The following is a 140270-nucleotide window of genomic DNA, read 5'->3' on the forward strand; positions in this document are numbered from 1 at the left end:
CTAAGCTGATTGGCTCTCCTTCCTATGACCAGCCTGAAGGAAAAGGGAATCTCTGAAGGAAAAGAGCATCATCCAGGGCCTCAAGTTCACAAAAATATTGTTATAACCAATATCCAGAATTGAATAAAAGTTTACAAAGAAAACTGAAGACAAATGATCCAAAACCAAGAGAAATATGAACACTATGATGAACAAACAGATAAAGGCCAAGATATAATTAAGTTACATATTGTAATCTAATCAGCACGTACCTGTTCCCACTCACCAGACTGTCAGCCAACCAAGCAAGCGACCCTCCCAACTGGGATGCCTACCACCATGTTTTGCCCATGTTGGCTTTTTTTTTACTGGAATAACACAAACGAAGGAAGAGGACTAGAATAACAACAAACTGACCAAAGCCAGCCTGAACCAAGGCAGTGCTGAGTCTGACCTCCAGGAGACCCTGAAGCTCATTATTCAATGCCTGCTAACGGACACACCCACTGGCGCCGTGGCAGATCTGACTTGGAACATAAGAGAAGGGATGGCGCCCCAGTTCTGGGAAGGGACCCACCCGTTCCTGGAAAACTAATGCATATGCCTCCCCCTCATTATGTTACCCCTTTGATCTCCCCCAGACTTCACTGTAATGAGAAATTGATCTGTGAGTTTCACTCCCACTTCTCCACTTTCCAGCCATTGAATAAAAGCTTGTGCTACTAAAATAAAAAATAAATAAAAAATAAAACAGAAAGAAAAAACAGGAGGGAATGAAGGAAGAAGGAAGCATGGAAATACAATAAAGAGCACACATTTATGGAGAAGTCTAAATAAATACTGACTTTGTAAAAGAACAACAATATCTTCTGAATGGAATCCATCTACCCATCCATCCATCTCCCCATTCGCCCATCCCTCCTCCACCCAACCCATCCTTCCATCCAACTACTCATCCCACTACCCGCCCACCCATTCATCCAACCACTTATCCACCCATCCATCTACCCGTCTCTCCACCCACCACACATCCATTTACCCAACCATTCATTACCCACCCATCCATCCACCCATCTACTAGTCAATTTCACAAGTGCTTGCTGAGTTCATAGCAGGTGCTGGTGCTGTCCTGGGGCTCAGCCCTTTCTTGAGAGGCCCTGCTGCTCCTCCCTTCCTGTCTGCCCCCCCTGTGGACTTGAAGTCCCAGCATCAGATGGGGAGAGAGCCTTTCAGGGACTGCAAGGGACTTGCAACCCCATGATTGTGGAAGCCAATTCCCTGTAATAGACCCATAGAAGATGGATGGATGGATAGGTGCATGAATGGAAGGAGGGACGGACAGATGGATGGGAGGTAGTCGGTGGATGGATGGGTGAGTGAATGGTTGGGCAGCCAGCCTACTGGTTCTGCTTCTGTGGCTAAACCCTGCTACATTTGGTGGCCGGAACAGAATAGAAGATCTGAGTTAGGGAACAGATCATAGCAAAGGGGGGCTCTTCAGGTAGGTGGCTAAGGTAAGTTCACACACCTGAAATAGAGGGAGGAGTAGAGTCAGGAGCTGCCTGGAACCCTGGGAAGGTGCACCAAGTGAGGACCTTGGCTTGTTCCAGGCACGAAGCAGCTGGTATGCTGAAGGAGGAGAGGGAGACGCAGATGGAGCAGAGCAAGAGGCCTTCTAGGCCATTGTAGCACTTGGGCCTTTTGCTAAGTGCAGTGGGAACTGTGGCAGAGGGGGGCGTTGAGTGGGTCATATTTGCAGTTTAAAGGGGTCCCTCAGGCCAGGGAGAAGAGGCTACAGGGAGAACAGTGGGGCCAACCATGCTCCCGGGGAGGATGGACCTGGGTAGGGCCGTGCGGGACACCGCAGTGCTCTGAGACCGTAGAGCTGGGGTGACAGGGTCTGGCTTGGGCTGTTCGTGGTGAGAGTCCTGTGAGACGCTATGGGGTCAGGAAGAGGTCTGGGGAGGGGGAGAGTGGAGTCAGGGAGCAGAGGAGGGTCAGGGCAGGGCTGCCTGCAGCACCCCCCAGTCCTGGGCCTGCTGGCTCTGATCCTAGAACACACCACCGTACTTTCAAAGCAAAGCACCGAGCTCCCTGTGCCCTCTGAAACAGCCTCTCCTGATTTTGGTGTCTGGATCCCTGGGGTAGAGCGTCCCAGCCCTGTGGTAGGCTTCTCAAGGGCTGGCCCTACCTCTCCCTGCCCTTCCCGCCCCCTGTGGTCAGTGTCCACTAAGGGAGGGGCAGGCCATGGCAACATTCTTGGGAAATGGGCCTAGGTCTCCTGAGCGAGCCATCCAACTGCACGCTCCTACCATGCAGTTTCCGTTCGGAAGAACTCAGCCTGGTAAGGCTTTTGAGCAAGCTCAGGACAGGGGCGCCCCCTGCTTGGGGCTGGGTCCACCACTCAGGTCCTGGGTGTGAATCACCCAACCTCCTCCTAGGTGCCAGCTGGTGCCTCGGTGGCAAGCAGGTTAACTATTCTTTATGCCTGGTTAACTATTCTTTATACCTGGTTAACTATTCTTCATGCCTGGTTAGTTTTTTTTTTTAATGCTCACCCAAGGACACTTTGGTTTTTTTCATTGCTTTTAGAGAGAGGACGGGGGAGAGAAGAGAAACATCAATGCAAGAGAGAAGCGTTGACTGGTAGCCTCTCACAGGTACCCAGACCGGGGTCGTACACACCCAGACCGGGGGTCGCCCATGCCCCCGCCTGGACCAGGGTTCGAATCCGAAACCCAGGCATGTGCCCCGACTGGGAATCAGATCCGCCCTTGCAGTCATGGGATGAAGCCTTAACCAACTGAGCCACACTGGCCAGGGCCCTGGTTAGCTACTTTTATGGCTACTCTTTATACTAAGCTAACTATTCATTATGTCTACTCAACAATTCTTTATACTGGGTTAACTACTGTTTACATCGACCAAATTAACTCCTTCTTACGCCAAGTTAACAACTCTTCAGATTAGGTTCCAGAGAAACTGGCCTGCTGTCGCTCCTCAGCCGGGGCCCCCGGCGCCCGAGCTGACACAGGGACAGCCCCCTCCCTACTGTCGCCCTCTGAACAAGGGTCCCTGAGACTGTGTGAGTAACTGGAGGTGGCCACCCGTGACTTTGTAAAAATGCTGAATAAACAAAATGAGCAACACTGTTCATTAGGACAAAGTTGATAATCACGAGGCATGAAGAAAATGCCACACGTCACCCTCAGTCTGAGATACTCATCAACTTAACTGGGCCAAATGTGATCCCTTGTAACGTGGCCGAGAGGAACAAGCACGTAGAACACACAAAACATGAGGTTAAGTCCCAAGAGGGGCCGTGCCAGAGACGAGCATTAGTGACCACTGAGAATTAGAAGAGTGAAGAAAGGCCAGCCGGCTGGCGGGGAGCCGCGGAGGTGGACAGGACTCACCCTGCCCCAGCTGGCCAGCAGGGAGCAGAGGACAGGCGCAAGGCCCACCACCGACCCTCGTCAAAAGCTGGCTGGTGGATTTCCTCTTGGAAATCTCAGTAAAAGTGCTGCCTCTGGCCAGGCCAGCACCCCAGCCTCCCTCCGAGTCACCGCAGGAGCCCCCTGGCCACTCCCGCTGTCAAAGAAACTTCATTTTGTGGACTCAGTACCGCTACCCCTCAGCTTAGAGAAGGGGAACTTGTGGAATTACACAAGGATGTTATGTTGACTGTATTTTGCAACTTATCTGTAGATAGGCATTGTTCTTAGTGCTCAGGCTTTAGAACAATGAGATGTCTGCTCCACTACTACAGGTTACTGTTTTTTAGCTCTGGAGAGAAAGCCCATCAAACCAAGTTAAGTCCTCATTGAGCTGGCGAGGTCAGCCTCTCTGTGCAGGGAGGGGCCCACACTGGGCCTCTGTAACCGGCTTTCCCCCGGAAGTGGAGGTGCTGGTAGAATGGAATCATCCAAGGGGGACGCAGCTCCCCGACAGCCTGCACGAGCTCCCCGTGCAGCCCTAGCGAGGCAGGCAGCTGCCCGGCCAGGAGTGCACTCCGGCTGATGGAATTGCGTGGAGGTAAGTGTCACGTCCCCACTGGGGCTGCCCTGCTGTCCTCCTCACCTCGGCTGGAGGCACAGGACTTGGAGAGCCCAGAGGATATCCAGCCACAAGACCATGGGGAGGAAAGCTGCCTCCCACTGGGAAATGTCTCTGGGCTGAGTCACCAGAGAGCCACAGTCTGTCCGATTCGGCAGCCAAGGGTAACAAGTCCAGGTGGCTCATGAGCCACTTCTACCCCTCGACATGCACGGATCCTTTCATTCACAAAGGCCGTTTTGGGGGCTGCATTCCCAGAATGCAGGGACCGGGAACAACAGGTGGTGGTGTAACTGCCCGCTAACCCCCTCCCAGCTACTTACCTGGTGCCTCCTGTCCTGGCAGGCTTGGCTGGACACTTGTACCAGGGGACAGAGTACGGTCTCCATTCCCTGAAGAGGTGACTGCTGCTGGTCCCCTCAGCTCCTTAAGTGGACAAGTAGCAGAGAAAGCTTGGTGGTAGCAACACTGACCCTGAGGTACACAGGTTTACTCTAAGTATCAGGCCACAGCAAGTCTGTCGGGAGCTTTGGAGACTCACAGGCCATCTGTCGTGCCTCCTGGTAGAACACAGAGAATGGCAGCTGAACCAGCCACTGCCTGACCAGGGTACTGTCCCCAGAGCCTGGGACCTCTACAACAGCACTGCAGGGAGCAGCCAGACCAGCAGGGGCGCTGTGGAGAGGGGTCTGGAGAGGGGATGGGAAAGAGATTGGGGACCCACAGTGGCAGGTCCAGGGCTTGTCCTGCCTCCCTCCTGGTCTCATTCCTTAGAAACAGTGACAGTCACCACCTTGCCGAAGTGCCGACAAGATGGAGTTACCGAAGGTCTGGTCTCCCTGGATGGCTGCAACTGCTCTTCCCGCCTCTCACGCGTGGCCAGGCCTGCTGTTGTAGGCCCCTGTGATCCTAGTGCTCTTGACAGTGATGCCCTAGGCCAGCATGCGCCTGTACCAAACACACACGCACACGTGCAGGCCCGGGCTTCCATCTACTCAAGAGAACTGACTTCCAGGCGAGGTTCTGGTTTGGGCCACTTACCACCATCCATCTTGCAAAGTGTCACAGCCCTTCAAGTGAGGGGGCAATGCGGCACATTCTACCATTTTAAGTAAGCACCACGGACACTTAGATCCAGAATTCTACTTCTATGATCTGACCCCGCTTGGAGTTCACGCATTTCATGCCAAAGCAGCACGAATGGCCTTGGACTGGGAACTACAGCGCCCCCCCAAAGGGGACGGAACAGGAGCTGGAGCTGCGAGGCCATTCGGGAGGTGGCGGCCACGTGTGCGGATACACAACAGGACAGAGCCCTGGGACGAGGACCAGCTCTGAAAGGACTCTGAGAACCAGTTGGTGGGGACTTGGCCACTACCTCCCCACCTGACTTTTCACGTTTTTCCCCCAGCAATGATTTTTCCTGAAGAGCAGACACTGTAACGAAGCACTTCACTCACCGTCCCTACCTTTCCAAGCAGAGGTCTCATCATCCAACTTCTTCAATGAGTCCAAGGCTAATGTAAAAAGCTCCCCACGTGAACTGGACACTCTCTAAGGACTCGCCAGGCCCAAGGCCACGCTGTGACCACACCTGGGGGTGAGACACAACCTCTGGCCTCCAACATTCTAGATATAGGCCTGTAAGCTCCCGCCAATCCAGGATGAAGAAGCCGGAGTTCACTTGTCCGTGTACTTTCACCTGGAAGTCGGTGCAGTGCAGCTGGGCCCAGTGGGACTGGTTCACACTTCCCACGGGGACTGAGTATCTCCAGCCACTAACTCAGCACACAGAAGTCCCAGAGTCCCGATGATGACATAGTGGTAAAAATAGTTCAGCAGAGACTCAAGAGTGGGATGGGCTGCTCCCCACAAACCAGGCCCACAGAAGACAGGGATAGAGGGTGGGTGCCTGCTGACACAAAGCGCAAAGGCAGGACTGCTTTCTCCTGGGGTCCTTTGTATGTGCTGCAGCTCCGCGGAAGGGAGACCTGGCTGGCAGCGCTGCACTGACCGGGCTGAGGGCAAGGCACGAGGACAGCTCCCAGACACGAGATGGCCATTCCCCGGCAGCCATGAGTATTAAGGCTGAGAGTGCTGCATAGCACGTGAAGGGTCCAGAGGTCTATCTTCATCTAGAAAGTCTACCTACTCTAGGTCTCCAAGTACAGACAGCCCCCAACTTATGATGGTTCTTTGACTTGTAATTTTTCGACTTTACGATGATGCAAAAGCCATACAAATTCAGCGGAAACTATAGTTTGGATCTGGAATTCTGGTCTTTTCCTGGGCTAGTATCTATGGTGTGACCCTCTCATGGTGCTGGGCAGCAGGTGAGCCACAGCTTCCCATCAGACACGTGACCACGGGCTCAGGAACCAACACCCTACACACAGTGCCTGTCTTTGCTGTCGGACTGTTCTGCCCAACTGCGAGCTCGTGGGAGTGTGCTGAGCACGGTGACGGTGGGCTTGGCTGAGTCTAACGCTCTGCAGGACAGGCGTGTGACATGCATTTTGACTTACACTTTCAACCGAGACTGAGTTTACTGGGATGAATCCCCACTGTCAGTCGAGGGGCATCTATGACCATACCAACATCACACCACTGAGAAATGAAGCACGAGGTACACGGAGTATATTCAGCAAAAGCATGTATTCAATCATTTACCAGAAAGTGGTTACAAATTAAGGCACTCCAAACTTCATGGTTTCTTGAGGTTATAATTTCTAGCTGCTTTTAGTACTATTTCAGAGAAAAGCATGTGGGCTGGGATAGCCTTTCAGACACCCTGGTGAGGGCTCTATGTCTCGTGAAAGATTAGTCACTGTATTTAACAATCCCTACCTCTGCTTTCAGCTCAGCAACCTACACTGAGTGATTTTACGTATATACTAACTACTGTATTAAATACAAAGTTCGTTAACGTGAGTTACAAAGTTTCTTCTATGAATTTTAAGTCAAAGTTTTAAGGCTGCATTAAAATACTAAGGAATGTTTAGTAATACTTTAAATTGCTGTGAAATGCCCAAGAAGTCAGAGAAATAAAGACTAAAGACTTTGGTCACGGTTAGTGTCTCGGTTCTGTAGAAATGTTATTGCTGGCACAGCTCTCCGTGGTAAAGGCTTGGCGCGCAGCTTTGGTCGTCCTGATCCGCACATGAACTTTATCTGACGGTAAGAGAGCAGCAGGAGTGTGAATGCTGAACGCACGGCTTCTTTTATGTGCCTGCCGGCCCACTTTCCCGAAGCTAAATGTTTTTCTCTTTCAAAGCAGTCCGGCACCGGGGAGCATGTTCAGATTTAAGAAAGGCTGCTCCCACTGTCACTTCGGTGTCTGCTGCTGTCCCTGCCACGCGCTCAGTCTATTCCTGAAACCACGTCTCTTGATCTGAAAGAAATGGAACCACCGTACATGGTGCCAGAGGGCACCTGGAGGCCACCAGTGACTTTATGAGGAGCCACTTTGAGAGGAAAAGTCTCATGACACATCTGAGCCAAAGGAGTGTGGCTCAGGGCCAGGGCCATCTTATGAGCAGGACAGTCACCAGTGCCGCTGTGTAGTGTGTGGAGATTCCCTCGGCTGGCCCCGGACACCCCACTTCCCAGTGCAGAGCCCCACAGAGGGGCTGCCCAGGGCATGTGCCTCCCTCCTCCGGGCTGGCACAGTCTGACAGCAGGAAGAGCCTCGGAGACCCTGTGAGGGCGCCCCACAGGACACGTGACCGACTGCACACGGGACCTTCAATTGCTGTCCGGGGGCCGCGGAGAGTGAGCAGGGCAGCTGAGAGCATGCCGAGCTGCGTGCTGGTGCACAGCAGTGCCCGCCCACTGCCTGAGGACAGTTACTTCAAACTCCACTTACAATTCAGGCTTTCATCGGACAACAATCTTCATGTTCCAGTAAAGATACAAATTTGAAAATCATACAATAAGTGGTCTGAACATTGACAGTGAAACCTTTTAGATGGGGAAATAAAATCCAGAAAGGATTTTTAAAAAGATTTAAGTGAGTTTAGTCCTCAATGCTTTCCATCGCAACTGCAGTCAGGAAGTAGGGCCACCAACACAGCGCAGGGCCTGGTGCAGAAGGCCACCAGAACTGGCACGCGGGAGCGGGCGCACCCGCCCCTGTGGCTTTAGGGGAAAATGACGAGGGGCTGGACGATCCTCCCACGTCACAAGTAAAGACGACGTTCCCTGGGTGCTGTGTGAAGCTCGTTAGTGGGTGGGTGGGAAGAAGACCCCCTGCTGCTGAGGCAGGAGGTGGCATTAGTGTCATGGGCTGTCAGTTTGTAGTCAGCTTACAAACCAAGAAGTGAAATGTGCACAATTCCTCCTAAAATTAACAACAAAAACAAAAGCAACCTCCTTCCCTTCACAGGCTTAGTGTCTCAGGTGACTAAATACAGAAACAGAAAAGGTACAGAAGCTCACAGGACAAGAGCAGGGCCACCTTCGGGGCGGCTGCGCCATTCTCACTTTATCAAGGTCAGGAGGTGGCTTGATGTCCCCGGGAGTGGCTCTGGGAATGCGTGACAGGGCAGGAAGTGTGTTCTAGTTGTTTTCAAATCTGGCATACGGGTTTTCTTCTTTAAACAAACCTGAAGACAAAATGGACTTGGTTACACCCCGCCAACAGGAAACAAAATTCAAGAAAGCAGCACAATTATGTTTATAGAAGATTTCCTAAGGCCAATAGGAAAATGGGGAGTCTACACAAGCTCAAATTCTACACTAAACCTTTTCTAAATGTTATAGTACAGTGACTTTAAAACTGAAATAAAATGTACCCAAAACAGTAATTTTAAGGAAAACAGATCCTAAGAAAGAAATAAAGACTTATTTGCTGATTCTCTCAAAGTTAAGAAATTTAAAGCCAGTATTTCTTCCCATAGTGGTTGAACTAATCTTATACGGAAAAAAACCCCAAAAAACAAAAACCCTTAGTTTAAATGTCCTTATAAATGTTACCTTTTAGTACTAAGGCTACAAAAAAATAAGACCACCATCCATTTAGCTGTCAAGCATTATGACATAACTGTAGCAAAATGTGTATTTAACCATGAAAATAAATCTACAGTGCTGAATACCCAGACTAGGAATTTTCTCTCTGCATGTGGGGAACTCCCCCCCCCCACCCCCGCCATTAACAACCTGTATTACACACCAAAATTACCCGGAGCCACTGCCACACACTTGCTTGCTGCAGCATCTTTTAGGGTGGGGCATGGATAAGAAGGGGGGCAGAGGAAGAGGCAGGGGCTGCAACAGGGGTGCTGGTGTCAGAGGAGGGTGAGAGCCTCAGGCCCTGCGTAGGCAACGTGTAGATTCGGTCAAGAATTACCACGTGCTCAGTGCCGAGTACAAGCGGTCTAGTGGGGGATGTGTTGCAGAAAGGAAACAGCTGCAGCTGGGTTCTAGTGCAGAGGGTAAGCAGAGGACAACTGCTCTGTGACCCGGAAATCAAAGTCTTCTAAAACCAAACCAGGGCTTTGCCTGCCTTGATGCTTTGCGTGTTGACTGAACCGAGTGCACTCGCGTGCTGCCTCCCCTCACCACTGGGAACCCCTGGGCCTTATTCCAGGTAGGAGGCTTTCCAAAGTCCAGGACAATCAGAGGACTTCATACAAAGTGGCACACGCGTTACTTTCATCAGCACAATTAAAGGCCACGTTCACCACGGAAACAGTAGAAACGAAGCGATTCAGTGCACTGTTACAGGAAGTGGCACCTCCAGTGACAGCCCAGAGCTCTGGTCCCAGGCCCACCAAGCCCTGCCACACCAAGAGCAGGGGCGCCACAAAGTGCTAAGTTTCACACGCTACTGCACTTGGCCACAGAAAGTGCTTTGCTGTGTGCACATGCTCACACTCACCTTACTTTTTATTTACGTTCATTTTAATCAGGTGCCCGAAAGCTCCTTTCAAGGTCTCTCGCTTTTGTGGAAAACCAAGCTGCCCCAGCCACAGGACGGTACCACCGCTCCGTGGGCACAGGGGAGCACCCACGCAAAGGAACCCGGGGAGTGGGCAACACACTAAGGCCACGGGACAAAGGAAGTGCGCCCACACAGGAGCCCGTCACCACCTGCGCCGGGTGGGACAAGGCCCAACTCGGCGTCCACACTGTGGGCAGGGAGAGCATGGCGGCTGGGGGCTGTAGAGAGAGTGGTGGCTCTGAAGGCCTGTGGAGCAGTACCCAGGAGGCCCAGGGGTGGGAAAACACAAGAATAGGCTCTACCAGCTGTCGGACGCCTTGTCTCAACCAGAGGAGACCCGGCAGCAAGAGGAGGGGCAGCAGCCTCGTGCCCAGAACCAACACTTGGAGGCCACCAGGGTCAACCCAGCCTGACGCCAAGACAGGGCACACAGCACCCACTTGTGTCCTTCAGGAGAGGCCGCGCAGTGAGAAGAACGTCCGGCCAGTGGGCCACCTGAACCAGCGTGCACAGCCCGGAGTACCAGCAGCCCCCATCAGGGGACTGAGCCTTCAGGATTTACTACTTTGGTGAGTAGGACCCGAAAATACCACTGAAACTGTTTCCTTATACACACTGAGCACTTTAGTCAGAGAAGAGCTTTTTTTAATCACCACCCAAAGACAATTTTTCATTGCTTTTAGAGAGAGGAAGGGAGAGAGGATGGGAGAGAGAAACATCGATTAGTTGCCTCCTGTATGCGCCCAGACCAGGGATCATAAGCTCCTGGACCAGGATTGTTGAACCCATAACCTAGGTATGTGCCCTGACTGGGAATCGAACCCACAATGTTTTGGTTATGGAACGACACTTCAACCAGCTGAGTCACACTGGTCAGGGCAGGCAGTCAGAGAAGATTTGGAGTGTTCCTGATCAGATTTGGGATTTAGCACAGCTGCCTGGTCCACTTAACAGGGTCCCCAGGTCACAAGGTCAAGGGAGGTACAGTGGCTCACAGCTTGAGGCCTCACGCTATCTTCAGAGAGGGCCTTGCCTCAGGATTGGCCAAGCAAGCCCACGCCCATCACTTCCAACAAGGCTGGGCCGTCAGTGAGCAGGGGCATTAATGCTCTGTTGTCCGCGGGTGTGAACCACATAAACCCATTAAGAGCAGACCTAATGTTCTCAAACACTGAAGAGAAAAGTCCCAGACCCTTCCCCCCAAATATCTCCAAACAAAACCAAACCAGAACAACACACCCAGGAAGGAGGAAAAGGATCACATGGCCTCAGTTTTGTCTGACTCCTTAAAAGAAGGAACGCAGCTCAACCTGCGGAAGTCAGGGTGAACCCGGGGTGGGGGGAACACACAGAGGAGACGAGATTCGCCCCCTACAGATCTGCAGGCAAGCCCCGCTCGAAGGCCAACAAGATACAGAACGGGAAAGGGGCGACAGCTGACCACTGAGACGGCCCGCACAACATGAGCCAACAAGCACTCATGGGGAAGTTTGGTTGGATAAAAATATTCCAAAGCTTCATCTTTTAAGACATTGAGTGGAATTAGTTCATAATAGCACCACTTGGAATAACCTTCTCCCGGCAGAGACATCTTTTTTTTTTCATTTTTATTTCTTGCTTTGAGATAGAGGAAGAAAGAGGGAGGGAGGGAGACACCGATTAGCTGTCCCACCGATTTATGCATTCAGTGACTGATTCCTGTACGTGCCATGACCAGGGACTGAACCCGCAGCCCTGGTGTATCAGGAGGACTCTGACCAACTGAACTGGCTGGCCACGGTGAGATGTCTTTCAGTTCCCATAAAGAACCCACAGCCCCGACCCTACAGTTACACCTCATGGGACATCAACAATGACCAAGATGTCTTAGCAGCAATTTCTCACCAACTGAAATAGAGATTCACTCAATTCTTACCATATTTTTTCCTGATTTCATCATGCCTTGACTTCATCTCTGCTCTCCTAAAAAACAAACAAACAAAAAAACCTCTTGTTCAGCACTGAAATACGATGTAATTTTAAAAGAAGCACCTTTCATTTCCCTTGGCAGACAAGCTGTGGTCTGTTCTTGTTTCCCAGAATGAGCAGCGTGGGGCGAGCTTGGCCATCAGGTGACCCTCCCACTGGGACAGGCCAGGTGATGCGGAGCACAGCCTTCTGCAGCCGCTCCAGTAATGTGTTATTCAGTTCTTCCTTTCAATAAATCCTTTCAAATGTCTGATACTGGCTTTTTAAAATTATTTTCTCATGTAAAGACAATGTAGTGACTGGTTAAAACCTCATGCAAGTTTCTGAAGATGGTTCTGAACATGCCAACACTGGTTTTTATCTGGGGCACATGACTTCAAGGTGACGACCTGGAAACCTGTCCAGCCTTAAGCCACACCCGCTGCCATCCCGACAAGTCAGTGCCTCCCGAGCCACAACCGTGCCCCTCATTAGGTAGAGACAGTGACCAAGGGCCATCCTATGACAGCATCACACACCCACCAAAACGCTTCGTAACCAGGAAAGTGCTGTTTATCAGCACTGGTGGCACCAGACCCGGTTCGGCCACAGGCAGACAAGAGACCCAGCCAAACGCTTTCCTGCCTCTCTGAGCCTTGGTTTGCTCATAAATGAAGGCTGGAGAAACTACCTTCAAAGGCTCCTGCCCCTGCAACACTGAGAACCCACCGCCAAGACATAAGCAGGAAGGTTCTGCCACCCAGCTACCCTGATGTCATGGACTGGAGAAAACAGACAAGAAGTGGCAGGTCTGCGACAACAAGGGCCGTGGCCCCTGGTGAGGTCCCTGCATAACAGCCTCTTACCCTTTCTACTGCAACTTAGAAAAGCCCACAGATGCTCTCACATTCATAGTTTAAAGAATGGAGAAGACTCAGGACTTATCAATGTCTGAGTCCCCTGGGAGGGACCTTCTCCCCAGCGGGAATGAGTCTGTGGCCTCACCTTTCTTCCTGCCGTATCCTCCTCTCTTCCTGCTCCCTCATGGCCTTCTCCTCGCTTTTGTCTGGCTTCCGGCTCTTCTTCTTCCCGCAGCAGCAGTAGCAGCAGCACATGGCGACCGCCAGGAGAATGAGGCCCCCAATCACTGACATGGCGATAATCAGCGCCTCAAAGTTCACTGCAAGTACAAAGGGGCCGAGTCAGAGCTGCTTGGAGCAGGAAAGCCAGCAGGGAACGGCACGCGCTCCCGGGCAGTGGTGAGCTGCGTCGGAGTGAAGCCCGCACCTGCGGAGCAGGCCCATCTCAGCGCATGGCAGTGCCATCCAACAACCCTCCATTAACCAGTGGACCCACACTTCGGGGTAGCTTTGCTTTTCCCACCACCAGATCCTGAAAAGAGGTTTCAAGCCCAAGGAAAGTTAACAAAACCAGAAAGGGAATACTCGGCTGTGTATGTGGACTCTCCTGCAACACTGAAGTCTTAATTTCGCAGAACTCACAGAAACAAAATTTAAGCCTCATGCGTCTTGTTTGATTATTTAAGTCAAAGTCAAGAGCATTACATTTATTTCTCACAGAAACTAACCTCTGACCACAGCAAGCAGGGGGACAAGTGGTCTTCCCCAGGGGTTTGGAAGCAGCTGCCTAAACAGCGTCAAATGAGCTGGTAACTTTCTGTCCAGACCAAACTTCTGAGACAAAGACAAACTTAACGACAAGTTTTACAATCTCTTACCTTCTCTTAAGGATTTATAAGTAAAACCAGCCACTGTTTTTCTACTCCAGCTGAGCTCTGGTATCAGTACTTCTTTTGTGAATGTGTTTTTGAATCATCCGGTTAAAACGGCCACAGAAGAGGCCTGAACAGCCGCTCGGCCCGCAGCAGGCCCCGTGCGGCGCACACCGCAGAGCAGCACCCTTTCTTTCCCGAAAAGGAGGCGGAATCACCCACCGCACAGAGCTGATGATCTCTAACCTCGCTGGTTTCTTGGTTGTGGTTGGGGTCTGGCTTAGAAGGTGAGGGTCTGCCTTGGGGACAGGGAGGCAAGCGCTCTGTGCCCCTCAACCCCCTGCTGCGTGCCTGTGTGGACCTGTGACACATTCGGACTGGCTGCCAGCGCGTGGTCTACGCAACCATTTTACAATTGGGAAGAGGTGTGACATCTGACCAAATCCTTCTGAGCTCTAAGCACATGATTTCTCCTTCTTTGACCTGCTCTGGAAGCACCAGAGCCGCAAGAAGTAGCAGTAATTGGTACTATCAGAAAGGACACCTTCACTAGCGGATGATGTCATTTTAGACTCAAGAACTCTGTGACAATCAACCCTAAAAACCCACGAGATCAGTAAGATAGCTGGCTCCAAGATATATCTACCCACGAAGAGCTTTCCTGACCAGCACCCACCGAGCTGTAAAATAAAAGCAGGTATCCCGCCGTGACAGGAAGCACACTTTGAGCCCCTTCCCCCATTAGCCGAGCACAGCAAACCTACGACACCCCGCTGAAGGAGTGAGGGGCAGCCCGGAGGGGGGACCCTTGCTTCTGAACAGAGGCTCAAACGGACAAAGACCTCATTTTTCTCCAAGCAAACATATATTTTTAAGGTCGTTACGATTAAAGTCCCAAAACAATTTTGCCTCAACCAGACGAGAGGCTTCCAAACTGTGAGACTAACGAGAGCCTATGGCGTGAGGCCCCCATCAGCCCCCCGCCGCCGCCCCCCCCCACAGGTTAGGCCCTGGCCAGACAACCGTCCTCCTCGCTGTGGGAAGCAGGCGCAGCTCCACTCATACCTCAGTGACAGGTGCCATTTCCTGTCGGCCCTCTGAGTCGCCCAAGCCTCACCTCTTCGGTGGGACCGGGCACCACGCCCTCTGGCGACTGCAAAGCCTCCTCCCACCGCCTCCAGCTCATTCCCAGGTCCCCTCCCTCCCCCAGGGCAGTGACTACGGGGATGACTAAACTGCTGTGGATCTCGTCTGTCCAGTGCCAGGTGTCATGTGGGACTATCCCCACAGGCCCTAGGGAGGGGCTCCCACTTCACCAGAGAATTATCAAAGCTGCACACCACCTGCAAAGGAGCTCACCACCCTTCAGAGAAATGCGCCCTGAAACCACCGCAAGGCACCAATCGCACCCACCAGACGGACTACGAGGAAGATGGCCGAGTGCCCAAGTGCTGGCGGGGACGTGGGACAACTGGAAGTCCCACGCTGTTTAGAGGAGCATGAGCTGGTACAGCACTCTGCAAAAATGCTTGCAGACCTACTATGGCCGAGCACAGTGCATGCGGTGAGGCAGCAATTCCACGCCTATGTAAGTGCCCTGTGCAGAGCACTGGCCCCTCCAACACAAGCCCGTCCACAGCAGCACTGTGGACGTAGCCCGAACGTCCTTCACAGCAGAGTGGAGGAACACCTGGGCACGCTGCCCAGTCACAGACAAACGGGGACACTCAGCACACGAGGAAGGCCTCAGACTCACGCCCTGCTGAATGAGGGCAGAGAAGGCAGGACAGGGTTGCCTTTACGTGAAACCCTGGGACAGGCGGCACTAACCTATGCCGATGGCAAGTGCGTCCCAGAGTCACCCATGGGGTCCTGACAGCACCCTCTATGAGTGCTGGAAATGGTCCGTGTGTTCTCCTGAGCAGGGACTCACCTGTGTACTTCCGTAAAAATTCACTGAATAGATGTATGTGTGTACACATGTGTGTTTTGTTGCCAACTGTGGTCTGCAGAGGGAGACAGGGAGACTTAACACGTTTGCACCCCGTTTGAAGATATCTTCAGCTTAAACAGCTCTTGTTCAGCACGCCCAGGGTCCCCTGGTCCAGGAGCGGGCTTTGTGAAACAATGGGCAAGAACAGGGTCCACGCAGGAGACAGCCAACAATGCAGGAGCGGAGGGCAGTGAGGCCCAGTGAAGCCTTTCTGGTATGAGGACAGCAGAGAGAATGGCCGGTGGGGTGGACGTGACGGGTGTGCACATGGGCACAGGCACATACATGTGCATTCGCACACAGTAGGCACCCTGCAAACACACACACACACACACACACACACACGCTCTCCTGGATTCCCCGGGGCCTCGACACCACAACTATTTCCCAGGGAAGCCAATGGAAATAGCTGATTCTAAGACAGGAATCAGTTAGAAAACTGACAGGTAAACAAGAAATAAGCTACAGACATACAAAGTGAAGCATCGAAGTGCCCTAAGGAAACCATGGTTCCTTCCTTCAGGTTTCGAAGGCGGCCCTGTACCACCCCAGATCTGAGGCCGTAAAAGAAAGGGTTAATAAACCCAACTACACTAAAAATGAGTTCCATGTAGCAACACACACCACAAACTAACTTAAAAGGCAAACTAGAAAACAATTTCAATCTCACAAGGGCTAATTTCCGACGGAAGAGCACCTGTAGCAACCACATGCAGACAAAGGGACGCGTGAGAAAAGGCAAGCCCACGCCACGCTGAGCAGGGGCTCCTTGCTGGCAAAGTCGGAGTCCCTTCAGGAACCGCGGATGTCTAGGCGGCACACCAACACCACCTAGACACGAGCCACCCAAGACACAGCTCTCAATTCACCACCCGCCCAAGGGTGTGGAGACCCAGTGCACAGCCAAGGCTGCAGCCTGAAGGTGCATCTCCAGATCCCCAAGGACCCCATGGCTGCTTTGTGGGACACCACGCGCTCTCGCTGGCTCCCCAGTTCCCCGCTGGGAGCATCCAAGAGCCACTGCAGTTTGTTTTCTGGCAGCTTATGTTATGAGTACAACCAGAATTTTCAAACCTGAACTGATTTTGCAAGAAGCCAATGAAGTGACCACTTACCCCAGCAAACGCCCCAACGTGCAGAGCTCAGCTTACAAAGAGATGCAGGTGGCAAGATTTTTGTCACCGGGTAGTCCAGGCATGTGTTGTCAGTGTTGCACCAAAGACACTGAGAGAGAGAAACATTAGACGTTAGAAATTCCAGACCAACACCAGACTGCCCAGGACTCGATCCCCTAAACCATCAACCACCTCCATCCGCTCACCCTTGGGGGATGATAATGGCCTTGACCCCCACCCCAACACAGCAGCTCAACTTCCCACCAAGAACCACGTTACTAAACCTCTTCCATTAGGCACCCTGAAAGGCCATGCAGCCTGAGAGATGCCAGGCAGCTCTCCGCCCAGGGCCTTTGCATGGCCTGCTCCTGCCTGGAACATCCCTCCCAAGAGACATGTAGCTCCCTAATCTCCTCCTGAGGCCTACCCTGAGCAACCTACTCAAAACATCCCCTGCCTCTCCCCTTACCTCCTTCCCTGCTGTGGCATCGCCTCCTGATACATTCAGGTTGCCGATCTCTCGGCCCATCTGCAGGAGCTCATTAAGTATTTGTTAGTGATCTCCTGTGACCACGGTCACCACTGTGCTAAGACCCTACCTCCGGCCCTCTTAAGGAGGCCGCAACCGGGGCTCAAAGGCACCTGCCAGAACCTCAGAGCTGGAACCTCTCAGAAGCTCCTGAGCCCCCAACAGTGTCAGGGGAGAGGGTCTGGGGCAGGGACAGCGCCTTCACACCAGGGTGTTGGGGAGCCCATGGCCGCCTGCAACAAGGGAAGGGTGACTTGGCTTACTTTAGATCTTAAAGGTAATAGTTTTATGGAGTTTTTTTTTTTCCTTTGAGTTTTTAATAGGATAGAAAGTCATGGTACTATTTTTTGTCCTAGGTTAGGGTGAACAGCTATTAAAAAAATATTAAAACAAAGCCTGGGCTTCCCCAGGCCTCTTCACATAACACTCACTGTAGTGTGTTGTGTTTAAAACGGTTGAGCATACTTAATAAACAGCAGGAAACCCTTTTTATTTCGACTGTTTGAGGATATCTTTGCATTTTAGTGTTTTGTTCTGGCTTAACAATTTTTGGTAAATCTTCCTTTTTCAAATAGTTTAAGTTATAAATGTCTAATTTTCCATTTTTACATGATGGTTTTACTGAGAGCCGTAAGGAGTGGCAGTGGTGGTTTCCGTTAGATTAATGGAGGAGTGTGCCATGGCAAACCATTCAAGAGACCCCAACAGAGTGCCCTCAGCCCCCCTTCCAACCTGCGCAGGCTCCCGTCAGGCCTCCCAGGCACTGCACATCCTTTCTGAAACTTCTGCGCGCTCCCAGACGGACCCCTGCTTTCACCCACACGCCCGTGTACACGCTGCAGCGCCGATCTGCCCGGGTTCAGAGTGGGGGTCGGAATTCAGATGAAGTGCCCATCCCACTGTGACCTGAACCCATCCCTCACCTGCACCTCCCCAGCCTCCTTCCCAGAGAGGCGAGGGTTAAACAGGACACTCCTACAAAGGTACTGGGGAAATGCAAAGCCGGTAGACCCTGAGCCATTTTTATGGCTGAAATGACTTCCAACAGAAAAACCCCAGACTCTAAAAAAAAAGAAAAAGGCACCACCAAGAAAATGCCACCCTGAGGACAAGAGCCACCCCATCCAGTTCAGTGTTGTCGATGCTGAGACCCGAAACCGCAGTACTGGCTCCTTTCCAGTTTATCTTTTTACTTTTTCAATAATTTTACTTTTCTATTACAGTTGACATACATTATTCTATTAGTTTCAGGTGTGCACTACAGTGATCAGACATTGCACAACTAAGTGACCATCCGCTAAATCTTGCACCACCTGACACCACACACAGTGATGAGGATATTGACTGTTTCCCTGCGCTGTACTTTGCATCCCCGTAACTATCCTGTAACAACCCATTTGTGCTTTTCAATCCTCACCTTTCTCACCCATCACTCCAACACCCTCCCATCTGGCAACCATCAAAACACTGTCGGTATGAGTCTGTTTCTGTCCTGCTTGTTCAATTTTGGTTTTTAGATTCAATTTTTGATAGAAATTGTACTTATTGCCATTTTGTTGTTTGTATGATCTTTTTTCCCCCCTTCTTTTCTTAAAGAAGCTCCTTTAACATTTCATAGAATACTGGTTTGGTGGTGATGAACTCCTTCAGCTTTTTCTTGTCTGGGAAGTTCTTCATCTGTCCTTTGATTCCTGATGATAGGTTTGCTGGGTAGAGGAATTTTGGCTGTAGGTTCCTGCTTTTCATGACTTTGTATATTTCTTGCCACTTCCTCTTGCCTGCAACATTTCTGTTGAGAAATCAGCTGACAGTCTTATGGGAACTCCCCCATAGATTTGTAACTGCTTTTCTGTTGCTGCTTTTAAGATTCTCTTTTGCCTTTAGCCTTTGGCATTTTAATTATGATGTGTCCTGGTGTGGCCCCTTTGGGTGTTTGGGACTCTGTGCTTCCTGGACTTGTATGTCTATTTCCTCCGCCAAGTTAAGGAAGTTTTCTGTCATCATTTTGTCAAATAGGTTTTCCATTTCTTGCTCGCTCTTCTCCTTTCAGTACCCCCATGACGCATATGCTGGTACGCTTGAAGTTGTCCCAGAAGCTCCTTACAATATTCTCATTTTTTTAGATTCTTCTCTTTTTGCTGTTCTCACTGGGCGTTTTCTACTTCCTTATCTTCCAAACTGCTGACTTGTTCCTCTACTTCATCTGTTCTGTTGATTCCCTTTAATGTATCCTTCCTTTGTTATTGTCTTCTTCATTTCTGATTGATTCTCTTGTATGTTTTCTATTTTATTTTTGTTTCCTGTATCTTTGTTGAATTTCTAAGTTCTACTCTTCCTCTGAGTTCACTGAGCATCCCTATAACCAATGTTTTGAACTCTGCATCTGGTAAATTGCTTGTCTCCTGCTGTGGCACCTACTCCAACAGAATGCTTATCTCCATTCTGTTCAGTTCTTTTTCTGAAATTTTGTTCTCTTCTTTCATTTGGGACACATTTCTTTGTCTGGAAACAGCCTGGGTGGGCCTGAAATTTGAGTGAGGTGGGGGTCTCAGGGAATAACCAGAGCAGGGCAAATAGTGTGAGCCAGGTGGATGGAGTCTCAAACGTGGCGCCAACCTGCCAGTTCTGTTGTGGGGGAGGGCTCGTGAAGGAACAATGACCTCTGCCAGCACTTCTGTCTGGGAGAAAGCTGTGCCCTTCAAGTTCTTGTCCTGATATCAGACTCCCCATATGTCTCTGGTGCATTTTGAGCTGCTGCCCCTGTAACGGAGCTCAGAGGGAGTGAGTCCAAGTAAGTCTGTGCACAGGCCCTTTAAGAGGAACTGCCCGGGATTCCAGAAGCTCTCTGTCTCACTGGGCCTCAATCCCCAGCCATTTTTACAGCCAGAAGTTATGGGGACTTCTCTTCCTGGGACTGGAACCTTGGGCTGGGGGGCCTGGTATAGGGCTGGGACCCCTCACTACTCAGGGAGGATCTCTGCAGCTGATATATCTCTCCTGACTTTTATCCACCACATGTGGGTGTTGGGCCAGCCCAGTCCACTTCTCTATTTGTCCTTGCGGTCTCAGTGTGGCTTTCTCTTTCATTCCCCAGTCGTAGGACTTCCATTCAGCTAGATTTCAAGTGGTTCTGAATGATGGCTGTTCTGCATTGTAGTCGTAATTCTGATGTGGTTGCGAGAGGGGGCGAGCACCGCGTTTACCTGCACCACCGTCCTGACTACAAGTCATCCCTTCCAGTGTTATCTGGCAGAGGCAAGCAAGTCCCATCACCCACAAGACGAGTCTGGAACCCATGACACTGCCACGTGGGTGTCGATGCTTTGTAAAAGCCTGGCCCACGTCTTAGAGCAGAAATCATCTGATACATGTTTCCTGACCCATCCGGTGCCTTTAAACCCCACTACCAGGGAAAGAGAAACACAGGCTGTGTATTTCCAACACACGCGAAGACCCGACCAGAGAGGAGAGGCGCCTCCTCCAGAGCCCCAGGCCAAGGCCCCACAAAGGGTGTTTTCTCTCCCAGCCATCCCCACCCTGCGTTGGCTTCCCCTGAGTCCTCAGCGCTGACCACACAGGGCTGCGGCGAAACAAGGCCAGACACTCACAGCGAAGGGGCTTCTGGATTGGGAGCCGCCAGAGCGTCAATGCCTGAGAAGCGGCAACAGGACCCTAACAAAGTAGTGTTGTTCCCGCAAGCCCTGTGACGAGCCAGGTACGATGGGAAGTTTCCCCAGCATCACATGTCACTCTACTTCTCCCTGGTGGCAGACTGAGCACACCCACGTGCAAGATCCCAGGACAGCAAGATCCCAGCCCCCCCGGAGCTGACCCCCATGAGCCTTGGGACTCTGCTCCAGAGCAGCTATCCTCCTATTTGGTCACACAGGGACTTAAAGTAGTCAGGAACATCAAAACGTCCTGGCTTTGAGGCGTAGCTTGTTACTAGTGAGCTACGGACAGTCAGGGCCCATCTGCAAGGTGGAGTCATAATCCCTGTCCCCAACAGGCCTCTAAGGTCCAATGACACCAACATGAGGCCTCAGTCAGAAGTTAATGGTCACTGATGACAGGTAACTGCGCCCTCAGCCCAGCCCTCGTCCCACCTGCTCCTCTGTCCCTGCAACCCCCATTCTGAACACCACCATTCACCAGTGCCCATCCGCCACCTCAGGGAGGCCTGAGGCTTCCCCACCACCCACACGTGCTTTCAGCCACAGGCCTGTGCACATCTTTTAAAACCCCCACACCTGTTTCAGGAGTTAAATGTGCATATAAATGATGCTCAAGTGGTACCTGCAGCATTCATAGGACAGCTTGAGATGTCTGAGAAAGGCTAAAATAATATAATATTTGATATCCATCACAAAAATACCCCACGTCTCCCTTAACATACATCAAGGACCCTCCCGTAGAGAAATTGACCCTGCTTCCGGTCACAAGCTACTTACAGAGACATTTTTCAGGCACTCTTGACAGGTCCGGTTTGTGTTCTGGGAACAAGCTGTGGGGAAGAGAAGAATCGAATCACCGAAAATCATGCGTATCAGCCAGGAGGGCAGCGAGGGTGCTAGTGAGTGACACACGGGGTCCTCTCCAGGCACCGAGCCACCAAGGGACACAGAGAATAGTTGCTGAGCCCCACTGCAGGCACAAAAAACAGCACATTTGTCGCACCCATGGAGATCTTCTGGGGGAAGGAGACTCAGCACACCCTCAGGAGGTAAGCCACAGGGTCAGGTACCGCGGACCACTAGCTGGCTGAGGCCACCGGCTCAGCAGCAGACACTCTCTTTGGAAGCAAAGGTCACATCAGCGCTTCGGCCCCCTGGCCAGTTGCCCCAGCTCCCAGTTCGTACGGGAGAAGCTGGCTGCAGTTCTAGAGAGTGCCCGGGACCCTCCCAGCGCTGCTGCTCCAGGGAGGGGTCAAAGCCCACACCAAGAATGTGTGTGTGAGTGAAACATTTCCGATATGTATCAGGCAGGTGCTCTTCACCTCACCCCACCCCTTAAAACACACGCACACTCTGAAAAGAGCTCTGCACAAACTCATTAACCACCAGGAACTGCAACTTAAAATCGTGGCAATACACCATTTCACACCTACCGATACAGCTAAAATTAAAAAGACTGACAACACTAAATGTTGGCAAAGCTGCAGAGCAAATGGGGATTCTCACATGAGTTTTGGTGAAAGTGCAAAGTGGCTCCACCGCTTGAAAAAAACAGACCTGGCACTTCTGCATAAAACAAATACATCTGCCCACCCTGTGCCTCCGCAATTCCACTCTCAGGTGTTTCACTCATGAACAATTAGAACACATGGCCACAGGACATACGTACAGGAGTGCTCACTGCACCTTTATTTACAAATCACAAAAGCTGAGAACAGCCCAGGTATAGAAGGATGGACAGACAAACTGGTAGTCATATAATGGAACACTACTCAGCCGTTAAAAAGTAGGACACTGTACACACAAAACATGGATGGATTCGTGACCAATAATCTAAACGAAGCCACTTGAAAATGGGGCCGGAGCTGCCACGCTAGGAGAACTGTTTTGCACGTCTTCCTTCCCAAATCTTGGGAATGTTAAAACAGGAAAATAATCTGTGTACTGGGCCTGAGCAACCTTGTGTCTCAAAAAACTGTCTGCAAAGAAAGTAGGTATTATGACATCTGGCCTGGAAATTAAAAACATGACTGAGAATTAAGGTCACTATATTATGTTGTCTGCACCAACAGCAATGCCTTCCTTCTAGATGTACTTGTTCCCCTTCCCTTTCTCATACGTACCCATTGCTTCCGTCTCCCAATGGGAACACAATGTGGGCTTCTGTCTGAGGAAGCGCATCCAGAATAACTATTCTTATTGATCTCAGATAAATGCTTGTTGCCTCTCACTTTGAAAGCCTTTTGTTTTTAGGTTAGCAGGCCTTTAAACTCATCCAATGGCATACTTACTAACCTGCACTTCACCTATGTACAATTTATCTCAAGAAAAGACAAATTTTGCCCTGACCGGCGTGGCTCAGTTGGTTGGGCACTATCCCCAAAGCCAAACATCGCAGGTTCAATTCCTGGTCAGGGCACATGCCTGAGTCACAGGTTTGGTTCCCGATTGGGGCGTGTGCATGATGCAACCAACTGATGTTTCTCTCCCTTTCTTTCGCCCTCCCTTCCCCTGTCTCTAAAAATAAATAAGTAAAATCTTAAAAAAAAAAAAGAAAAAAAGACAAATGTTGAACTCTAGTTAATGATGCGTAGGGAAGTACTGGGGGGAAGTGCATAATGTCTGTAACTTACTTTGAAATGCCTTCACGGAAGAACCCAGGGAAGATACCTGGACAGAGGTAACACAGCAAAATGTGAAGGATAAAAGCTGAGCGCTGGGTATATGAGTGTTCACTAAACTACCCTTTCAACTTTGCTGTACGATTTTCACAATAAAATGGAGGGGAAAGAACTTTAGCTTCAAGTTACAATTTCTTTTTTTTTTAATTTTAATTTTGTATTGTTATTCAATTACAGTTGTGTGCCTTTTCTCCCCATCCCTCCACCCCACCCCAGCTGAACCCCCTCCCTCCCCCTTGATTTTGTCCATGTGTCCTTCAAGTTACAATTTCTATTCACTGTATTTGCTAAGTGGGACTTACTCTAAAATAGTTGGTTCTTCTATTCAACAGTCTGGTTCTTCTACATTGCATTTCTCTAAATAAAATCCTATTTTATTTTAAATGAAAACCCATTCTTTTGCATATTATTCTGCAGCAATTATTATTAAACAGTAGTCTTTTCAGCGCCTCTATAGTGGTGTGCTATTGAGTTTAAGTTGAAGCTTATTTTTTAAACTACTTTAAGTCAAACTGGGACATTTTAAACATCCAGTGAATGACAGCAATGGCCTCTGACCTTTGAATAGTCTATGATTTCACACTGACATGAAGTAAATAAACATGGAGCAGGTAACCAGCAAAGGTGGAAGTATCTTTGCAAAGGTTACTTTGCAACCATCACAGTAAACAGGGACACCAAGACCACCGTGCCCATTGGTGGCACCTCCCCAGTTTAATCATCACTTAATCTTGAGAAAACAGCATATGGAAAGTGATCAAAGTATCACCAGTATAATCTGTGACAATGTGGTAATAGGACAAAGTAACAGCAGGTGCCCCCCAGAGGGTGAGGGAGGACAGTCAGAGATTGAATCCTGTCGAAATGCATCGGAATCAAGTCAAAGGAAACCCGGAGGAGACCAAACTGAGGGTCTTTCCCACAAAGCGGCTCTGAAAACAGAGGACTGAGGAGCTACTCCAGAGGGAGAGATTAAGAAACGTAACTAAATGTACCATGTGAGCCTGGGTGGGGACAGAGGACAGGACGGGGAACCTAAGACATTACTGGGGTAACTGGTAAACTGTGTACAAGGATGCATATGTCAAATCAAGCAGTCAAGTATCATATCCCTGGTAATCGCCCAGATTTGGGTCCTTATACCTGTTACATAAAAGCATGTCCTTGTTTTCAGGAGACACATCCTGAAGAATTTAGTGGTAAAAGACTGTGCACACCACAACTTACTCTCTGGTCTGGTTAAACGCAAAGCAAGCAGACAGGGAGAGGGAGTGGCAAAGCAGACGTGGCAGATGCTGTGCTAACAGAAAGAGATTCAGAAGCTCATTGTTCTAGTTATTTCTTCAACTTTTCCGCAGCTTTGAGAGTTTTCTAAATAAAGAGTTAGGCAAGGGAGGCTCACTGGGAACCTGTATACTGCCAAACACGGCCACTCTCCAGTCCTTTTTGAGAACTCCCACAACAAAGGACACGACAGGGAGTGGGGGTGATGCGGGACCGGAATTTTCATTTTTCAAGTCTCGGTGATAACTGGTTTCGAGTGAACTAAAAGAACTATGCTCCAAAGCACATACCATAAACTTCGTCCAGCCCCAGGGCCTCTGATTACCGGCCAGTATGAGTCAACCAAGAAGCATGGGAGGGGAAGGCCAAGGAAACTGCCCAGCTCTTTCAGAGCCCCCAGCACAGCCAGGGACAGGGCAGGTTTGCAACACAGGCAGAAACATCCATGTTAGACAAGCTCAGAGCAGGGAAAGGTCGTCATTCTGCTCTCCCTTGCAAACACCCGATCCTTTCCCCTTCTGCAAGAGTCACCTCGTCTCACTGCACCAAGGCCATCTCATCTCACCACGGGAACAGAAAACCGAGTGCTTGGAGCCAGAGAAAGTTTAAAAAAAAAAAGAAAAAGAAAAAGCCCCGTTTCTTGAGTCTGCTCCTGAATGTGAGTGTCCTGACTTCTGAAATCTGATGACTGAAAATCTTCAACTTAGATTCTATTTATCAACAATTAGAAAACTTTACATCTCAGTCACTTTGGAAATTAAAAGACAAAAAACCCAAAAAGGTTTCTTCTGTAGCATACACTAACCCATGACCCACTTTTGAGTTCTTTCCTAAAACGTCGGGTGAGGCAACTGATGAAGTACAAAAGGACATGCACTAGCTTGTATAAAGAGGTACGTTATTTTTCAAATGAGAAAGCAAATTAAGTGTATTGTTTACAGCCCTGGGTCACACAACAGGCCAAAGGGCTACCGCTGCTGTGCCCCCGGGCAGTGAAACAAGCCCCTTATTCAAGCATTTTGCCCACACTGCACGTGACAGAGCCTACAACGTCCATTTCACAGGAGAAATGAGGGCGGAAAATTCACTTAGACAAAAAAGCCCTGGTCGCCCTGGCCGGGTAGCTCAGTTGGTTGACTGTTGTTCCATGTACCAAAGGCTGCAGGTTCGATTCCCACTCAGGGCACATTCCTAAGTTGCAGGTTTGATCCCCTGTAAAGGCGCATGCAGGAGGAAACCAGTTGATGTTTCTTTCTCTCTCTCCTCCTCCTCCCTCCCTCCCTCTCTAAGATAAATAAACATGTCCTCCAGAGAGGATTAAAAAAAAGAAGCCCTACCCGTCTTCCTAGTCCATAGAAAGAAGACTATAGAGGTACATAAAAACACGGACATGTGTACATGTCCAGGAACCCCTCCATCGTCGGCTGAGAAGGCCCCAGTTCTTGGTGGGAAATGGGAAGGAGGGCTGCAGACCCCTGCAAATCCAGCTCCCACTATCAGGAGCAGGTGGGTGGCCCCACCAAGCTCCTTTGGACCCCTCCATTTAGGACACCAGCCTGAGGCCCTTTCTCCCCCAGAGGTACAGATGAAACTCTGGGATGGAGTCTGACCCCATGCCCGATACAAGTGAGGTCCCAGGGCACAGGAAGGTTCCTTCAATGGGACGAAACTGCTCTTAAGATCTTCACTGCCTGGTGTGCTCCTCACGTCTCCCTTCCAGCAAAGCACACAAAAAAAGATTGTAGAAATTGTTGGTTTTGGATGGGTGTGATATCTGCTTAAAATTCACACATCTGGGAGGCTTAATTTTATTGATCACCTTGACTGGGCTGAAGGACACTCAGAGGCTGGTGAAACCTACCTCTGGGTGACATGTGAGGGTGTTTCAGATTAGCATCTGAATCAATTGTGGGGAAAGCAGGTGCCCACCCCCACACAGTCTATTGATGGGCCCAAAACTAACAAGCAGAGGAGTGTGAGTTTGCTCTCTTCTGGCTCAAGCTGGGACTTCTCTCTTCCCCTGCCCTGAGACATCAGTGCTCCTGATTCCTGGGCCTTCAGACCAGGCTGCAACTCACACCAGCAGCCGCCTGGTTCTCAGCCCTCTGATTGGGACTGGAGCCACACCACCAGGTCTCCCGGGCCTGAAGCAGATCATAGGGCTTCTGAGCCTCCATTAGCACGTGAGCTGATCCCTCATAATAATTCTCTTCTGCTTCTCTGGGGAACACTGACTAACATCCTTACAAGGAAGACACAGTGTTTTAAATAATGTATTCACATTCCTACAGTATGACAAGCAGTGAAAACCTCACACTAAGGAAGTACTCCATGGGAAGCGGGGGACCTCAGTGCTCTAACACTGCCCCCTCTCCACTTAAAGTGAGTGCAGACCCCAGGGGCACCTGGGTAGTGAACACCTGAACAACGGGACACCTTTCCTCCTGTCCATTTGAAGGTGTCGCTGGCAAGAAAAACAACAGTTCGCCCACCACCGACCCAAGACAGGGGGCATACCCAGGAGACAAAAAGTGGGATTACTATGAGCTAAGGCAAATGAGAGCAGCTTCCCAGTGGACTGACAGTCAGTGCATGCCATGTGGCTTGAGAAGGAGTTATTTTTTATTCAAAATACTATAATGACAGTCCTAGTTTCATTCCCAAACACTTCAGGGCATTTCCTGACACACCACCTCGGCCACTGATTCTTGTACAGTCAGATTCTTTTGGCAGATATCCATTCTGTTTGCTAAAAAGTTCTCATTCCCCATGTCAGCTGAGAATATAACTGAGACCAAAAGTTCCCTCTACAGTGCCCTGGACTGCTTCGTTAACAAATGTCACGAATACACACACAGAATCACATGAGGAAGTGGATTAGAAGAAACTCACTGCAATAAACATGCAACACGGTCACAAAAAGAAAAGGTGTTTGCTGTACCAAACAGACTTTGACAAAGCCTGGGCTAACATGAGTTGAGAAAAATTCTAGCCCCTCAGCTAGGCCCAGGTTAATTCTACTTGTAAAGGTCTTGAAACAGAGACTAAGAGGCCTGCCCCAAAACTAACAAGCAGAGGAGTGTCAATTTGCTCTCTTCTGGCTCAAGCTGGGACTTCTATTTCCCACAACTAGTGGTCACATGGGTACTCCACACACAGCAGAGCAGCCAGCTTGAAACATTTCTGAAACAGATTAAGACACCAGTCTCAGCTCAAACCCTTCCCCATTTTGCAGCAGGGGTTATCGCCACCCTCCAGCAAACAGTACTCATTTCTGCAACTCTTTGGCCCTCAAGTCATGCAATCTCCTCCACTATGGCTCCCCTCACCTACCCTCCCTCCCACCCAGCACTCTAACAACTTGTTTCTTGGTCAGTCTCCCCAGAAACCCAGCTTCTTAAGGATAGAGAGGAACTCTGGGCCACCACCGCGGTCCCAACCCGGCAACACAGGTGGTTAATAACAAGTGGGATAAGCCAATGCAGAAGGCCCACAAGTGTAGTAGCCTGTTCCGGAGTGTAGAAGGCAATCAGCTTGCTTCAAAGTGGCAGACGCTGTGGCTCTGTGCATTCCTGCCTCAACCTAAGGACCGAATAACTCCGAGTAACCCCCTCAGAGGTGCAGTGCCCGTGACACCAGCCCCAGCCCTCCCAACCCTCAATGATTTGACACTGAGACACCAGTCACGACCAGCTGTGGAACTCGAGCAGGTTCTTCAGTTCTAATAATGTAATTCCGACTCCGAATCTAAACCCAAGAGCTGTTTCCGAGAGGATCGAGGGTCGTGGTGAAACTCAGCGAGACGACAGTGGCTGAGACAGGCCGAGCCTGCAGACTTAGCGGAATCGCGCGGGCCTCGGACCGGGACCACCAGGCACAGCCGCGCGGGGCGGCAGCAGCATCAGCTGAACCAAGACAAAGGGACGGCCTGCTACCTCCAGATGCTCCGGCAGCGGTTAGACCCGCGGGACCGGACACTCGAGTGGCCCCAGTCTTCCACCTCCTCAGACCGCGGGACGGGTAGTGGGCGGGCGACCCCACGTAGCTGTGACCCCGCGCCCCCTAGGTCTCCCCGCCGGACCTCCAAACCCCACGCCCCCTCCCACCTCAGGACTTCAGCCCCCTCCGCCGTCCTCACCCACTCCGGGAGACTTCTGCCCCGCGGCCGTCGGGAGGAGCAGCAGGAGCAGCGTGGCGCAGCCAAAAGGCAGCCCCCAGCGCAAGTTCTGCCAGCAAATCCAGCCGGACCCCATAGTGCCAGTGGCCTAGCTGATCGGTCCTCCAGCCAGGAAGCCTGTGTTGGAAAAAGCCTCCCGCCGGAAGTGGGCGGGGCGGGCGGCACCGGACGAGTGCGCAGCCGCGGGCGCCAGCTTGCCCCGCCCCTTGCCCTCAGGCCCTCCCTTGTGAATCCAGCTCCCCGCCTCCTTGCACGACGTGGGCGGGGATCCGTGCGTGGGAGCAGCTGAACTGCGAGGGCTGTTCCAGGGTCGCTTCCTTATAATTAGCCTGTGCGGCTGTGAGTGGTGCGCTGTCGCTTTGACTCTAAAATGGTGTAGAGGCTCTGGAAGGTGGCCCTAGGGACTAACTGTGCCTCAGCCCTCCTAGGTTGGTCCTGCGGGCCACGCAGAGCAAATAGTCGTCCGACCCCGCCTGGAAGACACATCCCCTGTATGTCCCATGGACCCCTGTTCCCTGACGCACTCGCTGGCCATTCATCGCCAACCCCCAAGTTCTCCAGAGCCTGCTTTAGGCATCCTGATCTCTGGTTGTTTATCCACACACCACCATCCCTTCCCCAAACACCACCATCCCTTCCCCAAACACCACCCCCACCCCGCCGCCGGGAGGGAAAAAGGGGCTCTACATTAAATCAGTGATGGAAAGTAACCTCTCACAGGATGAACTGATCGCAAATCTCTAATTCAAGGTCAAGGTGGGGAGTCACTCCCCAGGCATATAACTTCTTTAGTAAAAGCTTATCCGTGCTTTAAGCAAGCCTTGTTCACTGTCCTTGTGCATCTGGGTTAACTGTTGAAACGCCAGAGCAATTCTCTTTTCAGACCCCTCAGATGCTGAGCACTCACTCCCAAGGGAGCCCGTGATCTTGTTACCTATCCTGTAATTCCAATCATAGAGATTTCCCCACCTAGCTTTCTCCCACCTTCAAGTAAACTCCTTTGCATTTCCCAGTTAATTCCAAATGTATACAAAGAACAGCCAAACTGTCCTTCACCAGAGCATTTGAGATACTGCTTCCTGGTCAGTTGTCAGTTTGGCTCAAATAAAATGAAAATTCACTTGGCCAAATGGCACTGGATCGGCCATGACTTCCAGGTTCCTCACAGGAGGTGGCTAGGGAAAAACCACTCACTTTAAATTCACTTGCCTCCCACACCCCCAATCCTCCCTCCCTCCCTCCCACCCCTGGGGAGCAGATGTAACCCTGAAGAGGAGGTAAGGCATGCTCATTTCTGGGCTTGCTCTGCCCTGTTCAGGCTCTGCATGGCTCCCCTTTGGTGGGGCTACCCCATGTCTTCTGAAAGCTGCTTAAGCTGCTTATGTGTGAGTCAGGGAGTGGGACCAAAGAGGCCTTGTACGCATAGCCAACATGAAGAAGGAGACAGGAAAGTCGAGCCCTGGGAGGGCCAGGGATTGAAGTTGGCATGGACCCCTTAAGTGTGTTGAGAGCAGGATGGGGGAGGGAGGACATAGCCTGCAGAACAAGCTCCCATAGAGAGACTCTAGGAAAGTTTATTAATGTTTCCTATACACATAACTGGGGAATGGTATAATCAGTGGATGTGATTTTACGTCCTGACAAGTGCAAATATAAATACATTTTACCACCTTTCATCAGACTGCCACCCTCATTTTTATACAGGAAAACATGTATCTAAGCTTGTAAGACCCAGCAATCCCTTTTGCAAGTCTGTATTAAAAGGTAATACCTATCAGAAGGGACAACTGTGTCTCCTGAAGAGTCCACATAATCATCTTGCCCTGTCATTTTGAGCCAGAAAATAACAGTGGGTTTCAGTTAATAGCAGAAGTTGTCGGGTATTGTAAGCCATGTCCGTGGAGCAGGGTTGCAGTTGGCTTGATGCAGGAGACGTGGTTTGTGGGTGATTCCATCTGGTTGGCTCAGATGACTTTGTCTTCACCAAGTGCCCCTAACTCTCAGCAAACTTGGGGTTCATGACTGTGGTGGTGGCACTCTTGAAAAGTGGGTTATCCTGGTAAGAAAAGCCAATTGGACTCGTGAGTGCAGGGGAGGCAGGAGTAGGGTGACCTTCCTGCTGGTTCTAGTCCCATTGGCCGGCTTGCACCCAGGAGCACTAAGGATGGTGTTGGGGGAGGGGAGGTGGTAGCCGTGTGTGGGGGTTACAGGGGCTCGATGAAGAGGTCCCCCATACGGGACCAGGGCCCCCAGGGAAAACCACTCACGTTGTTCCACTGAGACTTGAGCTTCTCCTTCTCAAAGCGCTTGTACTCCCTGAGGTCACTAAGGTGGGTCAGAGCTTTCCAGATGACCAGCAGGAGGACACCGATCAGCACAACTCCTGCCACAGTGCCCCCCACAATGGCAGCTATGTTGGGGCCTTTTGGACACTCTAAGGTGGGAAGGAAGCACATACATACCCAGCGTCAAGCTCTCCCCTGCTACAAGGCCCCCTGGGTGCCCCTACCCCAGGTGACTGCACAGTGCTCAGGTGGACAGGTCTTTCCCACTCTCTAGCTTATAGCCATCAGTAGTTGAGCAAACTACCTGACCGAGCCCCCAGTCTGAATCATGGCAGGGCTGGGGTCAAGGCCAGGCCATGCAGTTCCAGATGAAACTATGAGGACACTTGTTTACAAAGAAAGAAGGGCCCGGGTTACCAGCTAGCCAGGGCAGAGCATGGGTGGGACGATGCTGTGAACACTGAGCCTCCCCGTGAGACGTGGAGCCTTCTAGGCCACATGGAGGGCTCCCACTGTGGGGAAGGGAGCTGAGAGTGGGTTTCAGTACTGCAAGGGCCCTGGTAGACCACTGACCCACATGCAGTCATGTGAGTAGCTGGGCATCCCAGCCATGTGTCCCATCAGCCTCTCTGGGTGGGAACAAGGTGGAGGCGCCGGGAGTTTGTGGGCTCTCGATGCTGCTTGTCCAAAGCCCTTAAGCCATCCATGGGGATCTGTTTACCACAAGTCCCAGTGTCCCACATACCCTTTGTCATTGTCACCCAATGTAACTCCTCAATATTGACCTAACCCCACCACTGTCATGGCCTATGAATCCTGCACCTGTCCCTCATTTCTCCTGATTAGGTCCCTGCATCCCATCAGTGGGCAGTTCCCTCCTCTGTCCTCAATAGACCCAATGACCGAGCCCAACCCACCCTGTCCATCTCGCAGCTTCAGCGCCTGGACCTCAGCAGCCCCTCCAGGTCTGCATCCAGCTGGCCCCTCGAACTCACAGTGTGTTCGGCAGGCACCCCCCAGATCAATGTCCACTCCCCCCCACAGGTCTGTGGCCAGTTTTTGAAAACACACTTCAGATTGTCCCTCGCTCTCCTGAAATTCTGCTAAGGGCTCCTTATCATGTTTGGAAAGAGACCCAAATGCCTCCCAGGACTCACAGGGCCTCAAACGACAGGCATCCAGTGCCTCAAACTGTACACCCTCTGCCCCCCACGTATGGACGCTCTCATCCTCTGGTCAGACATGCACTGCGTCCTCCTCCGAGAGGCCTCCTACCCTCTGACCTCAGGAAGCATCCCTGGACATGCTCTTTGCAACCTGTGTCCCTGGCTGCAGCCCTCTGCCCCCCAGTCTTGGCACTAGTGTTCTGATGTGTTGATGGGGGGCTCCCACCCCCTTGGCACATGAATCCTGTGATGACAGAGTTGGTGTCTTAGCATCTTGCACCATTACTAGGCCTGGTACAGATCCGGAGCCAAGCAAACAAAGAGTGAGCAGCACTTGGGAAACATCATGCCTGGTCTCTGGGGGTCCTTGGATTCCCCCGCACCAGGGCCAATCTCTGAGCTTGCAAATTGTCCACTGGCCACATAGCTGTCCCTGGACCAACTCTGGGATATGGGGATTCAGGCCTTGGTCAGCATCCCAGGGAATATCACCAGCTCAGGCCATGTGGTCTCTCCAACAGGGTCCCATTCCCTTGAGTTAGGGCACAAGCTGTCCCCTACCCCTCACACTCCAGAAGGAAGGTCAGAGACTGGAGGAGAGTCTAGGGCAGGAGGCCCACTGTCCTGTCTGCTGGCATGACACTACCAAGCCTGCTTTTCCATGAGGAGAGGGCCCTATGCAGCAGCTTCACCATCACCAGAGGCCCCATGACCCAAGGTCTGGCCCCCATGTCCCGTCTGGTGGGGACTCACCTCGAGTCTCTTCCACGTGGATATCATATATGTCCTTCCCATCCATCTGCCACAGGGTGTAGGTCATCCAGCAGCCTTCTGAGTCACGCTCCTTGCACTTCCGGGTCAGCTTGGGGTTCCTAGATGGACTCCACTCATTGGGCTCGCTCAGCAGTTTCAGTCTCTGACATGCCACACTGCAGTTCTTCATGTAGGGGCCCTTGTCGAATTTCAGGCACTCGACACAGGAGCTGCAGAGGGGCCACTGCGTGAGCATGTGTGCAAAGGGAGTAAAATTGTGTGAAAGCATGTGTGAGTGTGGGCAACATTATGAGAGAGTGCTGGTGTCTGGGCACCAGGGTGGCTCTGGTAGGGCTGGTCCTGGCTGCCCAGGGGCTGACGATGGTGCCCGTGTGACCTGTGTGGCTAGGGCGGGAGGTGGTGCTCCTGGGGAGTGAGGTGAGCAGAGCCCCTGGGACCTGGAAGCCTGACAGGTGGGGCCCCATCGGGCGCGGCCCTCGGAGCTGAAGGACGGCAGGGCAGCGGGTGTGCGGAGTCTGGAGGAGGGCAGCCCCCATCTCCTGGGGCCTCAGCCGGGCAGTGGATTTCTGCTGGGGGCTTGCAAGTACACCAGTTTCAAGTGGGGGAGCACTCACGTGTAGTCACTGCAGAAAAACAGGCACCCTGGGCAGTCCTCACAAAAGGGCAGCTGGTAGCCCTTGTCACACTGGCACACATTGCAGAGGCACTGGCCGCGGCCACTGCAAACGGACCCCCGCAGGTTTCGGCAGCCATCTGTGGACTGGTGGCACTGGCAGGCTGTGCCCTGGTAGCCCGGTTTGCAGAGGCACTTGCCACAGCGGCATTCACCACGGTCTGGGAAACAGTGTGGCCACCGCAAGTCACCCCTGCCCAGCCCCAGACCCCCGACTCCACCTTCCGCTCATCAGGGCCTGGCCCCAGGGCTGGCTCCTGGCGTTATGTCTGTCTGTCTGTCCCCACCATCCCCTCTCCCTCACTCCCTGAGAACTCACCAGTGCCCCCGCAGATTTTGCCATTGTAGCGCTCGCAGTTGACGTTGTCACACTCGCAGAACTGCCCGTAAATCTCCTTGTTGGGCACGTCGCTCCTGTGGCACACGCACTGCCCGCAGATGCAGTCCCCCAGCCCCGAGCAAATGATGGAGCTGTTGTCTTTCCGGCAGCTGCCTTCCAGCTCCTGGCTGCTCCGGCCCTGTGTCTGGCACTCGCAGTTCTTCCCAATGTAGCCGGCATCGCACCTGGACAGGAGGGACACCCCTCAGGGCTCCTCCCTGGGACCCTCTGCTGTGTGTGTGGCTCCTGCCCTGGGGGTGGCGGCAGCTTACCTGCAGATGCCGCACTCCACAGAGCCCTTGTTATTACAGTGGTTACGGTCCCGGTTCCTGTCCCTGCACTGGCACTCGCACTGGGGAAGTAGCCTCACTGTCACCGTGTCCGTGAAGCCCAGCGCCCGGATGACAAATGACTGCTCTTGAATGCACTCTGTGGCCGTGACCCTCACCTGGAAAGTGACCTGTGTGGGGAACAGCAGAGCTCAGGAGGGGCCAGGGCACTGGGTTTGGGACCCTGCTTCCAGGCAAGGAGGGCATAGGCCTCTCAGGGATCCCAGGAGGGAGTGGATGGAGGTGGGGGCAGGGGAAGAATAATGAACACTAAAGGATTTCTCTGGAACTTGGGGCTTGAAATAAGAAGAAGATTAGATGCCAGAACACAGCATGGCGATCCTATGGTGCTCCCCACACCCCATCTATGGCTTGCACTTAGGCTGGGGAGATGGTTTTTGGAATACTTTGTCCCACACAAGCATTCAAAAGGATTTTAAAGTGACTTTGTAAAGGACATATACTTTGTCCCTAAGTTCAGCATACTGACATGCCCGAGTCGCACAGGAGGTCCTAACGTCTGAATGGGGACCTGTGTTCTGACCCTGAATAAAGGGTCAAAATCATGCCTGAGAGGACAGAGTGAGACAGAGCAGAGTCCCCGCCAGCCACATGCCCGCTTGACGTGGCCACCAGCCCTGAGCTTCAGGAAACACCAGCTTGTCAAGAGTAAGGCACTCCCAAATCAGTTTCAGTAAATTTCCAAGCGGTACATTAACACAGAGCAGAAATAGCAGGAAACGTATGTGTATATGAAGCAAGCAGCCAACCACAAGATCAAATAAATTCTCGTGTGAATCATCCAATGCAAGGAGATATTTCAGTAAAAATTCTCATGTAACATTTAGTAAGTAACATGTTTGAAGAAATTCTAATATCATATTTAATATTGTAATATAAGCAAGCATTTTGCTGAATATTAGTTCACAGCCAGTGAAAGGAAAAATATAATTGTTATGGTCGTGATAAATTTAAAATATTAAGGAAGCAAGTCAGTGTTTATACCTAATCATCTGCTTGGCCCCTGCTTTAATGTGTTTTCAAAAAACAGAATAAAAACATAAATCAAGAAAGCAACACAGATGTGTAGCATGCGGCAAGAACACCCTTCCCAAGACGCGCTGTTCCTGGGTCTGCTCCCGGGGGTGCTGCCGACCTTGCGGTCATTAGGGCTATGCCAGGGATTTCTTTGGTGTTGACAACAAGGATGCCCTGTGCCAAAGATGGTGCTAAGCGTACCCCCTGCTCCTCTTTAACAGTAAGATAACCTCACATGGATCCCTCAGAGGGCTTTTGCCTCAGAGAGGTTTCTAAAGGAAGGGAACTGGACCTCTGGCGGACAGACCTTGGCTCCTGCCCATGACTTATTTCTGAGCTTTCTATTTTGCCTGGGTGCACTTCCTTCTAGCTGTCGCTGGGAGAGCACCTTCTAGAATGTTGGGATAGAACCTCACCGGGACGTTGATCTGGACACCGTCGCAGTCCCCTCTGGGCTGGTTCGTCTGGGGTACTCCGTTACCACAGAATGAGTCGTAGGTGACTTTCACGGTGTCGGGGACGGTGTTGTGATCCAGAAAGACTCTGGAGGAAAGTTTCTGTGGGCGAAGAGTGGCTGCTGATTAGGAGGATCGTTCTGCTATTCGCAGGCCGTTCCAAGTCATGGTTTTTGCATACTTCCCCACCCCCCTCTCCCTTCGCCCACAGGCACACTGAGAGCTGGGAAGGTGCTTGGTCCTGTGCCCTGTGCAGCGGGTGTTGGTGTTACCAACACCATGGCTCTGCCCTTAAGACAGGCCAGTGAAGGAACCTCCATGGAGACAGATCACAGCCCCATGAGGATGCAGGTTGGACCCTCCTGCTCACCACTGAATCCCCAGTGCCTGGCACAGGTAGGAGCTGAAAAACTGAAGTACATGAGAGACAGACACAGAGAGAGTGAGACAGACAGACATATAGTCAGGGAGACAAATAAGGAGGAAGACACTGAGAGAGAGAGAGAAAAATAAAGAGAGAGAGAGATAGGCAGAGAGATGGTGAATCAGCCAATGATGGTGCACCACCCCAGAAAAGATGGGAACACATGTAGGCAGCAGTTGGGGCTCGGGAGGACCCACTTTGGGAGTATAGGGCTCCAAGAACGTACAGGAACCCATCAGAACCTCCTCAGTGGGGCTTCAACTAAATTCAATGGATTTGGCATTTTTTAGGGGGCTCCCAGAGAACTTGGCTCAGTGAGGCCATCAGGACCTTTGGCCAAGGAGAAGGCCTGCGGCACGTGTTTCAGAGAAGGCACTGGTGAGGGTCCGACATTACACATGCTGTGCCGCCAACAAGAGAAGGCACAGCTGACCTGCTGGAAATCCAGAGTCAGTTTGTCCTCAAGGCCTGAGGGTGGCCCATATAAGGCATGGGCTCTCCCCTCCAGACCACCTTTTTGTTGACCTGCAGGGGGATGGCATCTGTCCTGAGTGTCTGGCCTCAAGTGGAACACCCAGGGACTCACATTGTAGGCATTCTTAATGAGCTGGACCACATTGCTGGAGTCATCTGACAGCTCCCCGACCGCAGACTTGGGGATAATGTCCGTGAGCTTCTGTTGGGCAAGAAGACCAGGTAGGTTATGGGTGCAACCCTGGGGCTATGGAAATCTCAGCCTCTGCTGGTTTGCTACACCCCAGAGGGTTCCTTCCCACCTGAACAATGATTCAGACAACCCCCCACCCAACATCTCACAGTACTTAGTGAAGACAGTGCATAGTTAGTGGTGTGCTGGTAAATTGTTAACATCGGGCTCTCAAGGGGAAACACCCTGAGTTGTAGCAACTGCCAATGTCCTTGGTGTAAGTACTCCACCTGGGTGGACTTCACACTACTGATATCACTGCACAAAGAGCTGAAGAGAGATGTGCCTTGCCGTGGTTAGGTAGTGTTCCCACCCTGTGGGTATAACTGGCACAAACCACCAGGGCATGAGTGATCAAGAATATGCCAAGGCCTCAGGAAGGGGTGAGTTTGAAGCATTTCAATAAGTCTGTATAATTGAATTTTAATAATGACTGTGTTAGAAACAATGAGATAGTCTGCTCTGGCAGGCCAGCGTCAGCTGGTTCGGCTGTGTCCGTGGGGTAGCAGGCCCAAGCACTGGGAATGCAGACAGGCCTGGGGCCAGCCTCCAGGGCAGCTTTGACCACTTCTCCCCCACACGCACCTTAGCCTGGTTCAAGGGTCATGCCATCATTCGTTGACGATTGCTTTAACACTTTGTCCTATAGAATGGATGGTTGGGCCAATTTCCTTCCTCAAAGCCCTTCTGTGACTGCCCAGAATCAGGTACTGTCACCTCCATGGAGCTCACAAGGACAGCTACAGCCTAGCCACCAGCCCCTCCGGCCTCCATCACCCAACCCCCTCCACTCCAGTGTGGGAGTCCACTGTGGCTTGGGTAAGCTGGGCGCTTCCACACCCTGTCCTCTCTGCCTTGTGGAGCCATGTTGCAGAAACACCAGGAAGGTCCCGTGTCCACTGCCCTTACAAATCACTGGTCGCCTTCACACCCCTTTCTCAGAAGCATCGTGAATAGGAATTGGGGAACAGGCTCAGAAAGGCCTGTGACCTGCCAAGGACCTTGTCTGTGCTACTGGGAGGGGAGGGTTTGGGGTTCAAGTTCCCATCTCAGCTTGCACCCTGTCATCACCCTGTATTCTGGAGCACAACTCCTGCTGCTAAGAATAAATTGCTGGGACCTGCTACAATTCAGTGAGAAGGGGACTGTCACATCTCATAATGCAGTCAACATGGCAGCTGCGAGGTCTTGACCTGCTGGTGCCCATGCAGCTAATGTGGGCAACCTTTGAACCCACTGCAACCAGCCCACAGCCCTGAAGCAAGCCGAGGCACTGTCCCTGTGGCTTGGCCAGCTCCTACTGCCTGCCGCTCCCACTTCTCTGTGTGCCCTGCAAAGTCACGTCCTTTCTCCAGAGTCCGGGAAGAGTGACAGCAAGAACTACTGGTCTCACCGTTGGCCACAATCAATCGCCCCACCCCTCCTAAGCAGAGGCCACAGCAGGCTCACCAATGGCAGGAGAACGTTGCACAGGGCGTAGGGATGGTGAGGGGCCAGGAGTCTCATGCCTGTCAGAGTGAGAGGAGCTCCCCCACTAAAGGCAGGCCAAACACCAAACACACAAAACGGTGACCAGGAAGAGAGAAGGACAGATGGAGTGAAGCTGCTGCAGGAACAGGAGGCAATCCCCCACGAGAGTTCCATGCTACTAAAGAATGTGGTAAAGACAGTAATTCAGAGAAGTCAGGAAGGACCAGGGTTCCTGAGGCAGAGAAAGGGAAGTGAACTCTGGGTGTTGAAGGGTCAGCTTCCGTGGAGGGACAGCCACTGGTGGGGCCCAGGGTGTGCTGGTGACATGGGTGTACTTCCCTGTGGAGTCCACCAAGCCACATGTTTATGTTTGTGAATTTTCCTGAAATATCATCTCATACTTGAAAATGCTTCTATTCCATGTATGTGGATAAAAAGCTAGAGAATCTCCGTCAAATAAAAAACTGGACCTGCTGCTCCAAAACACTCACTATGTTGTAGCCTAAATGCGCCAATGCCGAGACATATACTGCAAACACACTAAATGTCAGGGGAAGCAATCTTCTTTCACCCATACAGAGATGTCACGTGGCAGAAAGAGGCTTCGGATTTCCCAACAGCAGCATTCACACCCCTGAGCCCATGGCCCCGCGTGGCCGCCTGCCCCACACGCCCAGCACGCAGAAGCAGAACTCAGCCTATGGTGACACTGAAATGTCCATGTCCCACCCTATTGCCCAAGACCTTAAGTCCACTTACTTCATAGGTTTTCACCATTTTCTTGGTCACAGCAAAGATGGGCTGGATGTTGCTTTCAGCCAGTTTGTGTGCCAGCTGGCCCACCGATGGGTAGTCCTGGAGAGGGGACGCCCAGTCAGACAGCGCGGAGGCCGGCACGCGCTGTCCAGGCTGACCGTCCACACTGCCCAGCACAAACACCTGCGGGGGCCAGAGGCTGAGCCCTTCCAGCGCTGCCCCAAGGGCCCTTCCCAATGATGTTGACAGACACGTAACATAATAGGATTGCGAGGGAAACCAGTTATATTACAACACAGTTAAGAATGATGACCCTGAGAGAAAAGATAACTAGCAAGAAGGTGTAACTGGGCTCAAATGTTAAAACAGAGCCTGGAAGTCATTTCTGAACAGGAACCTTTCATGCAAGACATACTTCAGGGAGAAGCCTGCGTGGAGCCGCCTGCCTCTTGCACGGAACTGCCTGCCTGCACTGTGCCCCTGCCATCTGAGACAGTCCTTATAAAGGAGTTCCTGGCATCATATTCCAACTAATAAGACTGAGGTTTTCCAGGTCCAACTGGTGCTGCACAGTTACAGCCCCATCAGCATCTTCACTGACCAATCAGAGCATCTCCATTCTGACCAATTAGGACAGTACCTTTCTGGCCCAATCAAACTGTGAGGATTTGGAATCCTCACTTGTGTGAGAATTGAGGACCAAGGAAAGGGACTTCTCTTTCTATAAGGCAGCTTCCCTCTAGCTTGGTGGGGGAGGGCCTTTTTTCACCAAAGACAGGGTTTCCCTGTCTACAGGTGTTAACACTAGAGGAAGCCACCTCAGCAGACTGGACCACTGCAGACTGGAGCTGAGCAGAGCTGTCTAGCCAGAGGGGCCAAGCTGCAACACCAGGGCTGAGGGGCCTCACCCAGGGGAACCTCGCAGCTTTATCATAATTGTGCTGTTTGCACTGGATAAAGATTCTTCCTTCACCGCATCCCAACTTGGTGATTCCTGTTGGCATTGAAATGGCAACGAAATGGCACCAAGAACCATCAGTTGACAAGAAAATGTGAAAGTTGTGATGTGCTTTTGACCAGTGCACCAAAGAAGAAACCTCTCCCAACGTGCAAAGTAGAGACGAGAGGGGACGTAACGGGGGTATCTATGCTTGTGTGGTGCTGGGGAATTTCTCTGACTACCATTGGGGCTCCCACACCACCCCCAGCATGGGGCACCTTACTTTCATAATTGAGGGACAGTCTTGATTTCCAGCAGAGGCTCACTGGAACCTCAGATGGCACATTTCGCCTGTCCAAGTTGTGGTCCCCTGAAATTTATCCACCAACACCCTCCCCTGGAGCCTGTAGGTTCCGGGCAAAGATCCCCTGAGTTATAACAGCTCTGAGGTGCTGTGTAGTGCCTGGAGTTTATGATTTCAGGGTGCAGAGCATCATTTCACAGAAGGCCAGGCTAAAGCTGGCAGTTCAGAACTGCGGCTGCACCCCCAAAGTGGAGAATGGCTGACCTCTTTGGGACAGTACAGCTTCTTACCCTGGACAAAGGGCCTCTTCCCATCCTTCTGAACCCCAGAAGTGCTCTCTTAGCCGGCCTGGAGTGACCCTGGCCTCCGGTCCCCCTGGACAGAACTATAGACACCCCCAAACTTTCCCCGTTGGCCCAGCGTTTCCTCCCCAGGCCCTTGTGCTGTGTCCCCTCCCAAAAAGGACCCTGGACAGGGGGCACTCACAAACTCATTGCTTTTTTTGTACATGTTGTCCTCCAGGTGGCAGCGGCCATCGTTGGGGGTCAGGATGGCTCCCAGCTTCCCATCGCCTGCAATGTGGAAGCCGTCGTCGGTGGCAAACACCAGCAGCCGCGTGACGTTGCGCCAGCCAATTTCCTCCTGAGAGGGAGAAGATGGGGTTACCTGCCTCAGTTTCCTGTGGGGCTCTCACAGAGGAGAGGTGACAAGGTACTATGCCTGTCCCCCCATTCCAGGGTTTTCGGTCAGGAGACCCCAGAGACAGGATGCAGGCTGGGACTAGCTTCTGGACTCCCATTCCCAAGTGTAGTCCAGATTCCAGTGCCTGGGGCTGGAGGTCTTTCTCTAGGACAAGTGCCCAAATGCACAGTACATGTGTGGGACCCAGAGGGGAATCGACATGCATGTTTATATGAAAAAACATACAACCTCTGAGGGACTAAATCCTGAGGGACTAAATCCTGAGGGACTATTCCCAAAGAAGAAAAGAAAATACTTGTAGAAAAGTTTATCGCAACGTAAAAACACCGCAGACACAAAGAGGAAAGAACTGCAGGGGCCCAGAAGTGGGGGAGGAGAGAGGCAGGCACGTGAGCGACTCGCCTGTCATCACTGTGACATCACACGGAAGTGAAGTGTGTGTTGGTGGCACAAGGACAGCAATGCGGAGGGACCCGCAGAGAAGCTGGAGGATTAGAAGCCAGTTTGCAAAGGGTCAAGACTGTGAGGTTAAAAACACGAGGTGATGGTGTTGCACCATTGACATCATGAATCCAGTGGGTGGTTTGACCGGACAGGACCCTGTGAGTGAGGGGGCAGTGCAGACATGGCCACCTAAGCCACATGACATGGGAGAGCCTCGGAGGACACCCCTTATTTCCCAAGGGGCAAGGAGGTCGGTGGCGATTCTACTCTAGGAACCACCAGGATCTGGCCACTCAGTGGCTTTGCTTTACAAGATCGTTTGTTCACATTTAAGCTTCAGAAGATGTGCCCCACATCACAAACTGATAGTGACATCTCTGGGTGACCGGAGGGTCTTCTAAGAGTGTTCAAGGTGAAGGTGGAACCTGTGGCTGGGAGACCCAGGGACAGCACGGACCAGGCCTTACCGGGCACGCTGCCACCTGCATCATGGCATCCAGCCCCCCCTCGGGGGCGTCCAGGTTTCCCGAAATCAGCTGCTTCCCAACCTCTGTCTTGAACTGGTTGGAGTTGTCGGTGAGCTTCAGCACGTGCCTAAAGGCAAATGGGGGCTGGCACTCCTTCTCCTTGTTGGGGCATGGGTTCTTCAGCTTCTCAGGGTGTGTGTTGACGAAGGGGAGCACGGTCTTGTCCACAAAGGACCCGAAGCCTAAGGGGCAGAGGTGGGGGTGGGGTGGTGAGTGGGGGAAGCAGAGGTGGCACCAGGTGGTGAGAGGGCAGGGCCACAAACCTGGGGAGCATGAGGATGGGGCCTCAGTTTCCCTACTTGGCACAGGGCAGGGGAGGAAGCGAGATGGCCCATGGGGCGTGTGGGTGCACAGGTATGTAACAAAGTGTGAGTACTTGTGTAATTAGGTATATGTGCGAGTGTGTGTATATCCCCACACACAGATACAACAGCTGGGAGGGAGCAGAGATGAGTGTGATGCTCCATTTCCCTTACACACGTGTGTGTCTAAGACTTGCACTTTGTACATGAGTCTCTGCTTGCCAAGCCTTGAGGCCCCTCCGCCGGGAGGTCAGGGCTGTGCTTGTTTGCCGGGATTATTTCATTAAAGGTGTGATTACTCTGCAGTCTGCATACTTTTGTGGACTTTAATTTTTTTAAAAACTGTAGGACTATTGTCTTTCAAACATATTGAAAAACAAACAAAAGGAGAAGGGAGGAGAGGAGAGGGAATGGAGTGGGTGGACAGTGTCAGGAGAGCCAGCCCCCAGGTACGGCCTTGGCGAGGATGCAGAGGGACACTGTGTGAAGCCCCCCCACCCCGTGCCCTGTTCCTCGGCACACGGGTGGGGGTGGTGCATGGGCAGCTGTGGCCCTCACCAATGCGGCCAGACTCGGTGATTTCGTTGAGGGCCCGGAGGAGGTCACCCCCCAGCTTCTTGACGTTGATGAGGTCATCAAGCATGGAGTAGGACAAGTCCATCAGGTAGTACAGGTCGATGGGGTAGCCCTTGGCACGCCGGAAGGTCACGTTGAACACGGCCTCCTCACCTGCCACAGGGACAGGAGAGAGTGAGGGGTGAACCGGCTTGGGCAAAGCCGGTGTAAACGGTTCCACGGGTGGCCAGCGTAGGACTTATCAGAGCCTTTGTGCTGCCTTCTCGGGAGGAACAGAGTAGTGTTTTCCAGATGTTTCCCCCTCCTTTTTACACAGAACACAGGACACAGGGCTAAAAGACACCCGGCCCACAGCCGCAGAACCCCAGGCAGGGCCAAGCCCACCTGGTCTCAGATGGAGCGTCACTTTCTGTGGGAACAGCTGCTTCTGGCCCCCTTGCTGGTTCTCTTTGATCTCGGCGAAGCTTCTGGGGTCCATGATGTCATCCGCCTCACAGCCCCTGGATATCAGCTGTGCCCTGGTGTCGCAGCGGACGGAGTCGGGCTCCCCTTGCCCAGTGAAATTCTGGCGGGGAGTGGGAAGAGGGAGGAAAAACGTGGAGGGCCCACACAGTGGGAGTGGTGCGGGGTGACCTTCAGAGTCAGCTGAGGAGGCGGACCCTCCCCATTTGCTCTGGCATTCAAGACAAGCGTCCCTGTAATACAGGGATGAGGTTGGGGGACTGGACAGTTCCCAGGGAGACACCCGCCTCAGACAGCTCCTTCGTGAGCCCCCTAGACCACCGCAGAGGCTGGGGCAGGCAGCTGTCTCACCGCCTCCAGCAGCAGACACTGCTGGAGAACCAGCATCCAGTCCAGGCTGGACGTTGGGGGAACCTTCCGCAGCCTGGAGCTGAGAGCATTCCCCCCAAGTGTCTGGACGGGGGTTTCTGCCCTCCGTCAGCAGAGCCTCTGTTGGTGGGGTGTGGCTCTTTCCTGAGGACATGTGGGTGTCCCCTCTGAGCCTGAGTGGCAATTCCAAGGAACCTCAGGGCACCCACAGAACCCTGGACCCCAGGCCAGCGCTCTGGGCCAAACCCCTCGCAATCCAGAAAGGGGCCATAGGGGAGCAGAGGTCCCGGGTCCAGGGTACTTTCCTTGTGACCCTTTGCCCCCACAAATGCCCTGTGGATTCTGACACCAGCAGGAGAGAAGAGGTCATGCTGGTTGGGTCCTGACGCTGGGCCACAGCCAGCGGCACCCGAGGGCGGGTGTGCTAACACAGGAGCTGCTACAAGTCACATTCTCATCTCTGCTTTCTTTCACAATGGAGAGTAACCAGACAGGCAGGAGGCTGGCTAGGTGCAGGGGCTTGGTGACAGGGGTGAGGACAGGAGAGGAGACAGAGGAGGGGATACGATTTCTGAGCTGCCTCTATACTGCCTTTGCTTTCGGAGCCCCACGAATGCTTTAAGTACCTGAGAAATAAAATGAACTCAGCAGGAACGGAGAAGAAACAACCCCAAGATGTAACTATTGGGCCTACTGGTATTTCAAATGACTGTGACAAACTCACAACAGGGGAGGGAGGACCCCAGCCTGAGAGGGATGTTTCCATCCACCTGCTCAGCAAAAACCCCATCAGGAGGAGGGATGCCGACCACACCGACTTCTCCCGTGGGTTGCTGGGGGCAGGAGTGTGGGCTGGCGACTCTGAGACAGCTTTCTGTGTGTCAAGGATCGAGAAAATTAGGAAATGTTTACAGGTGTCCAGAGTCAGGCCATTCAGGGGAGGGAACCAGGAACCTCAGAAAAGGGCTCGAATCCACAACCAGGAGACCTTGTTACTGCCAAGAGTGAGAGAGGGCTTGACAATGAGGCTGGGGCCGCCAAAGTCACAGAGCCAGCCTGGAGGGGTGTGTCCCATTTTCATGTGAGCATGAAAATGTCAAAATGACAATGATAGTTTATAAGCTACCACATACAGTAGAAATCAGAGGGTCCCTACCTATGAGAGAGAGATGGAGGGTGGGGATTCTCCTGACAGCAGAAGCCATAGGAGTCAACCAGCCATCTCAGTGACAACTGATTCGGGCACAAAGCAGGGACGGAGGCTGAGGTTTGTGGTGGAAGCTTGATGGGGCAGAGTGTTTCCAGGCCTCCGGCACCTCCCTCCAGATTACTTCTCTGGGCAAAGGGAAATAGTGACGTCATGGAGCACAAGCCCGACAAGAGTGATTCTAGCTAGAGTCACCAACATTGGGACAGTGACAGCATGAGCCCCCTGTATGGGGCCCCCACCAAATGTCCACCTGGACAGAATGAGAGGGGATGGCAGCAAGCCCACAGTGAGGGGCAGCGCACAGCCCTGCTGTCCTGAAGCTCCAGGCACGTCAAGGGTGTGAAGAACGTTCCACATTCAGGGAGACAAAAGAGATGTGACATTTGAATGCAACGTGTGTTCCTGGATTATAATGTTGACCAGGGGAAAAAACCCTGGCTGTCCTGGGCCTTTGTGTTTCTTCCCAGGGACCTCACCCTTGAAACAACAGGAGGGAATTAGGGTCCCAGGAGGGAACTGCTACACATCTGTATTCTGGAACTTCTCATCTGTATTCTGAAAGCTGGACTGCCTCTCACCTCCCTATGTGCCCTGCACTGTAGGGGACCCAGGCATGCAGCTGGCCACTCCTGCAAGCATCTCCCCCTGCCTCCTGCCTCCAGGGGCCCAGGGCATGGGGACTGGACCAACCTAGCACAGCCTCACTGTCTGGTGGGCCTCCAGGACAGTGTCGGGTCTGTCTGTTTCTGTGAGTCAGACAACACTTCACGCTGCTCTGTTCCTGTCCCACTAGGAAAGGGACTGGTGATGGACCTTGGTACCTGCAGGTCCAGCCCAGGAGGTGTACAAGTGGGAAAGACCACCCAGGAAGGAAGCCCTTACCAGCTTCTGGCACCAGGCGCAGCCAGGCCCTGACTCGATGCAGTCCCGGCAGGTGCTGACCTTGAATTTGGTACACTCCTGGGAGAGAACTGGGGGCGAGATGAGACAGGCTCTGTGAGTGGGACTGCTGACCCCACGTGGAGTCTGGCAGGCACAAGGGGCTGCGAACATGGATGAGTGGACAGGTGACCAAGCCCACACACAGGGGATGGAAGGAAAAGGAGGATCAGCAGGAGGACCGGGAGGGATGGGATCAACCAGGGGGCATGTGTCTGCCAGGATACAGAGAGGGGCCTCCTGGAGGGTGTGAGGGTGGGCTCCGTCCTTCCCCACCAGGAATGTCCTGCAGAACTCACCAGACCCGAGGGAAAGCAGACCATAGAGGGTGAGCAGCAGGGAGCGCTGACACAGCATTTCCTGTGGAGAGACAGGGCCTTGGTGACAGGTCCTCAGACCCCAGAGCCTGTTGCTTCCTGCCCATGGAGCCCCTCCCTGCCAGCTTGGAGATACAGAGCCAGGAGGCTCTGACCCTGCTGCTGAGAATGCTCAGAATCTGGATGAGGCCAGCACAGTCTGTCTCCCTGGCTGCCCTGCAAGGTGGCTGCCACACCCCTGGGCCCATTGGGCCTCCAAGGATGAGCAGAGAGGGGGCCTCATGCCAGCAGCACACAAGGGCACACATACATGTACACACCCACATCCACACACCCACATCACACACATCACACACGTGCACGCATGCATACACATCACACACAAACACACATCACATGTGCATGTGCGCACACACAGACACTTGTGAACCATATGCCACACACACACGATCACATGTGCTCATGTACCACACATATCAGGAACAAACGCATGCCGACCACACACAAACACGCGGCAGAAGCAGGAAGCCACCCCTGAGCACCAAGGGCGCCCCGCAGTAAGGAGCGAGGGGGTTACACAGGGCCACTACCTGTCTGTCCAAGGCACTAGCTGCAGCTGACTGTCGTTTTGTTTTTCTTCATGCACACCTGCTGTCCTTACGAACCCAGTGCCAGGGGCAAGGCGTGGACAGGGCACCCAGCGAAGTGGCTCACTCAGTGGTCACTGACTGCCAATGCCCCCAGAGGCACGATCATGGGTGCAGGGTCTGAGGCCTTATGTTCGAACTCTGTGCTGGTTCTTGGAGGCAGAGGCAGGACCTTTTAAGCCACAGTTCACTGGGCAGGGACCAAAAGGGGCTGCCAGAGGGGCTGCAGACCCAGGCTGGACACAAAGCAGCGACGGCCCTTCAGAACAGCAGGAGAGGGGAAGCAGGGCTTCTTGGGTGGGTGGGTCCCCCGATCTGAAAACACTGTAGCTAACTGTGACATTTTATCTGACACCAAGGAAGCGAAGAAGGTGTTGAGAAGTAAGAAACCAAGAGTTCACAGGCAGGAAGAGGCCGTGTTTTATCAGAAGCAAAAATCAACACAACTCACTCTGAAAGTAACTCAGATGCCAGCTGCTCCCCCAGGGGTGAGCCTCTGAGGCTCCATGGGCGCCCTGCCCCCCAACACACTGCCTAATGGTGGTGGGCCAGCAGGGTGGTCTTGGAGCCCCAAGTCAGGGTGGGTCTGGCAGAGGCCCCAACCCAGAGCCTGCCGGCCTATTTTGGGGACCGCGTGGTCCCTGCTGTGGTCTGTAGGGCTCTGGGTGCACGTGCTCCCTGCCATGGGTCTCTGAGTGCACACAGTGGGTGGGCCCAGCCTTCCCCTTTCCTCTCACACCCAACCCCAAGTCTCTGTCTTTTTGGAGGTGATCCTGCTCTCTGCCTCTCACCAAGATTATACTCAGGACCTGGAAGTGTCAAAACAGAACCCTCAATTCTTCCCAACTGTGTCGAAAGCAGAACCCCTGCCTACTCTGGCTTCCTGGGTCACAAGAGCAGCCGGCAGGGGAGGCAGTTTCGGTTCACTCCAGGCCACACTTTGTGGTCCCTCAATTGTGGGACATGGGGCTTAGGCCAAGACCAGCCTCGGGTTTTTCCACCTGAGTCCCCCAAAGTTTGGCAGCTGGACTAGTGAACCCTCAGCTGACCTACACTGCCCCAGGACACAAGGTCCAGTCAACTCCAAGATAGCACCCCCACTTCTGAGGCTAAGGTGGCTCCGAGTAGAAGATGAAGAAACCCCTCCCCAAATGCCCCAACTATGCTTGTGGTCTGGCAGGGTGAGTGGGTCCCCTGGTTCGAGGGCAGAACCTACAAACACAGCTCTGCCCCCCTCCTGTGATCACAGACCTGACCCCACCCCAACATTCACCACAACCAGCTTGTAAACTCCTCAGGGCCCAGCGGCAGCAGGACAGGGACCGGGCATGGTCAAACTTGCTGTACTTCCCCCATAGAAAGGGGACTGCATCTTTGTTAGGGCAAGACCCACAGGCCGCAAGCCTTATCTGGTCCACAGGAAGCCAGGGAGGGGTGGTAGGGGGGCTGCCCTCTCCCCAAGTGTTACTTCTCACTTGCAGCAGCAGCGGGAATGGCCACTGCGGATGGCCCCACCCCGCCACTATGCGCCCCTCAGGCGCAGGCGAGTGGGGACAGGACACCCAGATTCAGCCAGCTCTGGGAGCTCAGAGGGTGGGCAGAAGGAAGGAGGCAGAGCATGGAGCCCGGGAACCAGCCCTCCTCTCGGCTTCGGGCAAGCAGGGCTGGGGTAGGACTTTCCTCGCTGGGCCTTGGGGCACAGGGCCCCAGTGGCTGAGCATGGCAGCCAGGACTGACCCTCAGGAGCCCGGGGCCTTGCCCAAATCCAGCCTGTTGACGCGCACAGACCCAGATCTCTACGCATTGTCCTGGAGGCCGATTCCCCGGGTCAGCACTGTGCAGAGCCTGAGCCTGGGCGGCAGGCCTGCCTCAGCAGCTCACTCTGCCTCAGTTTCCTCTGTGCAACTGGAGGGGTTTGCAGGCCTGTCCCTAGCCTTGGGAAGGACAGGTGTGGCTTGGGATCACGTGTAGAGTGAACCTCTGTACCCGAGGGCTCTGGGATCAGTGATGACAGCTGGCGGGGGAGTGAGCAGGCCAGTGGGAGGCCCAGGGCTGAGCCCAGGGGAGAGGGCTGCGCAAGGAGAGGGGAAGGGTGCAGGTTCCAGCCAGGCCACCTGAGCCCAGGCCTGCAGAGCACGTGCCAGAGGGGGTGCTCCAAGGGACAGCCCCCTTCCTCCGTTCTGCTGGAGGGCTGAGTGCGTTTCATCAGCTAGGTCCCATCTCCCCAGATCTAGGAAGCGTCCGTCACCAAGACTCAAGATGCAAAACCCTAAGTTAGACTGTTTGAGAAACCCCAGGCCCCACCAGCCTGTGAGGACCTGGAGCCTGCCCACTAGGGGAGAGATGGCACAATCTAGGGAAATTGTAGGAAGTGGCACCCTCAAATTCCCTGTGCCATCAGGCTTCCCAAAAGCCTGGGCCCAGCACCCTCTCCTCTTCACCCAGTGAACGCAGCTACTGAGGGGTCCACTTCACCACAAACAAAGTGCTACACAGTCGGGTTCTGAGATGCGGAAGGAGCGTTAGAAGAAAAATAGAATATTCTAAACTACACACACATGAAAAAATACCCATATTTGGTGAGACAGAGAAGAAAAGGGAACATTAGGGAAGAAACACCACTTTGAGCAAGAAGCAGTGGGAGGCAAAGCGTGTGAGTCAGGCTAAGCTGGTGTCGTTCGGGCTTGCCGCCGAAGATGAAGCTTTTGCCAAAGCACAGACCCTCAGCCGAGGCCGCTCGGCTGCCATGGCCCTGCTGACCATCAGCACTTGGTGTGTGAGCTTGACCTTGACCGTTGGGGTCAGAGAATAAAGCCACCCGAGTGCTGACTTACAAGAGGTTCCCAAACCAAGTGACAGGGAGCCGTGAGCACAGACGACATTCTGGGGAGGGGATAGAAGGGGGAGGAGGTAGGGGTCCCTGCTCGCTTGGGAGTGGGTGAGTCAGGGCTGTTTTATGGAGGAAAAAGCAAATGTCTGGAATGGATGTAAAAGAGGCCTCAGCCTTTTAAAATCAAAGTGTCAGGATGTGATCTGTTTTATCTGCTTTACATAAACACAAAAAGGAAGTGAACACAGCTCAACTCCAGGGGGGGCAGGAACCCGCCCCCGCATCCCGGAGGTGCAGACTGATCCATTGGACTAAAAGGCACAAGGATTGAGAAGGACATAGCCTACAGTCCCCCAGAACTGCAGCCCCCAAGACACAGCCCAAGTGCCCGTGGCCTTGGTCACAGCTATTAATTTCACTGTTGGTGATGTCCAAGAGCAGAAATTCGCAGATACACAGCTTATGACTTCATGGAATAAAACAAGACTTCCCCACGCCCCACCCCACACATTAACTAGAAATTTTTAAACGCTATTATCTCTTTTTAAAAAATTATTGTATTTTTCCATTGCCATTTGTCCGCCTTGTACCCCTCTCCCCTGCTGACTGCCTCTTAAGTCAGCGATTTTCAACCTTTTCCCTTGCACGGCACACACGAACTAATGACTAAAATTCGGCAGCACACCAAAAAATGTCTGTTTTTTTCCAATCTGACAAAAAAATAGGTATAGTTTTGATTCATTCACACCAGAGGGCTGTTGTTGCATTGGCTGTTGTCATTGTTTATGTGACAACCTAAGGGAAAAGAGGTCAGTGCCCCTGACTAAATACTCAGGTATTGCATGTTTTAAAAATTCTTGCAGCACACCGGTTGAAAAGAGCTATCTTAAGTCAGAGAGGAAATGCAACATATTTACAAACACTGCAGAAGAGGAGGTGAGGCAAACACTCTCTGTGCAGGGCGACGGCGCACTTGGCCCCTTGGGGACATGAAGCTGATGTCCTAGATGCCCTAACTGTGGATGGAAAGGAAAGACAGTTCCCTTCCAGGGCCAGAGGATCCAGAAGTGAAAGAGCAATGAAAAGGAGGCGGAAGTCGGTGCATCAGAAAGCAAACACAAAAGCAAAAAGAGATAACTACATCAAAACCCATTTCCTGGGGAAAAGCCATAGCACGGGGCCCCTGGAAGGGAAAGTGTATGACAATCACGGAGGCGCTTTGAAAGGCAGAGCCGGACCAGGCAGGGCTGGCAGTGTTAGTTCCTGGGTTGTAAATGCACTAAGAAGCCAGGGGTTGGAGCCCCGGCGACCCTGGCTCATGGGGCTCGAGGCGCCCCCCACCCCAGCCGGTCGGACTTCGGCCTGCTGACACACCGCACACCTGGAGCCTGGCTGTCAGGGACGTCCCGCTCAGGGGCCTTCACACCACAGGCGTGTTAACTTAGTTTCAGGAAATAAAATGACAGAAGAAACAGATGAATGTCTATCTTACATTAAAAACCTAAAGGGAAAAGAGGGCAAGAAGAGATGACTCTGAAACAACACGATGGGACATAAAATGAGTGAATGGCTGAGAATATTTAATTACTATCTAATGCAAAAGGTGGATGGGGATCTTCCCCTTCATGGAGATCTTAGAAATTAATAGCAAAGAGGCAAATATGCCACAGCAAAGGCTGTGGGCCGACGGATATTTCACAAAGGAGGAGATGCCACTGGCCAGGAAACTTCAGAAGCCACGCTGGCTAGTGGTCAGGTACAGCCATCGAAGTGATGAGATTTCTGGTCTCGCTGTCGAGTGGCACGTGTCTTTAAGATTTCTAACACCCGCCCGGCGGAACCTGCACAGCAGCGAGAACGAGTGAATGACTCCGTTTTCATGGTAAAAAGTGACTGCGTGGGAAACCGGTAAGTTTACCAGAACTGCTCGGGTTTCTCTCCGAGTGACGCCCTTGTAAGTATTTGTGATTTTCTTTATGATTCTGTGTGTGTTTTCCAGACTTCCTACAATAAACATATATAATGTTTTTTAAAATATTCATTCACCTAAGAAAATCCAAACTCGCTGGTGGCTGAGCAGTTGTCCTGAAGCTTCTGTCCCTGCTGCTGACATTTCTGAAGACGGTTGGTGACTCCGTGGTGGTGGGAAGAGCTGAGACCGCTGACGTCAGGGACCTCCTTCATTCATTCACTGAACACATGCTTGCTGGTCTCTCCTCTCGGAGTGCCGCCTCTCAGCTTCTGGGATTCTGACCCCTGCCAAGACCTCGCAGAACCCTGACCCCCCTGAATACTCCCACTGAATTTCCATCACACCCCCAAAGCTGCTGTACTGCAAAAGCCGAAGCGTGGCCACACCCACACAGCCTAAAACAAAGTGGGGGGAAGCACTGCTCCCCCACTGGGGCTGACTCTGCACGCACCCCCCAGCCCCTGAAGCACTGGTCTGGATGTGGCTGAGAAGGTATTTTTTTTACATGAGATGAACATTAAGTCGGTGGACTAGGAGTAGAGCAGATTGCCCTCTGTAGTGTAGGTGGGCCTCACACAATCCGCCGAAGGTCTTAACGAGACTGAGGTCCCTGGAGGAAGACGGAGTATTGCCACCAGATGGTTTTCTAGCTCGAGTTGCAACATCAAGTCTTTCCTGGGTTTCTGGCCTGCCCTGCAGTCTCAACTTAGTAGGTCCCACAGTTGCACGAGCCAAATCCTCAAACTAAATCTTTCTCTGTGCACACACACCCCGTCCTATTGGTGCTGCTTCTCTGGAGGACCCCGACTGCTGCAGATACTGAGACATGCGTCCAGGCTCGGGGAAACCGGCGAGGGGTGTTTTTCACAAGCTTGTTGCTGAGGAAGGTCAGCCTCACCGTGGTTTCCTGCTCTGCAGGTTCTGGAGGCCACAAGGGCACTTCTGAGCCCGCTCCTTTCCCCACCAAATCAGAGCCATGGTCTGTGACACCACAGCTCTCCCAGAGCCGAGATGACCCCATGTGACATCCTTCTCAGACCCGCGCAGTGTGGATTCCGTGCTGGGTGGGAGCCCACGTAAGGGGCTCACATGGAAGCTAGGGTCTGCCTGCTCTTGAACTTTCCTAGGCCTTGCTTCTTGGCTGCTGGAAGGAGGAGTGACATGAACACCCTCAAATTTAGAGGAAGGAACCCTGGGCTGAAGCAGAAAGGCCTGCCCGGGTCACAGACTGGGCAGCTCCAGCACTTGGCTATGACAAGCCTCACCTCCCCTGCTCCTCATCACTAAGATGCCCTCTCGCTAATGGTGGAAGCTACTGGAAACCACCAGCCCTGTCAAGAACTCCCACTTCACCCGCAGCTCGCCCTGCCCTGAGAAAAGGTGCTGGAAGCTCTTTCCTGCCTCTCTAAGCACAGAGCAGCACGTCTCTCCCCTTCTGGCCCAGCTGCCAGCACTGAATGCAGAGTTCTGCAAAGCCGACTTCGTGGGAAGCCCACATATGGAGAGGAGGCCCAGCTCCTGCGGTGAGAGCTGGTGACAGGTGGCTCAAGATCACAGGGCCAGTGAGACTCGGGAGCTCCGCCCCCGCCCAGCTGTTTGGCGGAGCGTTTAGGCAGATGTCCTTGAACACGGTACCAGTCCCACGGTCATAGGCAGCCTCTGAGGTGAGATGACAACACGTTCGACGGCCTCATTTTGGGTCCAGTTTGTGCAAAGGGGAACAGGCAGCGAGCACATTGGCCGGGTCTGTCTGGTGGGTGTCACCAGAACATCACCGGAAGGGTGCCCAGCACTGGGCAGAGGGGCCCAGGTGGCTAGCCCCGCCCCCCGCCCGGTGGACACAAGTGCTACCAGCCCCTTGCAGGCAGTGTCCTCATCTGCAAAACGGAGCCAGTTGCCCATGCCATCGCCTCGGGCAGGACTGTGGGACGCTCACACAGTGACGGGGAGTGGAAAGATGAGCCCTGCGGATGCGTTCCACTGAGCTAGCAGGGGCCTGGTCACCACAGGCTCGGCGCTGCCCTGTCCAGGGGCAGGCGCCTATCTGTGGCCCTGCTCTCTGGGGAGCTTGGCCAGGGCCTGAGCTGAACCTGTGGGACCCCTCTGGACACAGACACCCCTTGTCCACATGTCCCCTGTACCTCCACCCCTGGGGAGTGAGGTATGGATTCTGCCTTTGATTATAGAGTCTGTTGGAATTTAAACCACGGGTTTAAACCAGCCTGGTCCTCCCATTTCACAGATGGGAAGCCAAGCATTCTGCTCATGTCACACTCTTTCTGGGTGGGTCGAGGTGCGAACGGGCCCCTTCCCTCCCCTGGACAGCAGCGCCTCTTCCACAGAACTTTGGCCAGGCCCTGGGTTGCCTCCTCTCCCCCTACGAAATCTCCAGGTAATGACTGGCTCTTGTTCCACGCCTACTGCACACGGGCAATCTGGCCATTGTAGGGCAGGTAAACCCACCCAGATCTCGGTGGGCAGACCCGAGGCTGGTGGGCGGGTGTCTGGCTGCCCAACCTGCCACTCGGGAAGTGCCTCGATTTTCTCTGTGGGGCAAAGCCCTGGGGCAGCCCCAAGTGCCCTCTGCCCATGTTTGTCCACAGGCGCCTCTGCCAGTTGGTAGTCAACTCGCTCACTGGCTAGAAAAAGAAACAGTGGCACACCTCAGACCTGGAACTCACTCTCACAGAAACCCTGTGTGGCATGGCCAGCCCAGCCCTCGGTCTGAGGTCACCTGGAGGTCCGGCATCCACAGAGTAAGGCCCTCCTGTGACCCTGCGCAGGATGCGGTACAGAGAGATGTGGGCTCAGCCAGCGCCATGCCAGGACTGTGTGGGAAAGAGACGTCCTCAATGCCATGGACACGCCAGTCCTGGATTCCAAGTGGCTGAGTGCAGGCGCTGGGTGGGGTGGGGGCCCTGCACTAGAGTGGCTGTGGTGCGAAGGACCTCCCAAAGCTTCTTAGCAGCTCTTCTCTGCTAGTTCCCCAGCATCTGGCCTCTTCGCTGTGTGCAAGGCCCCGGTGCATTCAGCCAGCGGAGAACTCACTCTCCCCTTCCCGTCACGGTGGCCCCTCTTCCTCCACCTCGTGGTCCCAGGTGCCCTCAAAGGAGGAGAGCTCAGGTGCAGGGAGATTGGCGGGGGACAGCCGTGGGGTCCCCAGCACACACACACAGACTCTCCTCCACAGTCAGGGGAAGAGAACAGGAGTTGGATGCGGGGGGAGGTGGAGGTTGGACTGAGGAGGGGCTCGCGGTAGGCCCCAGGCTCTAGTCCCCCCACCCCCAGGAGGCCTTGGGACAGGCCTCCAGGAGACTGGTTTAGGTCACACAACGAGTGCCTGACTCTGGAAAACTCACTGTCACCCAGCACCCTCATATCCTCAGGCCCGACCCTGTGAACCAGTGAGAATCTGAGAGAAGTGACAGACACACCAGCAAGAAAATATGCCACAGACACACACACCTCACAGATATTTACACACAAGCACACTCATACAACACACACTCACACATCCCCACGTACTCCCCATACACCCACATTTAGACACACACACCCACTAACACATCCACACACACCACATACACTAACACACTTTCACACATACTTACAGTCACACACTCCTCACATACACACACCAAACATACATGCTCACACTCAGACATATACCCAGACTCTGCTGGAGACAGACCAGCCCAGGCAACTCTGGAGACAGGAGGGGAGGAAGGGGGACCGACTCAGGCAGGAGGAGGAAGGCACAGCTGGTGCAGCCCCACTACCCTCCTACACAGCCCAGCCTTGCCCAGTGCTGCACCCCCAGCCGGGGGTCTTGCCTACCCCTCCCCCATCCTCCTCTGGATGGCCAGCCTCGCAGCCCTCATTTCAGGGGCTCAGCAAGTGTCTGTGGCTGTTGGGAGACCCTAGACCCAGAAGCCGAGGACTGGGGTCTGTGCCGTCCCTCCCACCATGCTGGGGCCCGGCCTCCTCAGTGACAGACACTCCCATCAGTTCGCATAGCTCTGCCTGTGGTGGGTTCAGCGGTCCCCGTCATGGGGTCTCAGTAAAAAGGGGCCTGGAATGGATAATTCCAGGGCAGGTGACAGGGACCAAGGCCATCAGGGCCCCCTGCAGGGTTGGGCCAACTGGAGCTGCTTCTCTTGGGAAAGGCTACAGCCCCCCTCCAGGGAAGAGTCACAGGGCCAAACTGCTCTCTCCACTGAAAGAGCAGCCTGGACACATGAGCCTTGATGCCACTCACCCCGCTTGATGCCCTGCAGACTGTGGCAGGGTGTCGGCTATGCTGGCAGGAGCTTCTGCTCACTCTTCACCAGGCTGGCTCTGTGGCACGTCTGGGAGGACACTGGCCAGCCCAGACTTTGACGGTGAAGGCAGAGTGCTTCCTCTTCTAAGACCAGGAAAGTGAGGAAGTAGTTGCATGCGGGCAATTGCACCACGTGTGGCCCAGCCCCTCTGCTATATATGGGCTCCTGAGGGGGTGTCAGAGGAACGCACTTACAAGGCAGATGGTAGGAAGTGCCATTCATTGTGCAAGCCACAGCGAGAAGTAGAGCGGCGGGAAGGAAGCAGAACCACCTGGAAGAAGGGCCCATGGTGGCACTGAGGGACTGCCTCAGGTGCAGAGGAGGTGCCCGTGCCCTGCAGGGACAGGGAACCACATAGGGAGTGCCCAGAAGAGGGCCTGCAGACTGAGCACCCAGAGAGAACGGGGAACCTGTCAGAGAAGAAGCAAACAGGGACGTGGGGGACGAACACTTGTTTATGGAAATAAAAAAGTTTACATGAACCAAAGCTGGAGAGCAAATCAGAGAGCAGGGTGAGTAATTAGCTCAAGGGCACAAGGAGATGGGAAGGGAAAAGACCTGGCCCTCTGTCCTGTGGATGCCCGACACCCACGTGACCACAGGAGTCCAGGAGAAGGAAGGATGAACAGAGAGGAGGAGACACTCAGACAACAGAAGAAAAGAACCAGGTCTCAGAGAGGGCCCAGAGTAAGTCTCTCCGGGGAGCGAGGAGAGTGTTCTGTAACTAGGTTTACTCTGATTCTGTCACAGAACATAAAAGAGAGCAAGGGAATTATGTAAGATAAAGTGGGGGTAGGGGAGAGGGGGAAAAGAGAGAGAGACATGGTGAAGGTCCCATAGGTTACGAGATTTAAGAGACATTGACCAATCACATGCATGGATTTCATATTACTCTCAGTATTTTTAGGTGTAACAAAGGTCTTGTGATTATAAAAGCATCCTCATCCTTTGGATTTACATGTGGAAATATTCCAGAGGACATGATATGATATTTTTGATTTGCTCCCAAATAATCAGGAAGCGGGGGAGCGGGGAGAGTGGGGAGGGGTGTAAAAAAAACAGGATAGGCCATGCATTGATCATTATTAAAGCAGACGTTGGGGACATTCGAGTTTATCAAACTATTCTGTCTCCTTTTACATATGTGTATAAAGTTGGTTAATGGGTACAGAGTTTCAGGGTTGTGAGATGGAAAAGTTCTAGAGTTTGGTTGCCCAACAGTGTGAATATACTTAACAATACTGAACTGTGCACTTAAAAACGGTAAAGATTGTTAAATGGTTAAATTTATTTTACGTGTATTTTATCAAAATTAAACAGAAAAAGGAAGTGTAAAACATGCTAGCAGGTAAACTGTTAAAAGAGACAAGATTTGCGTTTCAAAGCCAGGAATGGGTGAGATTTGGGACAGAATTCCGGAATAACCTTTTCCCCCAAGTCAGCCGAGACCTTCCCTCGGCTGTCACTTTGGCTCAGGCCTGCTGAACACAGGCCGCATGTCACCGGTCGTCACGGAGGGGGCCCTGAGCTTGACCAACGCTGAGCTGCGTGGACATCCGGAGGCCGCACAGCCTGAGCTGTGCAAAACGTCAGGGCCTAGTCAGGAGACAGGCGTGTCCCAGCCAGCCCTGGTAAAAGGCAGAATGGAAGGGGGCCCCTGAAGCGTAATCCAGGTGTGGGGGTGCAGGGGGCAGCCAGGTGAGTGTAGAATGGAGGAGGATGGTATCTCTTTGTTGAACACAGGCCTGGGCGACCTAGTCCTCCTTCCCACGCAGCCATGTGCCAACAACACACAGCCCGAGAGCTTGAGAGCTCAGAAAGGGGGCTCCTTTGTGATGGTTTAAAGATTAGAAGTATTTTCATAATGGGCAGTCTGAGGCCAGGGGACCCAGGCCCACTTTACAGAGATTCCCTGGCTGGCGGAGGGGAGGTGGGTGGGGGGGGGCTGTGCCACCAGTCAAAGCTGGGTTGGAGGTCTGAGCAGCAGGCACTGTAGCCCATAGTGCTGTGTCGGTGGGTGGGGCTGAGTGAGCTGAGGGAACCAGGGTCCGCCCATCAGAGGAGGGGCCTAGGGTCCAGCCCCACCCCCTACATCACCCATCACCCCAAAGGTAGAAAGCAATCTCACCTGGGGTGACTTGAGGACATTCAGGGGACAGGAGGCTGCTGGCAGCACTTTCTCAGCTCTCAGCTCTTCCTTCTCACACCTGTGTCCCCTGTGCCAACTTCCCTTCCAGCTGGCCAGCAAATTCTCCCAGCAACCCAACCCTAGTCTTTTTCTGAAACTCCCCCATCTTTGCTCTAGGTATTTTCTTTTTAATTTCTTCCTACCAGTAACTTCCTCCTGCAGTGCTAATTCAGCAGTTGCGCCCTTTGCCCCTTTGAGGCAGAGGGTGGGTGGCAGGAGTCTGCAGAGGCTGCTGCTGGGCGTGGGGGAGGGGCAGGCACACCTCTGGGGATGCGGGTGCAGAGCAGGAGACAGTGTGGCCTCAGGTAAGTGCTCCAAATAGTCTTTCTTGCTCCATGCCCTGCAGATCCACAGCAACAGGCAGGAAGTGACCCAGCCAGGGCCATGGAGATTCCTCATTGCAATCCAGGCCATGTCCACACAGGGGCAGCCAGGTGACTTAGAACGGAGAGAAGGGATGCCAGAGTCTGGGAGTTTCCAGCTACCTCTGTGCTGATCACTGGCTGGACGCCCCAGCCTCACCTCCCACCCAGTCACCACCCCCACCAAGCCCACTTCTCCTCATCCTTCCTCTTTTTGGCGTCCTCCTTCCTCCGTCAGTGGGAAATAGCTGAAGAGGTGGCATTCCTGCTCTCCTGACTCCCAAAGGGTGGTGTCAGAGCACCCAGGGGGTGGGGGGTGCAGGGAATGGCCTTTGGACTGAGCAGGGGGTCCCCAACCTTCATAAGAATGCAGAGATTAACTGATAGGCTTGTCCGTGCGGGAAATCACACTGAACAGAGTATTACAGATCTGTCGGGAGGCGGACACTTGGCTTTAAATTTAAAGGAGATCAGTGAGCAAAAAAGTGAAGCAATGATCAACTCTGGGGGGGACCCAGAGAGTTGCAGAAGAAAGAAAATGTAATTATAGTGTGTGAACTTTGCTCAGTGATGCCTGGCATTTACATGGTTAGAATAAGGAAAGCACTGAGCGCAGACTGAAAAGCAAACCGTCCCACGTCTCTCCGGAGAGGAACGGGCTGCACGGGGGGGGGGGGGGGGGGGGGGGATGCTGCACGGGGTCTGGGAGCTCACCCTCATCTGCCAGAACAGGAAGGGCATAATGCCTTCCCGCCCTGGAATCGAATTCCTCCCTTTGGCAGGAGGCCGTGTTGACCTGTGGGGCTCTGGTATGTCAGAGGGGCCACCGCCCTCTAACCCAGGCTCGGGGCACCCCTCTCCTTCCTGGGGCTCATCAGATTGCCATTTCCCACTCGATTTATGGTTTCCACCAATGCCAAACAGAGCCATGAAGGACATCTTTGGAGACAAGTGCCCGCAGAAGGTCTGGGTTGCCTTTATCAGACAGGTTTGCCTCTTCTGACCCCGGACTGAGGGACTCGGTTTCACAGGTGCTTTCCAAGCTCCTCTTGTCCCGAGGTGGGGCCGGGCCTCGGGTGAGTGGAGGCGGAGGCTAGAGACAGAGCTCACACTCGAGGTCCAAGGGCTTGGCCCACCAGGAGTGATGGCACCCTGGGGACACTGAGTCCCTTTCCTTCCCTGGGCCTCAGTTTCCCTCACTCCTCACCCTCCTCCCTCACACCTTCCATGTCCTAAAGACAGATAAGAACATGCGAAAGAGTCCTGCAAAGGGCCTGGCACACAGCAGGTACCAGGAGATGTACACAGTAGAGAGAAGAATGACCATTTGTCCTTTATAGTAGCTCCTGTAATCCCCTCTTCCCACTGTCCCCGCCCCACTCCCCCCTGGCTATTGTTAGATTGTTCTTAACTTCAAGGTCTCTGGTTATATTTTGTTTGCTTTTTTCTTCTATTGATTATGTTCCAGTTAAAGGTGAGATTATATGGTATATTTGTCCCTCACCGCCTGGCTTATTTCACTTAGCATAATGCTCTCCAGTTCCATCCATGCTGTTGCAAAGGGTATAAGCTCCTTCTTTCTCTCTGCTGCGTAGAATTCCATTGTGCAAATATACCATAGTTTTGGGTGGAGGTGGGGGAGGGAGGTGGGTTCAGCTGGGGTGGGGTGGAGGGATGGGGAGAAAAGGCATACAACTGTAACTGAATAACAATTAAAAAAATTTAAAAATAAAAAATAAAAAAATAAAATGTATAACAGTGGAGAGAAGAATGAGACGTGGTCCCAGAGATCATGGAGCTTTGGATAAAATCACAGCTTTTTTTTTGAGGGGAGGGTCTATATGTGGACTTACAGAGAAATTTCTTTTCATTGGATTTCGTGCTTCTACTTTTTAACTTTTGAACCTGGGGGAGCAATTTAATTTTTCTGCATTGGGTTCTTCGCATGTCATAGACAGGAATTAAATTCTTTCCCCACTTCCCTCCTAGAGACGCGGGGCTGATGAGACCCTGGCCTTCTCTGAGCATCGAGAGCATGAAGTAGGGAGGATATGGAGCAAGGCCTGGCCCCCAAGGCCTTCCTGGGTGGGGGGTGGGGTGAACGCCTGTCTCTGCCTTCCCCAGGAAAAGGCGGGTTTGGGGCAGGTTGATGTTTTGGAGGACTGTCTGAGAAATTCTTTCTCACACCACTCTCCCTCAATCCCTGGAAAGGTCTACAGAGAAAGCCCACTTTCAACTTCCCTCCCACTGGGGACACCTTGCTTGAACCAAATCTAATTATCTGACTCATTCGTGGGCACACCTGTGTTGTCCCACCCAACACCCTCCCTGTGCCCCCTATTTCCCCTCCTGAAGGATCCAGCCCAAATGTTATCTCCCCAGGGCCTCATTTCTCCCTGCCTCATTTCTAACTTGTAAGGAGTTGTCTCTTCTTCTGGCCCTGGGTGACACATTACACACACACATGGCACATCGGTTGGGCAGAGGTGAAGGGCATGGAGACACCCAGCCCCACTGGAATTCAGTCCCCGCACTGGCCGATGGGAACGATGACCACTGCGCAATGACACTGTGTGAGGTTATAAGCAGATAAGGTACAGAACGTCACCTGACACAGAGGAAGTGCTCCATGAACGTTAGCCGTGGTGACCCCGCTGGGGCCAGGCGGGAAAACTTTTTCTGGGAAGGGCAGATGGTACAGGTTTTTGGTTTTGCTGGCCATATGGCTCCCGCCACAATGACTCAGCTCTGCTGCCGCGGTGCCAGGGCAGCCAGCCTCAGCCCCCTGTGAATGAATGAGCGTAGCTGAGGGCCAGTCTGTGGGTGGCAGGTCATTGAACCCTGCCCTAGACCAGGGATTCTCTGGGGGAGTGAGGATAGTGCGGGGGGGATGGGGAGCTGCACACAGGACACTGGAAATCCCGGGCCTGGACTCTTGTCAGAAATTCAGATCTGATCCACTGGTCCACACCCAGACCACTAGATCCAGACCTCAGGCTGGCCCTGGTGTCTGTTTAACACACCCTGGATGGCCTGAGCATCAGCCCAGGGACAAAGTCAGGAGCAGACCATGAATCTTGGGCCCCACCGGGACTGCATCTAGAGGGCACTTGGGACTGGGGAAGAATAAGAGGACATCAGAGGCAGGGGACAGAACAGAGACCTCCAGATGCTGAAGGGGACCCCAAGGGTCTCTTCCTTCTCTTCTAAACCTTCTCTCCTGGCCTCTTCTGCCAGTTTCAGGATGCTGTTGCAAAGGTCCAGAGGGGACCGAAACACCTCATCTGGGGCCCCTGCTCTCTCAGATCCTCGAGGTTGGGTGTTCCAGTTCCTGCAGATACCAGGGCTGGGACAGGGCCTCTTTTCCCGCCCGCAGGTGAAGGGCTCCACCTCTGACTACCTCCCTCCTCCTCTGCCCCCCTCCCCTCAGGCTCTGGGTCCCAGTCCAGAAACAGCCTCTCAGTCCAGAGGACCTTTCCAGAAAGATCCTGCCCTCCTTTCCCTGGAAAGTCCCTACAGGTTGGGAGCTGTCTTCTACCTTCCTTATCCCTCATATTTTTCTTTCTTAAGGAAAAATAGCACATCTCTCATCGTGGGACCCACAAGCTCTCTTGCTTCTGGCACAGGAAGGAGCTGGGCACGTGAGCATTGGTAGCCCATGTGGCTGGGCTCTGGGAAGTCCAAACTGAAGTTCTGAGTGCCCAGTGAGCGCCGACTGGGCAGGTGGCTGCATGGCCACAGGCCAGCTACGGAAAGGTACCTTTTTCTCTGCAAACTGCGGGTGCGGGTCTGCCTCTCAGGACACTGAGATGAAGCATGTGAGGCTCTCAGCGGAGCAGGGACGCATGGCAGTGGGGTGGGGGTCAGGGCCAAGTGCCCGGGCCGGCCCAGCAAGACTGGCAAATCACACAAGGCGGAGGGGGAGGAGAGAGGGGACCTTATTCTGATGTTGGCTAAACAGGGGTGAGGCAGAGGCTGATCTGGGGAAAGAGCATTTGTCCTCATCTGGGTGTGACTTCATCCGTACAGGAAGTGACCCACTGAAGGTCACCCACGAGTGGGAGGCCAGGCTGGGCAGATAGAGCTGAGACTGTGGGCTGCGTGCTGGGTGGTTACCAGGAAGACCTAATCCTTTTCACACTTGAGCAACAATGAAAATTCCAAGTTAAACAGGCTGCCTGACCCAGGGAGAGAAAACACATGCTGGGAGGGGCCGGCCCTATGCACTGCTCAGCCCAGCCCACAGGCCCTGCCATCTCTGAGCAAGGGGATCGAAGGGGGGTTAGCATTTCAAATGGTTTTCTGTATTTTCCAAATTATCTGTGATAGCCAACTATTAGTTTTATAGTCAGAAAAGAATGTTATGGTAAATCAAGTTAATCAGATACAGAACAAAACCAAAAAGATCTACGCCCCACAGGCCTGCCCTGTAAGGAGCTGGTGGAGGGTTGGAAGGAGAGGAAAGAATCACAGCTGAAGGATGTGGAGGGCAGAGGGGCACCTGGACAGCGACAAGGTCAGGCCCCCACCAGGGACAGGCCCCAAGGGCCCTGGGGTGGCAGAGCTCACTGTCGAAATCCTGGCTTGGGCAACCTCCTCCCTAGGCCTCTTTCTCCAGTCCCACCTACTTCCTCCCAATGGCCCCAGGGATCCCACAGTGAGTCTGGCACAGTATTTGACCCCGGGATTTTCCAAATGCCGCGATTCCACAGCCTCAAATAGGTTGCATCCGACTTCCTGACCTGTTCCTGGGTGTGGACATGGGGGCCTGGCCACCCCCCATTGCTGAGTGCAGAGATGTACACGTTGGGCACCCACCTCCGTGCCCCAGGTGCCAAAAGGGCGGTGATTCCCTGAAAAGCGCCCAGTTAGGTGGATGCTCAGATGGCAACCTGTCCAATAGAGACCCAAACTGATCATTTTAAACCCCAGATGTCCCTAAACCGAAGTCAAAGTCTGCAGGTCCAGGGGGTTGGAGGTGACCTGCAGCCTAGCGCACCAGGTCCCCAAGGCCAGGGTGCCTCCTGCGAGTAGTGGGACTAAGAGGCACACGCTTCCACAAGGTGCAGGCGACCCGCCTCCACCCTGCTGTGGGCAGCTGCTCACCTGCTGCCCCCTTCTGTCTGGGAGACTGCTGGGGGTACTCCTGGGCACCCCTCTCAGAACCAGGCCAGCACAGGATAGTGGGACTTGGCCACCTGCCTCAGTCTCCCAGCCCATAGCAGTGGGCAGAGCCCACTGAGCGCTGAGACTTGGGCAGGTCTCAGAGGCCTGCCCGAGAACAAGGTGCCTCCTTCCCATGGCTGATTCCTAGGGGAAGCAAGGGAGGTTCCCCAAGAAGGTGGGAGGTAGGAGGTGGGAGGGGAGGAAGCTGCCTCCTTTCCTCATTGTACTACAGCTGGAGCAGGCAGGAAGGGCTGGGGCAAACTCAGAACTTTGCCTCTGATCAGACACCCAAGGCCTGTTCACCAAGCCTCCGCCTTCCACAGGCCCACACTGGCTGAGGAAGGCTCATCTGGAGCCCGGTTAACCTGGCTGGGGGCTGCACCCAGGAGGCTGGTGGCCAACCCCTATAAGCAGCCCAGAAAGGAAGGCCTGACACTGAGCACATGGACACCTGTGGTTATGGCCTTGCATCAGGGCCAGGCAAGCCTGGGATGCAGTGGACCCTGGAGCTCCAGGTCCCGGGACTGTCACTGGTCGTGTCGGGAAAAGCAGCTCTGCTGTTCATGGGTTGTCATGAGCTCTAACGCGCACCCTGGGAGTCTAGGAACCCAACAGCAGACCCTGTGCTTCACTAGGAAGTCCTGGCAGAGGGCCCCGGACCGGGTGGACAGCAACGTGTGGCAGGGGGAGTTTGCATGTCCCAGAAGTTGTCCTCCCACAACAGCACAGGCCCCCAGGCCCCTGTGTGTGAAGAACCCCCTACAGCTCCTGTGTGGTCCGTGTGCTGTGGGGGCTCGATGGGCCTGGGGTCCGGGAGAAGCAGCCAGACACCGAGATCCTCTGGCACCCCTGAGTATGTTCCCTTCGTGTCCCCAGCTCTGTAGAGTAGCAAAGAGTGCGTCCTTCTTGGTCCATGAGCGCCCTCAGGTGACAAAAGATTGAGTCAGAGAAAAAAACAAACAATTACCTTCCCAGCCCCAGCCAGGCATTGGGAACAGAGGACCACCAAGGTCCTGAGGACCCTGTGGAGGCAGACAGCTCAGGGGACAGACGGTCAACATGGCTGGGTGCTGGGAAGAGCAGAGCAGCTGAGGGAGGGCGGAGGAGGGTGTGCTTTGGTAGGTCAAGGCCAGGATTTCCTTTCCAGGGATATCATGGCCTGGGAGCCCTCTGGGTAGAGAGGGGGGCTGAAAGCAGAGGGGGTGTCCATTCTGGCCCAGAATGGAGTGAATAGGCAGGGAGACCCAAAGAAGGCCAGGGCAGGAGCTCAGTGGGGTGGGGTTTGGAGGGGTGGAAGGGGCTGTTGGGGTGGATGTGACAGGGAGCTAGTGAAGATGGTACCTCCCTCTGTTTTGGGGCTTGGATAATGGTGCCATTTTTCCTGAAGGAGAACATCTTGCTGGGGCAGATGGGAACGAGGATCCCCCTCTGAGATTCCCAGGAAACTTTCAGATGGAGAAGGAGAAAGACCTGGGCTGCAGATGGAAGAGTCCGAGTCCTAGGGTGTGGTGTGGAGAGCCCAGACAGGTGGTCCCAAGGGAGATAAGCGGGCAGGCGGAGACAGAAGGAATCCCAGGGTTTTTGTAAATCGTGACAGGTCCATTTTGGAGCAGTTCACATTCGTTTCCTTTAACTGAGACAGCGTGGATTGCACAGGGAGAAAAAAGGAAGCCTGAAACTGAGGCTGTCTCGAAGGCCCCTGGAGCTGCTCAGGTGCTAATGTCACTGGCTGGGTCCGGCAGGGGACCCGCCAGGAGCCAGGGGTCTCCCTGCCTCGAATAACTCAGGAAACCAGGCTGGTTGGATGTAGAGGATACAGTGTGTGAGAGATCAGGTCAGCCACACTGGGCTTCTGGGATGTTCCGTAGCTTCCCTGCATGGGCTGCCAGCAGGACAGTCCTCGATGCCAGCGGGGTTTTGTCTCTGTGCCGTGTGCCATGCCCATAGCTTGCCCCACATGACTTTCATCAGCAGAAATCACCTCTGCATTCTGTTCTATGGTGGTGCAGCTGGGGACCTGCGCTGTGCCCTCAGAGAACGGATTGGAATCAGGCTTCTTACACTTCTGATGACACCCCCTTAAAGAGGTCTTAGGTCCCATGGGATCGGTGGGGACCTGACTTGGGGTGATCATGGCCTTCTCCACATTCCAGAAAGCCCACATGTTGGCCCAACACCCTCACTTCCCGGAGGTTCCAAAGAAGGCCAAGTTCTCCTTTCAAGCACTTGGTCTGGGAGGCGCTGAGCAGATGCCAACACTGGGCGGCCCCGCCCAGTGGCTGGCTTCTAGAGTTCTTCCGGGGACATTCTCTCTGGCCTCAGCTTGGATCCATGCTGGTGTGCTCAGGAGCCTTCATCGTCTACAAATGTCCTGTCCATGTCGGACATTCCAGAACTGGACAGGCCAGCTCCCACACACCCCGAACAGGCCTGTAACAGCCAAAATAGAGTGTTGACTTGCCCGCAGCAGGGAGACCACACACCAGGGCAAACACCTTTTCACCCCGCCTGAGAAGTGGCGCCCAGCTCTGTGTGGGGCTGTTCTGCTCCAAAGCCCACTTTTTGTGGCTGAGTTTCTGCTGGGCTCCTAGGTGGGGCTGGAGGAGGTGCTGTGTGTCCTGTCCTGGCTGAGCTCCCGAGTGGCCTCAACAGAACTATAGAGTCACATCCATTCAAGCTTGCTTTCTTGTTTTCCTGGGTGCACAGGAGCCTGAAAGCAGGCTGCAGAGATCACAAGAGCAAGGCTCACCCAGTCAGGTTATGGTCCTGGAGCTTCCCAGCACGTTTCCCATTTAAACAGATGACACCATTGCTTTTAGAGGAAAAGAGAGAGAGAAACCTCCATGTGAGAGAGTAGCATCCATCAGTTGCCTCCCACACCGGCACCCAGACCAGGAATCCTTTGTAACCAGACCAGGGGTGGCATGCACCTGCCCCTGGACAGGGAACACATCCATGACTTAGGTATGTGCCCTGACTGGGAATTGAACCTGCAACCTTTTGGTTATAGGATGTGGCTCCAACCAACTGGGTGGCATGGGCCAGGGCTAAAAGGAATTTCTTTTGAGGAGTAAATGAAATGCTGTAATACAAGATGGATACAAAGTAAAGGTTCAGTCACAGTTAATAAAACAAATGGACTAGCTCAGGCAAGGGTTGTTGGGGATTCTCTTAGATTCAGCCACATTCAGTCACAGATCTTCCGGGTCACCACCTCTGAAAATACGCAGGCCCTTGCCCCAGCCTTCTGATTCTTTTTCTCCCCTGGAGACTGTATGAAACGCACAGACACACAAGCTTGTTCCATCTAGCGCCACGTTCATCATACCCAAATCGCAAGGAGGCTGCTTGGATTCCAACAATTAGACCGTGACTGCCTGGGAGGCGGGGCGTTTCGGGGGCGGGGTGGGATACACGGCCACGCCCCTCCCGAGCGACTACACAGTCGCTGCCGGGAGGATATCGGAACCCTGGCGTCTGGGCTCCCGTTTCCTCCGAGCTGAGAGAGCGCGGGATCAGCTTCCAGCAGGCTCCACCTCGTGCACCCCGCTGCTTCCGGTCCACTGTGGTTCTCAACCTGAGACATGGGGAAAGTGAGGGGGCTGCGAGCCCGTGTGCACCAGGCTGCCGTGAGACTCACGAGGGAGTCTGCTCCCGGCCTCGCGCCTCCGGCCCAGGAGGCCGCCCCACCGCAGACCTCGGCCGGCGGAGTGGGGACAAAGGTGAAGTAGGGGCCGCGGGCAGCCCTGACGGCTGGGGGGTGTGTAGGACGGAGATGGCTGGGATGGGGGCAGGGTCGGCGGGGGTGGGTTGGGGCGCCGCATTGTGTCGCCTGGGGGGGGGGGGTCGTGCGCTGGCTCTTGGCCTGTGGTTCTCCACCTGCGTGCCTTCTGGATCCGCGACGTTTGGTGGATTCATTTCACGTTGAGATAGCGGGTGAGAGGTTGACTTTCCCCGCGCCTTGAGCTGCAAAAAATGCAACTTGGGACGTTTGGGACCAGCAAGCTGCAGCAAAAGCCACAGGCAAGTCCAGAAAAGTAAAGGAGTCATTTTACGGAAAAAAGAAGGAAGTTGGAGGGGTTGTTTTGAACAAAAGGCCATTGAAGAAAAGGAAAAATTTAAGGTGGTGATGGTTTCTCATTGGCTGAGACCGGGGGAGCCGGTTTCTTGCAGGAGATGGCCTGTACAGCTTTTCCTGTTGGGCTTGTGGTCGGTGGTTCCTTGCCGTGGAGGATTCTTCTGTTGGGGTGCGTGGGGTGTTCTGTAATCGAAGTCAGGTGTGTAGTGGGTGGGGCTCCCCTGCTGGCCTGGTCGCTCCTTCTCAGGCAGGTTTCCCCGCATCTTCACATCTTAAGGCTATTCTGTAAACTTATTTCCATTGATTTTTCTGTCATGCTCTCTTCTTTTTCTCTCTCTTCTTCAGATGACATCATCTCCATCGATCTTTCTTTAAATTTGCTGACTCTTTCTGCTGGTGGTTCAGCTCTAGTGTGGAACCCCTCGAGTGAAATTTGATCACTGTATGTTCTGACTCCAGACTTTATTTTATGTTTTAATAGTTTCTCTGTCTTCCTGATAGGCTCTGTTTGCTGAGACATCATTGCACACGCCCCTGCAGTTCTGTAGACAGTGTCCCTTTTAGAGCTGTGGCCTCATTTGCAATGGCTGATTTGAAGTCTTAGTAAGTCCAACATGCAGGCCCTTTAATGCAGCTGCAGCTACCTCGGTCACGCTTTCCTGTTACTCTGCGTGCGTCATACTTGGTTGCTGTGGAAAACTGGACGTGTGGGGAGTGCACTGTGGCACCCCCAGGGGGCCGCTGCTGTTTGCCTGGTCTTTTTACTTGTGTACTGGCCTGGCTCTGGACCGTGTGCAGCCTCTAGCGTGCAGCTTTCAGTCTCCTTGCTCGTATTTTTGTTGTTGTTTCAATCTTTTCGCCTGGCTTCCTGGATCAGTACAAGCCACTATTGGTCAGAGGGTGGGTAAGCCCCTTGTCCAGTTAGGTTTTGGCCCTTCACCACTGGATGCGTGTGAGGTCCGCAGGCTGCTTTTGCCATTGGGAGTTTGTTTTTGACTCACCTTCAGCCAGGGACCAGAAGCTCTTGAGTTTCCCCTGATCGTTCCTGAGCCAGCGTGGCCTAGGGCCTCTCAGCCTGTAGACTGTCACGGGCGATCTCCTGCAGGTGCTCCTGGGCCTGCGCCCCGCATCGTTCAGCCAGCACTGGCTCAGGGCTTGTGCCTGGGCCCCTGTGCCCGGGGCCCTTCGCCCTGCATGGTGTTTGCTTGGGCGTGCTTTCCAGGGTGCCCATCCTACAGTGGTTGCTCCTGAGAGGGTGCAGCCTGGACTGCGGGGCGGACTGCGATCCCGAGAGGGCTCTTGGCTGTTTTTTGGTGTTCTCTCTGTTACACTCTGTGTGCTCGGCCAGGTGGCTGGGGGCCACCAGCACTGCGGTGCTGTGAGCTGCACAGTCTGCACAGGTCCCCAATGCCCCACACCACCCTCAGGCACGGGTGTTTCCTCATTCTGTCCCGATAGAGTCAGTCCCCTCCTCGGAGGCAGGGGAGGCTTCAGCTTCTCCCTGGTGACACCCCTCTCTACAAGTGGAGCTGGGAGGAGGCCCCTAATCTCCTTGGCTTGTGAGTAGCTTCACTCTACGGAGCTCGGTAAGGACAGTCAGAACCCAGGACCTTAGACCTTCTCTGCCTGGGGTGGAGTGTCTGCCCAACAAGTGAGAGGGGAGCGGGACGGGGAGGAAACCCTGCTTCTCTGGCCTTACCTTCTTGGAATGGAGTCTGTGCAGCTTGGTGGGGTGGGGGACTTGCTGGCTGCCTCCACGCCCGTGAAACCGCAGCCACGGACTGGGAACTGGGGGAAGGGATAAAGCTCCTGCAGCAGTTCCTGATATGCCATAAGTTCTTTCTGTTGTTAATAAGATTTATAATTTTCACCAGTTAGATGGTAGTTGGGGAAATGGTCTGCCACACCCCGAGCCCCAGCTTTTATTGCCTGTGCTGGCCAGGTCAGGTGGGATTCCCTCAGCAGATAAAATCCTGCCGGACCCAAGACTGCAGTTAAAATGATAAGGAAGCAACCCACCATAAGTGAGAGTTAGCAGACAGAATAAGCCTCAGCACTGGACTGCTCTGAAGCGAGAAACAGTCATTAGACAGAGACGAAAAATTGGGTTTGCCTACAACAGGAAAGACATAAAGGAACCAAACAGGAGAGAGAAAAGAAGAAAACCTTACCAAGACGAGGCAGACTTGGAGACACAAGGCAATGAAAAGACCTTGTATTAAAAGCAAGTGTGGCTGTTGAACTTTAACGTGGAATAGATCATTGAACAGAATTCTGATTTCTAGTCACATAATGACACTGTTATCTGTGACAAGCAGTCCGTGTGACATCAGTACCTTTTATATTACGCCCCAGAAGGTGAAGTGATGACATAAAAGGTACACTGTGGAGAACGTTGAAGGGACAGAGAGACGTGGAGTGTCGGTGTATACAGACTTCCATAGGTGGCCCGGGGCTCTGCTTTGCGGGGGGTGTCAGCTGAAATGGCCTTCGCCTCTGCCCGCTGTCCCCAGGCTCCAGCACTGCTCCCCATGTGAGTTCTCTGAGGTCTCCTGTTCACCGTGCTTGGCAAACCCCCAGGAGCCAGGGCTTTTCTGCCAGGTGCTCAGGCCAGTTTCCGTGCCATCCGCTTCCTGTCCGTTGGTGTGTGACTCTCCTGGGGGTGGGTGCTGAAGTTCCTCCCGAGGCACCTGTGCAGGAGCTTGGCCCTGGAATGAGCTGGAAGGGCATGGGAGGTGGGACCTGGGTGAGCACGTGTGATGCGCAGAGTGACGTGGAGGGTTCTGAACCCTGATGTAGGGAAGAGTGCAGGCTGGAAGCAGACCTGGGAGCGACAGTGCTGAGGTGGAGGAAGGGATGTGAAGCGGGAGAGTGCTGCAGGAGTGAGAAGGGGAGCCAAGGGGAGCCTAGGGTCCCGGGCTCCCCTGCTGGGGAGTGAGGACAGGTTCCCCAGATCCTCCTCCAAGGGTAGCTGGGCCAGTCCCTGCGCAGCTTGAGGACTTCGCCCTGGGGTCTCCCAACCTTTTGATGGGCTTTGCATTTCACCAAGAAGCCATGTAGCAAGTCTTACATGGTCTTCTTTCTTTCCTTTGTAGGAGTGGGCTTTCGTGAACACCGACATCTTTGCCAGGACCAAGATAGACCCCGGCACCTTGGTGCAGAAGCTGGACCTGGACGCGAGGAGCGTTACTTCCATCAGGAGAGGTGCGAGGGCTTGCGTGGTGCCCATCCGGCTTTGAGTTATTCACGCACATGGGTCGGGGCGAGTTTCAATTGCCTGTGCCTTTTAAAAAGGTTTTTATTAATGGAAAAGTTTAAGATTTATTAAACTAGAAAGAATGCTGTAAGGAAATCCCATGTGCCCATCAGCCACCTTCAGCACACCCGTACCGCATTGTTTTGAAGCAAGCAGTTTCCTTCATGAATTCGTTAGTATCTGTTTGTAAGGGTTCTTAAAAAAAAGCTGTCTACAATGCTGTTATTACATCTAAGCAAATCAGCAGTCATTTCTTTTTATCAAATAAACACACAGTGCCCACATCTCCACAATTGCCTCGTAAAGCATCTTTGTAAAAATCAGGGAGCAAACAAGGGCCCGCACTGCACAGCAGCCCCCTCCCGACCTTTTTCCTCGCGTTTCTTTGATCCAGCTGAGCATCCCAGAGGTGGGGAGCGGCTCTGCTCCCCTGCACGCTGCCCTGGGGTGGAGTGAGCTCTCGGGGACTGGGAGGGTGCACCACCCAGTCTGGAGAGAAACCCTAACGCTGCCTAGGTGTGAGCTGCACATATTTGGTTGAGCATTTAACATGCTAGAGGTGTCTAACCTCATTAAGAGCCCTCAGGCCTCAGGCAGGGCTGCTTGGTCTCGCCTCTCTGTAACCCTACTGTACTTTATTGGCACATCTGCGCCACTGACTCCTCCCACTACACGTCCTCTCTAAACTCGTACGTAGCTGTCCTGTTGGTCTCACTGCTTTAACAGTCTTTGTTCTCATGGTTGGTTCTCCAGTGAAATATGTACGGACTTTTCTTGTTGGATGACTAAGCAGCACCCATACTTTTAGCATCGTTTTCCAGGTTTCCGTCTACAGTTGGTAAACAGCTTAGAGTTGTAAGATGTGATATTTCATTGGCTTGACTTAGGAGGTCTGTCCGGAAAAGTCCAGCCCCTGGTAATGTAACAAGAATGGTTTGCTCAACATCAATGTAACCTGCCAGCCAAGGAGAGTGCAGCCAATGCACATGCGTGAACAATGACGACTTCACTGTACTAGTCAGTGGGGCAATAGATGCTGTTGAGTGACCATTTGTACTGTGTGACTATCACATTCCAAATGACTGAGTAGGTAGAGCAATGAATCCGCATCAAATTTTGCATTAAGCTTGAACATTTTTCCACGGAAACTATTCAGATGATGCAGAAGGCCACAGCTATGGGCAACTAACTGGTGATTGGCAGCTTCATCACAACAATGCGCCCACTCACACATCACATCTTGTGCAGAGTTTTTGGTGAAACATCAAACCACCCAGGTGACTCAGCCCCACTACAGCCCAGATTTGGCGCCCTGTAACTTCTGGCTTTTCCCCAAACTAAAATCACCTTGAAAGGGAATGAGTTTCAGACCATCAATGAGATTCAGGAAAATATGACAGGGTAGCTGATGGCGACTAGGAGGACTGTGTGAGGTCCCAACGAGCCTGCTTTGAAGGGGACTGAGGTGTCCTTGTCCTACATTCAGTGTTTCTTGTATCTTCTTCAATAAACATTTCTGTTTTTCACATCACATGGCCAGGCCCCTCTGGACTGACCTCGTGTATCAGACATCTTTTGTGGGGTAGTGTTTATTTGCATCATTGCTCTGGACTTTTGTTACGTCGCTGGGGGGGAGTATCTGACTCTCCTTGCCACCCTTTCTGCATTGAAACTGCAGAGAGCAAGTATCCTTCCCCCTCCCTCCTAGGGAGCCTGCAAATTAGGTCCATAAAAGACAGACCAGCAGGAGAAAAGCAGTTTACTCATGTGTGCAGTGCAGGTCACGCAGGCGATGCAGCCACAACCAGAAGCGCAAAGGGGTGATGAGAACCGGCTTCTGCAACGTCTTAGCGAAGAACAGTGCGTTTGTAGTCTTGCAGAGCCCAAACCGTGGGACGGTAAATATGTGGGGAACGAACGGAGGAAGGTGTTCGTGAGGGAAGGCTTCGACCTTCCTCACCTTCATGGCCACAAAGCGTCCCCTGGAGCGGGTATTGCTGGCAGTCCTCATTTTACAGAAGTTTCTTTGGTGAGCAACGTGACCAAATAGTTGTCTGTGTTCACTGATTCTCTTACAGCTTGTCTGGGTATTTGAGGGGTTCTGATCGCCTTTCTTAACCTTGAATAAGCGCTTTATGTATTATTGTGGTTACCTATTTGTCGTTTCATAGCAAAACTCTGCTAGGATTTTTTAAACGGCTCAGACAGGTATTCCACTAGAGAGCAACAAATGCCGTCTTCTGATAGTTTCCCATGGCGGCTGTTCCCGCCTCTCCTGCCTGTCACCCTGGGCCTTCTCTCCTTCCTACCTCCCCTGGTGGGTGTGGGGCCAGGGTTGCCTTCTGCCTGTAGCATGGGCCCTGCCTTGTTGGTCCAGGTTGGCATTTTGCCTTGCCTGTTGGTGGTGCATGCACCCAGAAGGAGAAGCCAGCTGTGCACAGCCAGTGTCCCGGAGCAGTTTGCAGAGAGTGGAGGGGACGGAGCATTAGTTTATAGTCACAAACCTGAGTTGGAGTCCTGGTGTTGTGCTTTGTTGGCTGTTGGATTTGGGGGCATCTGTGTAGCTTCCCAGGACCATCACTTCCTCACACATCAGATGAGTGTGACATCTGTCGGCAGGTGTGCTGCGTGGGCCTCCCCAGTGGGTCCTTCTGGGCTTCCTCAGCCATGCTGCCCAGCGGTACTCCCGTGTCAGTGAGGGGCTGGCCTGCTTTGTCCCCTTTCATAGGCAAGGATGCAGTGCTGGGAGAGGCCAAGCTAAACTGTGGGCGCCAGCCCCTCCCTCTGCCGAACTCAGAGCTGTGAGGCCCCAGCTGGGAATGGGAAAGCCATGAGGCCTGCCCTCCCTCTGGCACTGCTGGGTGGTTCTCTGCAGGACATCATCATACCTGCACGGAGAAAGGAGCCGAAGCTCTGACCCACCTCGAGGTCACCCCAGGTCAGCACTAGCACCTCGGGGGCCTCGTCCCAGACCTGGGGAGCCTTGTTTTCACACACCCTCGGGGTCTCTGATGCTGCCAAGTGCGGGACCCTGGCCCAGGGCCTGGTGGATCCTGCTTGGCAGTCACAGGAACACAGCAGCCCTCTCATCTGTCGTCTCTGTGAAGTTCCAGAGCCCAGACAGGCCTGTGGTTCTGCGCTCTGCTCACCCAAGTACTTCTGGTCTCCCAATCGGGTCCCACAGCTGCTGGAGCCCCAAGGTGTCCAGATGCTCCAGGTTCCTGGTGCAGGTGTCTGTGTCTCAGCCTCTTCCCTACCCGAGCCTCCCTCTTCAGCAGCTCTTTGGTCTGGCCTCCTTACTGGCCAGTGCCTAGACCTGGCAGGGGAACAAAGGGCCTAATGGTGCCCAGGCCTGAGCTGGGCCTGGTGGCTTGGGACAGGGGCAGGTCATGTGGAAAGTGTCATCTGATGACTCATGCGCTCGCTGCTCAATGATCTCCTGGGCAAGGTGAGGGCGCCTGTCTGCCTGGATTAGCGCAGACACGTCCCTCCTTCGGGCCTTCGCCCTGGGCTGAGTCACAAATAGAACTGGTCCCCGTGCCTCTGCAGCTGTGTCTCTGCCTCGCCGCCCGTGTGCACTGGGAGAGGCTGAGCCCACCGACAGGGGAGCCTGGTCTGGTTGTGGGGCCATCTCCCTGGGTGGGTGAGCGTCCGATTTGCTACCGCCATGGGCTCCTGTGTGCCCCCCTCCTCCAGAAGATGTGCTCCTCTGCAGGCCTCGCAGCCTCAGGACATGTGGGGCCTGCTCTGCTGGTGGCCTGCTCCTGGGTTTCTTCACGGAGCCCTTGGAGCCCTGTGGCCTTTGGTGCCCAGTCTGCCCCCCACCCCTGTCTCTCTTCTGTCTCCCTTGCAGGCAGGGGCTCCATGCTTCCTGTGGGGGACCACTAAGCTAGAGGCTGTTCCCCCTCCACTACCCCAGCAGACAACCTCATCTACCACCAACCTAACTCCCCCTTGCGGATGACCCCCAGCCACCACCAGCCAAGCTTGGCTTTGTCTGAGGGTCAGGGCCCCTGGGCTCATGGACCTGCCTGTGAAGCAGCTTCCTGGATCCTCTGTGTCCTTTCTTGGCAGGGGGACTTGAGGATGTATGGCAGTGCGTTCCTCCCCCATACAGGTCGCTTCCCCACCTGTTCTATTTCTAGTCCTAAATTCCTTTAATGCTGGGAAGTTGCAGAGAACAAGCCCGTGCAGTTCTCCGACAGGCACCTGGGGTGCGGTGCCAGTACTCCATCCTGGGGCCTGGGTGGGCGTCGCCAGCCCCAGACTCGTGCCCAGAGAGGGGGCCAGGGTGGGATGGGCCTGCAGGAGGACAGGCCTGCATAGGGGCACAGGAGCAGAAGGACAGGAGGGAAGAGGCTCAGCATTGCCAGCACGCTGGATGGCTTGGAGGCCCCAAGGGACTGCGCTGGAAGCGCGTCTGCTGGGCTCTCTAGTGGGAGAGGTTGGAGAAGTGGCAGTGGTGAGTGGACAAGGAGGCCGCGGTGGAGGGACTTTGCTACAGGGACACCCGGGACATGTGCACCTGCCTTCTCTGTCTCGAGGCCTGTGCTGCTGAGACCCCCATGTCCCGCAAGCAGAGAGACCGCAAGTACTGTGACCGCACTTTCCGTTTCCTTCTTCTGTGCCTCTGACCCACCGTGGGGGTTTCCTCTGAAGTGCAGTCCAGAGCAGGTGCAGGCGCAGGGCTGCTCAGCAGAGGGCAGCAAAGCTGCGTCTCCTCCAGCCAAGCTCAGATCAGAGAGGCCCGTCCTGCCTCTGGAGAGGTGCTGTGGAGCCCACACGGACCCAAGGGCTTTCCAGGAGTTGTTCAGAGGTTTTCGCAAATACCGCTTCAAAGGCTCTTCCCGGCTTTCCTCCAGCCTTGCAGTCAGGGGTTGCACAGACTCCGCCAGACCGCTTCCCTTCCTCGCCTCCACCCCACCTGCCGCTGTGAAAGGGGAACTAACTAGAGTAGAGGATGTGGAGAGGGGATTACTGCGTCGGAGGAGCCAGTTCTGGACGGACCACCTGGCATTGCTTGTGGCTGCGTGGGGGCCCTTGCGCTGTGCATGAATTCCCCTCTCCCCCCACTCGGAACAAGCTGCAGCTGCTCGTGTCCCAGCGAGTTCTTCCCAGCCTCGGGCAGTGGTGTGTGGGAAGACAGACCCGTGGCCTGTGGGCACCTGCGAGAGCGTGTGTGTGTGCACCCTGTGCTGAGAGAGATGCAGTGTGGGCGGGTCCGAGGTGCCAAGCCCATCGTGGCCTAAGCTCGCCCTGGGTCCATCCCTCCTGTTAATAATCTCAAGAAGGTGATAGAGACAGGCAGGGTGGTGGTGGCAGCAGGGGGCATTGGGGGCCGGACAGGAGTCACTCCTGTCATTCTTGGGTGGGAGCAGGCCGTGGCAGGACAGTCTTCCTTGCGTGGGGTGGGGGGGCACTGGAGGCTGGGTCCTGCACCCCCAGGAGGGCTCCTGCCCTCTTGTTCACCCAGGGGTGCTGCTTATTCCTTCCTGTCAGTTGGTTGGAGGCTTGGGGGGCCATCTGTCCTCCTGGGGCCACCTCTGAAGGAAGACAGCTTTTCAGCCACAGAACTGAAACTGCAGGTCGCCCCACGGCCTTCTAAATACTGCAGCGATCACCGGACCATGGTGTGGTTCTCTGTGGAGTCGGCCCTAGGGTTTGGGGCACCTACGGGTTCATTACGAGCAGGTGTTGCAACGAAGGGGGGCATTAGCCATAACACCGGGCGGCTGGGTTTGAAAAACATGCGATGGGGCTGTTGGGTTCGTAATCTGCCAGTTCCCTTCCAGGACATTGTCTGATTAGGGCAATTCATCCCCAGTTTTACAAAGGCGCAGTATAAAATGAAGAAAACCTGGACACAGAGAAAAGCAAACGGAGCACGGTCCCTACGCCTGTACCCGCTGTGGGCGACCGCTTGCTTCCAGCCGTGCCCAGAGCGGGCGGCCCGGCCTTCCTGTGTGCCGGCTGCTTGGCCGGCTACCTGGTGCTGGGCCGTCCTCTCACCCTGGGGCCTCCCTGTGGAGCCCACCCACCACCGGCTCCTGAGCTGATGCCCACGCCACTGCTTTCTCAGTAGTAGGACGGGACGTGGGGCACATCAGTGTGGAAACTGAGGGCCGGGCCTCGGTGCGGCCATCACCACCACAGGTGTCTCCATCCCCGCGCCTCTGCACACAGGCGTGCCCTGGCCCTCACTTCCCCACACCTGGGCTCGGTGATGGTCAGTACACACTGGCCTTGTTGTTTTTCCAGCTGTCAAGATTCGTTGGATGACAGGACTGCACATCTGTGAACATGAGTGAATACGTTTGCAGATAAAACTATAGTGGTGGAGGCCCTGGCTGGCGTGGCTCAGTGGATTGAGTGCCGGCCTGCAAACCAAAGGGTCGCTAGTTTGATTCCCAGTCAGGGCACATGCCTGGGTCGCAGGCCAGGTTCCTCGTAGGGGGCGTGCAAGAGGCAACCACACATTGATGTTTCTCTCCCTCTCTTTCTCCTTCCCTTCCCTTCTCTCTAAAAATAAATAAAATCTTAAAAAAAATAACTATAGCGGTGGAATGCTGAGGCAAACGTGTGGACACCGAAAATGCCAGTAGACAGTGCCAGTGTGCCTTGCGCAGGCGCTGCCCATGGAGCTCCACCCGGTGTGCACGAGTCTGCCGCTGGTTGTGCCAGCCGGGTGCAGGTGCGGGCTCTGCCATGTGGAGAGTGGACAGTGGGGTCTGGTTTGTAGAGTGTGCCATTCGAATGAGCCTTCACCGGCCGTGTTTCTGCCGGAGCAGCCCATTTCTGTTCCTTTCCCAGTTTTCTCCTAGGCTTTTTCTTACTGGTTGGGTAGAGCTCTTTACATAGGAAGGACCTGTTTTGTTATCGGAAGATGTTTGCCCCGCCCCCCGTCTATAGTGCCTTCTGAATTTGTTCACATAATTTTCTTTTCCCTGCTGAGGCTTTAAATTTGTATGCTGTCAAGTCTAAGTTTTCCTTGTGTTTTGTCACTCTTCTCTGTTTTTTGTAGTGCCTTTGTGGCTTTAGTTTTGGTTTACATATTAATCCATTGGGACCTTCCAAGGGGCGTGAACGATTTCTGCCTTATTTCCCCCCAGATCTGTGTCTCAGGCTGTGTTGATCGTTGTGGCGAGGAGACTGTCAGTAGCGCAGGTGCCTTTGTGTTTCGCGACTCGGGTCACGCCAGCCGTAGCCTGCAGCTCTCTCTCCCTGCCTGTGTGCCAGCACCTTCGCACGGCGTTGTTGACGTCCTTTGTAGAAAGGCTGGCTACATACTGATTTTCCTCACAGTTCCGTTAGAATGTATCCTGTGATGCCTGTGCCCTTCTGAAACGCAGCACCTGTGAAACCAGTTCCTGTCCTCTGCCCGCCCCACACTGGTGGCAGCGTGGTGACTTGATGAGGACTGGGAGAGCGGGATGGGCTGCCCGGGCACGGGTGGTGCTGGGGCAGGCGGACAGGCGTCTGTCTCCTTGCTGGAACTTTGCCTTTTGTTCCACGAGGCTCCTCAATGAGAGCAGAGCAGAGGGCTTTGGTCGCGCTCCCGTAGTCCGGGTGAGCACGCCGAGGTGCAGATGGGTGGGACAGACACCTGAGGCATGTCTCTGCGGTCAGAGCCCCAGAGCACATGGTCCTGCTGCACACAGGAGCGTTTTACCTCCCGCTTGCTTGTGCAAGCAGTCTGTGCCCGAGTTTGCACCAGGCCGCCTCCTCTCTGGGGTGCTAGGTGCCGTTCTGGTCCGTACCTGAGGTTACCACTGCCACCCGAGGGCCTCGGGCACTGGGGAGAAGCCTGGTCTGCTGAGCGGGGGCCCCAGGGTGGCCAGCCCACCCTGCCCACCTGTGCTCACTTGGTTGGTTGATTTTGTTTTTCTCCAAGTAATGTTTTTTTTTATTGTATTTGTTTTTCCATTACCATTTAGTCCTCTTACACCCCGTCCGCTCTGTGGTCACCACACTGTCGTCCATGTCCATGAGTCCTTTTTCCCTTTTTGTTCAATCCGTCCACCTCCTTTAGGTATCACCCTGTTCTCTATCTGTGAGTCTGCCCCCATTTTCCTTGTTAGTTCAGTTTGTTCATTAGATTCCACATAGGAGTGAAATCACGTGGTATTTGTCTTTCGCTGATGGGCTTATTTCACTTAGCATCGTGTTTTCCAGATCCATCCATACTGATGCAAAGGGTAAAACTTTTTCTTTTTTATGGCCGAGTAGTATTCCATTCTGGGAATGTCGCAGAGTTGTTTTGCCCGCTCCTCTTCTGATGGACACCGGCTGCTTCCCTATCTTGGTAAATAGTGCTGCAATGAACATGGGGGTGCTCGTGTTCTTTCAGATTAGTGTTTTAAGTTCCTGTGGATATATTCCCAGAAGTGGGATCGCCAGGTCAAAAGGCAGACCTATTTTTTAATTGTTTGAGGTATCTCCGTGCTGCTTTCCACAGTGGCTGCACCAGTCCGCATTCCCACCAACAGTGCATGAGGGTTTTCTTTTCTCCACATCCTCGCCAGCACTTGTCGATTGTTAAACGTTGTTTTATCCTAGGTTCTGGAGGATTTTGCTCTTTGCCTTCCCGGTACCTGGCCGGGCTCAGGTTGAACACTCAGGCTGGGATGGCCTGCCCTGGCGTGTGCAGTCACTCTCACTCTGTCATTCCTCAGAAATGCTGCCGGACACCTTGCCCCTCCCCTGTGGCCGGCAGGGCTGCAGCGCTGGCTTTGGTCATGTCCGGAAGTACAACGCGGGGCCCAGCACATAGGGCCTCCCTCTTGGCGAAGGGCTGTAACTTCCGTGAAGTCATGTGCTCCGGGGTTTATACGAGTTTCTGACACAAGCAGGATCAGCACCTGGCTCTTGACAGGACTTGTTTCTGGGTTGTTTTTCCCTGGACGCTGTGGACCTGTTGTAACAGCCAATAAAGCCCGCGGGAGGGAAGGATGAGTCAGGGTGTGCTCCTTGCTTAGAGCGTCCTGGGCTTTCCGCACCTTGGCTCTGGGGAACCCCATAAGGCCGAGGAAGCGTGACCAGCCTGGAGCTCACTCCGTTTTTAGAGCAAGTGGAAGCAGAGATGCTGCCGGCAGGTCCAGCGTCTCTGACCCAGGCCCTCCCACAAGCGCGCCCACATGATGTTGGGCAGACAGTCGTCGGACCGTGTCGTCTTTGTGCCCCTGGAATGGTGCGCCCGCCACCCTGGTAGCGTCTGCTTCCCCAGCACATTCCCCCTCCTGTCCTTGGGTTGGGCTCTGTCTGAGTGTCCAGCCTGTGCAAGCAGAGTCCAGTGTCACCTGACGCACCAGCTGGCACTGCCCATGTCTCCTCGGAGCCATGTGATGCCTTCAGGCACACCGTGGCCATCTTCGTCCAGCTGGGACTCAGGCGTGGCTGGCATGGTGTGACAGCTCACGCCTAGGGCAGTGGGTGCGATGCTGCGCCCTGGTGGCCCTCCCGCCTGAGTGTGCCTGTCTGGGGGCAAGGGGTCCTATATCTCGCTTCCCACACCTCTGCCTGCTGTGAAGGAGGCGGCAGCCCGGGGGTCAGCGAGGCAGGCCCGAGACGCTCTGTGTTTTGCAGTCGGGGCCGTGCACATCATCCGGGTGCTTTGAGGGGCCGCGCCTATGTCCACACCTTGGTTCCTGGTTTACTTGGGGGAATAAAGTCCCAGATCCCAAGTTCCTGGTGCCCCTCTGGTGGCCTGGTCCCAGGGCTGCTGGTGAAGTCTCAGCGGGGCCCAGCCTGGGGACACTGCTGCGGAGGCCTGATGGCTGTGGGCCCACATGTCATACTCCATTCCAGGCCTGGTCCACAGCAGTTCCCCGTGAGCCAGTGCCCCCGAGCCTTGCGTTTTTCACCTGTAAAATGGGATTCGTCATGAGGTCACTGACATAAGTGTGCCCAGTGCTCCTAACGGCTGTCAGGTGTCTTCAGGTAGCTAGCAAGTGTCACAGGCCAGCGAGTGTGATGGGGCCTTGGCACCTGGTGGCAAGCATTGCTGTACTTCCTCATGGGCAGTGGGCAGGCGAGGAAGGGGCAGGGAGGGGAGGCACAGGCCTGAGTGCGAGGTGCACCCTGCTGGCACTCTAGAGGGGACGAGTGTCTCGGTCAGCTCGGGCGGCCCTACCGAAGCCACAGTCCGTGTGGCTGAAACAGCAGACGTTGATTTCTCCCAGTCCTGGAGGACAGACGTCTGAGGTCAAGGTCTTGGAGGGCTGGCTCCTCCTGAGGCCTCTCTCCTTGGTGTATAGACGGCCGCCTCCTCCCTGCCTCCTGCATCATCATTCCCCTGTGCGTGTCTGTGTCCTGGTCTCTTGTTTTAGGGACACCAGTCTTACTGGATCGGAGCCCACCCACATGGCCTCGCTGCAACTTAATTACCTCCTTAAAGACTCTCTCCCCGGTACTGCCAGTTCTGAGGTGCTGGGAATAGGGCTTCAACGTGTGAATTGGGGGACAGAGTTCAGCCCATGACAACAGAGGTGTGAGACAGGCCATGGGGGTGAGGACAGGGTGGTAACAGAGGGGTTGAAGTCACCACAGAGAACGAGCAGACAGTGCTTGGGGGATGGCACAGCAGCTGAGGAGATGGGGCGGGCAGTGAGAGGATCCGGGGCTGGCCCGTGACCTGATGACAGAGCTGTCCCAGGGAGCAGAGCAGAAGGCATGTGTTGTACTCCACACCCTGACACTGGCAGCTGGGGTCCGGGACGCAGCCCCACGCAGGCAGGCGAGGGTGGACAGAGGGCTCTGGGAGAAGGTGTGTCTGAAAGGAGTGGGTTACCCTGGTTGGTTCAGAGACATGTTGAGGGACCGCCTGTCGCTTGGACTGTACTCACCTGAGTCCTCTTGGCTTCCGACAGTGCCTGTGCAGACATCCGGGAAGTCGGGTACTGTGAGCCCAGGTCCTGGGCTCAGCAGAAGAGGACCCTGGGTGCTGTGAGATGCCCACCCAGTTCTCATTTGCTCATGGGTCCTCTTTGAGCTGTGTGGCCCTCTCTGGGCAGCACGCTTATGCCCCAGCTCTCCTAAAGGTCGTCCCCGAGTCAGGGTGGGGAGGAAGGTAGGTGGAGGCCTGCCTGGGCTTCCTGAGGCAGCCTGTGGTAAGCGCCAGGCCCTTGCTTCAGAGGGACACCTGTGCATAGAGGACCCACCTGACTTTGTGCTGATGTGCAGCGTGGTGTCCGCAGCACCGCAGGGGCCGCCGTTCTGTCTTTCCCTGGGGGCTGGGAGAAGCTGGGGCCGGCCTCACCCCCGCTGCAACTCGGCTGCTGCGGGCACGGTGGCCCATGGGGCAGAGGTGCTGTCTGGTGCCGTCAGAGCCCGCCCAGTTCTGCTCCCAGTCTTTGTGGGTGGGGAGCTTTGGGCTCTGTCCTGCGGAAACAGGGTGCTCCACTCACCACACATGTGCTTTCTGTCCTCAGGTGCCGATGCGAAGGCGATTTTGCCCAAGAAGGAGAAACTGAAGCTGAGGCGTGAGCGGTGGCTGCGTAGTAAGTGCATCTCTTGTGCCCCCAGTGGCGACGTGGCTCACTCATAGCCAGGACGGCACAGGCTTCCCTGTCCTCTGTCCAACCCATGGCCCCTTGTCAAGGATCAGGGCGGGCCATGCTCAAGGGGTGCACTGGGGCCCTGGCAGCATGCCTGAGATGGCCTGTGATGTGGCAAGCAGATGACCCCCAAGGAGGTGGCCCTGTATGAGCTTCTGCAAAGCCTTGACTTCTCCTTAAGAAAATGGTCTCAAGAAGGTGCTGCACTCAGCTTCTTATGTGTAAACGCGATGTATTTGGTCCTGTGGTGAATGTGTAATTACAAAAGTGACACATGCTGCTCGTGAGTCCTTTAGGGGACAGAACTGTCTAAAGGGGCAGGTGAAATCATGTCCCTCCAGCATGTGCCCTTTCAGACCTCCAGGCACACACACCTGCCCGGGGCATCTGGGCAACTGCGGTTCTCTGTGTGATCCCAGGACTTCTGGGTCCGGGTCTGTGAGGGCCGGCTGGGCCCTTCTCCCCAAGTACCGGTCCGTGACGGTGGATTTCCTTCACGTGCTCCAGCTAAACGTCGCGTGACAGGGTGAATGCCGTTCTTCCTACTAATTTTGTTTTGGAAAACGCATTTATTTTTCATGCTGCTGAATGTTTGCTAATGTTTTTCTAAAGATTTTCTTGTGAAGATTGCTGTGTAGTTTTTTTCTTACTGTTATATTTTTAGTGTGATTCTGCTAACTTATAAAATTAAGTCAGAATACAGTTGGCTTTCTGTTCGCAGATTCAGCCAACCTCGATTGAAAATACAGTCACAAGCCACATTCCAAGAAAGATGGGAGAACGTCACGGAGGCAGTTACACTCACCCACACACCCAGGCTGTGCGGTACAGCCTCCTGCTCCTGGGCTACAAGCCCGTGCAGTAACCGGCTAGGTGAGACCGAGCACCGGAGAGCTGGCTCAGTCAGGGGCGAGGTGAACGCGAGCTGCAGAGGAACGCAGCCTCTGTTTCACGCAGACTTTTTTAACATGTACACTGTAAAACAATGTAATAGATACACAAACCCGTAACACAGTGGTTTATTGTCACGGTCGAGTATTGTGCGCTGTACACAATTGTGTGTGCTGTGATTTTGCAGATTTCTTTGTCACACATCTGCTCATCCGTCTGTCCCTGTCTGCCTGTCCGTCTGCCAGCCCGCATTTCACCTATCTACACTTTCCCAGCCAAGTACAGACATCGTACACTTTCTCCCAAACAGTTTTGCTAGATTCAGTATTGGTTTATGGTTCTTTCTCTCTTTATTTTCAGATAAAATTTAATACAGTGACATGCAAATCTTAAGTGTGTCATTGAAGGGTTATAACAGTTGCACACACGTGTGCAGTGGTAACCCTTTCCCTGCAGAACCTGCTCACCCCCAGAAAGCCCGAGTGCTCAGGGGTGAGCACCGCCTGCTCTCTCTGGGGCACATGTTAGGTTCGCTGCTCTGCATGTCACGTGAAAGGAGCCACGCAGCCTGTGCCCTTTCTGTGGTTTAGAAATTCATCCGTGTCGCATGTGGCTGCGGTCCATGACGCTGTGTTGCTGAGAAGCGTTTCTTTATATGGACATAGTATTTGGTGCCCACTTTCCTACTGATGGACACCTGGTCTTTTTTCTCTTTCAGCTGCTATGACTAAGGCTGCTATGAACATTCTTTACAAGTCTTTTGGGGGACTTATGTTTTCGTTTCTCTTGGGTAAATACTTGAGAATGGAACGCTGGGTCATAGGGTAGTTGTATGTTTAGTTTTACAAGCAACTACCAGATGTTTCTCTAAAGTGGTTGTACATTTACACTCCCACCAACGACGGTGGGAGCTCTGGCTGCGGCTCGGCTTTGCCGGCGTGTGGCGGTGGCCGGCTGCTGAGCACAGAATGGCAGCTCATTGTGGGGTCAGTGTTCATTGCCACAAACCAGCATCTTCACGTCTTAACTGCCTGTTTGTGCTTCCTCTTCACTCAAGTGTTTCCTGAGGCTCTTTGCCTTTTTATTATTGAGCTCTAAGAATTCTTATGGCCTTCACACCAGTCCTTGGTCAGGTGTGTGTTATGCAAATAATCTTCTCTCAGGCTATGACTTCCTGTTCTTCTAAAAAAACCTTTATTGTTTTCGCTTTTATATTTAGGTTTCTAATCCATCTTGAATTAATGTTTGTCTGTGGTATGAGTTTTTTTTCCCACGTGGACCTTCAGTTGTGCAGCACTGCTTGTGGTGAAGGCTTTGGGTGCTCATCGGATTGCTTCGGTGTCTTTGTGACGAGTCAAGTGGCCCCCTGCTGTTTCTTGTGCCTTAGCAAATTCCGGGCGGTCTGTATGGCTCTAGCGTAAGTCTTAAACTTGGTTTCTGCTTGTCAGAAAATGGAAGTCCTACATCCTTCTGTTGTTTTTTTTTTAAAGATTTTATTTATTTTTTAGAGAGGGGGAGGGAGGGAGAGAGAGAAACATCAATGCGTGGCTGCCTCTTGTGCACCCCCTACTGGGGACCTGGCCTGCTATCCGGGCATGCGCTCTGACTGGGAATTGAACCGGTGACCCTTTGGTTCGCAGGCCAGCACTCAATCCACTGAGCAACACCAACCAAGGCCTACATCCTTCTGTTTTAAGATTGTTGTGAACACTCCAAGTCTTTGGCATTTCCAAATAAATCTTACCATTGGCTTATCAATTCTTAAAAACCATCATCACCAACCAAAATCCAGTTGGGGTTATGATTGAGATTGCTTTAAGTCTATTGATCAACTTTGGGAGAATTTCTGTTTTAACAACATGGACTCTCCAAGTCCATGGACCTGGTGTATCTCCCCAGTTACTTAGATTTTCTTTACGAGAGGGGACCCAGAAAAACCTGGCATTATCTTCTAGAGGGCAGGCCCCTGGTAGTACAGGCTTCCCCTGCTAGGTTAGTGTTCTAGGAACCTATGTGTATCGGTGCACCAGCTGGCGTTGCTGTGAGAGGCTGCGTTAAGCTTCAGTGAATTTTTTTTTGAAGACTCTTTCATTGTGTTTGCCCATCACATGATGGGTGATTTATGAGTGCACCTGCCCACCCGGTGCTGAGTGTTCAGCAGTTTTTGACCAAAAACGGCATGACCCCTGTGTCTCACCCTACCTATTCGTCTGATCTCACCCCAAGTGACTTTTTTTGCTTTTAAAGATTTTATTTATTTTTAGAGAGAGGGGAAGGGAAGGAAAAAGAGGAAGAGAAACATCCATGATGTGTGAGAGACACATTGACTGGTTGCCTCTCGCACACCCCCAGCTGGGGACCTGGCCCACAACCCAGGCCTGTGCTCTGACCAGGAATTGAACAAGTGACCTTTCGGTTCACAAACCGACACTCAACCACTGAGCCACGCGAGCCAGGGCCTGAGTGACTTTTTTTTTTGTTTCCCAGTTGAAAGAAGTCCTCAAAGGGAAACATTTTGCCGATGTGGAGGAGGTGAAACAAAAGACGTCAGAAGCACTGAAAGGCATCAAAATTGACGATTTCAAAAACCGCTTTGAGCCGTGGAGAAATGTCTCCATAGGTGTACTGCATCACATGGAGAGAGGACTTTGAAGGTGACTGAAGTTTAAGCATGTGAGAATAAATGCAGTTTTTTATAAATAAATTCCAGGGTATGGGGGGCCCCCCCGCATAGTTTGTGTCACCAGTGTTGTACAGGTAGAGGTCTCACGTGGTTTCTTTTTGATAAGCTTATTGCTGTTTTATAGTATTTGAAGCTGTTATAAATGGAACCTCAGAAGCTACATTTTCCAGTTTTCTGCTGGTACATAAAAGTGTTTTTTTTAAATACTAATGTTGTAGCTTTTGACCTTATTAAAATCATATTAGTTCCAATAGTTATTTTGTAACTCCCTTAGAATTTTCTACAATAATACTTGTGCCACTTAAAATAGAGACTTTTGTATCTTCTCCCAAACTGTGCTTTTGAGTCTTCTTCTTATCTTGCTGAGTCAAACCTTGGGTGCAGCGATGAAAGCTGTGAGGACTGTCCCCGGTCGTGGCAGCCAGGGCTCGGGGCCCTGCCGGTGTGCTCCCAATGAGCCTTGCTCCCAAGGGGTCCCCAGGCCACATGGCACAGAGAGCAGCTTGCCGTCACGCGTTCTGTTTCGTGCCCTGTTGACATGTAGCCGCCTTCGGGGGTTTGTAGACGATGCGCAGACATGGGCTGGGTGGTAAGGAGGGATGACAGGGACGATCTCTTGTTGCCCCTCTTCTGAATTCTGCCATGGGGTGTGGGTGGGCTTTCAGGGAGCTGGCACCAGCCTTCCTGGGCACCATATGGAAACGCAGGTCTCAGCCCACAACAATTTCCCGTGCTCAACGTGGCCAGGGTGGGTGGTTTTAGAGTCCTCATTTGGCTGTGTTACATTTTCTTTTTTTAAGATAATTTTTCAACTACAGTTGATGTGCAATATTATGTTAGTGTCAGGTGTACAACCCGGTGATGACACATTTGTATACATTACAAGTCGTCACCCTGATAAATCCGCACTCATCTGACACCACATGTAGTGAGTGCAGTACTATGGCCTATATTCCCTACGCTGTGCTTCCACCCTGTGACTCTTCTGTAATGGCCACTTCGTGCTTTTTAATTCCTCCACCTTTGTCACCCAACTCCCACCCATACCTGGCGACCCTCAAAATGTTCTCTGTGAGTCTGTTCCTGTTCTGCTTATTTATTAACTTGTTTTTAGGTTCCACATATAAGTGAAATCACATGACATTTGTCTTTCTCTTACTTTCGTCCCGCACAGTCCCCTCTCGGCCCACCCCTGTTGGTGCGGGGCCGGATTTCCTTCTTCCTCACGGCCGCGTCACATTCCTTTGTGTTCACGCGCCGCCGCTTCATTCACTCATTCCCCCGCGTGGCACTCAGGCCGCTTCTGCGTCTTGGCCGCTGTGCATAATGCAGCAGTGAGCGTATGTCTGTGTGTGGTGCCCATGGGTGTGTGCGTCTTTTTGGTTTAGTGGTTTGGGTTTCTTCAGGTAGATGCTCAGACATGGAACTGCTGGGGCCTTCGTTGTCTCTTGTGGTAGCCTGTGTTTTAAAGCCTATTTTGTCTGGTATAAGCATTGCTACCTGAACTTTTCTGTTTGTTTGTTTCCATTTTCATGAAATATTTTTTCCCATCCTTTTGCTTTAATTCATTACGTGTCTTTCAGTCCAAAGTGAGTGTCTTGTGGACGGCTTATGTAGGGTCTTGTTTTGTTATCCATTCAGCCTCCATTTATCTTCTGATTAGAGCATTTAATGCATTTGCATTTACAATAATTGTTGATAGATAGGTATTTATTGCCATTTTATTGTTCATATTTTATATTCTTCTCAAAGAAGACCCTTTAACATTTCTTATAATACTTGTTTGGGGTGATGAACTCCTTTTGCTCTTTCTTGTCTGGGAAGCTCTTTATCTGTCCTCAATTCTAAATGATAGCTTTCCTTGTGGAGGAACCTTGGTTGTAGGCCCTTGCTTTTTATCACTTTGGATATTTCTTGTCAATCCCTCCTGGTATGCAAAGTTTCTGTTGAGAAATTAGCTCCCTTGTAGGTACCTAACTGCTATTCTCTTGCTGCTTTTAAGATTCTTTTTGTCTTTAACCTTTGCCATTTTAATTATGATGTGTCGCGGGGTGGGTGGGGCCCACTCTTTGGGTTCGTCTTGTTTGGGACTCTGCATTTCCTGGGCTTATAAGTCTATTTCCGTTGCCAGGTTAGGGAAATTGTTTTATCATTTTTTAAATTGGTTGTCAATTCCTTGCTCTCTCTCTTTTCCTTGGCACCTCCGTGATACAAATGTTGGTACACTTGAAGTTTTCTCAGAGACGCCTTAAACTATCTTCATTTTTTTATTTTTCTCTCTCTTTTTTTCCTGTTTCCATTGGGTGTTTTCTGCTTCCTTATCTTCCAGATTTGATTCTCTTCTTCGTCTATTCCCTTTAATGTATCCTTCCTTTCAGTTGTCGGCTTCTCCATCGTCAGCTGGTTCTTTTGCGTGTTTTCTGTCTCAGTTTTGTATTTCCGACGTCTCTGTTGAATTTCTCGCAAAGTCCATGTACTTGTCCCCTGACTTCACTGAGCGGCCTTACGGCCAGTGTGTTGAACTCATATCTAGTAGGTTGCTTGTCTCCACTTTGTTCATTTCTTCCTGGAGTTTCGTTCTGTTCTTTCATTTGGGACAGGTGTATTTGTCCTGTCATTTTGGCAGCCTCCCTGTGTTTATTTCTGTGTATTATGTAGAACTGCTACGTCTCTTGGGCCTGGTAGAGTTGCCTTATGTAATAGGTTTCCTGTAGGACCCAGTGGCACAGCCTCCCCTGTCACCTAAGCTGGATGCTTCAGGTGCACCCCGATGTAGGATGTGTGCATGTTCCCATTGTAGTTGAGCCAACAGCACGCCGGTGGGAGGGATTACCCCCAGGCCGATTGGTCTCAAGGACTGGCGGTGACCACACTCGAGGATCTGCTGTGTGGGGGCCCACCCCATGGAGCTGGACGCACTTCAGTGGGGCGCTCATGCCCAGTGAGTTTGCCTCTTGAATGTGCCACTTGCGGAGGTGGCCAGTGGGTGCTTTGGTGTGGTCTGAAGCTGTCTGCTGGCTACGCTGCCTCTGGGGCCTCTTGGTCTGGAGCAGACCGAGATCAGCTGCTGCCTATGCCCTGCCCGGGGCCACCCAGCATGAGCTACAAAGCGATCTGCAGAAGGCTGCTACTTGTACTGGGCTTGAGGTTCCCAAGAGAGGCCAAGCTACAAACCAACAACAGCTGCGGCTAGTGCCGGCCTGGGGCCACTCAGGTTAGGTGCGGGGCGTGTCAAGGCCAGATGCTGCCTATTTGGGGTTTGTGAACCTTGGGAAGATTTCAGAAAGGTCTGAAGCATGAGCCAGGGCAGACTGTTGGTGTGTATTGTAAAAGCTATTGGAAACTTCTGGGCTTGGGTGGCCCTGCAAATTGGGTGGGGTGGGATCTCAGGGAATCACCAAGACGGGGTGAACAGTGTTACCCAGGTTGACGAAGACTCAGATGTGGCTCCCGTCTGCTAGCTCTGTTGGGGCAAGGCTCAGCAAAGGAACAATAGCCTCTGCCAGCACTTGTGTCTGGGGAAAAGCTGCCTTTGTCCAGCCCTTGATGGACAATTCAGCCTCCCCACTGTATGTCCTTGGCACTGTTTAAGTGCTGTCCTGGCGCTGGAGCTCAGAGGGAGTGAGTCCGAGGAAGTCAGTGTGTGGGCCCTTTAAGAGGGACGCCTGGGACTCCAGAAGCCCTTCGTCTCACTCAGCCACAGTCTCCGCTGGTTTTCACAGGCAGAAGTTATGGGGACTTCTCTTTCCAGCACTGGAACCCTGGGCAGGGGGCCTGGTGTGGGACTGGGACCCCTCGCTCCTCAGGGGGACCTCCACAGCTGAGATAGCCCTCCCAATGTGTAACTGTTACACACGGGTGTTGGGCCAGCCCGTTCAGCACCTCTACCTCTCCTGCCCGTCTTGACGTGGCTTCTTCTTTCTGTCCCCAGTTATAGGACTTCTGTTCAGCAAGGTTTCAGGTGGTTCTGAGTTGTGGTTCTGTAGTTTAGTTGTAATTCCAATGTGGTTGTGGGAGGAGGCGAGTACTGTGCTTACCTACGCTGCCATCTTGTCTGCAAGCCCTGTTTTGCTTCCTTGGTTGCACCTCCAGCTGGTTTTAAATTAAACCTCTTAGGATAAAGCTTGTCAGTCTGTGGGGCCCTTCCTGCAGCAGGCCCTGGAGGGGAGTGTGGGGGCAGGACACAGCCTCCCCTGCCCCCGGCCAGGCCCTGGGGGTACTCTCCAACTACCATTGCTTCAGAACCTGCTGCTTTAGACCACAAAGTTGATAGAAGGGACTTTTTCTTGTCCCCCTTGCTCTCCAGTAGGCTGGCCATGAAACCCTGCTTCTGGGGGGACAGACGTCATCGTGTGGGTCGGTCCAGCCCAGCACCCTCAGAAGGGTTCCTGGAGAGAAGTCAATGAATGTCCTGTGCACAACTTAGGTACAGAGGTGTGGGGGGCCAGTGAGGGTGATGAGGCCCCAGGGTCCTGGGAGACCAACCTGGCCTGCAGGGCAAAGGGACGAGTCCCATCGCTAGAAGGAGAGCAGGGATGGAGGGGCGACAGGGCAGTACTAGCTCAAGCTCGCCCTCCTTCCTCCCTACACCACTATCTCTGGTGGGTTCCGTGGGGCACAGGGCAGAGGAGGGAGAGGAGCCCATTGGCACAGAGCCGACACCACTTAAATTCAGGGTTCTGCCCATCTTTGGCAACCCCTCCCCTTGCAGGCTGGGATAGAAGGAAATCCCCATCTGAGGACAGAGTGATGTTTTATTGCAAATAAGTAGTAAGTTATGACACTCTTCAAGGAAAACCAGTAAAGCCACCAAACTTGCATCTGGTTTTCTGCCCGGGAGCGAGCCCTGGTTGGTTGTGCGAGATTAAACTGCCAGGCCTTTCTCTTCACTTGTGCACTCACGCCCGGGTGTGGGGCTTAGAAGTACATGGTGTGCGGGAGCGTGGGGGTTTTCGCCCGTAGGTCTGCACTCTTGCACCTTGCCACATGCAGCTCCTGCCCAGGGCCTGTGCCCCTGCCAGTCCTCCCACTGGAATGCCCAACCCCCTTCCTCCCATTCACATGCTTCCCCAACACCCAGAGCCGTGAGGCGGGGCCTGCCAGGCGGCCCAGCCCTCAGGGTACATGGGGCGCCCTGTGGGTCCAGGAGGCTGGGTGATGGTGCATACTGCTCCGCCTGACCGCGCTTACCCAGCCGTTCTCCGGCGTTCGTGCTCCCTGTCCCCACTGTCCCCAGACCCCTTACACTTGGTATTTTTAGACTGTAAAATCTGCCACCCTGACAGGTGACAAATGGCATTCACCATTGTCATCTTCCTTGATTTTAGGCAGAGTTGAACAGCTCTTCCTGTGTTTCTTGGCCTTTAATTTCTCTTTGGTTTGACATGATTAATTCTTGTATAATTAATTTTAGGAGCAGCAGGAAGAAGGGAGGGAGGGCCCATCGGTGGTCGGTGTGGAGCGCTGCTTCCAGTCCTGGCCACCCTGCGGAGCTCTCTCGCACGTGGGCCTGTGTGAAGTTCTGTCCTTTTCTAATTTGCTTTAATATCCAGTAGGCCAGCTCTTCGGTTGCCTGTTTTTTCCAGAACTGTTTCGGCTATTCCTATGCATTTACGGCTCTTCAAAAAGTGCGATTTAGAATGAGCACCGCAGGCTCATTGAACACTCCTGCTGGCGTGTGACTGAGTGCGTCAGACTTGTGGGTTGGTGGGGAGGCCAGGCCGGCCCCTGCAGCTGTCATGGCAGCTGGTGCCTCCCCAGGCTGAGGTCAGCCGTCCACCGTCCCTCCCCTGGCCCTGTGCTGCCAGCGGGGACGGGCACAGTGTTGCAGTCGTCCTTTTTTTCTGCTTCCTGACTGAGTGTGGCCGGGTTTCACCACGGGTGTGCTACTTGCCACAGGCCTGTGTGGTAGGTCATCTGTGTCAGGTTACGGCGGTTCCTCCTGTTCATGGTTTCATTGTCGTTTTTACTGTGAGTGTGTAGTGAGTTCTGCTGGATTCTTTTGGTACTTCGGGTGACTGATGGCCTTCCCCTCTGCAGCAGCCACTGCAGTGGGCTGTCTGGCAGACGTCCCCACGTGAGCTGTCCTTGCATGCTTTGGACACGCCATAGTTGGACACCATGTGTCATCTGAAAATGCTTTGGCTTTCATTGGTTTGGCATTTGTGTCCACCTTCCTGGGAGCCATGGGCTCTGCTTTGCTGCTCTTGGTCCTTGGTCCTAGTGCGGCGTTGTTACCGGGTCTGCCAGTCCAGCTGGTGAAGGGGCGGTGGCTTCGGAGCCCTGCTCCTACTGGCTCCTTCCCCAGCCTGAGGCCCCCACCCCCGGTCATATCAGCCCTCTCCCAACCCCCCCCCAGCCCTCCCTGGGTGCTTACGCTCTTTAGGAAGAGGCATCTGGTGTGATAAGGTGCTGAACAGTTTACCCTCATCCTGGAAGGATGGGAAGACCTGAATGGTCAGTTTATGAAATCTAATAACCCCGGGGCTCTGAGGGATGGTGTGGGGTTCGAAGCACAAGGACCCAGGAGGATGGCTGGTCTGTCCCCTGAACTCAGCTATCTGGGGCCAGGAGAACAACCTACTCTACACAGGGTGGGCCTTCCAGAGATGGCTCTGGGCAGCCGGGGGTGTCAGCTGCAAGCTGGGAGAGGAGCTGGCCTTCGGGAAGCCTGCCAGGTGCTTCTCCCTGGTGGAAGATGAATGGTGTCAGTTTCTGGAAATTCGCCTCTTAAATGCCTGTTAGGGTCCTCACTCACCACTTGTCTTTCACACACTTGCCGGGGCCTGGTGCCATGCACGCTTTCTCTGCCTTAATCAGTGGGCTGTCCTGCGTCTGTCCTCAGGCACGGGGCTCCCCATCCAGGTCCCTGTTTTCTCCCAGCCTGCTCTGCGCCTGGTGGCCATCACTGCCTCCTGCATCCGCCCTGCGGGGCTGACGGCGGCCCTGCGCTCTGAAGGGCCTGGCCAGCCACGGGGTCCCAAGAATGCACAGAGGGAGCGGCCTGCTACTGGTCCACTGGGCCACTGGCTGCCTGCCTCTCCTCATCTTGTGCTCTGCGAGGAGCTGGCTATGAATCGTCTTGGTCCTTTGTCAAGGAAGAGTTTTTCGTTCCCTGTGTAGACGCGATTCAGAGCCTGTACCTTGTTATTTATGCCCCAGTGAACCAGGGCGAGGTGGCTGTGGAACCCATGTCTCACCCCAGGCCCATCGCTGCCCTCATTTTCGAGTGTTCTTAGTGGCAGACCCTTTTTACGTATGAGAGAAGTCTGGTGCAGAGCCAGTTGCCAAGTCAGTTAGCCCAGGTTCAGTAAGCATAGCAGCCTCTGGCCATCCCCTAGATCTGTCCAGGCTGCCTGTGGGGCCCCTGGTGGTGTTCCAGCTCCCGGCCTGGCCACTGGCCCTGGGGAAGGGGGGGCCTGTGTCCGAGATCCACATGCCCACTAGCAAGCCAGCATTTTCCACAAGCCACACTGTGGAAATCACATGTTTGATTATGTGTTTTATCAGCAATTTTGAAATACATGTTTAGATGGGAGTCAAATTGCAAGGCTGGGCCCTAGTGAGGCCCTGCCCGAACCTCTTCTCCAGGACCCAGGCCGCTGCTCTGCTGCCCACCGCAGCCTCATCCTCGGGCTCTTCTACACCCGGCTCTGCTCCAACACCCCTTCCTCTGGCCCAGGGCCCCCCTCCCAGGGGCTATGCGGAGCCTTCTGAGACCTCCCCGGGGCGCTACTCCCCTCCCCATTTCAGTGTTAGGAATCCCACTCCTAACCCCAAACTATCACGCGGGGTTCTCCCTTCGTGTGCATCCCCAGGAGGCATGTGGGGAGCAGAGGAGTATATAATGCACCCACCTACCTCTCTTTGACTGTGTGGCTTCCCCGACCCACTTAGAGCCCTGGCCTGAATTTTCAAGAGGAAAGTCCCCGGTGCCTTCACTCCAGTCGTATCACAACCCCGTAATTGAACAGTGCACCTCTGTGACGAGGGGAGAAAATAGCTTGGAGCTGGCCTGCCCCTCCCCACCCCCAGTTCCCAGGGCAGCTTGCAGGTGCCAGGAGCATGGACATGAGTGGCGTGCCTGTGGCAGGAAGGGAGAGGAAAGGGAGCAGGCCCAGGCTTGGGCTCAGATGGCTGGGCTCCTCAGCCCCTTCTCTGACCCCTGTTCCCCTTCCACAGAGATTGAAGCCATAAAGCTGGCTGAGCAGAAGCTCAAGGCAGAGCGGAAGAGGCGGGCCACAGTGGTGGTAGGGGACCTGCAGCCCCTTCGGGATGCCCTCCCTGAGCTGCTGGACCTGGAAGCTGTTGCTAGGCGGCCACAGACCCGAGGGTGAGTGTCCACCTTCAGCCACCTGGAGAGCTCGGGGCTGTGATGGCCAGGCTGTGAGTGAGTCGGCCCAGCCAGATCTCCCCACTGGACACACTTCCAAGTGGGCAGAAGCCCACACGGGTCAGGGCAGCGGGGGCTGCACGGGGCTGGTGCATGAAAGCCACACCCGGCACCGTGGGGTTGAGAGACTTCCCCGGCCTGGCTTTGACCTCAGTGTCCTCAAGTCATGGGGAGCCTGTTGGGGCGGATGTTGGGCCTATCTGGGCAGCTGCCCACCAGGCCCTGGGCCCTGAGGCTGGGTAAGGGTCCGGCCCGCTCTTGCCTCCCACCCTTCAAGGAGGGCTGAAGCCACTCTAGACCTTGTGGGCCCTGAAGAGCCCCCTGGATTTGTCTATGCCACCTTGGGACTGGAAGGGGCTGTGGGACCTTCCAGTAGGACATTCTACCTTTTAATAAATGGGGGTGGGTGTCCAAGGCGTGAGGCCTCTGGCTGGTAGGGCTATGCCAGACCCTTTTTTCCTGGACCTCCTAGCACATGACCACCTTCTGGGGGCTCCAGCTGGAGGAGGGGAGTCCTGAGCCCCAGCTCTGCAAGTGCAGGCTCCAGGAGAGCTACAATGTGCCCAGGCAGACACAGAGACAGGGACAGGGTCAGTGGCAGGAGGACTAGAGCAGCATCCTGGAGCAGAGTCGGTACCAAGTCAGGCTGAACCAGGGTGATGGGAACAGGGGTGCAGGAGTTGTCCTGGGTGGACAAGAAGGTTTTTCATTCCTGTTTCAAAAAGAAATATCAATTAAAGCTTCAGCCTCCTGGCCTGGAGGCTGAGTTTCGGAGTTGGCCAAGACTGGACAGTTTTTCTCCCCTCCCACCCCCTCGCACTCCCAGAGTCTCACCTAGGGAGAGGGCTGCTGGTCCCGGCGCCCTCCTGAAGCCTTCGTGTGGGCTGCAGCTGCAGAGATGTGCCCTTGGTGGACCAGGTAAACGTGTGTGGCACTGACTCGACTTCTCTGTCCACAGCCGAGCCATCAGCAAGCCCCGGCCAGCCGAGCTGAGCCGGATGAGTGCGGCGCAGAGGCTCCAGCTCCTGTGAGTGCACCCCCCCACACCAAAATGAGGCCCTGGTGCTCCCATCTTCCCTCCCCGCCCCACCCCCAGGGCTATCAGGTATCTGGCTAGGTCCCCCAACTTCAGTCCACTTGGGTGCTGTGGGCAGCTCGGCCAGGGCCAGCTATGGGGCACAGCCTGGTTGGCATGAGCAGCCTGTTTGCAGTAGGGCCAGGAAGCCCCTTTCCCTGGGGCAGTGTGGGGAGCAGCTGCTGCTGCCCCTTGGGGCTTGCCCTTGGGCCCAGGTCCTTGTGGGGTTGTGCTGTCCTAGGTGCTGACACCTGCTGAGGGCAATCACTTGCCCAGTGGAATTCAAGTTCTCCCATTAACAGCCGGCAAAGCTGGGGCCTGGCCTGGTGTGGCCTTGCAGGGATCACACATGCAGGGGCAGAGCACAGGCTGGTCCCCCACCTACTCCTCCTAACACCAGGCTGTCTCCACTGGGAGGGCAGCAGGTGTCGCCTGTCACCATGGTGCCCCTTTGTGAGGAGAGCTGGCCTAGGACCTGTGAGGGGCGCAGGACTCCGGGCCCTCCGTTCCTGCAGTGGCCGCATCTGCTTTGGCAGCACTGGAGGGCGGGCGCCTCTTATGTAAGGCTGTCTGCCGGGAGTGTGCAGACTGCTGCCTCCCTGCATTTGGCAGCCTCTTGCCTTTAATAATAGCTCCTTGTCGAGGTCAGGGGTAGGGGCCTGGACCCCCTCCTCTGTGGGTGTGGGGCAGGGAGTCAGCAGCCCCCAACCCCATGGGTGGGTAGGCACAGTGGCTCCAGGGTGATTGTGACGATGCAGAGGCCCCAGGGCAGCCTCTTCCCTCCTGCCCAAAGCGCTGCTCAGCCCTAGGCCCCCTTGGCCTGACCCAGAAGGCTGCCTCTGCCCCTGCTTGAGGAGCTCGGGCTGCCTTCCTCACTCCCTACCCCTCGTCCCAGCCTCTCCTGTCCACTCCACTGGTCAGCCTGCACTGCGATGCCTGGGTGTGGGGTGGCCCAGTCAAGGCAGGTCCTGGGTGCTAAATGCTCTCCCCACTGCTTCAGGGGCATGGATCTGCTGACCTCTGACCTCAATCCTTTCAGTGAGGAAGAACGGACCCGCTTCCAGGACCTGCTGGCCAATCCAGCCTACAGAGCCAGCCCCCTACTGGCCATCGGGCAGCAGCTGGCTCGGCAGATGCAGCTGGATGGTGGCGGCCTGCTCTGACCTGGCCTGGGGCATGCCGTGAGCTCCGGGGACAAACAGGTGCCAGAGAGGGCCTCCTTACTCCTTGCCGTTGCCACCCTGAACCTAGAGGGCAGCCTCCTCGACTGTCACTTGTTAGGACTGGTGGGGCAGACCACCCCTGTCGTCCACCCCTCCCAGAGGACCAGTAAATGCTGTATGAGCTCAGGCAGTGCGATGGTGCTTCCTTCTGTGCCCTGGCTGTCCTATGAGCGAGACAGTTATTGTTGTTACGGGTCCCAGGTTTGAAGGTCAGGCTGCAGAAACATCGACTTACACCCTCAGTCTGAGGATGTGAAAGGGGGTGCGTGCCTTTCCCAAGTCTTCAGGAGCGGGCGTGGGGTTTGTGCAGGGCGGGGACTAGCTGCCCATGTCCTTTGGGGGCATTGGAGGATGTGCGACTCGAGCGGACGGAGGTCCCTGGGGTCCACTGTGCGAGGGACCCTGTCACTGCCTGCTGGAATCGCCTCGGAGCCTTGGCTTGGGCATGGGTCCCACCCTCAGACAGCTGGGTGATCAGACTAACTGCCGGACTAACTGCCGTGTCAGGGCTGTACGTGGCCCCACCCGGCACCCTCCCAGCATCCGCCCGCCCCAGTGCTGCCGTGAGCCTGCCCTCAGAGGGGCTCGGGCCCTGTTTGTGCTCTAAGCGCCGGTATCTCGAGGTTCGTGCTGGACAGGGAGGGTGGGTGGCGGCATCAGCTGTTGGGGTGAGTCAGGCCCGGTAGCTGTGCCCCTCAAAGCCAGGTTTTATACTAACAGTACCTCTGCTACTTCTGGAATGTTCCTTGTGCAGCGATAAGGCTGGTGCCGGCAGCCTGGGCTGAGGTCATGGGCTGAGATGTGGGGGTCCAGCCCCTCCACACTTCCACAGGCTCTTGCCCGATGACCGGGGTTTTCCAGGGTGCCTGCTTCCAGGATGTCAGGAGAGCCAGCTGCCGGGCGGAGATAGCAGGGCGCCAGCCTTCCAGGCCTTTCTCTGATGCTGCATTCCTAGGGCAGCTGGCCCCCGCTTCTGGACCTGAGACAGCGGGTCTGCATGGAAAGACAACCTTCTTAATTTCACGTCAAAGAGACTCAACTAAACTGCGTTTTTCTTCTGAAGATATTCAAATAATGTAGGTTAAAACGACAATTACATGCATATTCCTGATGTCGGTTTGTGTTTCTTACATTTTCCTTCAGATTGGAGAAATCTTAATTGTAAGGTTCTTGGTACAAAAGCAGCGATTACTTGTATTTCTGAACCCAAACATTTTTTCTGGGGCCTCGAAGGCACTTGGGCCAATAGAGTCTCTGGGGACCTCCTGACAAGCCTGGAGCCTTATCCCTCCTTGTCGCTCTGGTCCCCACATCTAAGGGGAGGCTCTGGGAGCCAGGAAATCTGGGGCCCTGTCTGGGACCTCTGCAGAGGGGAAACTGAGGCCTGGAGAGGGAGAGCCCCGCCCATGACAGGCTGAGTGGAGGCCCGGCCCTGGGAGCCGTTGGTGCTTGTCCTGATGACGCCCCCAAGCTTCCTGATGCCCCGGGACCCCCACTTACACATTTGGTCTCTGCCCTCGGTGCAGGTCAACACAGGGGTTGGGGTGCCCTGGGAGGAGTGCCCCCCCTTTTCCCCGGACCAGCACCCTCCCAACAAGCCTCCTCCCTGCCTTTGGTGCCTGGGCTTCTAGCACAGTGGTGATAACTCCCACCTCAGCGCCTCTCCCGGGCTGGGGAGCAGATTCTAATTACATAACAATGTTTAATTAGAGAATCCAGTACCCATCAGCCCTCTGGCTGCGGGGCTCCCGCGAGAACAAGCCAAAGCCTTCCCTCTGCCTCCCGCAGGTGCCCTGGGCCCCAGGGACCCAAGCCCTGCCCCCACTTGGGGCTGATGTGCCCCTTGCCCCCTGGCCTGTCACGAGCCACCTTCATATCCATCTCACGTATGCAGAGACCTGGGTTCTCTGTCCAGGTGTATTTGGGGCCCCATGCTGGGGCCGGGGGCATTTGGGAGCCAGGCCTTCTGACTCGGCCTCGGGGCCTCTGGGGTCACATGCTGCCTCTGTCTGTGTTGCTCACCCGAAGAGAAGACACTCAGGGCGCACAGGTGTGACCTGCTCCCGGTCTCCCTTTTCAGACCCCTCCCCAGCCCAAGGGAGGGTCAGTGTGGGGTCGGCTCTGCATCCTTGTCACTGTGGCAGCCTTTAGACTGAGTGCAGGCCTGCCGGCCAGGGCGCCTGACCCACAGGCTCCCCAGAAAGCAGACCCTTTAGCCATGTGGACATCTCTTCCAAAAATAGTCTTACTCGTCAGGTTCAAAATGCAGTCTGAGTGGTGTTTTTTTTAGCTCTTTGTTGTGCAAATGTCAGGCACACAGAAACCACAGAGGGGGTGAAGGTGGCCACGTGCCCACAGCTGGCAGGCCCGCCCCCACCCTGGAACCCCAGGCATCACACCCACCACCTGCCGCGGTTCCACAGGCAGCTCAGGAGGCCGGGCTCCTAAGAAGCGTGACCGCAGACCCAGCGCCAGACCAGCCACGCCGGACAGCCGTGTCTTAGTGTCATCAGCTGTCCACTCGGTCTGCCTACCTCCACGTCTTGGGAACGTCCTGTTTCCTTGGCGGTAGTTGGTGTCACTTCACTGCATTCAAGTCCCTTGGAGCACCTGCCTCGGACTGCCATTGGTCCACACAATCAGCTGGCTTCTCTGGTCTCATTTGCTTTTTAGCAATTACTTCTTAAATATTTAATTTTCTGTAACTATGTAAAATATTACATGGTGCCAAAAGGTCAAGCCTACTAAAAAACCCGCAAACCTCCCTTCTCAGTAGCGGTGCTGGACAGTTAGGAGTCATGGTTTTGTCTTATTCCGGGGCAATTGCCACTTAAAAACAGCACCTTGTTACACCTGAAGGGGGTGTCCAGGTTTGCCCCTGAAGCCTGGGGTCGCCCCTCACACTGGATAAAGATGGCTGGGCCACGGTTGGGGGCCAGGAAACCGAGGTCCTCCCCATGCGCCAGCTGGGGGTCCTGGCCAGTACCTTGGGCCCTGGGTCCTTGGTTTATGTAAATGAGAAGAAATAACCCCACTGCTGGATGCAAAACTTGAGTGGATAATGCCGAACACCCTGCCGTGTCCAGCACCATGTCCTCACTGTCCTGGTTCCCAGGGCAGCCTCACGTCCCTACACCAGTGCAGTAGGGGTCCTGGGCAGCCCGACTCCCAAGCAGCAGTGACTGGAGAGAATGGTACTGGGGTTAAATGCGGGACAATGTGGAGGGGTGGGGGAGAGGACAGCACCTGGGGAAGGGTGGCTCCCGTGCAGCTGACGGCTGCTCTGGGGGGATCAGGTTCCCCAAGGTGGCCGCACAGCTGACTCATTGCCCCTCGCTCAGAGACCCCACCTTAGATGAGGAGGCTGTGTTTTGTGATGCTGACCCACGCTCCTGGGAGCACATCAGCTGTGGTGTGCGTGCGTACATGCATATGTGTACGTGCATGCAAACACAGGTATTGCGTGTAGTTGTGTGTGCTCCCGAGTGTGCAAGTGTGTGGATGTGTACACGAGTGGTGTGATTGATTTTCTACCTGCTGAGTGGCTGGGCACTTCCTGGGCTGAGGGTGGGCCTGCACCTTCTGTTCCCCCTGCAGTCAGGCACAGCTGTGTACTTGATCTGTCCACAACAGTACATGCATGTGACATGAGGCACTTTGGGGAGGCTTCTAGAAGCAGCACATGATGTCCCGTGCTCGCATGGTGACCAGCAATGTTTCAGGTGGTGGCCTGTGCTGGGTTCCGGTGTGAGGACCGTTCAGAGCAGGGCCCCAGCCACCTCACAGCAGACTTGTGTGAGCAAGAAATCATCATTGGCTCTGGTGGGAGTGTTTGTTACAGTGACACAACCCGGCGTGTGGTGACGGATACACATCCCCTCTGGTTCCAACTGAGACGATGCAGGAACGGTCACTGTCCATTGTGAGGTCAGGAGAGGTGCCACCCGTAAGTCAGGCCGTAAGTATTGAGAAATGAGAACTTTATGGAGGAAACAGTAAGTCAGGCTTCCAGGGAGCAACAGAAGAGGAGCCTCCACTGTGGTTTCCGCCATGTCCTCTGCTGGCCCCTGCGAAGGCAGCTCAAAGGACAGGTGCCCGCGTGCAGCAGCCATGTGCACGGACAGACAACGAGCACCGCCACACGTGGCAGCTCTCCACTGTGCCCGGGGCAGCGGGAGACCCTCCGTCGTCCTGGGTCAGCAGACAGCTCGACAGGTGCTTCCAAGGGACCGTGGTCCAGAGGAGGCGACGGCACGTTTAGAAACGCCAGTGCAGGATACGCCGCGCAGTGAATCGCGGCGGCAGCCCAGAAATGTAGTCGGGGGAACTTACGTCTCAAATGTTTTCATTGTGTGCAGGAGAGAACAACAAACAGATAGTACATGAGCTAAGCGTTCACTTCTGGACTGTAGAGAAGAAAAATAAGGTAAAGCCTGAAGCCCGAGGAAGCAGGAGGAACATGGGGAAAACGTGAAAGAAGTGGCAGGTGTGGCAAACAGGAAAATGGCAGAATTTAGGGCCCACGAAGCTGAGACCTACTGGCCTCTGGGAGCCGCTTGTGGAGGCATCTTGTGACCTGACCTTTCTGCTGGGGAGACTCAGGAAAGTGGTCCTTGCTCTACGAGGAGCCCTGGGTCCAGGTGACCGTGGGCTCCAGCCTGTCACCTTCCAGCCTGGCAGCCCTTCTGCCTCAGCCCCTCCCCGCCCCCCCAAGGGTGACGGTTCTACGAATGTTTCGCCTCGTTGTAGAGCACTGTCCTGTGTCGGTGTGATGCACGTCCTGACCTTTTCCCCCCTGAGACTGATTGGCTGGCCAGCGGCTCTCTGCTCCTCTCGGTGGTGCTGGGGGATGGCAGGTGGTGGGCCCCATTTCTACCAAGGAGAAGGATCTGGGCTGTGGTAGGAAGCTTGGCTTCTGGGATGGTGCAGGGGGTCAAGGGCCTTGGCTGCTCAAGGGGTCATTTCTCATGGCCAAGTGGTCTCTTGGAGGCTTGGGAAGAGAGCCAGAGGCTTTGATGTCTGCCTATCTGAATGCCTGCAGAGCCACAGCGGGGCAGCGGGCTGGGAGTCTGAGGCCGGGGCTGGTGCCCAAGAGTACCTGCCACAGCCATCCAGAGTGGGTCCTGGGCCCCCACCTTCTCTGTTCTGTCCAGGAGAGCTGACCACAGACATCTCAAGAATCCATAGGCTCCCCAGCAGCTCCAAAAGCACAGGAAGGGACCCCCCAACACTGAAGGAAATGGCACACCTTCTCTCCTCTCTCCCAACCCTAAGAACAGAACTTGCTCAGCCAAGCACCACACCCCTCTGCAGGAGAAAGCAGAGGTCTTTCTGGAGCATTGTTGGGGCAACACTACAGCTGGGGGACCCTGTGTCTGTGTCTGTGGCTCCTCTCCTAGCTGAACACAGGGCCCCTGAGCGCCACCGTCCTTTGCCTGCGAGCAGAAAGACAAGCAGCTGCCCGGAGCGAAGGGAAAGTGTTTAGAAGAAATGAAAACAAGACGGTCATATATTAACGGCAGCTGTAAAACAGAACTTAGCCTTGTAATAACATTTTGGTTCTGTTTCCACTATGTGCACCTAGAAAAATGTGAGTGCGACCTCAGCGCCACGGAGCGCCGCATTCCACGAGCCTCACAGCATTTATTTCTGCTGTCATTCGGGACACGAGCCCTGCACCCCACGCTCCAGAGGCCGCTGCAGAGTCACAGCTCACTGGGGGACCGAAAAGGGGTGAAATATGGCCCCGGACACCCTCCACAGCTGGGGTGTTGGTAAGAGTGATGGGGAGTGGGTGCCGGGCTCTCAGCTGAGTGCCCGTGGCACCCTCTCAGCCCCACAGAGCAGGCGTCATTACTGCCCCGTGCTCCAGGGAGGCAGGTCTCCTCACCCACTGAGTGGAGTCTGAGGCCCAGGCCACAGCTCACAGGAACATTTCCCCTGCCTTTCGGTGCGGCCCCTCCCAATACAGCAATGACACAGGTCCCGTGTGAGTGTGGCAGATCATGACTGGGCCAGGGGAGACCTGGGACCCTCCCACGGGGTGCTGCCTGCCCAAGCGTGGTGACCGAGGTGTTGGCCTGTGTCCCCAAGGCTATGGGCTGGGGATTGGGAGGGCCGGGGCACCGGGGGAAAAGGAGTGGTTAGGGACAGCTGCCACACCTTGCAGGTCAGTGACGGGGGAGACGTTTGCCCAGGAACCCTGCATTCCCACACGTTCTAAACACAATTTCCATTTGATTTCCGTGTGTGAGGCTTTATTAACAACTTACATTTCTGTCCAGTGATTTGTGGGGTGTTGAGCTGATTTTCCTACAAGCGCACTATGGTGCTCACACGGGGGCCCACATGTGTGCGCCTGTGTGCACACGTGTGTGCATGTCCAGTATGTGTTGTGTGCACATGCCCACTGTGTGCACATGCCCGTGCACGCGCACATCGACGTGTATGCAAATGGGCCTCTCTTGTTTTTGCACTTGAACTCCTGGGCTCAAAGTAGCCAGCTTGAGGAGTGACGAACTGCACAGTAAGCATCTGCAGCAGGTTGATGGCAGGTAAGCCAGTCCCGGTGGTATTTTCTCAGAGACTCGGCTGTTCCTCCATCTCCCTGTCGACAGCCCAGTCTCAGCCTGGAGGACAGAGCGTAGTGGCCTCTCCCTCCTGTGTCCAGCCCCGGGGCGCCCGCAGCCTCTGACTGGCAGGCCGGGGCAGAGCCTATTGAATCAGAAGGTGTTTCTAGGATCCCAATTACAAACACTTCCTGGAAGCAGTGGGAGCAGCCTGTCTCTCAGTAGAGGGGGGAAGACAAGCTCCTGGCTGCCACACCTGGGACAGCTGGCAGCCACCTGGTTGTTCAGGGAGGTGGCTGGGCCTGTCAGCTCTGCACATGCAAAGGCCCTATACATGTCAGCCTGCAGACACAGAGCTGCCGTCTGGGTGCCAGAGGCCTAACCCCGCGGCCAGGCCCCGGAACAGGTGGGACCTAGCTCTGCTCTCAGCTCCACCAGCCTGTCCCCTGGGGCCAGAGGAGGACAGAGTAGGAACCCAAGGTGACATCTGGAAATAGGTGGCCTGGAGCCTGGCCTGGCCAGAGCTGAGGCCACATGGAGCACCAGAGGACATGCAGACTCTGGTGGGGATGGTGCTCCCTCAGCCTGAGGCCGCAGGCTCTGCCTCAGGCTTCTGCTCCCAAAACCAGCTCCTTAGAGGGGACTCTGCCTCCAGGGTCCCTCCAAGCACAGGCCCTGAGGCAGGGCGAGGGGGCCTTGCCCCTCAGACATGAGGCTGTGGCCTCCTCCCTGGGCCTTGCCTTGCAGGGAGGAAGTGCTGGTAGCCTCCCAGAAGAGGACAATGTCCTGCAGCGTCCTGGCCAGAGACCTGTCGGGACTAATGTAAGACATTCTTTAGAAAAGTGGGTGTTTCTTCTAACCTTCAACCCTGCTGGTGGGACCAGAGGCTTGGCCCACACCCTGGAGCTTCTAGGCATTTGACCTCTTCCCACTGGTCGGACCAGCAGGCCTGCTCTGCTCCACCTTGGGTCTGTCTGCTGAGGCCGAGGCCCTTGGCAGCTGGAAGCCAGCTGTGGAAACGGAGCCCGGTCCAGTCCTCCCTGGACCTTCTCCTGTGTTGGGGCCCAGAGGGCAGCGGTGGGGAGGGATGAGCAAAGGATCGGGGTCAGTCCTGCAAACCCCTGTGCTCTGCACTGAGCCCCGGGCTGAGGACGTCTGTGGCCGGGGAGCATGAGCGAGGGGCTGCCCTGCCTGGTGCCCTTGAGTCCCACACCCTGCTGGCACCAAGGCTCTAGCTCACCCTTCACACAGGCGGCCCTGGACCTGAGGTGCTGACCCCCTGGGGCCTGGCTAGGGACAGGCACCCAGATTTGAGCCCCGCTTCCCCCTGAGTCTCACATGCAGCTGTATTGGAAGTCTCCTAGGCCAAGGTGGGGGATGGAGGGGCCCTCAATGGCGCTCCTGGGGAGGCTGCCTGTGGGCCCTAGAGAGGGGATACCAGAGCTGTTGGGCCAAGGTCTGCAGCCTGTCCTTTGGCCCCCAGTGTCACACTGGGTTCCTGCTCCATGGGTCCCGTGGTCCCCAGAAGTCCCTTTTGGCACAGCACCCTGTGCAACCCAGCAGGAGCTGGCTGCAGTGGGGGCGGCATCACAAGCTTGGCACCTCCAGGAGAAACACCTTTTATTTTTAGTCTGTGATTCCAGCTTCCCCGCAGTGTGGAGGACTGAGGCAGTGCTGCTGGTGGAGGCGGCGGAGGGAGCTGTCCCCACACTTTACCACTTGTGCTGGAGTGTCCCCTCCCTGTCCTCCTCCTCCTCCTCAGGCCAGGAATGCCCCTGGGAGCTCTGGGGCCATCTGCTCCCTGAGGACAGGCAGTCCCCTCAGCCTGGAGGAAGGGGGCCACAGGGTGGTTCGTGAGCCACACCTATCCCCGGGCGAGCCCATGGGCTGAGGGGTGGAGTGGCAGCAATGAGACAAACCCTCCCTGTGAAGGAGACCCCACATGCCTCAGGCTGTGTTGCCCAGCAGCTCCTGGTGCAGCAGCTTTGTCCAGGAGGCCAAGGGGAGACTCTCGCAGGACCCACCAGCACCCTCATTCCCTGCGCAGGGCTGGGGACATCAGGACTGCTGACCTCTGCCCACCACATTCCCCTTCCTTCTGCCGTGCACCACCCTGCTGGTGTTGGGGGACCCACTCAGCCTGCAGGGAGGAGCCGAGGCAGCAAAAGTCCAGCTCTGGGCCCTGCATTGGGCTCCCTGAGTGCTGGGGGTGTCCATGCCTACCTCCCTCCCTCCTGCTATGTGGGGGAGGGCTTGGGAACAAGGATGGGCTGGGCAGGCAGCTCGAATGCTATTTTGAACCAAGTTGGGTGCTTCTCGGGGAAGCCTTTGGTTTGGTGTTTGAGCACATATGCTCTCTCCTGGGAGAGAGGAGAAACGACTAAAACGTGATGCAGGAGCTCTGAGTGTGCGGAGGGCGGCTTGGCCTGGAGCCAGGGTGGGAGCCGGGGTCAGGCCGGGCCAGGGCCTGTGGTGCCGCCTGGGTAGGCCCGAAACCTCCAAATGGCTAAATGGTGCAATAAACAGCAACTTGGGGCTATTCCTGTTTATTAAGAAGAGAATCAGCACCTTGTCTGTCTTTCTCCAGTTAGAGCTCAAAGCCACTTCAGTCGCCTCGGGCCACCGTCAAACAGCACAGGCCAGGCACGCAGGCTGGGGCTTACACAGCAGACGTTCATTGGCTCCCAGTCCTGGAGGTTGGAGGCTAAGATGAAGGTGTCACAGGGCTGGTTCCTTCTGAGGCCTCTCTCCTTGGGGCGTAGACGCCATCTCCTCCTGTGTCCTCACGTGACCGTCCCTCTCTGCATGTCTGTGTCCTGATCTCTTCTCAGAAGGACTCCAGTCAGGTTGAATCAGGTGGACCCTGGTGACCTCAGTTTACCTTCATCATCTCTGTAAAGACTGTATCTCCAAATACAGTCACATTCTAGGTGCTGGGGGCTAGGGCTTCCACATAGGATTTTGGGGGCACAGCTCAGCCCATAAGAGGGGCTAAGCAGCCTTACCTGGCTGCTGGCATCTCTGGTCTCCAAGGATGTGTGGGGGAGACGGCTGCGGGGAGGCCAAGGCCCTGATCTGAGATGGGGCCGGGCCACAAGGAGTCTCTCCTGGGCTGAGTTCCCATGGAGCTGCCAGGCCTCACATGCAGGTGGCTGAGCCCTCCCTGCCAGGACAGCCAGGTGGAGGCTGCTTAGGGACCACTTGTCCCTGTTGCCCTCACAGCTGTGGTGCCATCAGGACTGGCTCCAGCTGGGTGGGGCCACAGCTCCCACTTCTTATCGCCTCTCCCATCCTGGCTTTTCAGGGCTCAGTACTGACAGCTGCTAAAGCCCTTCCCCACCCCACACTGGGAGTGCAGCTGCCAAGACTCCCCCTCCACACCCCGCCCCCCCACCACCCGGCCCACTGGGAGTGCAGCTGAGGAAGGGTTTCAAAGGCCCTCTGCCTGAAAGGAAGCCCACGTCTGCAGGCTGGCTCCTGCCCGACTCGCCATCTGTGCCACACAGCAGCAACTCTGCCCGAGGTCGGCTCTAGGAGCTCTGGGCCGGTGCCAGCTGTTACGTGAAGATGGGGATCTTCAGCCAGAACAGTTTGGAAGATGCAGGTTAGGCAAGGCCGAGAACTGGCTCCACAGCAGGACCTACCAGAACCGTTAACGGGCTAACAGGAACTCCGACTCTTCGGAGGGCTCGGCCACCAGGGCGGCTGGCTGCTCTCTCCAGTGTGCTGCGGGAGGGGCCCCCAGAGTCTGTGCAGGTGCAGACTGCCTTGGGACCTGGTTCCTCGCAGAGGGGGCCCTGGTCTCTTGGACTCTTGTATGTTGTTTTCTTGATTCTGGCCCTGGGGTCCCCCTGCATCAGCAGCCGTGGTAACTGCGGGGGGCCTCTGCAGGCCAGTGAGCCAGAGGGTCTGTGGGAAACTGACCAGTGCTGGGCCGTGCTGCCTGGAGCTGATGGGGTCCGGGCCCTTCAGTCCTAACCTCACCCTGAGGACGCAGCGCCCAGAGGCACCCCTGTCCTTGTTGGAGGCAGGGCGGGCTTGTCTCAGTTTGCCAGTGAAGCTGGGGACAGTGGGAGGTAAAAAGACAGGGTGAGACATCCTGTCACTCCAGGTCCACAGTGACCTCACTTCCAACACTCCCCACTGTGTGTGGGGTGGGAATACCTGGGGTTTTCTAGGGAGTGGCAAAGCCCAAAACAGCACCCCTGGGTTGGGGCCCCGGACACATGTTGCTTCCCTCTCTCCTGCCCAGTAGTCCTGGCACCAGCTATCTGGCACCTTCGGCCCTCACAGCACACATCCCTCATGAGCTCCTGGAGGTAGCATGCCTGGGCCTGGGACGGCACTGGGCAGAGGGGTGCTATTAGGAGTTTGTTGAGTGACTAAACAAATGTAACGAGGAGGTAACCCACTGTCTAGTTAGTCTTGATTTGTGTTTCAGCAAAGCTACATCTAAAATGCATTTTGGTAAGTTAATTTCCCATTGATCTGATGGAACTTCAGGAATGCTCTCTCTCTCTTTTTCATTCATGGTTACGTTTTCTGATCGACAGTGCACGTGCATGCAGGGACGGTACACGGGTAGCTGCCATATTGGGAGCACGCACGCCCCACATGTGACACACCCAGAGAAGGCTGATATAAGAGGACTTTCATTAGGAGGGAGCATGGGACTGGGGGCCAGGGGAACTGGTTCAAGTTCTGAACCACTGCTCTGCGGGCTCTTCCTGGGTAAACCAGGCCCTTTCCAAGTCAGGGCGCAGCGGCCGGAAGCAACCTTCACGTGGGAAGTGACCACATGTATCAGAGAAGGAGGCATGTGCTCCTTGAGATCCTACTTCCGCTCTCCAGGTGCCAACCACCTGTCTCCTGGGCCCACCTTGGCTCCCTGACCCTCTGGATATCTCCCCCAGGAGCATCTGGCCCTCTTGACCTCAGCTGTTCAGATCCTGGGAGCCCCTGCCCCTGATACTCTGGCAGGCAGAGTCCACCACCCCCACCCTGTGCTGGTCTCTCCCCAAGGCAGCAGGGGGTCCCAGAGGTCTCAGCATGGAGGGATTAGGGCTGTTTAAGAATACCCAGCACTCTGTTCTACCAGGCACGTAGTAGGGCTGCATTTTCTGCCTGCCCCGGCCTGGCTGTGGACCCACTTTGCAGATGAAGTCAGAGGAAGTGTCACTTCTGGGTAGGGGCATTAAGGGCTCTGGTTCCTTCTGCTGCCTGCATGTGTCAGGGGGTCCTGCTCTGGCCACCTGGGCCTGGAGTGACTTTCCGGCCGGCAGTGCAGGCAGGGCACGTGTTCGAGTGTGACCCAGCCCGGCTGGACTGACTCGAGGATAGAAGCAGTGGGGTCAGGAAGACAAGGCCCTTGGCTCTGGCCTGGCCCGGGGCCCAGACGCACCGGTGTTCTCCAACCGAAGGAAATGAGAGGGGCTCTCCCTCTGGGGCATGGGGAGTTTTGGATGAACACGGCCTGGACTTCACTCTGTCTTTTCTCTCCAAAAGTTTTTGGCTAGTGGATCGGCTGTGTGAAATTTTTTCCAGGCCAGGATAATCTCATTATTCTACAATATTTGCAAACACTGCAATAGCAAGCAGGTCTTTGCTGTGATGTTTTCCAAGAAATATATTCTCTCCAAGTAGCCCTAACCACTTTCCTGCAAGGCTGCAGAGAGCAGGGGACCTTCTGTCTGCCCTGCACATCCAGTGTCAACACTGAGGGCAGTGGGATGGCCAGGCTGGGCGGTGTGGCCACATCCTGGGGCTGTGTGCCCATCCTCTCGAGTTCTTTGTGGGGAAGGCGGAACTGTAAGCTCCAACACAGCCCCTTCATCAACTTCTTGTACGGTCAAGTCAAAGTGGCTGGTCCCTGCCTTCTTGCCCCTGCAGGTGTCCCCACGCAGGCTACTTAAGCAGTCTGTGAGCTCCTCAGTTGCCCTGGGGCCCACCGACTCCGCAGACACGCCCCTGCCTGCTTTCAAGTTTGTGGTTCACTGATAGAAAACAAACTCGGTATCAATTTCATGTTTGTGCAAACAAAGGGCTTGTTCTAGGGATCCTCTCCCAATAAAGAGACTCCCTGTCCTGATCATTTAATTCTGCATAAAAAAATCTTAGAGAATTAGGCATGAGAGACGCCCCTTAAGACAGGGTGAGAATCCACCATGAGCCATCGGCCCACGTCCTATCCAATGGTAAAACCACCAGGGGGCTTCAGACACAGGCCAGGAGTGGCGGGGATGCCACAGCTGAGGACAGACGACGATGACTCACTGCTGCAGGCTGGATCACTGCTAACGCTAAATGCCCTAGAGAGTTGGCTGAAAAATTGAAGAACTAATACAAAAGATCAGTAAGATGTTATTACAAAAGCGTAAGCAGCCTCTTTCCTCCATGTAGGGTAAGTAGTACATTCAGAAAATTGACTGTGCATCAGACTGAAAAGGCCCCAAAGATGCCTGCACTTCCTAATTTCTGGCTCTGAGAATGGCACCCATATGGCAAAAGATGTGACTAAATGAAGGATTTTAAAGTGAGATGATCCTAGATTACCTGGGGAGGCCCCAAATGCCATCACAAGTGTCCTTATAAGAGAGCAGAGGCCACGTGAAGACCGGGAAGACCAGGAAGAGACAGAGGGTGGGAGAGGCCAGCCTTGAAGGTTGGCGGGATGCAGGCCCTGCTGGCCCGTGGTCCCTCCTTGGGCAGTGAGGGGCTGCCCTGCTCCTATCGCTGAACCCCAACTCAGGAGATCACTCTGGGCCTGTCTAACACCCCACATTGGACCCAGAAGACACAGTCATACCACTGAAGGTTCAAAGGAAGCTGGCCTTCACCTCAGGCCCCCTCTGCCCCTGCTACGTGGCCTAGTCATGGGAAAAGGGCGTTGAAGTGTCCTTTATTTACAGTGGCTCAGGTCAGGGGCATTGGGGGGTGACAGAGTCAGCGCCCCCAGGTTTGGAGAGCAGGGCCAGCTCGGGGCAGGGAAGTCGAGTGTCCAGCCCCACCCAGCCCACTGAGGCTGTCATGTCTTCCATCATTCCTGCCTCACTGCTCTGGGGTCAGACAGGGTCACGGGTGGAAACCCTACATTCTGCCAGAGCCCCTTGTTGACAAAATGAGTCTGTGCTAGAATGAGAGACCATGGCGGGGCTGAGTTCATAGGGCTGGGAGGCAGGTGGAGGAGGAGGCACTGGGCTGGGAGCCCTGCCCAGAAGGGGCCTGGCTGGGGCCTCTGCATCCCGCTGAGGCCAAAAAGATGCCCCTCAGGGCAGGTGGGAGCCTCCAGGGGCACATCTCCAGCAAGGCTGGAGGCAGAAAAGGAGGGGTCACAAGCTGGGCCAGCACGTGAGAGTTAGGCCGCCCTGGCTGAGTTCACACCAGACAGAACAGAACTTACAGAGATCAGGGAAGTCAGGCGTGACCCAGAAAGAAGATATGACAACCAAGGAACTGTGTGCTCCAGTATGTAAGAGTCAGAGAGATGATTTCCTAAATGCAGGAATTCGCTGTCCTCTTGTCCACTCTCCCGTGAGCAGGAGCTGGGGGCTTGGATTCAAGGCTGACTCTGTCCAGCGCTACGAACCTGGCTGAGCTGCCTTCGGTTCCTTCTTGAAAGATGAGGGACTGAACTGTGGGCCTGGGCCCCCACTTCTCATGCCCCTGTAGTCTGGTGCCCTAAAGTCTCTTGCACCAGGTGTCCAGGACGGAAGTCAGGCTCTCCAGGCTTGGGGAACAGTTACCAAGGGGTGGGGATGCCCAGCCTACCTCCTTCCTCACCCCGAACGGTAGTTTCTACAATTTCCTGCAGGAACATGCTTGCCTCACTGCACTATAAACACACACTCCTTAGAGTCAGAAATCAATGGCAGATGCGAGTAAAATAGGCCTCGGAGGGCAGAGCGAGGGCTGGGAGCCTGCCAGACACTGTCGCTGCTGCGGCAGGATGCCAGGGCTCTCGGCACAAAGGTGTCCAGGGTCAGGACATGGCCAGGCTGTTCTTGAGAGCCTCAGGGGGAGACCGGCTCTATGGGCCCCTCTGTACCCCTGGGTGAGCCCCCACACGCAGCCTGTAGGCCTGGGTGCACAGCTGGATCGCTCCCCTGATGTCAGGCACCCCCCATCCCCGGGGACCTCCAAGCACAGTGGACATGACCTGCCATTGAATCATCCCTTAATCATCATTCCCTACTTTTAAAAAAAATCACCTCTTATGGCATTTTAGAAAATTGAAGTATAATTTACCTGTCTTGAGAATCACCTGTGTGTGGTTCGGTGTCACTGAGCACATTCACACACATCATGTGACCACCACCAGGGTCTCGTTCCTGAGCTTTTCGTCACCCCAAACAGAACCCCTGTGCCTGCCGGCACTCCCTCCCCTCTCTCCTCCCCTCTCAGCCCTTCAGCCACGACTCTCCTCTGTCTCTATGCATTTCTCTATTCTGGATATTCTACGTGAATGGACTCATACAGTATGCAGTCTTTTACGTGTAGCTTCTTTCCACTTAGCACAAAGTTTCTGAGGCTCATGCATGTTGTAACATGTTAGCACATTCCTCTTCACGACTGAATAATATTCCACTGCCCGGAGAGACCGCCTTTTGTTTACCTGTTCATCAGTTCACAGCCACTAGGGTTGTTTTCACTGTTTTACTATTAAGAATGAGGCTGTGACAAAAACCCACAGACAAGGTTTTGCGTGGACATTCTCTTGGGTGTACGCCTCCAAGTGGAATTGCTGGGTCAAATGGCAACTAACTGTTTGAGTTCACAACTGACAAAATACATTTATACTGTTTTTTGTATTTATCTCTGGAGTTACCTGTAGCAATGCCCTGCATTTCTTCACGTTGATTCCAGCGACCATGTAGCGCCCTTTCATTTCGGCCTGAAGACCCCTCCTTCGTATTGCTTGCAGGGCAGATTCGCTGGCAATGAATTCTCTCAGATTTTGATTTTGTTCATTTTGCTAAAGGTTGTATATATTTTCATTTTACTTGCTTACAGTAAAACTATAAATAAAATAGTAACTTTATTGTTTTACTTTGTAATTTGTTTCCTCTTAATCTCTTCTTCATTTCTGGAGGACGGTTTTGCTATATATAGAATTCCTGGTTGACGGTCTTCCTCTCTCAGCACTTTGAATCCCACTGTCTTCTGGCCTCCACGGGTTCCGATGAGAAATCAGCTTTCCATCTTATTTATGATCCTTTGTATGTGATGAGTCATTTCTCTTTTGCTACTTTAAAATCTCTGTCTTTGACTTTTCATAGTTTGATTATGATGTGTCCAGGTGTGACTTAATTTGAGTTTATCCTTCTTGGTGTTTGTTGAGCTTCTACAATGTATAGATTGTTTTTCATGAAATTGGGAAAGTTTTGTCCATTATTTTTTCAAATATTCTCTATGCTCTTTTTCTTCTCTCTATTTCTGTGTATGTGTATTTCCCATTATGCCTGTTTCCCATTGTGTGTATTTCGGCATGCTTAACAGTGTCCCACAGGCCTGAGACTCTGCTCCTTGTTCTTTGTTCTGGTTTTGCTCTGTTCTTCAGACCGGACAGGCAGACCTATCTTCAGGTTTGCTGGTTGTTTCTTCTGCTGGCTCACCTATGCTCATGAGCCCCCACAGAATTTTTCATATCAGTTATTGTACTTTTCAATGCCAGAATTTCTATTTCATTCTTTTAATAATTTCTATCACTTTATTGGCATTTTCTATTTAGCGATACGTTGTTCTCATACTTGCTTTTAGTTCTTTGTATGTGGTTTCCTTCAGTTCATTGAACATATTTAAAATAGCTGATTAAAGTCTTTGTCCAGGAAGTTTAATATCTGGGCTGCCCCAGGGACAGTTTCTATTGGCTGCTTTTTTCCTCACATAAGGCATACTTTCTTGTTTCTTTGCATACTTCTTATTTTTAAACAAAACTGGACACTTTAAATGCTCTAACGTGGCAGCACTTGGAAATCAGATTCTCTCCCCTTCGCAAGGTCCGTTGTTGCTGTTTGTTGTCTTGTTGATGTTCGTTCAGTGATTTTCTGAACTAAATCTATAATTGTCATGTATTCTTTGTCATGCATGGCTACCGAAGTCTTTCTTCAATTGGTTTAGTGGTTAGCCAATGACTGAACAGAGATTTCCTTCAATTCCTGGAACCAGTACGTTTCTCAGACTTTGCTGAGGAACTCTGCGTGCATGTTGGGGTGCACCTTCACCACTCAGCTGGGCAGCTGACCGTCTTCCAGGCTGCTGTGGAGATGGGGTTGGCAAATGGGAACGGGGTGTTTTAAAAGCCATGAAGCACACTGTTCTTACCAAGATTCAGCTGTCTCTTGAATAAACATTTCTCATTTCAAGTCTTTGGCTAATTTCTAGAGCTCTGAAAAAGTTGATTCTGACCAATTTTGGCAGTGTTCTCATTGCTTTTATGACCAAGAGGCTCTTTGGATGTTCCTATTCCACCACATTACCAATGTCATTATTTGGAATGTTCAAAGCAACTTTATAGATGTAACATTGACACATGATAAGCTACACACATTTGAAGTGCACAGTTTGACAAGATTTGACATATGTATACACCTATGAAACCATCACCACAATTAAAACAAAGACATATCCACCCCCTGCCTCCAAATCTCCCTGTGCCCCTCTGTGACCCCTCCCTCTGCCCTCTGTACCGCCCTCTATCTCTGGGCAACCACTGACCTGCTTTCTGTCACTGTAGATTAGTTTGCATTTCCTGCGGTCTTACATAAGTGGAATCATTCTGTCTCTTGGCATCATTACTTTGAGGTCCGTTTATGTTGCTCTGTGATTCAGTGTTTCATTCCTATTTATTTGCTGATTAGCATTCCATTGTGTGGATACACTACAGATTGTTTATCCGTTGCCCCCCATTGGTGGACATGTGGGTTGCTTCTAGCTTTTGGCTTTTACAGATAAAATTTTTATGGACATTTATGAACAAGTCTTTGTTTGGATGTGTGCTTTCATTTCCTTTAGGGGGTAAAAATGGCTGGATCATATGGGAGATATGTGTTTAACTTTTTAAGAAATTGTCAAACTGTTTTCAAAAGACAGTGTGCATTCTCAGCAGCAGTGTGTGAATTGCTCCACATTCTCACCAACACTTGGGACTGTCATGTGATATTTCATTGTGGTTTTAATTTCTCTGATGACTAATGATATTGAGCATTTTTTGTATGTTTTAATTCATTATCGGTACATGTTCTTTGGTGAATTGTCTGTTCAAATTTTTTGCTCATGTTTGAAAGCAGTCATTAATTTTCTTCTTACTGAGTTTTGGGGGTTCTTTCTATATTCTGAATATAAGTCTTATCAGACACATAGTTTCCAAATATTTTCTTTGAGTTTGTGGCATGTCTTTCTTTATCTAAATAGAGCTGTTTTGAAGAACAGAGGTTTTAAAATTGGATGAAGTCTAGTTTATCAATTTGTTCTTTTAAGGATCATGCTTTTGGTATTGAATCTACAAAATCTTTGCCTGACCCAGAAGTCACGAAGATTTCCTCCTATGCTTCCTTCTAGGAGTTCTATAATTTCAGGCTTTACACGTAGATCCCTACTCTGTTTTGAGTTGATTTTTGTATCTGGTACAGGGTATAGATAAATGTTTATTTTTCCCCGTGTGGCTAGCCAGTTGTTCCTACAGCATTTGTTTAAAAGACTCGGCTTTCCCCATAGGACTGACTTGGATTTTTTGTCCAGGCTCAGTTGTCCGTGCTTGGGGGTCTGTTTATGGACTTTATTAATATAAACGTCCTCTCTTGGTTACTGTTTTTATAGTCTTGAAGTCAGGTCGTGCATATCCTCCAACTTTGTCTTTCTCTTTCAAAGTTGTCCTATTACATGTCCTTTGCGTTTCCTTATGGGTTTTAGAATAAGTTTGTCAAATTCTACCCGTAAAAGCAGGAGAGGCTTCTGGGACTTCAGCTGGCATTCTGTTGAGCGTGTAGATCAGTCTGAGGAGAACTGATATCTAAAGAATGGTGAGTGTTCCAACCCATGAAGACAGAAAAATGTCTTATTTTTTTTAGGTTCTTTGTAATATTTTCAGCATTGTTTTGTTGTTTTATGTGTTTAAGTCTTCTTGCATCTTTTTTTCTGATTTTCCCATCAGTATTTCATTTTTTAATTTAATTATAAATGGCATTGTTCTCAGTGGCATCGTTCTTCTCAGCGTTCAGTTGTTCATTGCCAGCGGAGAGAAATACAGTTGAGTTTTGGATGTTGATATTGATCCTGTAAACTGTTAAACCCACCCATTAGCTCTAGTGGCTTTTTTTGTAGATTCCACTACATTTTTTTGCATAGATGAATGTGTCATCTACAAATATTGTTTTACTTCTTCCTTTTCAATCACAATGCTTTTCCTTTTCTTTTTTTGTGCCTAACCACCATGACTGGAATTCCAAATGGAGGTGGAAAGAGCAGACACCCTTCTCTTGTCCCTGATCTTAGACGGAAAGTGTTCAGTCTCAGCAGGAAGTACGATATCAACTGTAGATATTTTGTAAACGCCCTTTATCAAGTGGAGGAAGTTCCCTTCTATTTCTAGTTTGCTGAGAATTTTTATCAGAATGAAGGTTGGATTTTGTCATGTGCTTTTTTTGTCTACCAAGATTATGATATTGTTTTTCTTTTGGTTTGTTAATATGGTGAATTATGTTGATTGGATTTTGAATGTTAAATCAACTCTGAATTCTTGGGCTGAACTCCACTTTGTTCTGATGTCTTATCTCTTTTCATACTTTTGGATTCTACTTAATAAATGTTTGTTTAGAATTTTATCTATGTCATCAGAGATATTTGTCTGCATTTTTCTCATGTAATACTATGTCTGATTTTTGTGTCAGGAAAATGCTAGTCTCATAGAATGACTTGGGAATTATTTCTTTCTTGTCAGTTCTGTGGAAGTGTTCATGGGGAATTGCTACAGGTTCTTCCTCAACTGTCTGATGGAATTCCCCAGGGCAGCCCTCTGGGCCTAGGGTTTAATTTGTGGGAAGGTTTTTAACTAGAAATGGAGTTTGGTGATTGGCCCTCTGCTGTGTACTCAGGGAAATCATCAATGCAGTGTGCTTCTCTCTGGTTCTCTGCCCTACAAACTGTAGCTGCCTTGGTTTTCCCAATTCTCAGCATCCCCAGCTCAGGTTGCCCACCAGGCTCCACCGGGGTCCCCTCCATGCACTGTGGCCTGGACACTCTCCCCAGGCAGCCAGATGGGGCACTCACCTCATCTGTTCCCATCTCTCAGGCTTTGTGGTTCTTTGTAGCCTGGTGTCCAGCGCCTTGAAAACCCTGGTTACACACGTGTTGTCAGATTTTTGGTGGTTTCAGTCAGGAAAGTAAACCCAGCCTGTCACTCCGTCTTGGCTGGAAGAGGAGGTCTTCACGGAGCACAGCAGTGACGCATTCGTCTGAGGGCTCCAAGGCAAACGCACTTTGCTCTGTCTTTGTGGGCAGGCTGCTGCGTGAACTCCGCCTATCTCCCTAGAGCCAGCACATCCCCAGGGCCATCGCCCTGTGAGGCCAAGGGGCCAGATGTTGAGGGACCAGCGCAGACTTGGCCTCGTCCACCCTCAGAGCAGCTGGGGCTCCAGCGAGTGGCTCCACTGAGTTGCTCTGACCAGGAGCATTGCGAGCCAGCTGCCAATGCCAGAACATGGTCTCTCCGTCAAATTAAGTATCTGCATCCATTTGCTTGATGTAAATCTTAAATGTAAGCAGTGGATCTGCTTTCAAGTGAATTATTCATCAGGAAATGGATAAAGCCTCCCAGGAGATCAATACTTGGGTTCTGAGTTTTTATTTTCCTAAAAGGATCGCTAAGTGCTGGCAAGCAGAGGCCACGAGGAACTGCTGTGGTGATCCTGGGAGAGACTGAGCAGCAGCCCAAGGCGAGCTAGGGTTTAGGGAGTCTGAGCCATGGGAGGAACTGTGGGGCCTGGGGGGAGGCAGTGTGTGCAGCTGTGAGCATTTCTGGTGAGACAGCAGACCTTCCACTGTTGGGGGCCGTTGGGGTCAGGGATGGCCGGGCCCGCTGACTCATCTCAGCAGCTGATTGGCGACTGTGCAAGGGTCAGTCATGGGGAACCTGCCCTCAAGTTCAGGTGGTACAGCTAGTTCAGCCAGGTAAATCAGGGAGTGGGGGCCCCATAGCCAGGGGATAGGCTTGGGCCCCCTACTGGTGGAGATGGGCTGTTCTGGAGGCCCTGCCTCAGCCACCTGGGAGGACGGCTCCATCGTCCACTGCAGCCCACACATCATGGGTGGAGAGCAGAGCTATGGCTTCCCCGGGAAGACGCCCCATCCCGGTCGCTCCTGTGAGAGCCGGGGCAGGGCCAGGACACCCCCACAGTGTTATCAGTAGCCTTGCTTCCCCTTTTTATTACAAATGTGTGTGTTCCCTTTAGAAACTTGAGAAAGTACAGATTGGCCAAAGGAAGATAATAAAACTCTCTGGTATTCCAACCACTCAGACAGAATCCCTCAATATTTACTTTATCGTGTGGCATTTCAGATATGTGTGGGACCACACTATTTATGTCCTCTGACACCATGTTTGCACTTCATGACACGAGCACCTGTCCATTTACACGCACCTGCCATTTTCCCTGGAGGCGCCACTCTCTGCCAGGTGTGCGTCCCAGTCCCTCCCAGGTTGCACTCTGGGAAGCATGCAGCCATGAGGACTGTGGTGGCCTTAGGTCCTTCATCTGCCTGACGTGTAACTGGGGACCTCCGTTCTCTCTCAGGCGTAGGCTGGCGGCTGCTCCCGGGTAGAGACCGGGTCAGGGAGGGTCTTGTGGCCATCAGGACCTTCCCGGGAAAGAAGTGCCCTCTGTTCCCGGAGTGTGCCAGCTGTGGGGGCTCCTCTGCGCCACCCTGGAGGGCGGACACCCTGAGAGGCACAGGACCTGCTGACTTAGCAGGGCCCTGATCAGAGTCCCCTTCATGTCCCTGTTGCACCAGCCGAGGGTGCTCGTTTGGTTGTCTGAGCTGCTGGGAGACATGCCCAGAGTGGACCTATGTTTGTAGTCAGAAGTGTGTAGACACGTGGAAGGGGGCACCAGGAGTCGGGTGTTGCACAGGGCAGCACCGGAGGGGGCCTGGCAGGTGTGGGTGAGGCGGGGCAGGGGGGGCTCCGTGGCCCCAGGCAGTGGCAGAGTACACCTCCCGCCATGTGGCAGGACCTTGGACTCGGCCCAGGGGCTTACCAAGGAATGTTGTCTAGGCCACTTCCTGGAGCCTTCGGCTCCTGTCGGCCCAGCTCCGCTCAGGCGCTTGCAGGGGAAAGAAAACCCAGCCATGTGGGTGAAGCCCCTTCAGAGAATGGTGCGGGTCCCAGCTGATGAGGGTGGGGGTGAGCACGCCCCTCCGGGAGGGAAAGCAGGTGCTCTTCCCCAAGTAAGGCCAGGTGCATATCTCTCTTCTGAGCCTGGAACAAGGCTGGACCCATTCTTTGGACACCTTTCCTCCCCCTCCCCAAGTCCCGTAGTGTTGGCTGTCCCAAGCCAGCCTCTGGAGGCAGCTGGGGAGGTGATAGGGGGGCTTCTCCTCCACAGAGGGCTGGGGTGCCACAGCCCCGGGCAGCCGTGGACACCTGCCCCCACTGTGAGAAGTGAACAGCTAACAGGCTGCCGCCCCCTTTGCCCATGGCTACTGAGAGAATGAGGTACAAACGTTGGGGGCCCTGCCGTGATCATCCATCCAGCTGCGCTGTTGGCAGCTCTTGGACAGTGTGGCCCTGGCCCCTTCTCGGCAATGGCTGCTTCTCCACTGTTTCCATGGCCCAGTCTTTCACACCGGGCCTGAGATGCTCCATCCTGACCTCCTTTGGGCCTGCAGGTCACTGAGGCCGGCTGGCATCTGAGCCTGTGGGGGCCTCTGAGGGGTGGGGTAGGGATAGGGCTAGGAGTGGTTAGTAGGGTGTTTGGCCTTCCTTTGTGTGGCAACGTGGGACCTCCCTCTGCAGCCACTGCCCCTGTAACCTGGGTGACACCTACAGCCAGGAGGAAGACAGATGGGTCAGGGAGCAGGTGTTGGGTGGGAGGATGGCAGGTGGAGGAGGGGGAGGGCGGCTGCAGGTGGCAGGGGCCGAGCAGAGACCGTGGGTTTTCTCCTTAGTGCTGTTCAGGCTTTTATGCTACGTGTGAGTGTGGCTTTGACAAACTAAAAATGGGTCCCCTGGGCCCCTGTCCTCTACTGGCTGCGCAGGCTGCAGCTTGTCAGCAAGTCCTTTACTGACAGATAAGGATCAGGGACTCCCATGGGATGCGGTGGGGACACACGGAATGGGTGTGGGCTGGGCAAGGCCCCACCCCCTCTGGAGCCCCTGGCCTCCCTGTGAGCTGAACCTGGACATGGAAGGTTCAAGCTCCCTCCAGTCTGGAGTCCCCACTTGCCCCCCGTACTGGGTCCCTGTGTGGGGTGCTGGCAGTGCCAGAGTCAGCAGCGGGACCGGAAGGCAAGTGCGCCGGCCTTATCTGTGACTGTTTTCCTGGAGGCAAGCTGCGCCTTGGGCTTTCTGGAAACTCTCACCCCCAGCTGATATTGGACATTCCCAGACATTTTTGGGCCCCTGGGCTCCTGGCATCCTGGTGGGCGGCGCTGGGAAGAAGGCCCAGCTCTGGCTCCCACAGGCCCAGCTCTGTCACCGCTGATGCCATCGGTCACCGCTCTGTTTTTGTGGGCAGCACACCCAGGGGCTCCGTTCCCACCCTGCGCCCTGGCCATGAAGCTGACCCGAGGGGTCCTGTGCATGGGTCACAGCTGCTGGGGACAGGAAGGGGACAGGCTCTGAGGAGGGAGCAGCTGGTGGGGCCTCGGGGAGTGAGGTTTGCCTGCACCAGCACGGAGGCCGAGACAGTGGCCGACGCTGTCCAGTGCTCAGTTCCTTCCGGTCCCTCGGTTCCGGAGATGAGGAGACCGAGGCGCCAGGTTGGAGGAAGGCAGTGGACAGTGGCCTCGGCACCCTGCGGTGCCTTTATGAAAAGCAGTCTGACATCCTCATGAGACCTAGGACGACATCAGGAAGGACACAGCATGGGACGCACTCTGGACAGGAAGACAGTAAAGTCCATGCCAGGCGCCCCACCCCCCACAGCCTGCACATGATGCCTCAGCTTTCAGCCTCATGCTTCTGGGCCAGCAGTGACCACCTAGAGCAGCCCAGTCCATGGACCCTTGTCCTGTGATGTCGGCACTGGGCTGTGGGCTTGACCGAGGGACCGAGTACTGCAAACATGTGGCCACCATCTGGGGCCTGGATGTCTCCCTGTGTGTGGGGGGGGCGGAGGGGAGGGTTGTGTGGTCACTGAAGTGTTTTTAGCAGGTAGCCCTTTCCCGAAGGCTGTGGATTGCTGGAGGTAGGGGCACCCAGGGCTTAAAATGCCACCATTTCTGCTGGTCCCCGTCTTCAAAGCTGGTCATTTTCATGGTCGCCAACCAAGAACCTAGGGGGTCCACACCAGGGGTGGGGACTGCCCTGCATCATGGCTGCAGCAGGCATGTTTGGGCTGGGCTGGGTTTGAGGGGGAACATTCAGAGGGACGGGCTCCCAGGCGAGAAGGGATTCCCCAAGCAGAGGTCAGCTGCGGGGCCTCCAGCAGGTCAGTCCCGACTGCAGGACAGGAGAGCAAAGATCGATGACTCTGAGTTTCCTGCTGCAGCCAGAACAGGCCGGGGGCCAGCAGTTCGGAGGGCCCTGGGGCTGCCTCGAGGTGTGGGCGGGGCGGGCTCCTCTGGAGGTTCCAGGGCAGGGTCGGTTTCCTGCCTCTTCCGGCTCCAGAGGCTGCAGAGTTCCTTGGCTCCCTCTTCCATCTCAAGGCCAGCCATGTGGGGCTGAGTCCTCCTCACCTCACCTCACGTCCCTCTCTCCTGCCCGCCTCTCCCAGACTCAGTGCCATCCCCATGATCCAGGACAGTGTCCCACACAAGGTCTGCTGAGGGCAGCCTTCATTCCCCTTTGCCATGCAAGCTAACAACGTCACAGTTCTAGGGGTTAGGGCGTCGCTGTCTTGGGGGCCGCTTTCCTGCTGATGACCCTAATCAGGGCTCTGCAGGTGTCCTGGCACTGCCTCAGGACCCAGGAGTGCCAGCCTTGGGACCTGACAGAGGACACTGGCCATTGGGAGAGGCAGAAACCTCACCTACAGGCCCCAGGGTTCTGGGAAAGGTGAGGGGCATTAATGAGAGCCCAGAGGGTCACACCTGCTCCGCTGGGGGGGAGGGTCCTGTCCAACCTATATCAGCTCACCTGAGTGCTTGTCAATGATGCAGGTGGCTCTCAGTGTCAGGTGTGGAGTGCAGCTTCTCAAAGGTGATATGTGGGTCTCCTGGGCTCTATGTGGATTGGATGCAGTGGGTCAGGGAGGCTGAGAGGCAGTGTTCCAACCAGCTCCCAGGGATGCTGCTGATGCTGTGAGTAGGAAGGGGTGGAGTAGGCAGGTAGCAAGGCACATCCAGAAAGGTCAGTGGTCAGAACCAAGGACAGCCTCCATGTGGTGTCCAGAGCACATCTGAGACTTGGTGTCAAGCCCGGCTGGCGAGGACAGGCTTGAGCCAGTGGGCAGGGCTGCGGGGCCCTGAATGCTCTGAGCCTGCATATTGGACGTCAGCAGCTCTGCTCTGGGCGCCTCTCCCAAAGCTGGGACCAGCGTGCACTCACAGCTGTGCCATTGGCAGCAGCTGGGGGAAACAGCCTGACAACAGAGAAATCAAACACTAGCTCCAGTTTCAAAAACAAACCCAGAACCCTCCCTGCTGCTACCACCCTTGTCCCAGGAACCTCCCCACTGCCACCACTCCCTCCAAGGCCAAGCCACCTCTCCTCTGCCCAGCTCTGCCCTGGCACCCACCCCCATCCTGGTACAACAGCTGGACAGTCCCCTTCCCAGGGCTTCCACTTCCCAGGATAACCTGTCCCCCACCCACCTGCTGCCCCATCTGACCTTGCACCCCTACCCCGACCCTATGCCTGCCGTCAAGTGCTCGCAGCACCTGGTCATCTTCCTTCAGCTGTCTGCTCACATGGGGCCTCTCAGATGCTCTTCCTGGGCCCCCAGGTCCAGCCTCACCCCCAGCCCAGTCCACCCAGCACCGCTGGTTATCTCAGCCGGCTCCATCTTCCTCTGAATACTTTCCTCCTACAACCTGTTAGCTCGCTCACTCACTGTGTCTGGCCACTGAGGACCTGTGTGGGTGGGGTCTTGGATGACTTGATTCATTGTGGCCGACACTCCATGGAGCAGTATCCAGAAGCCAAAAGCACTCACTTGAATCTGCATGTTTGACGGAAGACATGACAAAACATGATGCTGATGGGATGTGACATCTGCTCTGACCATTATATGGATGCCAACCACAGCATAGATAGAAGGCCACATGCCCGTGGCTCACGGGGACACGTGTGTACAAAGGAAACAGGGGCTGGCAAGATACCTGGGGGCCACACAGCACGTGCCCCAGCAAGAGAGGATAGGAGGACAGGACAATGAGACAGTGAGTCAAGGAACTATGGCTGGCCACAGTACGAGCGACTGGGCTTCTGTAGTTAAAGGTAAAAAAGCAACATATGAGATGGAGCAGGCAGCGCTGGTCCACTGGGAACAGCGAGCACCTGGACCAGGAGAGATGCAGGGACCACTGCGATGGCCCGTGAGTCCCTGATAGGTCAGGTCCATGTGCCCGGCCTATACCGCCTCATCGTCTCTGAGGTACACGGAGAGCCCAGACCCGCTCCCTTGACTGCATCTTTACTGGAGGGAAGGATTCCATCTCGCTTCTCCTGCCCTATTTTGGGGGGGAGACTGGGCCAGCAAAGACGGAGCTGGGGCAGGGGCTGGGGAGTGTGTGAGCGTTCTCACAAGAGATATGACAGTTTTCTAGGCACACTTAGAAGAGGACTCGTGGAGGGATGACACTTCCTGATTTCAAAACTTACTACAAAGCTGCAGTGATGAGGCTGTGGTAAGGCCAGACGTATAAACCAACGGAATAACGCAGAGCGCCCAGAAATAAGCCTCACATCTATGGTCAAGTGACTGGTGACAAGGACATCAAGACCATTCAGTAGGGAAAGGACAGGTGGGAGGGATGTCTTATTTCAAGGGGACAGAGGCAGGTGGCTTATAAGACACCCTCACTTGTTGCCTTCTCTTTCCAGCTCACGGTCTCTCACCCTGGGCGGGTCCTGGGACCACCACCCAAGTGAACTACTGACAGGCAAATCCTCGACTGAGGATCTGGTCCTGAGGGAGTCACACAAAGACATACCACCAATTTAATGAAGCAAAAATGTCCCCCGAAAGAGAAACACAATTAGCCAGCAACTGTATAAAAATGCTTAGGAATCTAAGAACTGCAAATTCTAATGGGAAACCACACGAGTACTTCACCTTTGCGATGGGTCGAGTCTTAGTATCATGACAAAGTATACCAGGCCCTGGAGCCTCTGAGCCTGTGCGCCTGCTGTCCCACACCTGCCCTGGACGCCATCTGGGTGACTCACAAGACACAGCAACCAGTGGACACATGCAATTTCATGTTTATCTTTAACTCCAAGGAATTAATTGCATAACTGCAAACAGATGTAGGTACCGACAAGACGTCAAAGTGAAAACAAGCAAAGCGACCAAACTCAAGAGCCTGGTAACAATGGATTTTCTGTGAATTAGCATCAATTTCCACAGTGAAATCCAAGTAGCCCTTAAAAATGATGGCTGCATTGTATCCCTGCTGCCACAGAAAAATGTTCACAACACATTAAAGTGCAAACCGCAGGGTCATTATGCAGTATGCAGAGCGGAGACCCGTTTCTATGAATATGCGGAAGCTGACAGGTGTAATTTTTGCACAGGAAAATGTCTAGAAAGGGCAGAGCAAACTTCCAACTGTTGCCACTTTGGAATAGTGGATGGCCTTAATTATTTTGTTTTGCCTGCCTACATTTTCTCACTTTCCCGTAATGAATATGCATTTGTTGTGTGATTGGAAAGAATCTGGCACTTGCTTCTGCCGAGAGAGTCGCTGCAGAGTGCTCTGACAGTTTATAGACCACACTGTCCTGCATCCATTGATGTTTGTGTGTGCCCCAGAGCCAGAGGGGGGTCTTCACACCCCCACTCTGACCTGTCATGGCAGGATCACGAGGCCCTGGACACTCACACCAGAAGCAAGGGAGCTATAATTAGCTAAGCCCACATGGGATAACTGTGCCTTCATCCCAGGAGTCATCTCTCTGCTTCTCCCCTTAGCTCTGGTGACTTCCTGTCAACTTCATTCTCAGGGACCTTGGCCAGCCCCAGAGTTCTCTCCTCCGGGGCAGGGGCCAGTTCTAGCAGAAAGCGCCTCTTTCCTCCTGGTTCCAGTAAAGTCCCAGGGAAGAAGCTCATTGGCCAGGATTGAGTCACATGTTCATCCTGAGCCAAGCACAGTGGTGGGGCCAGGGGTGGAGTGTACTGATTGGCCAGGCCAAGGCAGTGCCCACCACTTGAGCAGAGGAGGTGGGGTCAGCCCAAGAAAACTTCATTAGGTGAGAGCAGGGAGAGCCCCCATGGGAGTCAGGGTTTTGGAACTCGTGGGTGGGGCAAAGACGTGCCCACCACTCATGTCTGGATGTTTCTCACCAAGGGAAGGTCCTGCTCTATGCTGGTCCCACTGAACATGCAGAACTCCTTGTCACACAGCGTGTGAAGAGGGGCTACTGCTCCCATCCCCAGGAGGACAGGTGAACTCTAGGAGGCATAAAGCTGAGCCTGGGCCAGGCACTGGACCCTGGGCCAGGCTCACAGGTGGCTGGCCCCTACCCTGCCTCCTCCACTTCAGGAGGCCCAGGCCAAAGGCAGAAGGAGGCTCTGGGAAGCAGTGTTCAGGCCCCCTTAGCCATGGTCAGGCTTGTGGGGAAGAGTGTAGGAGAAAGAGGGGGGATCCTCTGCTTGTGTCCTGGGGTCTTGGCTGACACTCCCGGAGCACCAAGGGCAAGTGGCAGCTCTAGGAGAGGGCCAGGAGGGATTTCCCACCAACCCGGCAAAGAGCCAAGCCAAGGGGACCTGAAGGGCCAATGCCAGGGGAGCCCAAGAGTCTCTACTCCCAACAGCCCCCTCCCTGGGCCAGCCAGTCTGGGGATCTCCCACTCCCCCAAACCCAGTCACATGCAACTGGGGGCAGCAGAAAAGTGTCCAAAAATTATAAAGCCACAGCCAACAGACTGTACCAGCCTAGACTGGTGATCCTGGACACACGAGACTCAGGACAAGGACTGGACAGATGCATGGCCAGCCAGACCTAGCAGGTAGCCCTCAGCCAAGATGGTCCAGATACACACATGGCCATGTTGGGCCCAAACCCAGCCAATGAGCATCCTCCCTGGGACTTTAGTGGAACCGGGAGGAAAGAGGCCGCTGAGATGCCCACCCAGGGGACATGACCCTGGGGCTGGCACTACAGTGGGACTCGTGGGGAGTCTGCAAACCAGGCAGGCTGGCAAATCCTTGCAGAGCAGCGAGGGGGGATGAAGACAAAAGTGCACGTGCAGTGCCCGTAAACAACCGGTGCTGTGTGTGCAGAAACGGTTTTATTTTTATGGTGGAGTATCCCGCCGTGCTGGCTGCACTCCTCTGCATTCTGCGGCTGTGCCTTTCAAATCCCTCAGGTAGGGAGGCCTCTTCCTGGATCGCTGAGCCCCCTCCACTCACCCAGTTACCTCGCAGCAAATAGCAGCTCTGCCCACTTCGGCCCAATACAGGGGCTTTTTGTCCAGTTGCCTTTGCTGATGATGCAAGGTCATTTCATGACTCACTGGGCTGTCTGGGAACAGAGAGGCTGCGGCTGGGTGAGCATCTGTTCCTCATGGACTGGGGGCCCAGCAGCAGGCATACAGCCTGTTGGGGACCCAAGGCCAGGCCACCCAAATGCTGTGAGGTAGGAACAATGACAAAAACACCCACACAGCAGACAATATGGACATTTTATAGAGCAAAGCTGGCCTTGCACTGTGCATACATCACACAAGAGAGGTCTTTCCACTGTCTCATGTGGCAACCACAAAGAGCGCTTCTCCTTGCAGCAACCTTGATTCCACCAGCCCCACCCAAGTGCTGGTGCGCAGGTCGTCTGCGGGCAGCAGAGGCATCCCCCCGCCTCCCTCACCCACCCCAGGTCCAGGCAGGGGAGCCCTTCTAGCACCAGGGATCTTAAACACACACACAGAGGACTGCTATTTCTGGCAGATCTGGGGACTTGGTTCCCTGCCCATCACTCCCACTGGAAGCAAAAGTGCTGAATAAAACATGAGCGGTGTTTTCTCAGGCACTGGCGTGAGCTGGCAGGTGAGGAATGAACACTTACAGGCTGAACCTGTAGTGTGCATAGGAACCAGAGGAGCTGGGGGGACGCCCTGTGCCTGGGGGACGTTTGCTGGATGGCAAATTTGAATTGAGCTTGGCCCAGAGGCTCACCTGAAAGATGACACTGCTCCAGGCCGACTGGAGGGGGGCAGTCTCGTGGGTGACCCCTGCCACACGAGGGGCCACACTCTCCACATAAAGGTGAATTAGAGCAGCTCCCCAACCGCCACCACCCAGGGGAATGCCCGTCTCTGATTTTGGCATTGAGTGGAGGGGAAAACGTCTCTCTTGAGATCTGTGACCACCAGCTGGCCCTCGTGAAGGGGGCATCCCAAATTACAGTACCTAAGGGTCCAAAGCCCTTAGTTCAATTGGAGTGGTTTCAGATGAGTAGTGATTGCAGGAGAACCCAACCTCAGTCCAACCTCAAGGGCCCCCACAGGTAGAAGTTGAAGACACGTGAACTCATAGTAAAAAACCATGGAGCACTCAGGCAACAGACTGTGACTCACAACTACTCTGATGATGGGGTTTTCAGGACGGAACACCCAGTAACTAGGTATGCTTAACTAAATTAAAAGGGATTTAACATATGAATAAAGAGCCTGTGACCATAAAAATAGTGATCAAGCTGAACTGAGAAAGACCACATAGAATTTCTAGAAATGAAAAACATAATACATGGAGATGAAGCTTCATGGATTAAAAATAAAATTAAACCAATAAGGATTCAGGAATCAGTGGATTGATCTAATTGCAGTTAGATGCAGTTAAAGAAAGAACTAGTGAAATGGAGGGTAGGTCTGGAGAAATTATCTCTAATTCAGCCGAAACAAAAACACGGAAAATGTGAAGAGTACATAATAACCAGGAAAGAAAGTAGTGCATGTGTACGGTTAAACTTACAAAGTAGACCATCTAGGACAACACACGTGATGTCTATCCACCAAGATAAAACTGGTGGCTCACAGTCTCAGATGGCTGCCCAAATGCTGGCCATCGTATCTGTATTCCAGCCAACTGGAGAAAGCTACATGAAAAGGGAATACGTCTGCTCTGGTTGAACATTACTCGAGAGGTATATTGACCACTTCCACCCCACTGGCCAGAGAACATTGTCAGACTGACCTGTCACCTGGATTCTGGAGTCCAGAGCACATGGAGAATGAGCCCAGGGGCCCAGGGACAATTGCTCTGAACTGAGGGGAGAGCCCAGACAGGGGGCAGACTGCTGGCCCAGGCCGGGACCAGAGGTCATCCCCCTTCCCCCAGGAGCTATGTCATGCCGCCGCCATCCAAAGCCTGCCCAGCCGCCTGTCCCTGTGCTGGACCAGGGAAGGAGGCCAGGGGATGACAGAACTGATTGTTCACCACTCCGACGCAGGATGCAAGGTACAGCGTGACCTCTCTCGTTTCAATGTCACTGAAAAAGCAGACGCTGGGCTAGCTGTTTTGCCACCGGACCATGTATTGTCAGGAGGCTTTCAGCACATTTGCAGAGCACGGCTGTGTCTTGTCGTGTCTTCAGCAGTTGTATTTTTAGCTCGAGCGCTCAGGAGCAACCTGAGTGTGCAGACAGCCTAGCGGGTGCCATCAGAGCCCGGGCACCAGCTGTAGGTCCCACCGAGGCCAGACAGCACCCTGTCAGAGGGGTCCAAACCAGAGGTCTTAGGGGTCTGTCACACACTCTGGAATGTGATTAGCACCTGCCGGACAAATGAACCCCACGTCATGCTGGAGGGAGGGCTTTGCATTTAAGCAGTGAGCATGTGGGGGCTATGCCTGCTGCAGCAGAGTGGAGGGGACTGAGAGACAGCATGGGGACACAGGACGCTCAGAGATGGGAGGGGCTGGCAGAGGAGGCAGAGGGGGTGAGGCGAGGGAGCGACAATTCATGGACCTCGGTCACTTTTTTGTAGAACCGTCTGCCCCACTGCAAGCCCAGCAGGAAGGGTGTCTGCTCTGGGATCCAGTGGGCCACAGCTGGGCAGCAAACTTCCTGGGTGTCGGTTAAGGATGGGGCCGGCGTGGCAATGGGCAGGGTGCTCTGGAGCAAGGGGCTCTGTCAGCAGGCCCTGAGGAGCACAGGGCTGGACTCTCCGGTGCAGGTTGGATCTGAGAGGGGCCTGCGTGCCCCGCATCCTGCTTGGCCTAGGCTCATGAATGGGATGGTGAGCTTTGGGTGGTCCGCTGGCTGGCTGGCTACCCTCACGAGTCCAGCAGCGCCCTCCTGGCCCCGGTGGGAGGTGCCGCGGCACCACCAGCCCCACAGGGAAGCAGGGTGCATATGTGAAGTCTCAAAGCCCAGGATGTTAAAATAAGAGCGGACATGTAGAGATGGAGCGAAGAGGAGTCCCACGGAGGTGGGAGGACTGAGCTGGCCACCCAGCGCAGGGCCCTGTCTCTGGCTGCTGCCCACCCCCCTCAGGACCTGGCTAAGGGTCTGGGGGGAAGAGACTCCGCACTCTCTGAGGGGCAGCGTGGACCCTCCACAGCTCTGGGGCACTCAGTGTTTGGGGATGTGCTGACTTCCCCATTTCAAGACTTAATATTGAAAACAGAGTCCAGGGTTGCCTGCCTTCCCCCCCACCCCGTTAAAGCCAGGCTGTATCTGGTTCCCTGTCCAAGGACACAGCTCACGTCCCCAAGAACCGGTGTGATAGCCCTTTATCTGAAGTACAACCTGGCCATGGGGCCTCGAGTCCCTCCTGAACGGACACGTCTGAGTGTGTGCCCAGGAGGGGAGCTCACCCGGCCTCCCTCTCTCCCCAGGAGTGTAAATGAGGCCCCAGACAGGCAGAAACTGCTGCATGTGACAGCTCAGAAAATGGAACTAATGAGATGGCGTTGCCTGACAAAGGTGGCATTCAGCACTCCCTGGGGCAGCAAATTCTTCCCCGCTGAGTGGCCGGCATCCCAAATCCCCCACTATGCAAGACCCCTCCCCCCCAACAAGCCTGCATTTAATAAGCGATTCCTCTGCTTAGGGCCCTGCAGGGCCTGCAGCTGGTTACCTCACCTGACTTGCTCTGGGGGAGCTGAGCCCATTGTTTGAAGCTGCCTGTTCCCACAAGGCTCTGGCCCCAACCTGGTCTCACTCAGCCCATGTCGCCTCCCAGGGTGCAAATGCTCTGCTTCTGTGTCTCGTCTTCCTTGTGAACTGGCCCAGGGAGTGAGTGGTGGGCTTCCACAGGCCTGGCAGCTGTTTCTCTATTTGAAACAGTTTAAATGAGCAAAGGGCAAACTCAAGGGTGAAGGTGTAACCAGGGACAGACTGTGCCCCTCCCAGTACAGTCACAAGACGTGGTGGCCTTACGAATCAGCCACGGTAGGCACCGTGCAACTTCACGTTCAAAAACTAGCAAAGCTACTTTGGAATTATAAAGGGTGTCCCCCAAAGCTATGTCAGGTGCTTCTGCCTCTCCCTAAATGTTCCTTTCCCACCGCCAGGAAGAGGTAAGCATTTCTAGAGTTGTAATAGGTGAATTGCTGAAACCTGCACAATTTAGCGAGTGTGTGAGTGGCTGGAGCCCTGTTAAAATGCACGTTCTGGCTCTGGTCCTGGGGGTGGAGGCTGCGTTTCTGAGTAGCTTTTGGGCCCTTGGCCACACAGCAGCAGAATCTGCATCCGGGGACCCAGGGGCACACGCACCCGTTTAACAGGTATGGGGTGTCGTCTGGAGGGTGGAGGAGGAAATCTGGTCGGAGGTGTGGGGGCTGCCTGTGGGCAGGTGTCCCGCATCTAGGGAAGAGGTAGCAAGGAGGACCCGGCAGAGGCGGCGGGCAGGGCGTGGAAAACTTGTGTGCTGCTCCGGCTGCTTGTGAGTGATGATGTCGGCTGTGGAGAACATAGGGCATTGTGAGCACATAAGAGATCATGCTAGCATTTTATTTTATTTTACTTTCTTTTCAGATGCTTTCCCCACCGTCAGCCCACAGCATGTGTGTGATTATATGTACACAGTCCCAACTGATTTAAAATTCTGCCTGGGATTTGGGGTTTCATCTAAATGATTGCCCTTGCAGGGTTGTGGGGAGAGGACCCAGGGAGAGGTGTGGACAGGAAAATAGCTGTTTCTCCAAACCCTTAAGACATCTGACAGGACACCCAAGTGTTTTCTAAATTCTGCAAGTTGCTCATGTGAATGTAGGAGTAAGAGGCCATGAAATTCGGGGTTCCCACTGCCCGAGACCCCAAAGGCTGTGGGATCTGAAAACCAGGCTCTGCCCACCTCCTACTTATCAGCTACCTTGGAAGTCAAGGATCAGAGGTCAGAGGTCAGGATCTCCATGGAACCCGTCCCTGTGACTGGACATTGGAGTTCCATTGTGTTGCTAGAGCCTGGAGGAAGGAGGGAGAGGAAGGAAAGACAGGGTGGGGCGGGGTGAGTGGGGGGCCAAGGCTAGCTCCATCCAGATCCATCCAGGGTCTTGGCCCCTGCCTGCCCTGAAACGCCCGGCTGCACTCCAGTGTTGAATGGGCTCCTGACAGTGGGACCAGGACGCATCAAGACTCCATTGGTTTTTGATGCAAGGACTTAATTAATATCTGGAGAAAGGAAGTGGGCGGAAGGGATAGAGACAGACACTGGGGCCCTCTTCAAGTGAGGGTCCCACAGCCACCTGCAGAGTCCCCAGGGAGCCAGCCCCACACTCTGAAGCACCTCCCTGCCCTGATGACCCCTCTGGGGTCCTCTTAGCTCCCGCCAGGGCACAGAGCATGCACTTAGCCTCCCCAGCCCAGTGAGGGTCGAGCAGAGAGACAGAAGTCCTTCCTGTGTTAATTATTCTCCATCTAAACTGGAAAGTAGGCCATGCTGGCTAGCCAAGGGGCCTGGACCCTCACATAGGCTGTGACGCCGCTGCTGGGAGAGGCCTGCTGCCCGGCTGGAAGCGGTTGCTCCTCTGACTCACATATGTATTTATAGCCCGAGAGATGCTCTGAGGCTAGCGCTCCTGGTGGGAGCCAAAGCCGGAGCTGGGAGAGAGCACATCTGTGCGCATGTCCCGACCTTCCATCCTCCACCTGGCAGGGTCTCGGGCCGCTCCCCTTTCTTTTACCCATTGCTGTCATCCCTGTCTGGCTCCTTTAGGGCTACCTTGTACCCTCGTCCTTCCCCTTCCCATACCAAATGACATCTGCATGGCCTCTCTGGGGAGGGGGCTGTAGTGACAGATGATGCCTGAGACCCCACCAAGAAAGGCCTCTCACAGGTCCATGAACCCCCTCTGGAACTCACCAGGAGAAATTAGAACTAGTCTCAAAGGAGTCTGAGGTGCCCAGTTCTCGGGGAATTTGTGTTCGGGCTCAGACAGTGAGACCCTGTCTCTGAGCAGCTGAGTGGGGTCTGTGGTTAGCAGGGACAAGAGATGACCCCAGTCCCTCACACAGCCAGCCCTGTGGTAACCGGGCAGGTGCGTGTGCACAGGAGCCTGAACTTGGGGTGTGGGGAGAAGCGCAGAGAACACTTCAGGTTTGACCTTAGCAGGACCCCAGGCAGCCTGTCTCCCTCTGTGCCTGGATCCAGGATCCACAGACGTGACCACGCCCAGAAAGCTCTGGGCACCGGCCCTCCCCCAGGGGAGAACCCCCCACACCGCTCCTTCCTTCACGGGGCATGTTCCACCCCTTGGCTGCAGTCTCGTCTTCAGGCCTGTTTGTGACACTTTTCTGCCCACTCAGGGTCCCACACCCACACCTCTCTGTCCCTATATGGGCTCCCACTGCCCCTCAGAGTGCCTGGCCCCCTGGTCACAGTCCAAGGGACGGGCCCCACTGGTGGCCAAGCCAACAATCCCAGTCCCTGTCCCCCTTTAGTTCCAGCTTGCTCTAGCCCATGGACCCTGTACCCCATAGGCACTCCCACACCATGGAGCTGTTCCCTGGGGCTGCAGCTGAGGGCCCTGTAAGGGCCCAAATGACTGACAAGCAGACAGCAGTTCATGTGAGTCTCTCAGAGAAGGTGAGAGCTCACAGGTGCCAGGCCCCAAATGAGTCTGGTATTTAAGTGTCTGAATGTACAACTGAAACCGTGGATCACAGGAACCCGGTAGGGTAATGGTGTAAGATCATGCAACAGTGAAGGGCTTCCACGTGGCCCCAAGCCAAACGTCATAAAACTAGTGGGACTCATTTGATTGCCTAAGAATTTGAAATTTCTCTAGAGCAGAACCTTTAATAAACATAGCTGGAAGGTGATGGATGTCAGGAGGGGGTGGAGGTTCTCCCCAGTCCTTCTAAGGAGCAGACAGTGGCTTTGTGCCTCCCTCCTGGGACACTGATTCCATCTTGTTGGGGCGGCAACTGGGCCCACCCCCCTCTACCTCCCACAGAGTTCATCTCGGGGTTTATCCTGGTCAGGCACATATGCAAACACACTGTGGGGGCCCAGGGAGGCGCCTGTGCCGCCCCCCAGGTCTGCTGGCCCTGCCGTGCGGAGGCCCAGAGGCAAACTGGGTGTGACCCCTTGCAGATCGGTCCCTCATCACCAGCAATGTGCTTCTGGTGTTTCTTTATTCTGTATCCTTTAAAATAAGTCAGTCTCTCCCCCTCTCTCTGTCTGTCTCCCTCTGTGTCTGTCTCGGTCTCTCTTCCTTTGTCCGTCTGTCTGTCTCTCCCTCTCTGTCATTTTTTATAATCAGTTCTCCTGTTCACAGCAGCCCTTCCACTCTGACGATGTCTGTCTGTCTCTGAGTTCGAGGGAGGGTCCTCCGTCTCTGGTTTTCTCCTCCTCTGCCCGCCCTGTCTGCGTGCACCACAGCATGTGCCCCCGTCCTGGCCTCGTCTCCGGGTCTCTCAGTCCCTTGTCACATCCATTTTTTTTACATCTGTCTTTTGAATCCTGGGAGGATTTCTGAGTGTCTCCAAATTCCTGGGTTTGTTTTTCTGTGGTGGCCAAGCCGCCCTAAGTTATTCCCACCGCATCTCAGAGGCGACAAGCCCTTCTCTTCAACACCCTGTCTTCCCCTTAGAGTGATCGCTGCCTGCGGCCATTGGCAGTCACATTCTAGACCCAAGCTCCCTTTGAGACACATCAGGTGCACAGGGGGGGTTTCAGAGCCCTGCTCCCGTGTCCTGGAGTGGCCAAGTCAGGGGTCCTGGTCCTACCTCCCAGGATGGGCCACCTCCTCTCCCTTCCTGAGGGGGTGGCTCCAGAAGAGTCTGTGACTTGTACTGGAGTTTGGGTGGGGGTCCTTCAGGCTCTGTTGTTGGCTGGTCCTGTTTCATGGGGGGGCATGACTCAGTCTGCAGAAGACGGAGCAGCAGTGGTCAGAGTCGGCCCTGGCCCCTCTGTGGTGTGATGTTCCCCACACCTGCCAGGCCAGGGAAGGAGCCGGGACTGTCTGGGAAGTCCTTTGCTGCTTCCTCTCCTTGTCTCCCCCCACCTGGGGTGAACCTGGGAGCCCTCCCTTGGGCCCCTCCACATCACCATGTGCAAGGAATTATGGGGTCAGCATCCTCCCTCCATCACACTGGGCGGTACATTTGTTCTAGAAACTCTGAGTAATGTCTTCCATGGGAGACACACTTCCTGCTTCCCATGCAGAGGCTCCTGGCCCTTTGGCCGATTTCAGTGAGAGCTGGGGAGGGCCGGAAGGACGTAAAGCCAGAAGCAGCCCCATCGTGGGCCGGAAGGCTGTCCACCATTTGTGCTGCTACTGTGAGACTTTGTAGTACACTGTGAGGGGGACTTGTTCTAGAACTTGGGCGTCTTTGAGGCCCCTGTGGTGGGGCCGATGCCAGGCCTGCAGTGGGCAAAGGGGACTCTGGTCGAGCACAGAGACCTGCTTGCCAACGTGCTGTGGCCTGTGTCTGAGGACTCGTTGTGGCCGCAGACATGTGAGGGAATAGGCAGAGTTCACAGGAGGTCAGTGGCAGCAAAGGGCTGTCCCGCACGTCTGTTGGGGGGCACGGTGATTTATTTTCCTGTCTGAGTCTTGCTCTGCAGTGAGATTTGCAGCCACAAAAGTTCTTGGCCAGGACATTTGTGTCTTAAGAAATGTCGGGCTGCACTTTTATTTTTAGCTTCAGGAATGTGATGCTTGATAGGATTTGGATTTTTTAAGATGGGCCAACTTTAAGATGAGAACTATGTCCCTTGACCCCACGCTAGTCCTGGAGCACTCCTGTCTAAACAGGGGTTCGCTGCTCCATGCGGGGAACACGAGCTGCCTGTGGGCCTGGAGCCCCCACGACCAGCCAGGAGGAGCCAGGCTCTGCGGGGACCAGATGGCAGGCCGCTCTCCAGGCTGGGGCAGAGTTCCCACTGGAGGGGCCGCTCTGTGAGTGGTGACCACCCCCCACTCCAGGACGATGGGTTGCAGACCAGAAACCACCCACTCGTGCATGCAGCTGAGCAGGCAGCCCGCAGCCTCTCTGGGCCCTTGTATATTCTTGGGGGTCCCAGAATGCAGAGGGGCACATCAGGGGAGTGCTTCCCTCAGGCAGAATTACAGCCTGGACAGAGCCAGCGAGGCAGGCTTGGCCTCAGCCGGGCCCTTCTACACCTGTGCCTGGGCTCCTGCTGTCATTAGCAGCCACTGAGCTGGGATCAGGGTGCTTCTGGGTCACACCCAGACCCCCGCACATAGCTGCTGCCTCGTGTGCTGGAGGTCGTCTTCATTCACCACAAATTCATGGTTAGCGTTGTAGTGTCTGCCACTTCTGAATGGAGCCCAGGGAAAGACTTAGCCCTTGAACTGGAGTCTTGGTTTCAGTGACACACCTACCCCGATCTTAGCCCCTTCTGAGGTGGGAACGGCCCTGTGAGGATGTGGAAATGCAGTGCCCCCGCCCCTCCCTCCTGCCTGGAGAGTCACACAACTAGGCCTGCGTGGACAGACCGTCTCCCAGACTAACGGGGGTTGGAAATAGAAGGCACTTTCCTCAACTTGCACCCCGTATCAGGGTCCCCAGAGGGTGTGAGGCCTTCACCCTGTGTGGCACGTTGTGCATCCTTGGGTCCCCAGTCTGAGCTGTAGCCCACCTGCCCTTCGTGGGTCAGATGCCACACTGAGAGCTCCCCTGCAGGCCTCCAGCCCTGCCCTGGTTCTCTTCACTGCCAGGCTCATCGGGTATGTTTCCTGTTCCAAGCCTTTGACAGCCATTTCTCCAAGAAGTCCTGGCTTCTCAGACAAAAAAATGGTCTTCAGAGACCACGGTTTGGGTGCTCGCACGGTTTGGGTGCTCGGTGTGCCTGTTGCTACTAGATTACCATTGGCTTGTGCTGTTTCAGTGGAGACTGATTTAGGAAAAGTGCCTATTTTTAAGAGAAAGAAAACCTGAGTCCTTGATACTCTTTATTCAAAATTACTATAAAGAGGTTTTATTTCATTTCATCAATTTTATATGAGTATCTAAGCGTGCCTCTCCTGTCTTGTGTTGGAAGTCTTGGTTATTAACAGCAGTGACTTAACTACTCATTTGCTTACTCCTCCAGTTTATCTACGATAGTTTCAAAATGACAGCACTGATGACACAAATAGCAACGTGACTGCCGAAGGCAAGCTAAGGTTTCTACATGATTCTGAGTCCTTAGAATATTCCCCACTAGGAATGAATAGTCAAAATGCTGCACTTTAAAGTCTCTTGAGATAATACATTTTTATGTCATTTAATATTTACAAATAACATTTTCCAGTTGTTTTATATTTTTAGAGATTTGATTTCTTTTAAAAACCCATGAGAGACAATCACATGACCCCCGAGTCCTAACTGCAGTTGAAGTGTGTGAGTCCGCTGATATGTGCGTTTGAACGTGGAACGTGATTTTCAGAGTGAACAGTCAGTGGGCAGGCTGGAAGAGAAAGAGAGACACATTTTCCAAAATACAGAGAAAATAAACAAAGACGTGGCCAAATGGAGGAAAAACGACTGAGTCTGGAGGGTTAATTCAGGTCCTCAGAAGACTCCTTGGCAGGAGTTTCAGAATGAGAAAACGGAGAATCTAGGGGGGGAAACACTAGAAGAATTAATAGAAGAAAACTTCCCCGAGTTGAAGAAAGACGATCAGACTGAGGGCCCACCGCATCCCGAGCTGAGTGAGGACAGAACGCCCACGCCAGACACACTTGGGGAAATTTTGGAACATGCAGCACAAGAAGACTCTACAGCTCGGCGAGAGGAAGGACAAGCTGCCTACTAAGGAAGGCACCGTGCTGGCGTCGGCATCGCGGACATTAGATTTCTGCGCAAGGGCCTTCGGGCTTCTGATAAGCAGGGATTTAGAACCTAGAATTCTGTTCACAGCCCAACAGGTTACGAAGACTAATGACAAAACAGGGACAGGTGCAGATGTGCAAAGGCCCAGAAGCACTCCCACCCGACTTGAAACAAAATTTGAAAGAAAAAGGAAGACACGGGACCTGAGCAAAAGTGGCCCCACCCCAAGAACAAGGGCACAGAGAGGATCCGGGTGAATGCATGTGGCCCAGGCCCAGATGGTAGCACCCACGTGAGACAGGAGTCAGGGGCTCCCACCCACGTCTCCTGATGCAGGCCGAGTCCTTTCAACAACAGAATAATTAAGAAGCAAAATGAGCTGGCTGGGGACATATTTCTGTCATCAAGAAAAAAGAAATGTGATTAGAAACTCTGAGATAAACACAACTTACCCAAGTGCGTTGGGTAAGACATCCAGCTATGAAGCTGACTCAACATGGCAAGAGCCTACAGAGCTGGGAGGTGACGGAGCCTGCCTGTGCTCCAGGCTCAGCTGTCTGCCTCCAATGACATATGGCCATGTTGTGACTCAAATCAGAGCATGACAAGACATGCACTTCTCAAGGTCATGGTCTGAAGTAAGAGTCACAGCTCTTTCAGTGACAACGAAAATTAGGGCAACAGAGACGCAAGCCTTACTTTCAGAGGCAAACCTGGAACAGATAGATCATTTGGGCTTGATGGTACTTAAAAAAATAATTAAATCCCATTCCTGTGCTGGCTGGAGAAGCTACAGGGGAAGTGACCTTTCTGGCCCAGGGAGCTAACCAGGGAGTTTTGTGACAAGTGGTCGGTTTGAGCCAGGACCTGAATGAATGTGAGGCTTGCTCTGCTCTCCATCACAGGGGACGGCCTGGCCACACTTCTTGAGTCATGTCCAGATTCCACCTCAGCCACAGTCTTAGGGCAAGGGCCACCTCTGCGTTGGTGACTCGCTGGACAGGAGGTGCTCATACCTCACAGTCACTCCAGGGGGGACTGACAGGAATGGGGCATCTGCCTCTCCTTGACGCACATGCTCCCTCTGGGCCCGTGTTCCACACTCACTCTAAAAATGCCTGTGTGGGTTGTGGGCACAGGACGGTGCTTCTTTTCGTCTCCTCTTTGCTGAGGAAGTGAGACCAAGCTTAGAACAATAAGGATGCTGCTGGCAGCTCCAAACCTGAAATGCGAAGCAGAGGGTTGTACTCCTTGACATAAAAAGGGGTGTAAGTAGTGTAAACCTACAAAATGTGATAGGAATGCTACAGCTAATGAGAGGGGAGGAGGGGGAAAGGGAGGAGAAGGAGAGGGGAAGAGGGGCAGAGGGGAGGAGGCAGTAGGGTGTGTGCCCTCACCTGTGCCCATAGCCCCAGGGTGCCATGCCCTCTTGGAGGGGGCTGGGGCTCACTGACCCCGGCCCCCACCCCTGTAGGGCTGCCTTCCCATGCGGTACCCATGGGCACTTCCCAAGGCTCCAGGATGCTGGGGTCACCTGGGGCTCCACAGGGGACAGGTGATGCAGAGCTTCGTTAGGTGGGGGAGGAGGATACCCCGAGAGCTCTCCCTCTGAGTAGATTTCTTGGGCTAAGATTTTATTTGGGAAAAAGGGTGAGAACCCATCCTGTGCCGGGCACACGGCGGGTGCTCAGGTGGCCGAGAGCTCTGAACACAGTAGCCAGAGATGGCTTCTGGGAGCTGTGAGATTCTTGTCTTTATGGCAAAGGCGCTGCGAGTGTGTGCCTTTTCTGTGCTGGCTGGGACAGAGGCCTCTCTATTTGTGCGTGGGAAGGTGGCGATGAAGGTGGAAACCGCCCTCACACAGTCACTCTGGTTTTAAGACTCCACGAATGTTTATTTCCAGCCTGCAGTTTTCTGTTTGCATTCACATTTTAGAGTTTAAATGAATTGCTTTCCTTCATTTTTAAATTGACGTAAAGTGATGAATTCCTTGCTTGCACTTTAAAAGCATCTTCAAGGGTTTTGTTTTTGCCTACAGATAAATTAAAAACAGCCAAGACTTAAAAGTTGAGATTTCTCATTTGTATGGTCTTCTCTAAGAGCTCCCCACCCCAACCCCCCGCAACCTCTACCCAGGGATTCTGGGAAGAAAGAGGGAAAAAAATAACAAAATTATAAGTAATTGAAAAATCACTTGGCCACGGTGAGTTTGGAATCTCACCAATGGCAGAACTGTTTGTGCTGGTGAAGTTTTGTGGTAACTGTTGAGTCCCCTTCCGGAGGCTGCCACAGCCGATTCAGAATGGGTCTTCTGGGGTGAAGGAGAAGGAACAATAGCCCCCCCCTTTATACCCTTGTCCCCTTTCCCAGAAATCCACTTTAGGAGAAAGAAACCAGGAGAATTAAACCAGGCTCTGAGTCCTGCCAAGATGCTGGACTGGCCCAGGCTGTTGCTGGCTGCTGTCCCAAAGAGCCCTGGGGGACTGTCACGGGAATGTTTTGTCACCTAGAAATGCACAGTGGAGAAGCTGGGAGAACCCAGCAGGGCCCAGTGCCCAACTGGGGCCTGAGGCCAAGGGGTCAGTAAACATGGCTCCTGCTTTTGTCCACTATGTTGATATTTTGTTCTTCAGGGATTCTTTTTCTCCAATTTGCTCTTGTGAAATATTACATTAAAGTATTATTTATCATGATTAAAACTCATGATTCCTGAGTTTTTGCTGCCTCTTGACATTTTGGGCCTTTGCCTCAGCCTAGTCCAGGCCCTAGTGGGTCAGAAGGCTGACAGTGAACTTGTGTGTGTACATCAGTGTGTGCGTGTGTTAATGTGTGCACACGCCACTGTGGTGACTACAGTCTGGGGGTGAGG

The 140270-nt window shown here is 53.9% G+C and overlaps 3 protein-coding genes across 5 annotated transcripts; 1 reads left to right on the forward strand and 2 right to left on the reverse strand.

Annotated features, from left to right (window-relative positions):
* Window positions 1–6671: 6671 nt before the first annotated feature.
* Window positions 6672–29254, reverse strand: PTTG1IP (PTTG1 interacting protein). Its single transcript, XM_024562309.2, has 6 exons — window positions 29070–29254; window positions 21744–21796; window positions 16764–16872; window positions 12929–13103; window positions 11892–11938; window positions 6672–8639 (listed from the first exon to the last, which is right to left on the reverse strand). Exons 1-6 carry the CDS (start codon window positions 29182–29184, stop codon window positions 8593–8595), a joined length of 546 nt encoding a protein of 181 aa, XP_024418077.2. The 5' UTR covers window positions 29185–29254; the 3' UTR covers window positions 6672–8592.
* Window positions 29255–30662: 1408 nt separating this feature from the next.
* On the reverse strand, window positions 30663–56520 carry ITGB2 (integrin subunit beta 2). The gene is made up of 16 exons (XM_024559993.3): window positions 56363–56520; window positions 46638–46698; window positions 46282–46370; window positions 43743–43923; window positions 43341–43511; window positions 42421–42662; window positions 41294–41449; window positions 39567–39662; window positions 37218–37307; window positions 36169–36309; window positions 34658–34845; window positions 34326–34570; window positions 33948–34167; window positions 33313–33542; window positions 31376–31542; window positions 30663–31164 (listed from the first exon to the last, which is right to left on the reverse strand). The coding sequence occupies exons 2-16, from the start codon at window positions 46693–46695 to the stop codon at window positions 31102–31104; spliced, it is 2337 nt and encodes a 778-aa protein (XP_024415761.1). The 5' UTR covers window positions 46696–46698; window positions 56363–56520; the 3' UTR covers window positions 30663–31101.
* Window positions 56521–67577: 11057 nt separating this feature from the next.
* On the forward strand, window positions 67578–98403 carry SLX9 (SLX9 ribosome biogenesis factor). Of its 3 annotated transcripts, XM_045196499.2 has the most exons (7): window positions 67578–67864; window positions 71316–71424; window positions 82903–82971; window positions 94784–94934; window positions 95953–96021; window positions 97070–97271; window positions 98154–98403. In XM_045196499.2, exons 1-6 carry the CDS (start codon window positions 67727–67729, stop codon window positions 97230–97232), a joined length of 699 nt encoding a protein of 232 aa, XP_045052434.2. In that variant the 5' UTR covers window positions 67578–67726; the 3' UTR covers window positions 97233–97271; window positions 98154–98403. The 3 variants fall into 3 exon arrangements, with proteins under 3 accessions (XP_045052434.2, XP_045052429.2, XP_024415768.2); XM_045196494.2 differs by having other exon boundaries at window positions 97070–98403; XM_024560000.3 differs by having other exon boundaries at window positions 67580–67864; window positions 97109–98403.
* The last annotated feature ends 41867 nt before the right edge of the window (window positions 98404–140270 follow it).

Source organism: Desmodus rotundus, chromosome 2, assembly GCF_022682495.2.
Source record: "Desmodus rotundus isolate HL8 chromosome 2, HLdesRot8A.1, whole genome shotgun sequence".
Lineage (NCBI taxonomy): Eukaryota > Metazoa > Chordata > Mammalia > Chiroptera > Phyllostomidae > Desmodus > Desmodus rotundus.

Bases quoted from the DNA above. Each gene is read 5' to 3' on its own strand.
- PTTG1IP (XM_024562309.2), bottom strand. From the start codon at position 29,184: ATGGGGTCCGGCTGGATTTGCTGGCAGAACTTGCGCTGGGGGCTGCCT. The intron at 16,873-21,743 runs GTAAGTAGCTTG...TCTCTCTCTCAG, and splicing joins AGTGCCTGAAAAATGTCTCT to TGTCTTTGGTGCAACACTGA. The intron at 8,640-11,891 runs GTAAGAATTGAG...TTTTGTCTTCAG, and splicing joins TGAAATCAGGAAAAAATATG to GTTTGTTTAAAGAAGAAAAC.
- ITGB2 (XM_024559993.3), bottom strand. From the start codon at position 46,695: ATGCTGTGTCAGCGCTCCCTGCTGCTCACCCTCTATGGTCTGCTTTCC. The intron at 36,310-37,217 runs GTGAGTCCCTGG...CTTCGCCCACAG, and splicing joins TCATTAAGAATGCCTACAAT to AAACTTTCCTCCAGAGTCTT. The intron at 31,543-33,312 runs GTGAGTCCCCAC...TTCCCACCTTAG, and splicing joins CCACGTGGAAGAGACTCGAG to AGTGTCCAAAAGGCCCCAAC.
- SLX9 (XM_045196494.2), top strand. From the start codon at position 67,727: ATGGGGAAAGTGAGGGGGCTGCGAGCCCGTGTGCACCAGGCTGCCGTG. The intron at 82,972-94,783 runs GTAAGTGCATCT...CCCCTTCCACAG, and splicing joins GCGTGAGCGGTGGCTGCGTA to AGATTGAAGCCATAAAGCTG. The intron at 94,935-95,952 runs GTGAGTGTCCAC...CTCTGTCCACAG, and splicing joins AGGCGGCCACAGACCCGAGG to CCGAGCCATCAGCAAGCCCC.